Source organism: Lacerta agilis, chromosome 6 (genome assembly GCF_009819535.1).
Source record: "Lacerta agilis isolate rLacAgi1 chromosome 6, rLacAgi1.pri, whole genome shotgun sequence".
NCBI classification, from domain to species: domain Eukaryota; kingdom Metazoa; phylum Chordata; class Lepidosauria; order Squamata; family Lacertidae; genus Lacerta; species Lacerta agilis.
The window spans coordinates 70,828,373-70,972,551 of record NC_046317.1 but is presented as its reverse complement, the minus strand read 5'-3'; the positions used below and the strand labels follow the sequence as shown (position 1 = coordinate 70,972,551).

The 144,179-nt window shown below is 43.6% G+C and overlaps 3 protein-coding genes across 6 annotated transcripts; 2 read left to right on the top strand and 1 right to left on the bottom strand.

Moving 5' to 3' along the window:
* Positions 1 to 36,673: 36,673 nt before the first annotated feature.
* Positions 36,674 to 49,176, bottom strand: ACTR5 (actin related protein 5). Its single transcript, XM_033153383.1, has 9 exons — positions 48,761 to 49,176; positions 46,690 to 46,919; positions 45,160 to 45,329; positions 43,347 to 43,564; positions 42,875 to 43,057; positions 40,442 to 40,564; positions 39,368 to 39,507; positions 38,163 to 38,295; positions 36,674 to 37,261 (listed from the first exon to the last, which is right to left on the bottom strand). The coding sequence occupies exons 1-9, from the start codon at positions 49,142 to 49,144 to the stop codon at positions 37,004 to 37,006; spliced, it is 1,839 nt and encodes a 612-aa protein (XP_033009274.1). The 5' UTR covers positions 49,145 to 49,176; the 3' UTR covers positions 36,674 to 37,003.
* A 1,103-nt stretch (positions 49,177 to 50,279) lies between these two features.
* On the top strand, positions 50,280 to 56,948 carry ADIG (adipogenin). 2 transcript variants are annotated; one of them, XM_033153381.1, is made up of 3 exons: positions 50,280 to 50,706; positions 53,271 to 53,572; positions 56,662 to 56,948. In XM_033153381.1, exons 1-3 carry the CDS (start codon positions 50,580 to 50,582, stop codon positions 56,899 to 56,901), a joined length of 669 nt encoding a protein of 222 aa, XP_033009272.1. In that variant the 5' UTR covers positions 50,280 to 50,579; the 3' UTR covers positions 56,902 to 56,948. The 2 variants fall into 2 exon arrangements, with proteins under 2 accessions (XP_033009272.1, XP_033009273.1); XM_033153382.1 differs by lacking the exon at positions 50,280 to 50,706 and adding an exon at positions 52,290 to 52,374.
* A 3,354-nt stretch (positions 56,949 to 60,302) lies between these two features.
* ARHGAP40 (Rho GTPase activating protein 40) lies at positions 60,303 to 127,453 on the top strand. Of its 3 annotated transcripts, none has more exons than XM_033153380.1 (15): positions 60,303 to 60,622; positions 107,747 to 107,943; positions 111,397 to 111,617; positions 113,755 to 113,830; positions 114,861 to 115,021; positions 115,166 to 115,331; positions 116,262 to 116,353; positions 116,521 to 116,598; positions 118,390 to 118,549; positions 119,498 to 119,580; positions 119,829 to 120,035; positions 121,604 to 121,744; positions 123,245 to 123,405; positions 124,845 to 124,900; positions 125,900 to 127,453. In XM_033153380.1, the coding sequence occupies exons 2-15, from the start codon at positions 107,763 to 107,765 to the stop codon at positions 126,004 to 126,006; spliced, it is 1,890 nt and encodes a 629-aa protein (XP_033009271.1). In that variant the 5' UTR covers positions 60,303 to 60,622; positions 107,747 to 107,762; the 3' UTR covers positions 126,007 to 127,453. The 3 variants fall into 3 exon arrangements, with proteins under 3 accessions (XP_033009271.1, XP_033009270.1, XP_033009269.1); XM_033153379.1 differs by lacking the exon at positions 60,303 to 60,622 and adding an exon at positions 91,461 to 91,821 and having other exon boundaries at positions 114,864 to 115,021; XM_033153378.1 differs by lacking the exon at positions 60,303 to 60,622 and adding an exon at positions 91,467 to 91,821 and having other exon boundaries at positions 125,900 to 127,452.
* The last annotated feature ends 16,726 nt before the right edge of the window (positions 127,454 to 144,179 follow it).

Here is a 144,179-nt window from a genome sequence, read left to right as displayed (position 1 = left end):
AGTGAGAACAGACTCCCTCACACCATCATAACTGGTCAGGGCAGGTGAGGCTAACAACTGGGATGCAGCTGCCGCCACTATAATAGGGTACCATATCACAGCTCTCCCCCCCCCGCAACTGTTCGCATCAGAGCAGCTTAATTAGCATTAAATCCATATCTGCTTGTGTACACGGGGATGTCGATGGATGAGAATGTCTTCCCTCCTATGCAAAGGTGTTCACTAGTTGGCTAGAAATTACTTAGGAATGGCTCAAGGGCTCTGGTCGGTGTGAAGCTGGTTTGTGAGAAACAACACATCAAACAGTTGCATTTTATAACCAAGTAGGGATACATAGGCATTTTGGGTAACTGTGAGCACAGATTAAGAACTCAGCCCTGGAGAGCAAGTGAGCGCGCAGTAAACAGAGTATGAACACAGCCTTAGCTTGTGTGCTGCTTGCTGAAACAACATTAAAGCTCTGTGTTCTTGTTGCACAGCCTGAGCCTCACCACAGAGCCAGACAAAGAGAAGCTTTTGCCCGCTTTGCTCTGTATTGCCTCTTTTTTTTTTTTTTTTTTTTTTGCTTAAGAAGAAAGATGCAATCGCAAAATCTAAACAGAACAGAAGTCCAACAAGAAAGAGGGAAACTGTGCTCATTTAAAAAGAAAGGTACAATAATGGATGTGAAGCACAATCCTAAATTTATTAACTGAGAATAAAGTCCCATTGTGCTCCATGGGGTTTATTCACTACATAATTATACTGGTGTGCTTAGGGTTGCAGGTTTAGTACTCAGAAGAAAGGCAAACTAAAATAATGCCACCATTTTGAAGGAAGTTGTACAAAATTTGCTGGTTCCATAGCACAAATCAACTTGAGAGCCTGAGATAACAGCGTTCAAAATCCTGCTCAGCCAGAAAATGCATTGGGGGAACAGCCATTCTCTGACAGCAGGTGTGGGGAACCTGGGGCCCTCTGGATGTTACTGAACTGCAACTCCCAGCATCTGTGTCCATGTATGCTGGAGCTGATGGAAGTTGTAGTTTTGCAACATCTGCCAGACCAGTGGTTCCCCTACAGCCAAAGGCATAGTGTGTGTGTGTGGGGAGGGACATGGCCCTGGGCACACATTTTTGAGGGGCGCAATCAGGCACCCCCATGACAGGCATGGAGCCCTGGCAGCTGAGGAACAGCAGCAGGTAAGTTGATCTAGTGCAGGCATCGGCAAACTTGGCTCTCCAGATGTTTTGGGACTACAATTCCCATCATCCCTAACCACTAGTCCTGCTAGCTAGGGATCATGGGAGTTGTAGGCCAAAAACATCTGAAGGGCCAAGTTTGCCTACACCTGGTCTAGTCGGCAGGTGGGTGGAGGCAGAAGGTAAGGAGCCTGTTGGAGGCAAGCTCCGTTCACCCTCCATGTGGCATCCACACACGCCCTCCCAGCTGCCCAGTCCACCAGGGGGCACTACACTTGCCCCCGGGCGCCAGCAACCAACACTATGCCACTGCCTAGTACAGCCTAACTTACCTCACAGGGTCTTTTTTTTTGTAAGGATAAAAAGGGAAGGTGGGAACTGAGCCCTTTGGAAGAAAGGTAAGATCATAATGTAATAAATCCATAAAACAATTTGCAGTAAAATCCCATACAGCCAAAACAAACCAGGTGATAGAAGCAGGAAACAACATCATTAAATCAAAAGCCCAGACAAAACTATTGCTTGAGTGCCACCATCTATTGAGTGGATCAAATTGGATCTCAGTGGAAATGGGGCCCAATCAAGTTATGGTGGCACAAAGTGAATTTATAGACAGACAGCAGTTAGATTTTGGTGGAGGCAAGGCCCAGAGAACAATTCAGCAGTGTTTTTTCGGTTTTGCTGCTGTACAACCAGAGAGAACCAATGACGACTGAAAAATGCAATTCTTATTGAAATGTAAATAACAGAGACAGCGTGACCAGCCGCACACAGCCAAAGACTAGCATATAAACACTCCATAAACACCAGCATCCAGTCAAAGGAGAGCATGAAACGGCTCTATAGATGGCTGTGCAGTGTTAGGCGTTAACTAAAACACACAGTTTCTTTCAAATGCATAAAGCAGGCTAAACATGATGCAGCAGAAAAAAGGGGGAGTAGGGGACAAATGCCAAGATAAAGCTGGTACCATGAGCACAACAGAATCCACACGAGGTCAGTTCCCTAATAAAGAAACCTTGTTAGAAATGAGTCAGCTGGATAAAGATTTTTAAGAAGAGCAAGGGACAATGCTGCTCATTTCTATGCCTAGGATTCAGAACAAGCCTCCACATGGGCCCAGTGTTAGAAACTGAGATATGAAAGCTAGGAGTTAAATGGCACCTTAAACCTAGGTTGTGGCGCAACAACAGAATGCCTAGGCATGCTTTTTTAAATAACAAGAATACAAAGCTGAAAACGAATGAACTGCAGCTAAAATATTGTGTTCATTTTTCACATGGTGTAGTAGTCCTTCCCCTGCCCATCTCCCTAATACTCTTAAGAGGGTCTCTTCTCCAGCCTGAAGAGAGTAGCTGGAAGTGGAGGGGCAGAAAAAGGCCCTCTTTTCATTTCACGCAGCAGTTTTAATCTGAAATATTAGGCGCAGTACTGCGCCCAGAGCTCAGAAACTGCTCGTGCTAATGAAATTCCCCGTTGCAAAATGCGCCTAGAACAATGGGAGTTTCGAACACTGCATGGGACTAACTTTCCTTTCCTTTTGACACTCCCATTCCTAAAGAAAACAAAAGGTTTCTCCCTCTATCACCACCACCAACAGCAACATTTCGGCTTCACGCAAAACCTGATGATCATCTAATTGCACCACCACACTGAACAGGAGTCCTCACAAAGAGAGCCACACTATAAATCTGCAGGAGATAAATTACACACAGTATCTCTCATCACCATGTAGCAAAGAACATACCACATTGTTTTCTGTCCTATCCTGAATATTAATGTAATGGTGGAGAATCTCTGGCCCATGGACCAATTCTGGCCTGCCAAGGAATCTGTGTTGGCCCATGAGGCCATCTCCCACAAGCATTAGCCACCTGACCATAAGCTAACATCACTGGATGACCTCAGGTGATGGGCAGGGAGCAGGGTTTAATCCTGCTGGCTGAAGAAGTCTAGTTTGTTAGTGTGCTGTCAAGGCAGCAACCATCAGGATTGAACCCTGTCCCCCGCTGACTATCAGCTGACATCGCCTAGTGACATCAGCTGATGGGCAGATGTCAGTGGATTGTGGGAAATGGTCTTACAGGTCAATTTGGACTCCCTGGCAGGTGAAGATTAGTGAGCAGAGGGTTCAATCCTGCTGGCAAAGCAAGCACCCACATGCAGATAAGCTTTTGAAGTGTTGGCAGGATCGCTCACCTTTCAGTCCCCCGCTGCCATCAGGATGTCAAATGACTGACAGATGGGTGACCCGACCCTACTTGCATTAAGGGGAGATAAGAAGCACATGAAGGCAACCACACGAACACCTGCACTATCACACATTAGCACCTGCTATGTGATTGTTTAAAAACCTACTTGGCAGGATAATGGTTCAGCACACTCACCCCAGGGTAGTTTTTGTGGGCTCAGTATGTTTCCCAAATGAACAGAAAATATAATTTTTATTAAAAAGTACAGCCACCAAGAGCGGTAATCGTCATTCTGCAGCAACAGGGTCTGGCTGAGGATGCAGACAGGATGCACTCAATATAATTGTAAAAAGTTTAAAAAGGAAAGTGAGTTCTGTATCCCAAAAGCAGCAAGATGAGACCCTAATGAGGACAGTTGTTTATTCTTCCAGTAACATCTGAAACCTCTTCAGGTACGTACAAGAGAATCAAAGAATCAGTGCAAACCCTGGAGCACCACGTACTCTCCGAGGCCATCCTCATCCATAGGCAAGCAGTTCTGCTCCAAGCTACCTGCAGCTTCTGGACACTGTTTTCAAAGAAAGCCCTATGAAGGATACATTTCCATAATCAGTGGCCGCTTCGGATGCTGTTGAACAGGCCAACAAGCAAATGCACAAATGACGTGTAATGTCCAAAAGGGAATTCATGCTGGGAAGATGTGGAAGCTTCAGCCATGCATGCAATGTTTCTGTACCAAGAGACCAGAGCATCACTGCCTGCTTTGTGCTAAGGCAGAGAAAAAGCCTTCAGCTGAGCGACTCAGCAATGGGTGCCAAACATTCCCCATTTAACTGGAAGGGCCTGCATTTCAAAAGTACATCACCAAGGTGGCCCCTCCTGACATTTCCTTTGTGTGGGGAATTGGATGAAGACTCTGTGCATTACTTCCTCAAAGCCCTGGGAACAGTACTTTACCCCTTGCATTGCTACAGCTCCCAGTTCCTTTAAACTATAGTTCCCAGGATTCCCTTAAACTACAGTTCCCAGGATTCTTGGGGAAGGGGAGAAACCATGTACTTTAAATGCATGAGATGTAGGCAGGGTAGGTAGACTTTTTAAAGGTTGCAATCCTATTGGTTGTTTAATGCACCTTGTGGGTTTTGTTTTACTGCATACATATTTTATCACTGAAAACCCACTTTGAGCTTCTTTATTTGGAGGAAAAAAGAACGTTTTAAAAGATGATAATAATAATAATAATAATAATAATAATAATAATAATAATAATAATAATAATAAACAAATATGCACATTTACCTGAGGCCCACTGAAGTAAGTGGAACTTTCTTCCAAGTATGCATGCAAGGAATTGCACCACACATGACATTTGCAAAAACTAATTTTGTGGTTCTAATCACCATCCTAAATACTAACAGTGAGCTCATTATCCAAGTGGGGGTCCTTATATAACCAAAACATTCACACAACCAAAAGGTTTTGAGGAACCCTGAGGTTTTCAGAATTGAGAAAAAGAAAAGCAATATTTAGAGGGAGAAACCCAAGGGTGGAAAAAGCACTAACAGTTCAATGAGGACTCTCTGAGAAGATTCATTGGCTAGAGGTTGCTGAGTGTCTGTTCAGAAGTAAGGGGTGGAAAATTAGTGTGGGAGTGGGTGGGGGGGAGAGAAGGTACATGGAATGCAGTGTCCGGAATATGAGCAATCTGCATGCAACATTTGCTGTGGGGTCATCCTTGTCTTCTTGATCTGTTAAGCTGTCAGTGGCTTGGGCGCTACATACTTAAGTTTAGAGAGTATTTTTTCCCCTCCACACCATCGCAGCTACCAAGAAATGAGCCCTCTGTGCATCTAATGAAAACAGCAAGGGCAGACAGAGGCATAACAACATTTGCCTGGAGGCATCTCCCCATTTCCCAAAGGTAGTTTTAAGGGTGAATTCACAGGCCCCTCTCATTCCGCAACCGCTGCAACATCAAGCAGTGACAGATCGGCAGGCCACACAGACATGGTTTTCATAGCAGATAAACCCAAACTCATTTTGCCAATAGGACAGCTCCTATAGCCAAGGCTGAGAGAGTACTTGCTGTACAGATATTTCAGCACCCTTATGGAAATAGATAGCAATTTCAGTGCTGCAGTTCAGAAGTGATGAGAATTTATTACATTTTATACTACCCTACCCCCAGGGAGCTTACTGTAGGTGGGCACCCTTAGTTCTCTCCCTTCTACCCCATTGTATCATCACAACAACCCTGTAGCTTAGGTTGGACTAAAACACAGTGACAGGCCCAAAGACAGCTTCATGGCAAGTGGAGATTTGAACCTGCATCCCTGAAGGACTCCATCTTCCTTCATACCCAGCCAGAATGGCCAAAGGTTAGGGGTGATGGGACTTCTATCAACAACATCTGGATGACACCATGTTGGCTACCCTGGCGCTAACCACTACAGCACACTGGATCTCCAAAACATGGTAAATTATGGCCTAGTGGTGATGATGATGATCCTTCAGAACTAATCTTTTGTCTATCTCCCTATGAGGAAGGACCATAGCTCATACTTACAGGTCAATGCCTGGTATTTTTCAGTTACAGGTGGTATTTTTCAGTTAAGAACCAATATCAGCTGATAGGGCCTCTGCCTGAGATACTGGAGATCTACCGCTCACAGAATATATAGCACTAGGCAGGATGGATGCATGCAGGCAAAAGGAGTTGCAGGCTTTATTTTGCTTCAATGGAGTACAATATTTAAAAATGTAACCCCTCACCTGTGTTGTTGTTTTTTGTACTGATTCAGGGCTGGCTACCTGCTCATCATTTGATGCAGTTTAGTAAGCCAGAGATAATAGTTTACCATAGACAAACTTAGCGAGGCTGTTTTGTTCCTGCTCAATAACATGCAGAAGAAATAAACCATACTGCTTAGCGCCACGTGCAAAGCCACAGGAATTGTGGCTTATTTTGCTCCAACATCCACGATTAGCCAACCAAGAACAAACCACGGCTTCAGATCTTGGTTTCTTGAGAGCAAATCAAACCAGGAACCAGGGATTGTTCCTCCCCAGTACTGGGCAGGGGGAGAGGTTCAAATCTCCACTCCACTGTCAAATCAGTGGGTGACTGAGGGCCACTCACAACCATCAGACTAACCTACCTTGTAGTATTGTTGTAAGGGAGGGAGGGGAAAGGATACCATGTGTGCTACTTTGGCCTCCTTAGAGGAAAGGCAAGACATGTAAGTAAATAGTAACTACAAGAATAAAGTGTTGGAACCTGCCTAGGTGACTCAGAACCAAGACCTTTTTATACGTACTGAGAGTGGTTAATATTAATAGTTCCCAATAGTTTGGATTGCTCTCCCCATCACTAGGTTAGGCAGTTATTACTTTATTTATAAATGTCCACCTGTGCTTTTAGCATCCTACCTGTAACAAGGCCTGGGAAGATGCAAATTTCATTGTGTTTTATTGAGGAAAATGCTATTCTAATATACTTTATTATATTACCGTAAGTGCTATATAAATGATGAACATCATCATTAAACTTTTTTTTTTTAATAGGATTGTTCCTAATGCGGCTTAGATGCTGTACTGAGACAACATACATCATCCAAGACATGAAAACTCTCTTTCCTCTCCCAAATTAGATTTTTACATTGGCATTTTCACTTTGAGAGACTCGGTGGAAAACTGCAATAGAGCAATCAATCCCAGATGCTCCGGTATTCCCTACTTTTCAAACACCATTTCATTTTTAAAGAAAATAAAAAAGCCACTCACATTTTGCTTACCGGTAACTACAAGATGGTGCCTAGATTGCAGTTAAGGTGGAAGAAAATTCAAAGTGAAAGCACAAGAATGACAGAAGGAAAACGGAAAAAAAAACCACTACATTGGCTGCCACTCTGCGATAATGGAAACTCTGCAAAGTGATAACACCCAAAGCCAATCGTGCAATGGAATAAACTGCCCTCCTGTCCCAAAGTAGTACACCAGGATTAACATATACAGCCTTATCCTCCTTCATGTAGGAGGACTGAACTAGATTATCCATTCGGTTGTTTGCAACCTCATCTATCACCAAAATACCTTCAGGAGGTCAAGGGTGCAAGGAAAGGGAGGGCACATATCCTACTGTCTGAATCGCAACCTCCCCCTCTGCTTCCTGCATCGCAAATTTATCCTTACTTCTAATTCTTGCACCCACTCAGTAGGAATCACTTACATACGGAAACATGCCGGCTATCCTGCCCTCGGAAACATGCCGGCTATCCTGCCCTCGTCAACCCTCATCAACCCAGTTTCACTGATTTACATAAGCAAGGGGGGTTATTCAAAATTTCTGGCATGCAGACACTGCAGATCTAACTCCGTTTAGCAAAAGTTGCCCATCAAGTTTTTCCCCCCTAATAAAATCCCTACATCTCCCAAGTGCACCCTCTGCAGTACTCTGCCTGGCCCAAGGGTGTCAAAGCTCATTTTGTCATCACAGCAACTGATGACAGCCATGGTGGCTGTAATGCCTTGGCCTGCCCAGGCCTAGTGTGAATGACATCACAGATGTTCCAACTGTGTCTAAGAGACAGATTTGAGTACATTAACAGGCCCATTCGGTGCTCAGAACAGGCAAACACACTGTAAATTAGGATACACTATCAGTGCGGCTCATATTTCCTAATGCCACATCTATTTAATGCAGAAAAGGTATGCCCTTACTGAGAACCTTAGCTTTTTAACCTATTTTGAAGAAGCAAGTTCCTAACCTTCAAGTTTGTTTGTTTTAAATAGACTTTTGCAGTTGTAAAGGCAAAAATACCTCCCCCCAAAAGCAGCTTACAATCATATACAATTCAAAAAGCTGCAGAGGAACGGAATACAGAGCCCTTTTCCAGACCTCCATATTGGGTTTGTGACAGGTGGTGCTGTTAGAATCACACCTGCTGTCCCTGTCCCCAAATGATGCACATGCAATTGACCTTGGAAACGGATCCTGCAAACAGTCAAACGATATATGCAATGGCATGGTCGGGGATTAGGTGAACAGAGCCTATGCATGGTATGTTGATAAAGTCAGTTTAACACACACAGGTTGGAGCACAATCTCTGTATGTATATTCACTTTGCTTGGCTCATTATCTTAAAAGTGAACATCAGTAAGCAACTGTGTCAAAGGAGTAGAATCATTGGATAGGTGACTTGAAGCTAGGAGAACCAGGCAGGTTCCTCCGTGTCTCCACACCTCCTATCCCTAAATTTTAACTCATACATCACCCTTCCTAACATTGCTTTGCTTAGGGGAAGGATATATTTTTTTAAGAGAGACAGAAAAAACTGAGAATGTTATTGCAAATGTCACCTTATTCCAAATGAAGACAGCAACTTAGATGAAAGCAGGACAGTCACATGTCCATGAATGTAAAATCCTTTTATAACTTTCAAATTTGATGTTTCAGAAAGGACCAATTCCAAATTCCCCCCCTCTCCTTTTCCTTCCCCAACTGTTCTGCATCTCTGCCCTGCCTCACCCACACAAGTCCTCCCTGTCTAAGCTCCCATGCAAGCATCCCCCTCATTTGCTAACACAGCGGTGGCATTACGACACCCTCAATCACACTCCCCAACCTGATTTCCCTCCTGTGGATATTTGGAGAAGGCACGGAATGGAAATAGCAAAAGGGTGTCAGGAAATAACTGCATATGCAGAAGACTGGGGCAGAATAATGCATGCAATAGGAGCAGGAACACACATGGGAGAGAGAAATGTACACTGCACCTGCCCACGGCTTATGAGATTGAAACATCCATAGCAGAGCAACTCCCTTAAGCCACCAAGGAAAAATGGATATGCACACATTATTGCATATATGCAGACACACTCTAAGGAAGCCAAGGAAGAAAGGTGGAGTCTTAAACGCATTGGAGCTCCATTACTGTATATGAATGCAAAGATTTAGGAATGCTTTTCTGTTTCTTAATAATAATAATAATAATTTATTTATACCCTGTCCATCTGGCTGGATTTGGATCCCCTAACCATACAATTGCATAGTTGGAAGGAACCCCAAGGGTCATCTAGTCCAACCCACTTCAGTTCTCAGAGCCTCCAGTCTATCCCCACTTTCCCGTAAGGTCTGCTTACATGCTGGGCTCCTTTTGAGGCAAGGCTCAAACCCCAAATACACTCCAGTTTGCCTTGCATCAGCCAATACAATGAGGGCAAGAGCACTTCTAATGATGTGCAGAGTGCCACTCCTCCCTTTCTCTCCCCTACAGAAAGAGGGAAAGAGAGAGAGAACTAGACGGAGCCTAGAAACACGGACAGGAATCGCGACCCCCATCCTTTCCTCCTTACACGTGTTGACGGACCGTGTGAACGTCTGCATAACCATGCCCCACACCTGTAGGGTTTTCCACAGGTGAGAGCCCCGGGGCCATTTCATTAGCCTTTCTTTCTAAACTTCTGAAATAAAACGCTGGAAGTTGTCTTTCTACGTCCAGCAAAACGCACGGGGAGGAAATAACTCAGGCACACAGCCTAGGAGACGATCTCGAAAATACGTGTTACACCCTTCTTCAGGTAATACGCGAGGTCTCCTCCGCATCAATCCCTAACAACAACAAGAAGAAAAAGCCACCCACCTCCTTCCTGGGTGCTTCTTGCAGCGGCTGCAGCGGCTCCGAAGCAGCGATGGTGGCGCCTAGGTGCGAGACGCGCCCGCGAAGCGACCCGCTGCAAGCGCCGCTCTGAACCAGCCGGAGCTGCTCCGCCACTTGCTTAACGCAGCTCAGCGGCAAGCAGCCCAGATCCGCCCAAGGCGGCTGCCCAAATCCCCACCGCAGCCGCCGGCCCCAAGCGAAGCAGCGGAACCCTGCTGCAGCCGGCGCTCCGGGGAACCGCTCGCCCCCAGCAGCCTCGGTGTCCTTTGCAGGCTCAAGAAGCGGCAAGAGGCAGGAGGGCTCACCCAAAGGAAGGCGGGCGGGCGGGGGGAGAGAATGAAAGCCGCCGGAGCTGATGGTACAGCCTTTGGGTCCGGTCTTCGGTGGCCCCGCCCAGTTCCGCCCCACGAGGCGGGGCTATGCAAAATAGAGAGGGAGGAGGCCGTGGACCAGGGATGCTGAGCAGGGAGGAAGGTGATGAGCAGCGAGCGGGCGCGTAAAGGAGGGGAGATGGGGAGATGGGAAAGGCGCGGGCACAAACGGGAGAGCGCCAGGCTGCAGGGCTAAAAGGATGCTCCACCCAAACCTCGAGATTATGCTCCCAGAGATGAATCAGGTAGTTGGAATACACACACACACACACACACACACACACACATATATATTAATGTGCCCAATGCAAGCATACACACAATCCCCAAGTACAGCATTTTTACACGTAGTGCAGAGGTCTTGGAGGGCAAAGCTGTGAGTAGCACGTGCCTCCCCCCCCCCCTCCCAGATAGTCTGCAAGGGATGATGACCCATTTTTATGTGTGCCTTTCGTATTTTTGACCCTTTTTTCATATTTTCAAGAAACAGGTTATAAGCATAAGCACAACATTCTCAAAACAACTGGTATGCTTTACCAAAAGAAATAGCCACAGGGCAGCTATATACATAATAAGCAAAATCTTAATATAATTCTCATATATGAGCACAATGGGGGGATAGCCTTTTCTGGGCTGAGGGCCACATTCACTCTATCCTAAACTCTTAGGAGGCTTATTGCATGAGTGGGTGTGGCTATCCTACACTCTTACAGGCACACATCCTAGGTAGATCAGCTGAGGAGAGAGTGTGTAGCCCTCTCTGATGACAAGGGATGGGGTGATTTGCATTCCTGTCATGGTGCTGGACTCCACCCATCCCAGCACCTTGTGTATTTATTGCTGCTGCTGTTGCCAAAATGGGGGGAGGGGGGGTCAGGCCTCAAAACTGTGAATAAGCCATCTCTGAGGTGTAGGTGTCAGTCTGGTCAGCTTTTGCATGTGAAATAGGCTGGTCCATCTTGTATTTAGCCTCAGGCAGCAAAATGTCTGGGGCCTGTTTTGAAAATAAGGCTGCTCTTGTAAACATGCATCATACTTGAAAGTTAATAACATCAAAATCCTTAAGGCTTAATACTATTTAAGACATATATGTAGGGCAAAGTTCGCCTTCCCCAATGCACTTTTCTTTTTTACAAGGGCTAAATTCTGATTAAAGAAAAGAAAACTCGTTCCAACTGTACTCTGCTTGGGTTTGAGGCTTGGCAACAGTGCTGGTTTAAATACAAGCATTCCAGTTTAATAGGTTTGTGGGTTTCAGCCATATAGCAATTACTGTTGTCATACAATCCAGGAAAGAAAACCAAAGAAATAAGCCCAGTTGGACTCAGGCTGCAATCTTATGTGCACTTGCAGTGAAATCTGAGTTGTAAGTGCGTGAGAGAGGGGATAAACATGGCTCCCATTAACGTTGTATCAAGCCAGAACTTCTTATAGTCTAGAGCAGTGTTTTTCAACCTTTTTTGGGCAAAGGCACACTTGTTTCATGAAAAAAATCACGAGGCACACCACCATTAGAAAATGTTAAAAAATTTAACTCTGTGCCTATATTGACTATATATAAAGTAATTCTCTTGAATTTTTCAATTTTTCCCACGGCACACCAGGCAACATCTCGCGGCACACTAGTGTGCCGCGGAACAGTGGTTGAAAAACACTGGTCTAGAGGCCCCTCCAATGGAGATCAGTATTAAATTTCTGCAATGCTGAAGGCTGATGGAGCTTTTGAACTCTGCTGAAGCCCAGTCACTCCTACTGCTCAAAGGACAAGACCACAAATTTCTATTAAAATGAGTCAAGTCAATCATTCTAATTTTGCATCCCATATTGTTACAATTTATACAATTTTCAAGGGAGCTTTGAGGTGGCTGTTTACTGTGAGATTTGCACTCCTGATGCATGGAAGATGTTTCTTTGCAAAGTTCACATGACATTGTTGGAATCAAAATGCCAGCCTATATTTTTGTTGATCCAGATTTGTGCTTCCAATGAGAAATCAATGTTGTTGTTGCTTTTTAAAAAAAGAGCTGTTGCCAATGACCCATTTGCAAATAAAGTCTCCTTCTGGAAGCACCCACAGTCAAGCTGGAAATATAGTAAAAAAAAAATAAACATCCAAACTTTCATTATGGCCAAAGCTTCCTATAACAGGCTGCTGTTGCAAACTGCCAACAATTTGCTTTTCTAAATGTTTAGCTATGCTTTCTGCAAGGAAGTATATCCAGGTTATCCTCTTGCCCTGTCATTATGCTTTACATTCCTACCCAATGGTTGTACTTTATTTATCAATATCAAAATGTTCATATGCCTCTTTTCAGTCTCTTATGGGGCTCTCATAGTGGCTCACCACCATAATAAAGCAATAGCAATACAATCAGTTTAAAAACAAACAAATTTGCTCAAACCAAAAGCATGATAAATAAATTATTGGGATCCAACAGCATAAACAGTATTTTTAAACAAAATCATTTGGTTTTAAAATTTTGAAGAATTCAAGAAAGTACATCACCACCGAGGACATAAGTTGTTATAACCATAATGGTCAGAATAACAACAATAACACAGAGAGCATAGTTAAACTCCCACAAGAGGTAGTGATGGCTACCAACTTGTATAGCTTTAAAAAACGATTAGACAAATTTGTGGAGGAGAAGTCTATCAATGGCTCTACTCTGCCTCCACAGTCAGAAGCAGTCTGAATGCCAGTTGCTGGGAATCAGAGGAAAGAGTGCTGTTGTGCTCATGTCCTGTTTGTGGCTCCCCATAGACATCTGCTTGGCTATTATAATAGGATGCTGGACTAGATGGGTCATTGGGCCTCCTCTTGTGCTCTTAAGGCTGGGAGGAAAACAGCTAGATGGTTTAAAACATCTTTTCCCTTAATGGACTTGTTCTAGTGGCCGCAGAAGCCTTCCTCAGCTTGACCCTCTTCAGATATCTTGGATTGCAATTCCTATGAGTATGTCTGTACTACTTGGGGCTGATGGGATTTGTAATCCAAAACATTTGGAGGGCACCAGATTGGGGAAAGCTGAGCTAAGGGGATGAATAACTTGTAGTTGTACTCAAGGTTAAGACTAAACTTGAGCAGGTATTGCATTAAGAACTGTTTTGTACTTCCAGGTTGCTGAACCATCTCAAGGCGCCCAGTATAAGTTAATGAATCAACAAACCAAATAAGTTGTTGGAGACAGTGTCTTCTCAAAAGCTAGAAGTCTTTGTTTGAAAGTATTTAGCTTTAACTACTAGACTAGTCTGCCAATGTTTAATCAAAGCCCGTATTTGCTGTGAGAAGATGTGCGGTTTTCTCCCTACAATGCCTTTGGGAGTTCATTAGTGTAATTAGGGGTCAGAGCATTAAGCACAACTGACAGAAGTGTGGATTAAAGTAGTGGGTCTAGTAAGGTAAACTCAAATCCACTGGCTATTTATTTGAGATCTACCATATACCGTAGGCTTATAGGAACAGATGTGAGCCCTTTGGTAAAGGAGGGAGGGTTGATTTTCCCTTGGGTGGTCCACAACATGTCACAAAGAGCAGGTATGCCAAGTCCTTACCCCAAGGGCCTTACAACATAGAATAGACACAGGAAAACAACATTAGAAGGCAGGGGAAGAACATGTGATTATTCCAATGGCACATACTTTTGCTAGTTTCAATAAGGTATAGGACAGGTGTGGGCAACCTTTGATCCTCCAGGTGTTGCTGAACTACAACCCTCATTGACCTTGCTTGCTGGGGCTGATGGGCATTTTGGTTCAGCAACATCTGGAGGACCAGAAGTTCCCTAGACCTGATATAGGGATTAGTAGGGAGAATGAAGGAGCAGCAAACCCAGAGGGAACAGGAGAAGGGCACCAGTAGATTGAGGATAAGGACAATGGATAGGAATGAGATTAGCAGACAGAGGGCAAGTGGGTACCACCATGTCTAAAACAAGTTTCTGGATGAGAATGAAGTCTTTAAGCAGGCAGGGTTTGTGCAAACTGGCAGTCTCAAGGACAGGCTACAGAGCAGCCAGCTTGGCAAATATGTCACCCCCAAGCAGTCCAGATCAGTGGAGGAGCTTCATGCTCCGGCACCGGGGGCGGGAACCAGGCGGGGGTGGGGCTGGCACACGTTCTGGGGGCGGGGCGCACCGAGATGGAACCCTAACGGGATCCCGCTGCCCGGGGCGCCGCGCCCCCTACACCCCGCCCTTCCTACGCCAGTGGTCCAGATCCACCTGGGCACATACAGGCTGCTATCTATCACCTTTTACATGTCAAGGCAATTTACAAACATAGCATAAAAACAGCTAATTGTTGTTAAAACAGTAGGCTACAAAAAGTAACTAAAGATAAGCTTTAAAATAATATAGCATCTAAGGCTGAAAACTTTTCATCCAGCTGTTCTTCAGGGTCCTCTAGCAGTTGCTGAATATTGGCATTCTGGAAACCTTTCTAGCTGAAGGAATCTCCCTTTCCCCCAGCTACATTCTGCTTGTCCCCGTTTTTTAAATCTTCATGGCCTGAACCTACAACATCACTTTTTTCCTCTGAAGTAGAATGTATCAAAAGCCACAATATGACATGAGGCTTTGGGGGACTTGCAGGCCACCCGCCACAGTACTTGCCCCAGTCCCAAAGGCAAGGGCGACAGGGCTCCTATGCTTTTAATTAAGGTTGCCAACTGATGGAGGGGAGATAGCTTGGCCTGCTCCTATATCTCTAATAGCAGCAGATGTGCCTAAGCTGTGCTTTCAAAGCATGGAAGTAAACATCCTCACCTGTTTCTCGCTAGAGAGGGGGGGGGCTGCTGTTAAAGAAACAGCTATACTGGATGAATAAAATTTGGCAACCATACCTTTTAATAAATGTGTAGAAGTTGGGCTTTCGCAGGCCTCTCTTAGTCTTGACAAATCGGGTTCTACCCTGAGTAAGAGCACGTGTTGCGGTCGGGGCCTGGCAAGACACTAAATTGACCTGTAGGGAGTGGCAGGACGCTGGCCTTCGTCAGGATTGGTCAAGCAGAGCTACTGGGCAAAGTGAGATGTAGCAATTTGTGATGGACAGGTCAGCGTCCTTTATAATCCTCTGCACGCAGGGTGATCCCTCTCTTGGCTTCGAGCTTCGGATCACCCACCCGCCCCCCCATTGTTTTCTTAGGCCTCTGCTTTGACCTTGCAACTGCCTGTCATGGGGTCGTCTGCTTTGTAGCAGGGGCCCAGTAGGAATTTTTCCATCTGGCTGATTAGTGGTTGCCTTATGGTTTTTGCCTACTGCAGTAGCAACTTGTCACAACTTGTAAGGTTGGCGGTTAGGCATTGGTTATGTTTTGGATTGCTCGGATGGTGAGGCCCCACCTCCACAATCATGTTTATGTTGGTACAGGGAATTCCGTTAAAGGAATCCGGCGGCTCTTTTGCTTTGTCCGAACCCCAGGTCTGGGGCTAGGGCCATAGGCAGAGCCCCCGGGACCGCTGGTGAGGGGGAGGTTCCGTCCCCAGCCTCCTTAACTCTCCCCAGCTGCATTCTCCCGACGCTGACTGAAGTCAGCAGCTGTCCCGTTTGGACAGATAGTCTGAACCAATGCCTACGCAACCACTCACCAAATTTGTATTTTAATAAAGTTGTGGCCCTAAATTATTTGCCAAAAAACCCAAACAAAAATTATGTCTCTGTGTTTAATTCTTGGGGGGTGGCTTGAGGACCTCGACGCGCAATAAGCACATACTGTACTACAGTTCTGCCTTGTATAACTGTTGAATTACAGGAGAGGCCCTTCCCTCCTTGATTTTGCACCAAGTAAACTTAATTGTGGTGTTAAGGCTGCATGACCAATACTTCTGGGGAGGAGAAAATGTCTAACCTAAATTCACAGGCCTTAAATGTATCTGCACTAAATGTGGGAGTAAAAAGTAAACCGTAGATCTCGGGAGATGGGAGAATCTGACACAGCTTTGCGACCCAAATGGAGGCAATCCCTCCAGGTACCTGACCTAAAAAGCAGAAAGGAAAGTTACAGCCTGGAAGTTAAACAAAAAACAAAAAAACGGTTTGGCGGTTTGCCTTGTTCGGGGGTAGGAAACCAAGGGCCCGAGGGCCAAATATGGCCCTCCAAGCCACTATTATCTGGCCCTCAGAAGCCTCCTTCCCAGGCCACAACCTTCACTGGCCCTGCTCCACACGCAACTCTGGTTCTTTGGCTTGGCTGGAATGTGTCCTTGAGCTGTAATAACACTTCTTTCTTGCATGGAGAGAGAGAGAGATCTGTGTAGAAACCTCTGGCTTTTATGTAGCTGGACTGGAGCCTACTGTGCAAAGATAAAGATTCACATCTGTTGCCTCACCTCCTCCGGCATGCGGCTCACAAGGGAATGCAGCCCTTGGTTTTAAAGAAGTTTCCCACCGTGGACCCAAGCAGCAAAATGGCTTCCTGTCCCCTCACCTAGTCAAGGTGCATAATACTCAAGGCAGCCATGTCACTTTGGCATTTGAGGCAGAATTCCACACAGGCACCTCTCTCCTTCCCTGGCAGTAAAAAGATAACCAGGGCATGTTTTCTGGAACAGCATCCCTGTTGAGATACAACAGGCGCCTGTTATCTGTACTTTCCGGAAACAATTGAAGACATTTTTGTTTTGACAAGCTTTTCCAGCTGGATGAAAAGGGTTTCCTTCAGCATTCCTTTTGTACTTCTTAACACCTCCCCATTTTTGAGAGGAAGTACTATTTTAAAAACTATTTTCAGCTGGTTTTATGGTATGTCTTTAAGTCACCTTCAGAGGCATGCAAAAGGCGATTCAATAAATTAATAAACAACAGCGGCAAATAACTAACCATTTGCTGCCCTTTCATGAAACACAAAACTTGCTTCCTCACACTAAGCCTTACTAGAGAGTAAACCCCCTTGAAGTCAGTGGGACTTACTTCCAAGTAAACATGGGCCACACCCACGCCAAACAGTTAAAGCACTATACTACATTACTAGTCATGGCTTCCACTAAAGAATCCTGGGAACTGTAGTTTGGCAAGGGTGTTAACAGTTGTTAACAGAGCTCACAGAGCTACAATTCTCATAGTTCCCAGAGAATCATAGAGTTGGAAGAGACCACAAGGGCCATCCAGTCCAACCCCCTGCCAAGCAGGAAACACCATCAAAGCATTCCTGACAGATGGCTGTCAAGCCTCTGCTTAAAGACCCCCAAAGAAGGAGACTCCACCACACTCCTTGGTAGCAAATTCCACTGCCGAACAGCTCTCACTGTCAGGAAGTTCTTCCTAATGTTTAGGTGGAATCTTCTTTCTTGTAGTTTGAATCCATTGCCCCGTGTCCGCTTCTCTGGAGCAGCAGAAAACAACCTTTCACCCTCCTCTATATCACATTCTTTTATATAATTGAACATGGCTATCATATCACCCCTTAACCTTCTCTTCTCCAGGCTAAACATACCCAGCTCCCTAAGCCGTTCCTCATAAGGCATCATTTCCAGGCCTTTGACCATTTTGGTTGCCCTCTTCTGGACACGTTCCAGCTTGTCAGTAGCCTTCTTGAACTGTGGTGCCCAGAGAAGGATTGGTTCTTAACCCATTTTGGGAATTCTAGCTTTGTGAGGGGAATAGGTGCTTCCTTACAACTCTGTGTCCTTAACAAACTACAGTTCCCAGGATTCTTTGGGGAAGCCATAATTGTTAAAGTTGTATCATAATTCTTTAAATGTATAGTGTGGATGTGGTTATCCTTACAAGTGTATTATAAAAGAGGTAGTGACTCACCTCAACAGAACTTACTTTTGGTTAGCCTTCTGACACAGTGGAAAGCCTTTTTTTGTTTTCCAAAAAGAATTTGCTTGATGAGAATAAGGGACTCTAGTGGATGGAGGGTTATGCTACAATAAATCTGTTTAACCTTCAAGACGTCACAAACATGTGTGTGTTGTAACAGCACTATCCCTCTGGGATTTGTGTTGTTCAGTCGTGTCCGACTCTTCGTGACCCCACGGACTAGAGCACGCCAGGCACGCCTATCTTTCACTGCCTCCCGCAGTTTGGCCAAACTCATGCTAGTCGCTTCGAGAACACTGTCCAACCATCTCATCCTTTGTCGTCCCCTTCTCCTTGTGCCCTCCATCTTTCCCAACATCAGGGTCTTTTCCAGGGAGTCTTCTCTTCTCATGAAGTGGCCAAAGTACTGGAGCCTCAACTTCAGGATCTGTCCTTCCAGTGAGCACTCAGGGTTGATTTCCTTCAGAATGGATAAGTTTGATCTTCTTGCAGTCCATGGGACTCTCAAGAGTCTCTTCCAGCACCATAATTCAAAAGCATCAATTCTTCAGCGATCAGTCTTCTTCATGGTCCAGCTCTCACTTCCGTACATTACTACTGGGAAAACCATAGCTTTAACTATATGGACCTTTGTCGGCAACGTGATGTCTCTACTTTTTAAGATGCTGTCTAGGTTTGTCATTGCTTTCCTCCCAAGAAGCAGGCGTCTTTTAATTTCATGACTGCTGTCATCATCTGCAGTGATCATGGAGCCCAAGAAAGTAAAATCTCTCACTGCCTCCATTTCTCTGGGATTTGTAAGGATTAGTAATTAATGGAAGAATCTGGTATCCTCTTTTAAATTCATTTGAATCAAATTCCTAATTATTGCTCTAGAGAGCTAAAATTCACACATGATGTGTCCAGGTCAGATTTGCTTCTGATGCATATTTCATCAAATCTGCATGTTAAAGCTTCGCTCACGTCAGTCTTGTTAGAAAACCACATTTACATATACTGTATGTGTGCTACTGGATCTGCTTCTTTTTTAAACATCTAGTGCTTTCAGCTAACCCTGTGAAGCAAAATGCCAACATGAGAAGGCAGTAGAAATATTATATTTATTATAATATAGATGACTGGGTGTCTGGCAAGAAACTACTGCCGTGTTTATTTCAGCTACAGGACTGAACCAAGTTTTAGCTGTTGCTACTAGAACAGTCTATTAAATGATACTAGACTTCAAGCTTCAACCTATAAAGCACAAAGAATCCTGGGAACTGTAGTTTACCTTCCCAACACCCTTAACAAGCTATGGTTCCCAGGATTCTTTCAGGAAACCATATGCTTTATAGCAATAGAATTATAGAATTGTGGAGTTGGAAGGGACACCAAGGCCCATCTCTTCCAACCCCCTGCAATACAGGAATCTCAACAAGATCATACACCCAACCTTTGCTTAAAAACTTCCAAGGAAGGAGAGTCCACCAGCTTCAGAGGAAGTCCGTTCTACTGTCGGACAGCTCTTACTGTCACAAAGTACTTCCTGGTGTTTAGTCGGAATCTCCTTTCTTATAACTTGAATCCATTGGTTCAGGTCCTAGGGTGACCATGTTCTCGTGAATTACAACTCACCTATCAGCAATCCTAAGTGACTTACACTGATCAATTGATTCCAATTGGATTTTACTCCTGATTAAGCATGTGTAGGATTGCAGCCTTAATGGGCTTATATATACCTCCACTTGAGTGTAAGGGCAGAGCCATTCTAGCAACGGGAAGCTAAGCGTGCTTGCAAGAAATCCTGAGATACTGGATAAAGAAGTCACACTTTAGTAAATAAGAGGATAAGCTGTGACCTTCCAAGAACAGAGCAGGAGAGATGGGTGATTGAAAGGACACTTGAGCAGCTTCCCACTTATGCAGAGCTTAAAACGCTTGCTTAACATGTCCATCACTGTCACCAGGTAAGGGAAAAACAGTGCTCAAATTATTGGAGTTGAGGAGAGAGGGCATCTGACCACCTTACATTTTTTTGTGATGGGCCCCCCTACTACTGTTTGCTAAAAAGATTGCTCTGCCTTTCCACCACTTTGGCCTTCAATGCAACATGTTTAGAAACACAGAAAGTTTATGGGGTGTACAATTAAACATTTTGATAATCCCACCTGTCTTTATTTTTAAACATTAAACTCACATTTCTAGACCTTAAGGTTTGTTTATTTCATAAAATGTATATACTACGTGACCGTAAAAAAACCTCAACATGGCTTACAAAAAAAAGAATAAAACAGTAAGATTATTAGTAAAAACAATTAAAATATTTTTTTTAAAAAGGATTGTTAATATAAGGATGTACCCAATGCTGGTCCTACCCAGAGCAACAATGTTGGCATCCAACTCTCTTGGGAGACAGCGGAAGAGTGCCATTCAGGACAAAACGGTCAATGAGTTTCTGTAGAGCTTCCTTGGAGTGCACTGTTGACAGTGGCGGAGCTTCATGCTGGAGCACCGGGGGGCGGAGGGCAGGTGGGGGTGGGGTTGGTGTGCATCCCGGGGGCATGGTGCTCCGCCCACAGGGGCGTGGCGCACATCCTGGGGGCATGACATGCTGCCTGCGGGGGCATGGTGCTCAGTGCGGGTGGGGGGGGGCAACCGCAATTGCACCCCACTGGGATCTCGCTGCCAGGGGTGGTGCGCTCCCCCCGCACTCCTCTTCTTCCGCCGGTGACTGTCGAGGCTGTGTCCCATTGAATTTAAATGGAACCTAAGTTAGTCATATTCAGTACTCGCAATGGGTCTACTCTGAGCAAGACTAGCATTAGATGAGGCCTATGATGTTGGGAAAGATGGAGTGCACAAGGAGAAGGGGACGACAGAGGATGAGATGGTTGGACAGTGTTCTCGAAGCGACTAGCATGAGTTTGGCCAAACTGCGGGAGGCAGTGAAAGATAGGCGTGCCTGGCGTGCTCTGGTCCATGGGGTCACGAAGAATCGGACACAACTGAACAACAACAACAACAACAACATAAGCTTCAAGGTCTATCTTCTCAGGTCCCTAGTGTCCTGTTTGTTGAACCTTGATTACTGGGTTCAGGCACGACACGTTTGTAACTTAACTGGTTCTATCAACAGGGCATTTAGCAAAGTAGTCAAGGGAATTGGAAGAAGAGGCCACTCTTTTCCACCATAGGCAACTTGCTGTGTTTCTGTGCCTGCAGAAAGGAAGCCCCCTTTTCCAGTTCACAGCAGAGTGAACTGGAGGTTATTGGGTTGTTGCTGTTTTTATATTGATTATGTACTTTGTGGTTATATATTCTGATTTTATCATGTGAACCACCCTGAGACCTGTGGGTATACCGCGGTATATTAATTCAATAACTAATAAAATACGTTTTTGTGAGGTTGGTGAGCATGATTTAGCCCTGCACACCCCACATTTTACAGCCACTGACCACTTAAGTGGTGCAAAGGAACGCAGATGATGAGGAGCATGGTAGTATGGTATCATAAAGGAGATATTACAGATATATTTGTAGGTATGAAATGGGAGACTCAAACACAAAAGGATGTTGTTCTGTAGTGCCATGTCACATGAGGTTTTTTGTTTGTTTGTTTTGTATATCTTCAAACATTACCTTGACAAACATGGGCCTTCTCTGTGGCTGCTCTCAGAGTTTGGAACTCCCTCCCTAAACATGCAAGACTAGCTCCTTCCTTGTTGTCCTTCCACTGGCAGCTGATTACTTTTAAGGAAAGGGCTGGTGCCCTGCTGTTTTTATTGTAATTATGTGTACGGTTGTAATACATATTTAGATACATAGTTTTAATTCTATCAATGTTTAACTGTTTTTTAATGATTGTTTTCAGGCAAAGGAGCAGGGTATAAATAAATAAAAAGGTAGGTGGTCCATAAATTAAACAAACAAATGGGAATAAATTCATGAGGCTGAAGAAGGCCCCCAATTTCAGCTTTTATGAGTTGCAGAGTTTACATTCCTTTGCTGGAAAATTAGGACTTCTCAGAGAAGACAAGAGAAGGGAAGCAATCAGCAACTGAGGCTGAGGTACAGACTAGGCGACACAACCCTTTAAAAGCCAGAAATTGCTGCTTAGGGAAAGTGGTAGAGGGAGTTTAAGTAAAATGAGGCAGCAAAGACTACTTTGCCGCCCTGAACAATATAAACTGCCTGAGAACTTGTTCAAGCACATTGTTCAGACATTACAATGCAAAATTAAATTCCAGAGTTGAGCCGGTAGAAGCCTGGTAGAAAGGCACCGAAACCATTTTAAAAAGAGATCTATTGGGCCTGATCCAATAAAAGTTAATCACTTTTAAATCCCATCAATTTCAATAGAAGAGATTTAAGCAATCTCTTTTTTAAAATCAATAGACTTTAAAGTGATTAACTTCTGGCTGGATAACCTCCATTTTTCACTTAAGACCTACAAATGATTTCCTCTAACAGCAGTAGAGTTTGTTTTCTGTACAAACTTGCATGGCTGCCCAGTCCTGTTAAAATGGGAGGAAAAAATGTGTATAAACTGTTTGGTTTTACTTCTCAGCTGGCCATGCTGTCTGTTTCATTTACCTCTTCAAGCATGAAGCAGCAGAATGACATAAGAGGTTTAGAAGAGATGATATGAAAGATATAGGGTTGTATTCAACGAATGTTTACTCAAAGTAGGCCCATTGGAATTAATGGTCCAAACTTAGTCGTGTTCATTAATCTCCTCTGAGTAAATTTCAGCTGGATGCCACCTATATAATGCTAAGAACTTTGAGCTGAGCGCATCTAGTTAAACCCACTGGTCAATACAGCAATCTTGCAACTGCAGCATTCCTGACAGATGGCTGTCCAGTCTCTGCTTAAATACATCCAACAAAAGAGAGCACAGAGTCTCGTCCGCTCTTGAATAGCTCTCAGCATTAGGAAGTCTCTCCCTATGGTAAGATATGTTTATATACAGTATATAGTTGAAATAAGTTTCCTTGCCATGTTTACTCATTGGTTTTAGTCGGGCCCTCTGCAGTAGCAGAGAATAAAACCCACTCCATCTTCTGCATGACAGCCCTTCAGATATTTGAAGACTGCTCCGCTTAATCTTCCTTTCTACAAGCTGTGTCTGTCACCTGAAATTTTCAGTATTCCAAGGTTGGCTCAGCCTCAGTCTATCATCTAGATGTGTGCACAATTGTTCTGAAGATGTAGACTCTGCGTTGTAGAGTGCTTTCTTTCAGAGCAGTCATTTTCAGCCTCTAGCTTGAGGGAAATCCTTTCCACATCAGTTTGGCTGTTGAGCAACCTCTGCTGCAGGATTTTGGGATGTGTGATGGAATGACCAAGTGGGCAAAATGCCTAATGGGGGGCAAAGTTATCAGGTTATGGCTGAAAGCATATAAAACCACCATCTTGCTGAAGATAAGCAGATCTGCATCTGGTCAGTGCCTGGACTGGGAAGCACATATACACTGCCTTGGGTTCAACAGTGGAAAACTAACATCGGATATCACCCAATATCAAAGATATGGTTTATGTTTTGCCTATCTTCTTGAAAGAGATGTCAGGCAGCAGACCCCAGACTATGCAGTTACTATGTAGTTACTGAGGAATGCAGTGGTTTACTTTGGAGTTGATCCCAGCTTCCTCCAAAGAAATGTTACTTAGCGATTTAGTTGTTAGCACTGAATATATATGCAGAATTGTCAGATCTACTTGGCTTCCATTTGAACCTACCTAATTCAATTACCATTCTGAATAAACTGGTCAGCATATGACATCAAGGCATGTGTGTGCACCCAGAGACAGCATTTTAGGCAGCACTCCTGCACATACTTTCGCTTGAGTAAATCTCATTGAACTCAATGGGGCTTACTTCTAAATAGGATTGTATTGCTAGAGCTGGGTTCAGTGAAGCTAGATAACACTTTACAGACCACTTTGGAGACAGAGAAATGAACTCATCGTTCATTTTTAATGGCTTTTACCTCAGATGAGCATACTTCCTACTTTCATAGCAAAAGGTGTCAAAATTGCATTAAAATCTAGTTCTTAAGGGCATGTTTTCTATTTTAAAAATGTATTCTTTGCCTTTCAAGCACATAACCAAGCAGCTGTTTTTATTTGTTCAGACTTCTAATCCAACCCTATGCCTAAAACAGGTTATGGTTTGAGTTGAAGCATTTTATTTGATCAGCTAGATTTATCGATTTAACCATTTTAAGATCCCACTTAGTTTTGCCTCTGTCTCTGCACTACCCACCCTTTATTAGCCCCTGCATTTTTAAATTTCATGTTTTTTTCTTGGAAAACAGCAGAGGGCAATGAAGACAGCTGCAAATGCAAAAGGCTTATACAGACAACTAGTTTTGGTGGTGATCAAGGCGCTTGTGTCTGCATGACTCATACAAGCATTTTGCCTCTGTTGTAGGGAAATCAGGTTACACAAACAAATTGCAGTTGCTGGTGGAACTGTACACTTTAATAAAAAAAGTATGTTTCTACTAATATGCCCGGTTGTTGTTTAACTGTCCTGGACATAGTGCCCACAACCATCAATGTAATATGAGATGTTTCCCTCATGCCTTCACAGTTGCTAAAATACTGCTTTTTATTATTAGATTCTGAGAAAGGTTAGCTCAGCTCCGAAAAAACTGCACAGGGACTTGCATGGTCCTTTTGCAACAAGGGAAGGTGAGACTGCTACCTCTGCTCTGAAATAATGTACAATTCTGAGATACAGTGGTAGCTCGGGTTAAGAACTTAATTCTTTTTGGTGGTCCGTTCTTAACCTGAAACTGTTCTTAACCTGAAGCACCACTTTAGCTAATGGGACCTCCCGCTGCTGCTGCGCCCCCAGAGCGTGATTTCTGTTCTTATCCTGAAGCAAAGTTCTTAACCTGAAGCGTTATTTCTGGGTTAGTGGAGTCTGTAACCTGAAGCATTTGTAACCTGAAGCGTCTGTAACCCGAGGTGCCACTGTATTTATCTTAAGTGGGGTTTTTTCCCCCTTTGAAGAATGTGTATCCTAAAAAGAAAAGGACACTCAAGGGAAGAAGTGTGGAAGAAAAAGGCACACATGATGGAGCACATTTGACAATCCTTGGTGAATTATTAACAGTTTGGGCCAGGCAATATGCTTTTGCTGTTTTCTTGCTCGGATGAAAATGGTAGAACTTCCCAGACGTCTTTTTTGCCACCAATCCAAGGACCTTCCTTTCTGCAGTCCCAGGGCAACTGGAGGTTGGAGCAGAGTTTGGGGAGGTGGTGGTGGTGGGGCAGTACATAGCACTGGCCTCTCTAGAGAGACAGTGATCTTTGACTGGCAAGGATATCACATGTGATGGCAACTACGGAGATGGAGATGAGGCTGTAGAAAGCAGGGAGTTAATTCCTGATTGCCAGCTGATTTCCACGAGAAACTAGCTGATGTGCCTGAACCCTGCAGAAATCAGGATTGAACTCCCTGCGCAAAAGCTGATATGTGGGGAGTTCAATCCTGCTTCGGCAGTATCTCCTATTGAAGTTGGCAAGCCAGGATGCGGAAGATAGAGATCTGGCCCAATAGGATTCCCCAGAGTTCTAAACAAAAGACAAGTAGATCTCAGAAAACTGAAGTCTACTTACCCCTACCCTCTGTAACAATCCACTGCGTTGCAAGCACTTGGATCTGTGTTTATTGTTAATCAAAAGCAAGTTATTTTGAACCCAAAACAATGCTTCCCCTCTCCATCTAATTTCAGAAGCCTCGGAACATCTTCATTTTAACCTCAAGTGGTGCGCTGTAGCATGGTTCCTGGAGAGAACTTAATGAGCTGTTTGTTTAGCAGTAATAGGTATTAATCATGCAGTTGTCTGGCTACCACAGAGATAATTTCTCCCCTGAACACATCCTGCCACAATATCTTCTAACAGGAATATATCAAAATAAAAGCAATGGCAAATTGCAGCACTGGCAGGGTACACTCTTGCAACTGGGCAGGATCTGGAACCCTGACTCTATAACTTGAGATTCTATAGCATCACATTATTATATGGATCACCTATAGTGTGACCCACTTCTCCCACCACCATTTACTTTGCAGTAGGGATAGTGAATCTAGCTCCTATGCTACACACGCTTAGCTAAAAACACAGTTGGGCTTACCGGTACTTCTGCATAAACATGTAGATGTTTGCAGTTGCTTTGTTTGGTCATCAGGCAGGGCCCTGAAGCCTCATTCCCAACCTCTTGATCCCAAGACTGCAATGAGTATTATCCCTCTCCGTATACTTTCAAGCATATCTTTTTGGCATAAAGGCAAGAAATTTGCTTTTTGATGTGTCTGTATACATGCATGCACACTATCAAGAATGTGACTGCTACAGCTACCACTATGTTCTAAGTTTTTTCTGCACACTTCCAGAATCATTGCATGCATGCAGTCTGCTCATTAAGGGTGTAGACCAGTGGTTCCCAATTAGGGGTCCAGAGACCCCTGGGGGTACATGGAACACACCCAGGGGGTATACGGCCCCATCCCTTGCCTCACCCCCCCCCAACTATTTTTTTGTCATTTTTGTATGGTAATATCACTAATTTTATGGTCTGTTTTTTAGTACAGTATACCAAAAATCCTTTGCTTATTTGAGGCTGCCCCATACAGTCGTACCTCTGGTTAAGAACAGGATCCGTTCCGGAGCCCTGTTCGTAACCTGAAAGGTCTGCAACCTGAAGCGCCGCGTCTGTGCATGTGTGCGACGCGATTCGGCACTTCTGTGCATGTGCATGACATCATTTTGCACATCTGCGCATGTGCGAACCGCCAAACCCGGAAGTAACCCGTTCCAGTACTTCTGGGTTTGGCGCCTTCATAACCCATGATGAACGCAACACGCAGCGTTTGTAACACGTGGTACGACTGTATTTTTGTTCAAAAAATTGCTTTGCAGAGGCAACTACCATAGAGTTATCAAAATTTTCAAAAGTAGCGGGTCTGTGGCTTGGATTTTGAAAAATAGGGGGTCCTCCTTAATTAGCTAATTGGGAGTCACTGGTTTAGACTACAAGGTGTGGTGGGGGCATTCAAGGTAATGCTTTATTTAAATCTACAACCTGACTTCCTTCTCTTAGCAAAGGCCGAAACGTCAAACCCTGCTCACAAACCTTACGTTTATTGCCACTCAGAACCCACTGGGGAAGCTGACTCAGAAGCAAAGAAACTTGCACTACTTCCATATCTTTTTGAGCACTGTAGAAAACAGAAGGTGGCTTGCGGTGCCGTGCTGGAGAAAAAGAGGGGCATGGTAGAATTAAAATGCTGGTGAGACATTGGCTTGAGAGAAGTTAGGAGTGACTCCAGCCTGGATCTGACAAATGCTGCCCACAGCCATTACCTGGAAGAAAACCTGCAAAGCCCCAAGAATTACAACTGGGGATTTTTTTGAAGGTATTCAAAACTTAGAATAATAATCCAATCTAGGTTGCTAATGGGACCCGACACACACATTATCAGATGTACCTGCAGCTTCTAACCGTCTGATCCTATGCCTGTTTACTCCACATTTTTCCACTACGTGGAATCTAATGGGTGTCACTTTGCTGATGGAAAGCACCTGTTAGCAAAAAAGGAGGGGTGCAGCTTTCAGCAATTCCCCCCGTCCCCTGCAACCCCTCTCAAAAACTGCTCCAGGAGTAGATTTTGGGAGGGGGTGCAGGGGAAAGAATTGCTAAAAAAATTCCTCCATCCCTGTTCTGCTGCCAGTTGCTTTCCATCATCAGAGCAACACTCAGGGAACTCTACCCAATGAGTTGAATAAGACAACCTCCAGCATGCATGAGTAGGACTGAACCCACCAAACACCATCACCAGCATCATGAGCATCTCAGATTTACAAGTTGTTCCCTCTGACTCCTAAGTCACATATTACACAGACTAATTCTGCCTAATATTACAGACGCAGGAACCCCCTTGTGTAGTGTAAAAAAGATAAAAAAGGTGGAATTGGCATATCGCTTGTAAGATCAACAGTATAATTCATTCTAAAACAAGGCCTGCAAATGGCACCATCAATCAATGCAGCTGTTTCCAGCTGTTTTATGAATGCTGCTCCTAGGTATTCAACTTTTATTTTAAAATCATTGTAAGGAACCATCTGGAACATGCATGAAAACTTGCTTCTTTGTACCGTAAGAAAAACCAGACCCAAAAAGTGAATTTTTGAGAAAGCCCTTACTCGTACTCACGCCAGAGTCTTCTGCCAAGAGCTATTTTCTTACCACATTCATCTATCCATTTTTAAAGAACACATACAGAGATAGCTTCACAGAATATCAGGATCTTCTCTAAAACATTTGGGCAAAGGCAGCTCTTTCAGAGTCCAGGAGGAAGTTGAAAGACTTGTTCCAAAGTACACACAAGATAAAAATTAAAACATTTTTTAAACCAGTGTTGATAATCCCCACCCCCCAAAATAACATGTTAATACAAGGCAGTCACTGCTTTTATGGCAGCAATAAAATGTACACCTTATGTATTTGCACCTCATTTATGTGCACTTTTTTATTGTGTAAACACCAACACTAGCTCACAGGGTACAATAGCTGCCTGTGAGAGCCATTTCCAAAGATTAATCTACACGTGGCCTGAGAACATGAGGGGTGTGTGCACTTCTCTTCATAACTAAAAGGGGAAATGGCCTGCCTCCTTCCATTTGGATGCAGAACAAAATGTCCCAGGGGCCCTTGACCTCCTCTCAAGACTTCTTATGATATACGACACTGTTCTCCAGCAAAATCCGTCTCCGAGCCACTAGCAGACGCTTGAGTGACCTAGAAACAGGAATGTGTGTCAATTCCCAAGGTAATAAATGACTTGGAAAGGAGTGCACACGTTGATCTCCTTTTGCCAGGCAATCGCTCGAGAGAGAGTGCCTTTAACCCTGCCAAACCAGTGAACGTCTAACACAGCTGAACTAGTGTGGTGCTTAAAGGAAGGGGACCCCTGACCATTAGGTCCAGTCGCGAACGGCTCTGGGGTTGCGGCGCTCATCTCGCTTTACTGGCTGAGGGAGCCGGCGTACAGCTTCCGGGTCATGTGGTCAGCATGACTAACCCGCTTCTGGCGAACCAGAGCAGCGCACGGAAATGCTGTTTACCTTCCAGCCGGAGTGGTACCTATTTATCTACTTGTACTTTGACGTGCTTTTGAATTGCTAGGTTGGCAGGAGCAGGGACTGAGCAACGGGAGCTCACCCCGTCGCAGGGATTTGAACCGCCGACCTTCTGATCGGCAAGCCCTAGGCTCTGTGGTTTAACCCACAGCTCCACCCGCGTCCCACCAAGTGTGGTGCTTACTGAAGCTCAAATGGTACACTTGTACACAACAGCATACATCAGTTGTTTGAGGGTTGTTATGGTGGAAGAAAAAACTGTGTTTGGCAAAGTCAGAGTAGAGGACAATCAGGGCTGGATTTAGGTTTGATGAGGCCCTAAGTTACTGAAGGTAATGGAGCCCTTTATATGCCCAGCTGTCCTTTGTCAACAACAAATTGTCGCTGTTTTTTGTGTTGAATATATGCTATACAGTGGTACCTCTGGTTAAGAACTTAATTTGTTCCGGAGGTCCGTTCTTAACCTGAAACTGTTCTTAACCTGAAGCACCACTTTAGCTAATGGGAGCTCCCACTGCCGCTGCGCCGCCAGAGCACGATTTCTGTCCTTATCCTGAAGCAAAGTTCTTAACCTGAAGCGTTATTTCTGGGTTAGCGGATTCTGTAACCTGAAGCATACATAACCTGAACCGTATGTAACCCGAGGTACCGCAGCATGGTAATTTATGGACCCAATAGGTATCTAAAGCCATTTGCACACAACAAATACAAGCCTACACAACACAAAACACTGTTGCTGTATGTAGGTTTTATTTTATTTGTTTTTATGTTATATTCTGGAAATGTGCATCGTTTATTTTCCTTTACATTTTTTTTTTGGGGGGGGGCCAAGTGAGTGGGGCCCTAAGCTCTAGTTTGTTTAGCTTATACGTAAATCCGGCACTGAGGACAATGATAATACTTTTACCACATTTCCCTGATCAATGCTCTCCTCAGAGAAGCAGAGGGGAATGAGATATCTACCGGTACCTCCACCTTTTTCCACCTCCCATGTGGCTTTTCCAATGCCATGTTCCCAATGGCGTCCTTCCCCCACATTGCAATTCAACATGTGTGATTAAAGCCCACATGGGGGAAAACTAGGGAGATGGGAACTTAGTTGTGGTTTTTTCTTAAAACAAGTAGTTCCCTATGCCCATCCAATATGGGGTTTTGAAGTACAGCATGCCTGTTTTTGTAATCACGTGCTTGAAAAATCCATTATAAGTAGTAGGAGGGCAGAAGAGCGCAGAGTGGGAAAATGAAGGGCATGGGGCGTGGGAATTTAGATGCTCCTTTCCCCTGCATCTCAATTCCTAGCTGCACTTATTAGAAGCTGCTGTTTTTAACACTTTAAAATGACCACCAGACTCTTGCTATATATATATATATATATATATGTAGTTGCATAACATGGAGCTTGGCCATAAGTTCAATTATTCACGGATCAAAAGTATGTGGTTGCCTAAAAACACAGATGGGGCATATTAATTAAAATAGCCAAGCTAGTGAAAGGGTATGTAAGGAACTGCAGCAATCTGTAGTGATTTGATAATAGGTTCTGTTTTCTGTGAGACCTAAGCTTTAGGGAGAGTCTAGGTTCTGTTTCTACATCATAGGCAAAAACTAACCTCTGTGGCTGTCTCTGGTAGTTGGACTGCATGCTTCATAAAGGAGATAAAACACAGATTAGCGTAATTAAATTACTAGGCCAGAAGGGTAGAAATCACCCCATGCCAGGACATAAGCTGGGACCAGGCTATCTTCCTAATGGTAGCCACATATACAAATCTCATTTGGTCACAAGATTGTGTGTGCAAAAGAGAATATATGCTCACATACTTATCTGAGAGAAAGGATATTTGAATCTTTTGATCACTATGTTTAACTCTAACACCCACTCCCAAGGAGTACCTGCCAAAAAGTCAAGACCTATTAATGTAAATGGATTCTTCATGCCAAAAGACTGATACTGATGCACTGCAAAGATATGACTGCACTTGCAACTTATGAAAGGATTGCTTATAGACACATACTTTGCATGAACAAGTATAATGGTATATGAAAAGCATTTATGCAAAATATGGTAGGGGATAGATAAACAATAATACTTATACATTAGGTAAGTATGTATGGAATTGTGAGTGTTAACTTTCATAATGCAATAGGATACCTTTTGTTTTTATTTTATTTTCATCAATTAAACTGTTCTTTAAACATTTTAGTTTGCTTATTAGATTTACATACTACCCTTCATCAAAAGAGGGTGGTTCATCATCATCATCATCATCATCTTGTTCAAAACTAGTCACATGTTGCAGGCGCAGCATCGAACCCTAGACTAGAATTACCACCACCACCACCCACCCAGCAAAATAAAATAATTAAAAAATTAAAAAATGATTGCTGGTTTTCTTCTTTACGTGCTTGGCCATGCAAAGTGCCAGATGTAAGAAAATGGAGAGAGACTTCTACTTCCCATTTGAACAATGGGCTTAGTAGTAGTAGTAGTAGTAGTAGTAGTAATATCCCTTCTTTAATCCCACCTTCCATCCTTTGTCAGAAGAAAATAGGTACACTTGTCTCCTGTCAAGATCAGCTTGTTGCAGCAGGAAAACCAGCAAATTATATGTGACATTGACCTGCTATTCTGGTTAACATCAACTTTAAAAAATCAAAACATGTTTACTCACACAGGAGCATAGCTGTCAACTTTCCCCCCTTTTTAAGGGAAATTCCCTTATTCCAAATAGGATTCCTCACAAGAAAAGGGAAAAGTTGACAGCTATGCACAGGAGTCACACTCGGTTCGATGGGACCATTTTCCTGGGAAGAGTGCTCAGGACTGCAGCCCTAGTTTCTACTGTGTTGTGTCCTTCATAAGACTTTACAAACTTGAACATTTTTATTCCACTCCCCTGCTGTTGATTTTAACATTTTCCACTTGGCAAACATTAATTTTCTTTTGTCTGGGGGCAGCTGAAATCAACACGTCTCTTGTTATTTCCTTGTCATTACTTCCTGGTACACTTAATTGACCCATTATTGTGGTTAATGGTAGAGTTCTGGGAATGACGTTTTGAAGCTAAAGTGCTGTTAGAAAGCTTGCCAAAGGAGCAGGGCAAAACAAAAATAGTACTACCTGATTATTCCTGCTTTATCTTTGCAGTTTAAAGTCAAGGTACAATCCTGCCCGTGGAAATCAGCAGGACGTTTGCCACTGATTTAGTGGGAGATTAGATTCTTAATCTCTTGTCAAGGCAAGAGGGGGGAAAAACCCAATCATTTTGAAGATAAACCGCATGGTCGCCAAATTTGGGGCACAAACAACTTGCAAGTAGTCAGCTGCACAAAGTTGCTGCTTCCTATCTTTTTTCAATATGCCTAAGTAGAGTATTAAAATAAGGGATGGACTTTTCTAAGCAAGTTTCTAAATGTCATCAGAATGAGGCCAACAATGAACACATGCAGGAAACATGTACAAAATGCTTGTGCCTTCAGAGTGCAGAATTGTTGCATCTTTTGTGTTCAACTTCAATATTTTGTATATTCCACAATTCTCAACATGGTAAAGCCAGGTCACATAATTCTGTAGTTTTTAACCATTCAATGAGGAACAATGAAGTTTACAATCACCTGGTTTCGTTATCTTTCAGAGACATGTGTGGTTCAAAGACAATCGCTGTCTTACATTAACACAGAAACACTGTGTACCTAAGAACTGGAAAGAAATGTTCCTGTCTGTGTCTCCAGCAATGGTCACAGTCTTATCTGCAGTACTGCATTCAGCTCTACTGCAGATACTGCCATGTTGAAAAGTTAAATCGCATTCCAAGAATGACATAGGCAAAGCAAGCAAGATACAGGATGCTTGAAACCTAATCACCTAAGAGTTGCCTTGATAATCTACTTCTGCAGCCTTGGGGGCCTCAATTGCCCTGACCATGGCCTGGGGCCAAAAGTGGCAGACCTGCACAAACCAAGCAGACTCTGCAAGACAGCTAATGCTTGCCAACTGCCTATAAATGGACTCCATATTATGTTTTTTTTTTTTAACAGAATTTATTGGCATTTTCACAAAACAACATAAACCCAACCCCCACACCTACAAATATCAAAACAAACACAAATACAAATACACATACACATAATGTCAGGATTCTTCTTCTTATCTGTATATCTTGCTATAGAAAAAAAAAAAAAAAAAAATTCTAGTTCCGAATCTTGACACTTGACTTCCCCCGCCTATACACCTTCGGTTTTAATACAATACACTTTCTCCTTAACATCTTTTCTCCATAGAAGTTTAACTTATCTTGATATAGAAAGAAAAAACACCTTTGTCTTATCTTTTGCATTATAACCTAAAACTTAACCAAATATTCTTAGAGCTAAACTTATTTCTTCTATCATTTAGCATGCTGCTTTTAACTTAAATTCAATATCTCCTTACTTATTTAAAATAAACTTATTTAACAAACTTCACACTCCGATTTCGGATACCATGGCAGACCATCTATGTTATACAATGATTAATTCAACCCACTCCCCTTTTGTCCATTGTCTTCTCCTGTCTTTCACCAGAACCGAATCCCCTATTGTATGCTTCTGAATGTCCACAGATCCAGGTTACAACCACAACAAACCCTGCATCGAGCTCCAAGATGTTCATCCTCTGCATTCTGAGCTTCTCCGTAGCTTTGTACCAAAATTCTTCTTCTTGTAGAAATCTTAATTCTCTGTCCCTCGACCCCGAGCTGCCACCTCGGAATCTAGATATTAAAAAACTTTCCGTTTCAGGGTTTCTGCCACCCCCTGAAAACAGTCCCTGTTCCAATCGGATTTGCTCTGCCATCTCAGACCATCCTTCCAGCACATCTTCCAGCTCTTTGCAAAAGTCTGTTTCCATTGAGTAGATTTTTTGGAAAGCCTCCTCTGTGGAATACAGATTATTTCCATTTATAATCCCACACAAGACTCTTAATTTTCGATTAGCCAGCTCCAATTGAAAGACAGTGAGCTTTTCCTCTACCTCCCAGTCCTTCTGTGCCAGCATGAGCGCAAAGTCCAACATCTTCGGGGAAGGGAGGTGGGTATCAAATTACATTTCCTGTCTTTTTCCTCCTTTGTCTCAATTTTCTCCTGCGCAATTCCAAATCGCCGCCATTTCTTCCGAAGCCAGAGTATAAAGACCAAAACTTCAAATGGAGATATTTTTCCTCAATTAACCCCTGAGAGGGAATCTCTACAGAGTCAGTTTTCAAATTCCAAGCACTTTCAAGTGATTAGTGTAGCAGCAGTCACTTAAAGAGTTAATTCCTTCCAACCCCCGAAGGGAGAGAGGCGGGCTGCCTTTTCTTTTGATCCCAGAGCTTTTCCCGAAGTACAAAGAGTCAGTCAATTACTCACAGCTTCTGGTTTCTTAGCAACTTCTTAATGACAGGTAGAACAGAGACGCTCCTCACGGACTTTGCCGCCGCATGTAAACATCCCGGTTGGGGCATGTCCCCTGAAGCCCGACTCCGTGGTCCCTTCACCCCCACTCCCCCCTTACAGGGGGCGCGGGGGAAGGGTTCGGAGCACAACGGGCATAGCCGGGGAGCCCAGGGCGCGGGACGCTCTTCCCGCGCCCCAACCAGAGCCCTGCATGCGGCTGCAGGGCTCCTAACCCCCGGGATGAACTGGGTGCCTCGCCACCGAAGCAACCCAGGACCATCCGCAATGGCGCCAGCCGCCGGAAGTCTAAATGGACTCCATATTATGGATCACCTGTGGTCAGGCACAACATTACATAAAAGTATTATGTCTTACATCTGAGCTGAAGGAGTGTGGAATCCTTTTCTTAGACAGGAAACACAAACGGAAACCTCACTCAGCAGCAAGGAAATACGTAAGTTGGGATGCATATCAATAAAAAAAATCAGTAAACTACGAAGTTTACAGATTCATTTCATAAGTTATTTAGAAGAATTTTAAGAAGACAGCCTAATGGCTATTCTAAGACAAATCTACATGATGCCGAGAAGCTAGTGTTGGTGTATTTACAATTGGCTAATTGGACTGAAAGGCAGGGCATTGTCTATGTTGTAGGAATCCGAATCATTAAGACTTTACTGAGGATGATATTACATATACAACACACATTTGGTTGTTGTATATATGAAGTGATCAACGTACATTTGTTCAGAGAGGTTATTCGTGGCCGTTAGGCTGCTTTTCTTTTTTATTGTTAGAAAACCTACTTAAGTTTGTGAACTTCCTATTGTTCTACATTGAGAACTATACATACCAGCTTATGCTTTTTCGCCTCGTTCTGAGAGCTTGAAAGTTTCCTACCTTGAGAAAACTATGGCATTAACATTTTGCTATACCTTAATGAGTGTCTGAGGGCACATCAGCAGCCGAAAACATTTAGATGTAATAAATAAAATAGCACCTGCAGCTGGATGTAGCCTACCCAAGCAAACCCTGAACTAGACCTTATACAAGAATTTAGGCACATAATTAATTACAAATAATCTCCAGTTTCTGTGATAAGAGCAATCTCAGATCAGTTCCTTGCAGACTAACATTCCGTTTTAGCTGGACAGTACTACAATAACTGACAGTTGAAAATTGGGCCATAATTTGGGCTAATTGCTTTCCCTATTTTCTCCCCTTGTTAAAGAGTTACAGTTTTTCCTTAATTCGCAGTTGTGTGCCTGATTAATAGAGCCGATGTTCAAGCATACAGGGATACATTCATTTAGAAGAGAATCTGTGTGGCACTATGACAGGCTAAAACAATGGCTGTTTAATATAAGCAAGAGTAATGAACAAGGGTTTTGTTTTCCTCGGCACGCAGGGGGTCACTAACCAATGAAGCCATGTTCAATTAGTAACTCAACACTAATGTAGGATGCCCTAACTGAACCAAATATGGTGTTTTCTCTCTCTACCAACACCAGTGTTTGCCTCCCTTATGTAATAAATGTTTCATAAACTGATGCATTCCTGAAACTTCTCGTTTTGACAAACGTGTGTCAGAATAAACTTCTGAAACTATACTGTGGGGTTTCTCCCCCCCCCCTTTAGCTATTGAACAAAAGGAAGGAAAAGTCCACAACCATCTGAACAGATGACTAGAATAAGAAACAAAACCCCAAATCTCAATTTCAGCAAAGATTTGTTCCTTCAAATTACCATCTTCCTTTGGGTAAAGGCTCCCCCTCCTGGATTAACACTGCTACTGATGATCTAATGAAGCGAGCTCACATTCACCAAAGCTTGAAATAAACACTTTGGTCCATATTGGCATAAGGGTCTTCGTAGTTTATGTTGCAGCAGACGAGTATGGCTACCTCTCTGGAAATCAGTCCTATGGTATGTTAGGAACATTTGACACTGATAAACGTGGGGAGCGGAAAACCCAAAAGACTTTATTTACATTGCCAACAGTTTTTTACAGCATGGTCTATTAATATAAAACACATGATATGTTAGCCTCAATGAGGCCAATATTTCTTTTGCATTTTTTACACCAAAAACTGGTGAAGAGCCCGCAATTCTTCCATGGCAACCATGGATAAAACACACAATTGATCACAGCACAAGCTGAGGTGCCCGGAAATGTTGAACTTACAACTTGCACCCGGTTCTGCAGGATGGCAGCTGCCTTGCAGTTCCGAAAAGCTTTATACAGGTTGTGTCTATTTTGCAGTTACATACCATTGCAGCCTGCATACTATGCTTGCTCAGAGGCATTGTTTGTGGCAGTTCCCGGCGCTTTGCTGGATGCTGGAGTTTCAGCTGCCCGCGGAGCTTGCTTCGGGAGACGGATGGGCACATAGACGTTGGAAGTACAGTGCTCCTTAAGGTATTCTCCACCCTTTTCTTCATAATCTTTCCTAGTAATCCAGCCTTCATCGCGGTTCATGTACTCCAGGGCCCACTCTCGAGCTCCATACCACGCATCTAAAACAGGATTGGAAGCAAGATGCACCTGGATGGCAGCAAAACAATAAAGGGATCTGTTTAGTGGAAGTCAAGGGCCACAGAACAAGAATGGCAACACATGAGCAAAGCTACATGGTGCAAACATCTGTCAATCCTATTTTGTATGACACAACCTGTTCCTTAAGGTTACCTTCAGAGGCTGTGCTCTGGCTGCCCCTGACCTCTGATGCTGGCAATGTAACAACCAGAACGAAGGTCTTTTCTATTCTGCTAGCTCTTGTATAGAACGCATTCCCCAGAAAGGTTTGCTGGATGTCAGTTCTTCTTTCTTAGACACCAATCTAAAATGCTTTTCTTTTCCTCGAGTCTTTAAGGAGTGCTTCTATTGCCTTTTGGATTTAACATTTTCATATTCTATGGTCTGCCTCTTGCAGTGCATTCTCAGAACTTGTTCCTTTGATCATTTGTAAACTGCCTTGTATGCTGAAAAACGGGAAGCATGGTTACCTTTATAAAGACACAAAGCAGAATGCAGCAACCATGTCCCCCGTTTGTTTTTCTATTGCCAGAATATGAAAGCCAAAAGCTTCCTCTTAGCCAGCATCCTGTTCCTCAGTGATGAACCAAGAAAGTGCAGGACTATCAGTAGCTCTCCCACACTGTTGCTTCCCAACAAGCAAATTCAAGGTCATACTGTCCCTGAACATGAAGGTTCAAGTGCTGGACGATATTTTTGCCTTTTTCTATTTATGCTGCCCAGCATGGTTACCGGTGTATTCTATAAATTTATATCCCTCTGTAAGCTTGCTGCCCAATTCAGGAGATTTTTCAAACCAGTTCATATGCCCCCCATAGCTTCTCATGCGCGATAAAGTTTGGTCATCATTGCCATGTACAGTTTTTGGATGTTGCATGTAGCCATTGCATTGCTAAAGCCAATACTACACCTGAAAAGAGGACTGGAACGGCCTCATTTCAAGAAGCTCCTTGTAGATTCTGGCTTTCATTCCAGGATACATCATGTTCCCACCAGTAAGGAAGACATTCTGGACAAGTTTTTCCTGCTGCTCTTTAGGATACCTGAAGAAATAAAACTCCCTTAACAGATTCATAGTGCTTCTAGCTGGCTGGGATTTAGGACAGAGAATGGAAGGTAAAACTCATTTGCTGTTCTGCCCTCTTTTGCCTCTGGCCCCCACACACCATGCCCCCAGAAGGTGGCCCAGAAAGGAATGTGGCCCCTGGACTGAAAAATATTCCCCACCCCAGTGCTAAGGGTGGATGGGAAGGGGAAATCCCTGTAGTGGTAGAGACCGATTTAATGTTTAAACTATTTCAAGGATTAAAGCACAAATTTGATTTTAGTTTATTCCAATTCAAAAGATCCTTCCAGTAAAAAGCTCCTCTTCAGACTGCCTGTTAATTTGCATTTTAACAGTGAGACATGGGGGGCTGTGTGCATAACATGGCTTTCATATGTGTCTCTCAACCATCTTCTATATAATTTGTGCCCTGCATCATGCACTATGCTCAAGGGAGCTAACAAAATGTATAAGGAGCGTCTCCACCCACATCGTTGTGCCCAGACACTGAGGTCCAGCACAGAGGTCCTTCTGGCGGTTCCCTCACTGCAAGAAGCAAAGCTACAGGGAACCAGGCAGAGGGCCTTCTCGGTAGTGGCACCCACCCTGTGGAACACCCTCCCATCAGATGTCAGAGATAAACAGCTACCTGACATTTAGAAGACATCTGAAGGCAGCCCTGTTTAGGGAAGTTTTTTATGTGTGACATTTTAATGTATTTTTAATCTTTGTTGGAAGCCGCCCAGAGTGGCTGGGTAAACCCAGCCAGATGGGTGGGGTACAAATAATAAATTATCATCATCATCACATAATGCCTTATTTAATGTGGCATCCCCCAGAATCTTGCAAAACTGGAGGAGACTAATTATTTGGGTTCTACAGGAGAAGAAACAAGTACAGGAGAAAAAACAAGTACAAGTACAGTGACAGCTTGTTCTTAAATACACAGAGGCTGCAATGCTACCCACATTAACCTGAGAGTACCATTGAATTCAACTAGGCTTATTTCCAGATACACATGTACAGGATTGCACAGTCGTTTAAATAGGAGTTCACTTTTGAAAACTAACCTGTCCAGGACAAACTGTATGGTTTCTGCCATCCCTGCCTGCTCTTCTCCTATTAAGGATGGCTGGAAGATAATTTCAGGAACTCGGATTCTTTCTGTGCCAATAAAGAGCTGGTGATACTCTGCCAGGTTAAACACGGGCTGTAAAAATATCAGAGTCAGAAACGTACTGCTACTTGTCAGAACCTTGTATGTAATGCTCGACATTTTATTGAAAATATGTTGTAAATATGGATTAAGCTCTATCACCACCAGAATCTGTATTGTCTGGCCTTATCCAGAGAGACTTCAACTTTTCAACACATTCTGTTATGAGATATTATAGGTAGTTGCAGCAGCAGGAGAGATGAGATAGCATAAGATACTCTATCAGCTGGGACTGAAAGCCTTTTGGCTTCTCCCCTCCCAGAACCACTTCCCACAAACATGCTACCTGGTCATTAAACATTTGTGTAACCTTTTGAAGAATTAGTTCCTGAATTTACTTCCCCAGTTCTTTTCCTATGCCTTGTTCCTTTTGCACTGCATTTACTAGATTCTAAGCCCTCAGGCATGGACCTGTATTTTTAATATTTGGTGTAGTATCTAGAAAATGTTAGGTGCTTACAGTTTATGTTATGTCTGCCGTACGAGATATAACTGGTATAAACTGTGATCAAGGTGACAGCAGATACTCTTGGGGATGTTTTTTCCTATCACTACAAGCAATTTTGGGGAGTAGAAATTAACACTTCTCCTGTAGGTCAATCATATGCATGTATACTTGGAAGCAAGTTTCACAGTTACTCCCAAATATACACAGAATTACAGCCATGGGTTGAAGTCAATGGGATTTGGTAGTGCCTGAAACATGAGTTTACAATCTTCATTTTTCAATGCCATGGGTTTAAGTCACTATTATTAATTATTATTATTGTTGTTGACAGATAATAAAACTTCAGCCAAGGGATAGATCTTCTTCCAAGGACTTACTCAGTGAGGCCAGGGCTCAAAATTCATGCCCAGTGTAGCTGACTGAATGCAAAAATATATATTGTAAAGTAGACTAAGAGACAGGATGTGTATAAAGACAAACCTGTACTGTAGTAACTGGCTTTTCAACTTCAGGTTGCTCCTCAGCAAATAAGGGCTCAAATTCATTCATGCTTTCTACATCTTCCATTGATTGTTCACTGCCCATTGGATCCAGATCAGGCATCTTGAAAACGAAAGAGACCACAGGTTCTTATATTAAAACAGGGAAGCCACAGAAGCTGGCTTGGGGTTGCCAAGGTCTAAAACCAGTTATGACCAGAATGAACAAGCCTTTCCTGCTGGCTGAATGCCAGCTTATGCAGTTCTAAGACGATGCAATTAATCATAAGGTCCCACCAAGTTCAAGGGGGTTACTAAATGTGCTTAGGACTACAGCCTTAGTAAACATTTCTACCCCTCAATTTTATTGTTTTATCTTTTTGTAAACTGCTTTGAGGAGTTTTCTTTTACCATTAAGTGGTGTATACATTTTATGAGATAATAAAATCGATCAATATATTTACATACATCTAATTACTTTAACACAGTTATCCACTTTTTTAAAATCCTCTGTTCAGAAGCACACCTAATCCACATATACATACAAATAAAAATATATAATTGATACCAAAAGACTAGAGTAAGTTTAGATGTTCAGGATGGCACAAACTTGGTACATCTAAGACTCATCAACAGATTTATGAAGTATTTTAGTCTGTTCATCTGAAGCTGGTAAACCAATTATTCGCAGTCTAAATAAGTGGTTTGTAAATTTTGGGAAATTGCTACTTTCAGGCAGCAAAGTTCAGTGAAAGTAAGTATTATGCCAGAAGGGGCAACAAAGACCAGGGTGCTGAAATGACTGAATCAGGATGCCTCTATAGCTCTTGCCAGTGCTGGCTGAAGATATATATATATAAATAAAACACTATTTACTGCGTGAGGTTTCAAACCTGAGGTAGGCTACTTTACTTAGACCTGTATTGCTAAGCAATTGGGGTTTGGGAATTTCATGCCAAGAATTTGGTTTTGCCAGCTGTAAACCAAAAAAGGCTATTTTTGAATTCAGCAAATATGAGAAAGTTTACAGAACTTATAAATAAAGGCTTACATAACGATAAAGATTAAACATTTTTCTGCATGGAAGTAAAAACGTATCCTCAAATAACTCTTGCTTAGAAGATGTCACTGCTTTCAGTTCATGGTTCTCCTTTGCCCTACACATGCTAGACAAATGCTCATGAAAACAAAGCCATTACAAGACCAGTATTCATTTTCATAGTTTATGATACTGGTAAGTGGCTCAGTCAATAGGCATCTTCACTTAAGCTCACCTTTTGAGATGAGTAGTTTGGAGCAATACATAGTTGCTTCAAATGTATCCAGAAGAGGTGTGAGTGTAAGTACCCTATTTTTCTGTGTATAACATGCCCCCGTGTATAAGACACCCCCTATTTTGGGGGACTCAAAATTAAGAAAATGGGGGGGAGATTGCCCCCGTGTATAAGACTACCCCTTTTAACATTATTTTTAGTAAATAAAAAAACAACAACCTAGTCTTATACATGGAAAAGTATGGTATATTCTTGGCATCTACGCAATTATGTTATGTGAAGCTGACACTAATTTCATATTCCATTTTCCAACTTTTTTTTTCTAACAAGGCATGAGAAATGCTCAAGAAAGATGCCAAATGCCAAGGAGGAACCTTTGCATAATTCCAACTTGAATATCCACCGCTTTCCTATCCTCAACCTCCAATAGGCCATATTTAATTTTTTTTTAAACAGGATATGGTCTCTCTCAAAAGTACTCAAAACAAATTCCAGCTCAGTTTTCTGCAAGGAGATGAGGCTACTAAGCTCTGAGAACAGCAAATATTAGCCTAGCCTCACAGAGCTCTTGGGGGAAGATTTTCCTCTATGTTTTTATATTTTGCATTTCTGCATGTCTTGAGATACACCAGGGCCCACTCCTACTTCTCAGCAGCTCCACTGGAGAGTGGAGTGGCTCCTGTGGAGTCTTTCATGTCCTTCTTTCATGCCAGCCATGTCCTTCTTCAAGACACTTTGTTCCTCTGCACCCACCCATTTCCCATTTTCTTCCCTAGACACTAAGCATTCTGTGACCCCAGACCATGCTCAGTCCTCATTGGGCAATTCTCTTTCCATAGGTGGAGGGGACTCTTTGGGCTCCCCCCCCCCCGACTATCTTTTTCTACTTCTGCAACCCTTTGGATTCTCTCAAGCAATGCAATACTTCCCGTCTGTTTCTCAGAGGCCCTATTTTTGCTGCAGTCCTGCTGGCACTCACCAACTGAGATCACTATGAGACAGATGGATGGCAAGACAAAAAGGAGACAGCTGCAGGAGAATATAGCAATAGACAACTTTGCAGGAAGTTGTAACACAGCCAATAAAATACAGTCTTAGAACTGCTTTGCATATATTTATGGTTATGTGCTGACAGAATTAATGCAACCTTACTACAGTACCTCTGGCTTGCTATCAACAACGTCCACTTCAACGCTCACTTCTGCCTGTAGGATTTTCTGCTTGGTTTGCTCAATGGCCATACTCAGCTTATGAATGTAAGACTGAAGTTCCTCAGCTGAGTCCATGTTCAGTTCCACCAAGCCTTTGTGAAACTGATCCATATGACCTTCCTCCAGTAATTCCTGCACACAAAACACAATACAATGTGATTTCTATTGGCTTTAATATAACTAAGGGGAATATCGCAGAAAAGCCCAGGGTGGGAGAACATTTCCAAATGAGCAAAAAACTTGCCCTTATTTTCTGGCAACTATGTGGTATCTGTAATTCTCTCACTGAGATGATATCAAAGTGATCCCATGACATTAAGTATTTTCCCCAAGAATGAAATCTGGTGTTTTCATTCTCCTGCCATCAGCTTCTCCTTTCCAACTTCCCCAAAGCTGCATCTCAAACACTGTGCAGGGTTACCTGAACATAAAGCAGCCTGTCCAACCTCTCTTGATCAAGCTGCAGCTTTTCCTCTCTTCGGCGAGCATTGATTTCCTGGAGTCGTCGAAGTTGTTGCTGCCGCCTCTCCTGCTTCTCTTCAGATGTGAGGGTGCTCCCCAGCAGCTTATTTGAAAAGGGCAGCTGCATCTTATGCACATTGTTCTCATAATATTCAGGTGACCTCCACTTCTGCATTTCTGCTCAGAAGTTTCAGAAGCACAATAATGAGTTTTGCAGGCACAACTCTACAGGGTCTCTGCGATGCTAAACAAATGCCTCTGGCAAGTTTGGGTATTTGGAAATTACAGGGAAAGCCATCGGATAATCTATAACAAAATGTTACCTTAAAAAAATGTTGCAAGCCACTCTCAAAGGTAGTTTATAAACAATGAAACAAACGGCCTGCACTATTACTGTTCTTGCTTACTTTTCAAATTGAAACTGCTACAGTGGTACCTCGGGTTACGTACTTAATTGGTTCCGGGGTGCCGTTCGTAACCCATAAAGTATGTAACCCGAAAAGTGATATCGCACATGCACAAAAGCGCAATTTCACGCTTTGCGCAGACCGCACGTAGAACGAAAAACACTTCCGGGTTACCGGAGTACGTAACCCAATAACCCGAAGCGGACGTAACCCGAGTTACAACTGTGTTGTCTATTAGGATGCACATATTTTTCCCCAACAGTTTTGCACCAATTAGGAGACATGAATGAAAAGGAAAGGAACAAAAGGTATTCAGGTCCCAGACCCTTGTTTCAAGGAGGGTAGCTGTGCTTCAGAAGAATGAGCAAGTAGAATCCCAAGAGCCAACTCTCCCTAATGCAAACCTAGAGGGAGAAAGCGTGCAAATGACATGATGCAATGTGACTTGTTGACAGTCTGGAGTAGGATGGAGAACAGGCATAGAGTCTTTTATTGTGTCTGCCAAATGGACCTCCTAAAACCAGTTGCCGACCAGATTTAACAAGGTAATTCAGCCCCTTTAACACACTTTATTATTTATAAGTGCACATAATAAATAAGTAGGTTAGTTCAAAGCAATCTGCATCACTAGATACTGCTTGGGACAAGCTGCTGCATCTGAGGGATTATTCACCATGCAAAGGCTTAATAAGGTAAAATCAGGTTAACTTTCCAGCACGGACCATAGCTCACATTATTATTTTAAGATATGAATGATTTAGGTCCCAAATATCTGAAAGATTGCCTCCATCCCACCAATCTTCTTAGGTGTTCAGATCTGCAGAGAGGACGCCCTTGGTAGTCTCACCACTCTCATAAGTAAAGAGGATGGTGGCCCCGTGAGGGGTGCTGCTAGCCTGTTCACTGTTCAGATTTTGCTGTATGCTAAAGATGCATGACTTTACCCTTTGACAATTAAGGTATTTTGTTTGGTGGGACGTACCTCTTTTCTTGAATGCATACTGTTCCTATAATTGCAATAGTTGTCACTGTTATTATAACTGTATATTTTATTGTTGGACCTTATGTTGAAGGGTGTCTAATCAATCTTTATATAAAGTTTTGCATCTACAATATACTTAATGTTAATCATGTTTTTAAAGCAGGTTTGCAAATCGAATCTGAACTCAGGTTTAAAACTAACCATGATTAGCATTTTAACATTTAAGATATTTTCATACCTCTTTAGCAATATAAAATTACTTCTTAAGATTTTTTCCCCCTGGGATTGCCAGAACTCTAAGAGAAAAAATATTTTTTACCAAACCATGAGGGAATAGTATGTAACTTTAAAGCTGCATGACAGCCATTAATAGCAATGCTTACCATCCTTATAATCTTCTGCAACATAGCTGTGCTCATGCAGTATTTCCTCTACACGACTGAGAGTAATGGCAGCAAAATGCCCAGGATATTTTAGCTGCAGGAGACGCTGAAGGTACAGAGCAGCCTGGCACCCTCCAATATTTATCCGCTTACAGTTTCTAGCATCCAACCTACCAATCCACAAAAACAAAGTAAAAGTGAGTTGGTACACAATATAGGAATGGTTCATTAAGTTCTTTCTACTAGAGTTCTCAATAGCAGGTTATCATCTAAAAACCCCAGAATTCTGAGCAGGTTAAAACAAATGCTCTAACATAATTCAGTGTCCACGTTTTAGGCATACATTTCTACACTTTATTATTATTAAATTTATATGTCACCCTTCCTCCCAAAGCAGCAGAGAAAACCCATACATTTGGCAATATGTAGAGATCTTCATTTTTGTGTAAGGACAAAAGCAAAATTCATAACAAAAGACTTAGGCTATGTGAAGTATTTATAAAGGAACATTTCTCTTGTAAAGTTCATAAAGCAAAACAAAAAAATCCTTAAAGTTAAGTTATTCAGAAGAGAGAATCTAGGTTATTTTAATGTTTTCTGCCTTTACTCATATTTACAATCAGGAAGTTTAAATATAAGCACCCCAGAAGAATACAAAAAAGAAAAGAGCACATAATCAACTCCATGAAAAGGTACATGATGGTGTCACAAGGGATAAAACCAACATCTTCACAAATGTGCACCTGGCTTGTAAAATACAGCATATTAATATATCCAACTTTTCACTTTACCTACCTAATCCAATGAAATTGAATGAAAATAATCTAATCAATTCATATAGCAAATCTCTTCTGTTGCCTTCAGGAAACATTCATGCAGAACAAGTAAAAACTATTTTCTTGGGAACCAGGGATGGCCCACTAGTTACTGCATAACTCACTTGAAGAAAATTGAGGGGACAACAACCGCCCTATGACTATAAACTGTAAACCTAACTAAGTAGGTTTATCTGAAGAAGTGTGCATGCACACGAAAGCTCATACCAAGAACAAACTTAGTTGGTCTCTAAGGTGCTACTGGAAGGATTTTATTATTTTATTATTTTGTTCTAACTAAGTAGAACTGAGGTACTAGCATCCACATATTCTAGCAACTTCTTGCATACAGGATTAGTAAAAGTCAGACACAAAATCAATGGATCAATTGCAGTGATAAAGATGACAAACAAAATGAAAGACAGCTGCACAGATTCATTTTCCCAAAGCCTTTCAAAACCATTTTTATCAAGGCAGCATAAACATTAATTTGATAAAGATGCTCTTTCAGAACATGCTGGCAACACCAAACTGTGCAGCTGCCTTTGTTTCATAAATCGATGAATGGTAATCTTTAGAGGCAGAACTTCACAGTATTTTAAAGTATCAAGCAAAAAACTGAATTGCATCCAACTATATTTTACTCAGAGTAGACCCACTGATAAGCTAGTAATGTGCACTAATGCTTGGATACAGTTTATTGAAGCTAACTCACCGGCCATCCAAGACTGGCAAAATATGTGTACATTGATATCCAGAGGAAACTATGAGACCACTGCAAGGCCAGCCCTGCCTCTTGTTGTGATATAAACTGTACAAACTGTCCACGCCATAAGAAACCTTGGGAACTTGGTAACATTCAAACAGGAGCTCTGACATCATTTGTCTTGAATAGAGAGGGTTGCAGACCGCTTCAGTGACCACAACTGGGTGGTCAACACAGCCCTGTAATGAAATGGTAATAAATAAAGACCAGGTTAAATCAGTTTACCTAGGTTTGAAAGTTACTTATAGAACTATACAAGAAAACACTCAGGAGGGAGAAGAAGAGGAGGAGGAGTTTGGATTTGATATCCCACTTTTCACTACCCAAAGGAGTCTCAAAGCGGCTCTGTGAGGTGAGTGGGGCTGAGAGACTTCAGAGAAGTGTGACTAGCCCAAGGTCACCCAGCAGCTGCATGTGGGGGAGTGGAGACGCGAACCTGGTTCCCCAGATTACGAGCCTACCACTCTTAACCACTACACCACACTGGGAGCTGTGGGTTGGAGTAGATCAGGGGTCAGCAAACTTTTTCAGGTGGCGGGTACACTGTCCCTCAGACTTTGTGGGGAGCCGGACCCACCCCCACCCGAAAGCAGCAACCCCCCCCCCCCCGCGTGTGCCTATGCCACTCATGCAGACGCCTCTTCTTCGGCAGTGTCGTCGTCTTCTGTCTTGGCGGGGCGCAGAGCCCATGCCACTGGCCTGGGCGGTGGAGGCAGCCTCCACGCTGTTGCCACTTCCTTCCCGCTTGGCCGCTTCCTCCCACTTGGCTGCCTCTGATTGCAGCCAATCAGAAGCCGTGCCGCGTCACAGAAGTCAGTCTCCACGCAGGGACTGACTGAGCAGGTGGCAGGGTCTACAAGGTTCGCGGACCGGATTAACCAGCCCGGTGGCCCGTATCTGGCCAGCGGGCCTTAGCTTGGTGACCTCTGGACTAGATGATCAGGAGCCCCTTCCAACTCTACAGCTCAATGATCTATGAATCCTGAGAGGCAGTGACTGGCAGGTCAGTTATCAGCATCTGGCGGGAAGCAGGCTGGGTACCGCTGTACTGATGAAACGGAATTATATACTGTACGTTGAGTGTCACATGCACAAACTCCTGGGCTGGTTCGTTAGTCAGATCATGCCACAGTTGCCGGTTCGATCACAGGAATGGGACAGTTGCATATTCCTGCATTGCAGGGGGTTTGGACTAGATCAGTGGTTCCCAACCATTTTTTGACCATGCCCCCCTAAGCACCTCTAAAAATCTCGACAAACCCCACCATGACATATAATTCTTATTATTCAAAAAGTGAACTCCTATTCATGTGGAGAAAGCCTAAAAGGCCATTAACTTGGTCTAAACAAGCTTCTAAAGAACATGGCATCAGTGAAAGAGAAAGATAAAAGAACGAAAGGACAGTTGAAGTACTGAGAAAGAAATCATTAAGAAATTGTTAAAAAAAATACAGTAATATGAAGTGATATGAAAAAATAGTATTTTCTGTTTAGAAAACCTTTTCTGTTTATAGATAACCTTTCACCTGCTGACCGTGTACATTCTGATTTTAATTTTAACAGTGTGTATGTCACCATATATATTTATACACTTGCCGTTGTTTTATTGATTGTAGTTTAGAAATTATTTATTGTAATTGTTAAGCGTAGATTTCTGTTTAACTTTTATATGCTGATACTTAATATTATTATATACTATTCTAATGATTGCTGAGTGTTACCTTATTTGATGTAGGTTGCTTATTTAAAAGTTATGATTTACTATCACATTTTTGTATTGCATTAGATTGTTATAAGGTGTACATTCTTTGTTTCTTCAGCTTGTAAACCGCCCTGGGTATTAAGACAGAAAGACGGTATGCAAATTAAAAGTGATGATATGAGGCCCCTAGAACCATAAAGAAATGCAAAAAAATAAATAAAAAAATGTTAACAACTCATTCTCGAATTGAACTTAAAAATCAAATTCTGTGTCCCCACGCTGGGAACCACGGGACTAGACGGTCCTCAGGCCGCCTACCTGGGAGGCGACCCCGAGGCGCTGGAAGCCGTGGTCGAAGAGCAGCTCCTGCAGCTCCATCTGCACCGGCACGTTGCGGTCGAAGGGCGAGCGCAGCAGCCAGCGGAGGGGCTCGGGGCTGCCCAGGTCGTTGCCCACCTGAGTCTCGGGGCCGGCCCCTCCGCGCGCCCCGCGGCTGCGCGCCACCAGCGATCGGAATCGGAGCAGAGGCTCGCTGGGCACCTCGGAGGCTCGGCAGGCCCAGCCCAGGCGCAGCTGGAAGGAGCCGTTGTCCAGCACCAAGGGAGCCGGGGAAGGTACGCGCACGGCCGGGCTCGGCTCCAGCGACGGGTCCGGGTCCCAGCGGACGTCGCGGAAGGGGAACACCCCTCCGGCCTCCTCCATCGCCCGCCCGGCACGCGTACGGAGGGGGGGGGGACGCCGCTCCGTCGGACCTGCCTCGGCTGCTTCCGTTCCCTCCGCCGACTGGAAACCAGAGCGGAGTTTTCGAGGTTCCGCTTTTCAGACGGGCCCCCATAACGAAAAGCCGGGTTTCCTCGCTCTGTCGCTCAAACATACACACGCATTTGGAGTTTATACCGTGCAACAAGTTTCTTAGCATTCAAGGTGCCTCAGCACTTGCAGTTTAGGCGTTTCTCCGGTTTCTTGGACCGGTGGGGAGTTTTCCTGGAAAGGTTTTTCCCGCGGAGGCGAGATGGAATTAGGCTGAGCTCCAACCCGAAGTGCATGCTGTGTTCTTGTATGGTGGCCACATCAACCCCATACAAATTTAAAGCATGTAAGACCTTCACAGCTTCCCTCCCACCCTTCACCTTCCTTCCTTTTAAAATTATTTTCCTTTTGTATGAATGCCATGTCCATCTATCTTTGGGACTGCAACCCCCTTCAGTCCTGTCCATTGGGTCATACTGGCTAGGGATGGTGGGAATTGTAGCCCAAAGGTTGGCTCGCCGGGCATGTTGTTGAAAATCCTTCTCTGACCCCTTGTCCTGATCTTTACTGCACCTGATTTATGTCACTTCTGCACCATGCATTTAAAGGAGTAGTATGTCTATCATACCAATTTAAACAGGAATCCTGGGTGCTGTAGTTTATTAAGGGTGCTTAGGGTTGTTAGGAAGCAACTCTGTTCCGCTCAGAGGACTATGATTCTCAGAATGAAGATAATTAGCCTTTGCTAATTTTATTGATTTAGAGGGGGCAGTTTTTGCCTCTGCACATGGATATTGTAATGGCAGGGGGAAGTTGCTGTGAGCTGTTTTTGAGACCCAGTATGCAGCTGCACCCAACCCCCCATCAACCAGTGAAATACACCAGGCTACATTTTTGGGCTATATGCTTTTATTCCCTCCACCTGCAAAACAGGCCTAATATTACTTTGCAGTGTCACATAGTATTGGAAAACATTACATGTGAGATGAGATATAACTTACAAAAAAGCAGGAATATTTGGCGATAACTGAAAAGAGAACACAATGTCATTATTTGGGGGGTCATTGGTGGGCCTAATAAAGGAATTTGAAGAGCTCTTGTTATTTTCCCATTAGTTTGTTGTTTCAAATTACAAGTGCAGGAGGTGTCATTATACCAGGTGTGCTGCAGGTTCTCTAATTAACCTCCATATAATCTTTGTGTTCCTCCCTTAATGGGATTGCAGCCTTCTTTTAAAATCAGTGGTGTTGGAATGACAGCATAGCTGCTTTGTGAGTCATGCTGTGACGTAATAAGAGAGTGTAGTTATCTTAAGGTGCTTAGTGCAGCACAGCAAGTATTTAGTAAAACATGTGCACAGTCAGCTGAGGTGGATTTTGGAGCAGGGATGAAGTACCCTCTGGTCCCTTTAATTAATGACCTAACATTTCCTGTCCTTTTCTTTTGGTTTTGTTTGCCTTTTGGAATATTATTGATCCTTTTCATTTTCTGGCTTCGACATCTACTTAATGATGGTAAGTCTTGCTGTAAGACAGCTAAGATGTGCTTGTGCATTAAGGCTTTAGGTATTAGCTTTCCTTTTAAAGCATTGTGTTGCAAAACTATTTTTAGCTTAATGCTTATCCTGTGTGTCAGGCATTTAGGCAGTTTCAAAAGAAAATAAGACATGGAGAATTTAAAGTTTTTGATAGCATTGTTTTAAATAACTGTTTTTTCCATTCAAGTCTAAAAAGAAACTTTGTATCGGGAAGGTTTGTTAACGGTTGTGGTATACCCAAATAAGCCTTGTAATGTGGTTGAAACCTGTACTGTACAGTACTTGCACACCTCACGATTGTTGGTATGAAAGAAAACATATATAGTGGCTGAAAAGGGAGAGTTGATGCAACTGAGGAGAAATTTCTTGTTTGAATTCCTTTGGCTTGTTCTGCCTTGTCTGTTTTTATATTTTATTATTTCACTTCACATACACAATACTATGTTTGCTCATGTTTTCAAATAACAAACATTGCTACTGCAACTTGCAAGTTAAAAAAATCTCGAACTGGACAGGAGTTGACGGCAGGCACTGCAAATCATAATCATACTTGAGATACTCTGCTGTGAAAAGGCTAGCTTCAAACTATTTTTACCTAGTGTACTGTTTGTCAATGGCAGAATCACTAGTACTGAAAAAGGAATGGGTGCTTAGTCTAGTCATTTGTCTTTTGGCCAAGTTTGAAGGCATAGTACCTCTTAACTAGCCTGTGACAGATAAAAAATTAACAGGCTTGACAGTCCTAATGGGAACGGACCGAGCTGCTTTGCTTTGTAATTTGGAAACAGAGGCACTAGAAAAGCTTTAGAATATTTTTCTTTCTCCATAACTGTTCATTGTTGAACTGCTATTTTAATAGAAATATCTAGGTCCCATTTGGATAATAATGTTTTATTATCTCACGTTTCAACTTCAGTTTTGCTTTCTGTTCGATGTGTTGGCATTCTTGAGATTGCAACACCTATAGTGCAAGTACAGTAGGTACCGGGGGGGGGGGCAGCCTAGCTCGTTTCACCACCTGAGGTGAATCGGGAAGGTGCCACCCCTGCGCTGAAGCCTTGCTTACTGGGGTTGTGTGGTGGCACCTTCCGGCGCAATCTCACAGAACTCTTGCAAGTGCTTGCTGGAAACTGTCACTGTGTGACTCTGGCAACTGCAGCAGGGGCACCGCCCTGCAGGATCCCACCGCTTGAGGCAGGCTGCTTCACTCTGCCTCATGGGTGGGTTGGCTAAGGTTACCAGACGTCCCCATTTCCCGGGGAGTCTCCCCAGATTTACAAATCAGTCCCCATACAAAATCCATAGAAGTTGAAAAGTTTCCCTGGATTCATTGAAAAAAATCTGGTAACCTTAGGTTAGCCCTGAGTATGTATCTCATCAGTGTTCTGCAGTTTGTAAAATTTTAATATGAAAGGAGAGGGTTTCAGTCTGTTGCCTTTAAATGAATCCTAGGTGCTTCCTTTCTAATCTGGTGAAGGATTCACCACTTTATGGTCCTGTTAATACAGATTTCTTGAGGCAGAAACCAAAGACTCTTGGGATCCCATGGTTAGATGCTCTGGAGCAAAGCCTACTAAAATGGTACTTTTCCAACCAAACCATACCTAGTGAAAGCACACTTGAATGCCTACTAGTTACTAAGTCTGTAAGTAAAACCCCTGTTATGTTTGCTCTGATGCAGTGGTATGTTGGGGGCCAGGAGTCACTGTAGCACAATTATCGCTTTGGAGTGGAACTGCTGCTGTTAGGACAAAACTGCTTTTTGCAACATACTATGTTAAAAGATGTCCTCTCAAACATGCCACAGCTCCCAAAAAAATTATTGGCACATACCGTCAAACATATATAGAATTTATTTATGCTTAAGTGACTAAAAGATGCAATCCTATTTGGGAGTAAACTCTAAGACGCTAGGACTTAATTTTGTTTGTATCCGTGTGTGGCTATACACAAAGCGTTCTTCTAATTATAGGAATTGGAGTGACATTCCTGAAGTACAGTACACCAGCAGCATTTCCACTTGAATAACGGTGAACACTTCTGTTTTTGCCAGTGTAATAGGCAGGTTCACTTACATCACTGGGTTTATTATTGGGTCAAGATCCATTTTGTTTTCAGCAAGGGTTGAGCTTAATGGTGAAATATGATGTTGAACTGTCACTTGCCTTCTCCAAAGCACCACACTTGATAATGAGAAAATTCATTTTTGTTCAGAGTTGGGAATGTGAGTATGCTACTTCCCATAAACTATTTTATGGATTTTTCAACTGTTCTCGTCCTGAGAGTATTATCAGTTATGAAAGCCGTTTGTCACTGGAGTGGGACCAAGTCTCCATTTGTGCCTGGGTAAAGGTGTAATATTGATATTGCAGAGGCAATTTAGTCCTTGACTTTCCTGAATGGCTATCTAAAGGAGAGCATATTCGTGTTATACAAGGCTGGTGCATTTCTGAACACTTAAACTTTCATAGCACAGCTGATGCAGTTTTTGTAATCCAACTAAAATTACCTACGTTACTGAAGCTAAACTTTTGTTTTCAGCCCAAGTTTCCATCACTAAAGAGATAAAGATGCCACCCTCTGATAATGCTGATGGGAATGCTGACCTCGGATCAGAAAACGAGTCTAGAGGAAATAACAGTCAGGGCAATATGCACAGAAGAGCTTCAACAAGTGACATTAGGACAACTCTACCTGTGAAAAAAATGAGACCCAAGCCTGCCTATTTGAATTCAAAAGAGGCTGTCCAGATAAAAGGCCTTTCTGCCTTTATTTCAGACAGATTGGACCAGAATGTAAAACAGTATTGCTTGGACAAAAATTCATTGTATAACACAGTAATGGTAAGTTATACTCCTTTTTTCCAGATGAGCACAAAAAGGTTTTTCCCTCTCTGTCTACTTCTCAAAGTATATTTCTGTAGGGAAGATGAAAAGGACCAAGTTTGTACCAAATTAATCCTTCCCACGTCGTGGAATAATAGGTTTGGGATTAGAATTCTAAACCCTTGTGTGGTTTGCATCCTACATAATGACCTACAATCCTGAAGAGGCAATGGGTAGTACACGACCACAGGTTTTCGCATTTTTTTTCTGTGCCATTTCACAAAACCACAACTGCTTCCTAAAATTTCCTTCAATAGAATAAGCTTTTGTACAAGTGCTAGCAGCTCACAATGATGAACACACCTTTAGGTGAAACAGATCATATGAAGTGTGCACATTTTGGTGGTCTGATAGCTGTGTTAAGACCTGGATCAGTCTTGCGAAATGCTTGTTACTTTCCTGTTTTGGGTGTTTGCTTTTCTGGGTGGGTGCTCAAAGCTAGCTAGCTAAAAGGAATTATAAACCCCTTTTGAGATCAATAAGAGTTACATAAATCCACAAGTCACAGTAATAGAAGCCAGTTGGTTGAGCAGTGAACACTGGTGCAGTGGGGGGGGGGGGGCGGGAGACACAAGGAAAGATTAGGGACTGCAGCCTAAAAGATGTGATTCCCTTATCTGTTTGCTTCACCATTACAGAATAATTGCTTTAGATACTATTAATGCATTTTTAGGCTGCAATCCTATATCCATAACTGTAAGTGAGCCCTAAAGGGATTTATTTCTGAGTAAGGTAAAAGGGACACGGGTGGCGCTGTGGTCTAAAACACTGAGCCTAGAGCTTGCCAGTCGGAAGGTTGGCGGTTCGAATCCCCACAATGGGGTGAGCTCCCATTGCTCGGTCCCAGCTCCTGCCCACCTAGCAGTTCAAAAGCATGTCAAAGTGCAAGTAGATAAATAGGTACTGTTCCGGTGGAAAGGCAAATGGCATTTCCGTGCGCTGCTCTGGTTTCGCCAGAAGCGGCTTAGTCATGCTGGCCACATGACCCGGAAAAACTGTCTGCAGACAAACGTCAGCTCCCTCGGCCTGTAAAGTGAGATGAGCGCCGCAACCCCAGAGTCGTTCACGACTGGACTTAACTGTCAGGGGTCATTTACCTTTTTAAGGTTAAAGGTAAAGGACCCCTGGACGGTTAAGTCCAGTCAAAGGCAACTATGGGGTTGCGGCGCTCATCTTGCTTTCAGGCTGAGGGAGCTGGCATTTGTCCACCGAGTTTTCAGGGTCATGTAGCCAGCATGACTAAACCGCTACTGGTGCACAGAGGACTGTGACGAGTGCCAGAGTGCACTGAAACACCGTTTACCTTCTCACCGCACCACCACCTATTTTTCTACTTGCACTGGCATGCTTTCAAACTGCTAGATTGGCATGGACGTGGGTGGCGGTGGTCTAAACCACTGAGCCTCTTGGGCTTGCCGATCAGAAGGTCGGCAGTTCGAATCCCCGTGACGGGGTGAGCTCCTGTTGCTCTGTCCCAGCTCCTGCCAACTTCTGAGTAGACAAGCATAGGGCTATGCTACTGATTTGCTCTTCTTCTAAAAATCTCAAGTCGAAGGGGGCGTAGTTGATTCTGCAGTGATATTTTCACAGCGGGTAGGTTAGCCTGAGGAAGAGAGCCAAAAACTAGCCATGATGGGACCAGTATATTTATACATGAAGGCAGCCATAAGAATGACAAAGTGTGTGTTTGTAAATATGGTCTAAGGCCGCACATGTAAAGGAAGCTGAACCCTTCTATCTTCTTTATTTATTTAAAATAATTATATACTGCTGTATCATAAAAATATATCACAGCAGTTTACAACAATATAAAGACATAAAACCAATCAAAAACATCATACAAAGTTAAAAACAAGTTAAAAGCAAAAAGAAATTAAAAACAAACATCAACAGACCATTGTAGGGAATGTGCTCTTAATTACCTGCAAAAGCCTGGCAGAATAGAAAAGTTTTCAGTAGACATTTAAAAGTTGGTAAAGAAGGTGCCTGCTGAATATCTTGGCAGGGTGTTCTGCAGGACTGGGCCAGTGACACTAAAGGCTTGATGCTCTTCTTGGTGCTCGTTACCAGCCTTTGCCAGAGCCTCAAGATCAAAAAAGGCCACCGCCTAACAGTCTGCAAAATGAAAAGGATAGCAGAGAAGATCAGATGCATGTGTAGAGAATTGGGTGGGTGGGCAAAAGGTGCTGTATATGACCAGGCACTGAAGATTTAAGGCAGGTCAAAATTCACACATTTGAGCAAACCTTTTAAAGGAGGGCAATTGTGGCCTTGTATGTTACACAGGGCCTGGTTTTGATACCTTCATTCAGTGCATACAGTGGTACCTCGTGTTACAGACGAGATCCGTTCCGGAGGCCCGTTCGTAACGTGAAATGCCCGCAACTCGAAGTGCTGCGTCTGCGCAGGTGTGGCGTGATTTGGCGCTTCTGCGCGGTTTAGCACTTCTGTGCATGCGGCGAAACCCGGAAGTAACCCGTTCCAGTACTTCCGGGTTGCCGCGGGACGTTACGCGAAAAGACGCAACATGAGGTGGACGCAACATGAGGTATGACTGTGTGTGTGTGTGTGTGTGTGTGTGTGTGTATATATATATATATATATATATATATACACATGTATATATATGTGTGTTTTATATAGAAAGAGAAAGAGAGCGCTACAGTAGGCCTGCAACAATAATAGCAGCAGCAGCAAACTGCCAAAATCAGTGCTTTAATTTTTTCCTTGTGTTGCCTCTTGAGCATTGTTTAGGGCTTGAGTGGTTGCTGACAGTTTAACAGGTGTATTAAACAGGTTTCTATCTAGTTCTCTGCAAGGCTTTAAACCCAGCAGGGATTTAAAGAAAGGTGGGTCCAGATGCTGATTTTATTTACAGAGTCAGTACCAAGTTAATTCATTATTTCTGAATGCATTCTCAGCATACCGGTAGTTGCATGGGGGAAATGGCCATTGTTGTTGCAGTGTTCATTGTTTTGTGCAATGGTGATCTTGTTAACTGCCGTGAGCAGATGCGAAAGATGACTTCTTCCTCTGTTCTTTCTTAGCTGATATGCACTCTGCTGGTCTCTCTCCTCTTCAACCTTCTCTGCCAGTTGCTCGAGGTCTCAAATGTTCTACGAATCCAGCTGCTGCCTTCATCTCTGGCTGTCTGTGTGTATCAGCTCTTTGCCTGGGTGACCCAAAAGCCTGCGAAAATCATGATTTCCTTCAAACAAGAAATTTCTGCTCGATCAGCTTCTCTCTTGGGGAAGAGAGAGAAAAGAACTTTTGGGGCTAAAGCGTAATGCTTTGTACAGGGTAGGATTAAAATATAGTGACTCCACTCAACAAACTTTGTGTGGTGTATATTTGTAGGGATCACTTTTCCAGCAAGGAAACACTAGAATGCGCTTCATCGCTCAGATTATTAATTATTTTTCAGCAAGGAGTAGATGGAGGGTGGGGGGAAGAGAGGTATGCCTTTTCAGTTTTTCCATTCCACAATGAGAACCAAAACATAAGCAAATAATGGTTTATCTTGAAATAACAATCCTTCTTCTAGAGAATAACAATGAGACTCTGATATGCACATCAGCCTAAACATTTAAGAGCAATAAATGACTGCAACTTTTATAATAACTTTCTCAAAGCAGTGTTAGTAAGGGATAGTGCAGTGGAACATCTCTCCTTCTAGGTCAAAGGATTTTCTGTTCCTTGACTTCTACTCCAGTTGCAAACTGTCCTCTTCCCCTCCAGCTTGGCCATAGCTCCACCATGGGGTGGTTGGCATCCATCTGTCTTGAGAAACGATGGGAGTGTCTGTACACACAGGCATGTCCAAAGTCCGTTTCGGGGGCCTAAATCTGGCCCGCCAGTCGGTTTAATCTGGCCCCTGTGGCAGTTAATTTCCTGGGGTAAAAATCATAAAAAAGCTCAACAACTGAAGTCAGATGGATGTGTTAGTAGCACCAAAGCCTAAGCAGTGTGTATGGAGGTCCTGCCCAGACAACAAGACCTCCCAGCCTTGCTGATGTGGTCCAAAGGAAAGCAGAGCAATACACTTGGCACCAGCTTGGCTGCAGGAGCTTGCTAGAAGGGGCATACAAGGTGCCATCCAATTTAGAGACTCTTAAGTCTTAGGGACTCACTTCCAGATTTGCGTAGGGTTTACTTCTTAGCCTTTTCTTCTCCTGAAGATATCCCACAAGGCAGCTGGGAGGTATGGGTGGAATTGTGCACAAGATTGGGGTGGTCATTCTCATTTTTGCTTTGGCCACGCCCTCAGCTGTCATGTGGTTGACTAACAGTGAACATTCCTTGGGCCAAAATAAGGTTGCTTTCTAGAAAAAATTGTTTTCTACAAATAATTCAGTAATCTAGTATACATCCCACTGCAGTTTTTAAAAGCCAAATCTATCACAAGCACTTTGAGTGCAGGAATTCTGGAATGTGTGATAATCTTTAAATAAGGTGCAGACATAACATTCCTATTGTTGTTTTTTAAAAAAATTGCTAGAGGAACAAGTTCTGTGTACACCCTCATCCTTGCTCCTCGTACATAAAACTATCACCTTTCCATTGATTTTTTTTGGAGTTTGTCAGAAGGTAGTGTTGTGTCTGTATGGCTGCTAGTGTCAAACCAGAGTGTGAAACCGAACAACACTGTGCGAAGTACATCCCCTAACTCTGATTAAAGCTATGCTCTTAAAGAAGCATGGGAGTGCCCCTTTCATTAAGTAGATTGACAACAACAACAATGTTCTGCCACTATAAGCTTGTAAAATGATACTCGTCAAGTAAAAAAACTTGAAATGCCCTACCTGATGAAGTCTATAGCTGAGACAAATTTCAAACCGATCCAGCTAAAATTGCTGCAAGTACAGCAGCTTTAAAACTGTTAGAAATAAACACACTGACTTTGTTTTTACTCTAGCTTTTATACAAACATATCATGCTTGTGGGATTTGGAAACCTGAAAAACACATGCCTTGCAACCACACACGGCAATCTTTTTTTTAATATTCAAAAATGTGATGCCATATGCTTACTAGTTTAAAATAAACATTGTTTGACTTGAGGCCATTAGTTAAAATTTGTATTGTAACACTTGTGTCTATTGCACTTGAGTCTGCTGTATGCAGCCATTCAACACGCTGCAATGCTGTGTAGAGTTTGCATGAACAGAAGAGCAAATGTACCCGGTAACTGAAAACTACCACTTACTCAAAAACTAACAGGATTAGCTTGCAACAGCCATGCTAGTTAAAGAGTAGGAAGAAGATAGACCTGATGTATTAGCAGATCTTTTTTGCAGGAGTAGATTTTTGCACTGAAGAGCTGGGGGCTCCCTTCAGCTCTGGAACGCCTAACAAATTCCAGAGCACAGAATTCTTTAATTCTAAGTGTTTGGTTGTGTTCACAGAGCAATTTACAGTGTGCTCACTGCATTTCCTGCACTGGGTTTTAATCCGTGTCCGCACATTGTTATCCAAAATGCATGTGTATCCTGTACTATATTAATAAATGCTATTGTTTGATGGGTTGTTTCTCAAACCAGTTTCACACCAACTGGAGAGATGAGCGCCGCAACCCCAGAGTCGGACACGACTGGACCTAATGGTCAGGGGTCCCTTTACCTTGCTTCTAGCCAAGGTGTGAACATCTTTTGCTAGGTGTAGACATCTTTGCCCCTGTCAACACCCCCCCCCCCAAGGTATACACAGGCAAAAAAAAATCTGAGTGGGGTTGTAGGGCAAGAAACTTCACTACATTTTAAGGTGGTGATGTCAACCCATACTCTCTGTCTTTTGCACCTACTGCCAGACGGTGGATCTCAAGGTTCTGGCATAAAGTAACTCCTCATGCTTGATGTCTCCCCCACCCCGTTTTCTGTATTAAGGGAATAGCTTTGCCTGGAGGACTGCAAGAGTATTTTCTTAGATGCAATCTAGAGTGGAAAATGCCAGCCAAGGTTTCAACTATTATGGCCATTTTTGAGAACTAGCCATTTGTGGGGCTTTACATCTGTGCAAATATGCGTAAGTTATGTGTAATGCATAACTTACTTACACCACCTAGAAATTATTTTTTATCACGTGGTTTATAAGCTTTTTTAATTTTAGGATTTGTTTGCAAGCATTTGCACACTGATACTTTCCTGTATCGGCCAACGTCTTGCCCCAGCGCTGTAACTGGCGCGGCTTCTACGGCAGCCTTTCCCAGTTCTTCAAGGAAGCCTTCCCTAAACAGATAACCGCATTGCTCTGCGCCACTCACATACTGTTCTTGCAGCGCTTCTTCACCGAAATGTCCTGGGCCAAGACAAACCCCTTTCTTTGGAAAGCCTGAGCAACAGGCCAATCCCAGCTTAGAACAAGCCAATCCTCTAACGACTCCCTGATGTTTCCAACGGTCTCTTTAAAAAAACCAATTTCTATAGCAACCAGGACAGGGTTATGGCAATAGCAAAGAGAGACTGACCGAGGTTTTTCTCCGACGCGCTGCATCGCGTTCCCATTCGCTCGACTACCCAGCCCCGGGGGGAGCTAAGGCTTTCTAGGGGGGAGTGAGTAAAGACGCCTATCCCTTTCCTCTCGACCATTTCCCCCCACTTCTAACTCAATTCCCGTCTTACCCTTCCCCCAGGCTTCTTTTATCTCCCATTTGTGAAAGACCCGCTTTGAAAAACGACAGGGAAAACGGCTGAGCGCCGTCTGCAATTGCATTCTCCTGCAGCGGCTGCGCCCTGGGTAGCAACTACTTTTGCAGCTACTTTGCAGAGGCGCACAAGCTCCCATCACGTGCAAAATCCGCGCAAGGTCCGTTGCTTTTGCTCCTCCTTGACCGGACAGGGGCTATTATTCCTCCCTTTCGTCGCCTGCGGACTCCGCCCTCCCTCCATTCAAACGCTCCCACTCGGCGGCGCTGGCGCACGCGAAGCGTATCTCATCCATCCGAGGAGGCGAGAAGGAGGACGAGGCGCTTTCACTCGTCTCTTCCCGGTCCGCGCCCACTGGGATCCAGCAGGTAGGGAGAGAGGCGGGTGTCCCTTTGTTCTTTCAGGAGAGGCGCTTTCGAGGGCGGCTGCGGCAGCAAAGAAGAGAGAGAGGGATGCAGCGAGCGCTTGGAGAGGGTCTCCGAATCCTTGGATCTTGGAGGGGATACAAGGCTGGCGATTCTCGGCTTGCGGGAATATCGGGCAAGGACTTTCAGCGGATTCCCCGGAGACATCCTGGAAAAATGTTACATACATATATATATATATATATAGGGGGAGAGAGAGAGAGAGTCCATAACTCTGTCTGTTGAAATAAAAAAGAAACAAGAAACGGTGTTTTAAATGTACGGTTCGGTTGTGACCTTGTTGCTTCTGCAAAACAGGAGGCGACTTCCCCTTCGCTTGGCTGGGGATAGGGAGGTCGGTTTTTAAACAACTGATTTAAAATGTAGATCAGGAGCAACCAGAGGGTGTCTCTCTCCCCCCCCCCCCCAATATTTCGTGGAAAGGATTGGGAGGTAATGAACTGGATGGGGAGGCATCAGTAAGAGGTCTAGGAATGAAGGAGGCTCGTTTAGGCTTGCTAAAATTCCCCTTAATAAAATTTAGAAGGAGGGCTTGCATGTCGTCCGCCACACATCCCAGGCGTGTCCTCAACTTTTGCTGTTTTGATCTGGCAGCCTCTGGGTGGAATCCGCCACTGAAGACCCGTGTTTACTCGGAGGTAGGCAGGCAGCAATGGTGTTGAGCGGGGCTTGCTCTCTCTAGTTAGGATTGCAGCCCAAAGTTGTGGGCTTGCTTGTGAGTAAGCATGCACGGCATGGCACCGTGAGGAGGGGGCACTTGTATCCCATTGTTTGATATAAGTTGCTGCCGCTGTAATTTTCAGCTGATCTTGAGCAGGATCCATCGAAAAGCAGGATATAGAAGTTCAAGACAAATGTCCAAGTCAAGATTTAAATCTGATATGCAAAGCAGAGGGTGGCTGTTGTAGTGGAAGAAACTAGATGACTTTTAGAACGGATCCAGTATGATCGGGAGAGGTCTGTGAGAGATCATTTTTACCCTATTCCGTGCCAACACTTTGGTGGTGTCTATCAGGCTGACAACTTTATTATCAATGGGTGGTGTTGAGGGTGGCTGTCTCTCTCTCTCTCTCTCTTTGCCAGGAAAGAAATGAACCGTTAGTTGTGATTGCCGCCTCTCTCCTTACAAGAAACACATGCTGTTATTGTTTGAATCGAAGCTTTCCTAGTGTTCCCCCATAGGGTGACTCCTTCAAGGAAAAAAAGGATGCTTGATAGAACTGCTCTTTTTAAGGAAAAAAAAGCAAAAGTGATTTTGGTATCCCAAAACAAATATATATGAAGTAGGGCCTGATCCTGCAATTACCTATATTAATGCCAATTACCAATATTAATTAGTGTGAATTTTCTTTGAACGTGTCGTCTGCATGTAGTGCATTTTGGAGCTATGTTGAAGCTAGGCTATAAAATACAAGCTGGTGGTCTTCATACTGCAGGAAGCATTTGAGTGCTATTTCTACACTACACTTTTAACGTATCGGTTTGTTACAAGTGCCTTTTAATAAGGCCACACTTCTGCTTCCCTTTCCCATCTGGTCTAGTTTGTGTCTCCTGGTCTTTGGCAATGGGGAAAGGCTGTAGATTTGAGGCAGAACGCAATGCTTTGTGTACAGAAGGTTGCAGGTTCAGTTCTTGGCTGGTAATTGTCCACTTTCTGAAACTCGGGAACGCCGCTGCTGGTTAGTTTGGACAATGGCTTTTATCTGCAACAGCCATAACAACGACTCTTCTAATTTTGGGGTGGAGAGTTTGTTTCCAAAGTCTGCTTGTGCAGCAATATTTCCTTTAAAAGTGTTTTATTGCAACTGGAGTTGTTATAAATTGGGGGTCGCAGGTTGAAGACCGGATGTCATGCAGGACTTTGACTTCTTGGAACATAGGAAGTGACCTTGTACTGAGCAACGCTCAGCACAAACTAGTGTGACCAAAGAGCAAAACTCTGGATAGGTTGTGGCAATGAAGCTATGTAGATAGGCATGTGTGGTTCTGAATGTCAGTTGATCAATCAGATTGATTTATTAGAAACCATTGGTCATCGCAAAATAATAAAAATAATAATAAAATAGTATCTTCAGTGGCTCCTACTGACTCCTGTGGAACAGCAGCATCTGCTTTCCCTGAGCTGCACCCACTTTATTTAATTCTGAATGTAAATGATTACCATTGACGTCTGTAGGAGAAATTAAAGGGATGTTCATGTGTTCTAGCCTGTATTGATAGGGATTCATATTGGGTGTGCCTTGTGTGTCAGTGCAGAGAACCTGACTGGTGGTTGAACCAGCATTTGCTTCATCAGTAAATGGGACTCAGTGTTTCAAGTATCAAGCTAACTGTGAAGGGGTTGGGGGGATAAAGAGCTTTCTATAGATATATGGTTGGCCACAGTGAGGACACAATGCTGGACCTTTGGCATTATCAATTAGGGCTCTCCTTGCAGAAAGGGGGGCATGTCTTCTGGGACTGCCTACTCCATAGAGCAAGCATAGGCAGACTCGGCCCTCCAGATGTTTTGGGACTACAACTCCCATCATCCCTAGCTAGCAGGACCAGTGCTCAGGGATGATGGGAGTTGTAGTCCCAAAACATCTGGAGGGCCGAGTTTGCCTATGCCTGCCCTAGAGCTTTCTCTTCCTAATACAGATTTTCACTGCTTGGCAGGCATTTTGCTAACAGAGGAAAAAAATGTGGAAGCGGCAGCCTATTTTTCTGCTTAAGTTGTAAAATCTAAATAAAGATGGACACACTTTTTCTGTGGGGCTCCCCACACTTTTTCTGTGGGGGTCCCCCTCTCTAGGATAATCTCTCAGGGGCCACATGTGGATGAGTCTGATGTTAGTGGTGGGTGGGGCCAGCTAAAAAGTGGGCAGGGCTACAGGTTTTTTCCTCTCCCTCCCCCCATACCTGCATTTTTCTCTCGCTTTTCATCCTTGCTCAGTATACTGCTGTAGGAGTGACAAATGAGCTTCCAAAATGAGGCCCGGGACCATAGATGACCCATCTGTGATCTAAAACAAAAGGCAGCTTGCCTCTAGAGCAGTGCAAGTGGCCACAAGAGGAACTTTACAACCAGTATATTGTCTGTACATGTGATTATCCCTTGTGTTGAGTATAGGTTCATTAGATCACCGTTCTTTGGAGCATAAGTTCAGGAGGACACTTACTACTACTCATTCAGCCAACTCCATTCCCTGTGGTCTAGAGGTGTTCTATCCACGTGGCAAGTCTGTGGACTCATTAGGAGCCCAGCAAAGGCTTTGCTGGTGTGTTAGCCGAGGTGCAATGTCAACAAGACATCTTCCTCTACTGCATCTTTCTTCTGGAATGTGGAGGGGGGGGCGGGATTTCTCCTTAAGTAATAAACTGGAGATGTAGGAGAACTTGATTCAGAAGTGCCCTTTAAGCAAGGGACTTGACTGCTTATCCACAGCATCATTTTGTTTTGCACTAGCTTCGTACCCTGGGTTTTAAGTTCCTTAAAGAAGATGGTATCTAAAATTTAAACAGGAGACACGCTCCTGGTGTTTGGTACTTCTGCTGTTAGCTGTACGAGCACAGGATGTTCAGTGTCCTTCCTCCAAGAATTTTGGTTCTTTTGTTTTGTAAACAGCACACTTGATTGCTTGTTTTGCTATGGTTGCAACATCCAATTACATCAATCCCCCCATCCCTTTTAAAAATAAGAAGGTGCTTTTGTGTGTGTGTGTGTGTGTGTAAATTGCCAGAAAAGGGCAACCAGAATAATCAGAGCATCTTGCAACACATAATGTTTGGAGCTTGGTAGGTAAGGGAAAGAGGCAAGAGGGGAAATGGCATTAAGTTATGCATGGAGTGGGGAAAGTGGATAGAGAGAAGTTTTTGTCCCATAGCACTAGAATCCCAGGGTTATCCAATGAAGATGAGTGCTGGGGGATTCCAGGGCAGATCAAATGAAGGATTCATTCATGCCGTGATGTTGCTGCCCCAAGTGGTGGTGATCGCCAACAACTTAGGGTAGATGCCTTTAGAGGGTAACTAGACAGTTTCGTATAAAGCTCTATAGTTTTACGGCTACAACTGGTGCCTGGAGACAGGCAGTCGAGTCATGAATTCATAGCAGAGGAGAGATGACTGCTGGGAGGAGCACAGAGAGAAGAAACGCCATGGTGCATCTGCAGCAGCACAACCAGATGCCTTCAACTGCCCCAGCTGCAACAAAACATGTCTCTCCCGCATCAGTGCCTACAGCCACAGCAGGCACTGCAAACTTCGAATAGCTTGACCTCACCCCCAAAGGTGCACTGAAGATGGTCTCCTGAGACAGACAGATGCCAACCAACCAGCTGTATGATACCTCCAGGATCAGGTAGCATGGCTCTGAATACCAGTTTCTAGGGATCTAGAGTTGGGGAAGAGTGTCCTCCTTGTGGGTTTCCCACAAGCATCTGGCTGGCTACTGTGGGATACCACATATTGTTTCTGGGCTAGACAAGCCTTTGGACTGATCCAGTAGGTCTGCTCCTATCTTCCAGACTTTCTAAAAATGATTTGAGGAGGTGATGATACCTGAGGCAAGTGCTCAGACAATACTTGAATACTTAACCTACATTTGCTTACTCTTTGAAACCCTTAATGCACAACTAGTCATACTGTTTACTGCCAGTCAGGTTTTCTTTGGAAATCGGAAGTTTGCTGAGTGGATGCATGGCACCTCACCTTCAACTGTAATGTTTGCGTGTGAACCAGAATCCGTTGTCCCATTTTGAATTTATTATTATTTCATTGATTACATTTATATACCACCTTTTTCAAGGAGCTCAAGGTGGCGTACATGGTTATCTTCCCCGTTTCATCCTCACAACAACCCTGTGAGGTAGGTCGTTAGGCTAAGAGATGGCGACTGGCCCAAGGTGAGCTGTGTGGGCAGTGGAATTTGAACCCTAGTCTCCCAGGTCGTAGTCCAACACTCTAATAATGCTGCCTCGTTCCTGATGAGAATTTTTGACTCTGGAGAATCCCTTCCTTTTAATTACCATCTGTGCTGGAAACACTGGAGGACCTGATGCTGCAGGTATTGGAGACTGCAAGGCTGGCAGCGAGAGCTGGCACTTCTAGTGGTTTCTCAGATTTAGAGCTAAGGAGTAGGTTTTCCCTGGGAAAGCAGTGGGGCAAGAGGAAAACCGCACAGACCCATGCGTTCTAGGCATTGGACGAACGGAAGTGTGAGCAAGCCCTTGGTGGCCCAGTTTGTAATGTGTTCATGCTATATAATAGCCCATGGACAAAACTGCCCTACTTTTGTCCTTAGTGAGCACTGCTTGATCTCAGGATCCCAGTCCAGCATTGCTCCTGTTAAATTGTGAATAGAGCCCCTTTCCTTCCCCTCAGATCTACTGTCCTGGTGACAAATTTGGATTCACCCCCAGTTTTGTCCTTAACACATATCCTTTCGCACAGTGCATGCAGGTCCATGTGTGTGACATCATTAGAATGGGATACAGAGGCTTGGTGGGCCTGAAGACTTGTAAATGTTCCACTTATTGAGAAATAATACCCCACCTATTGTGAACTAAGGGTTGCATTCAACTTAGGTGAGCTCCCCTTCTGCCAGGGAACTTTTCCTCTCTTGCTGCCTCCTTGCACCATTCCTAAATCTTCAGAAAGTTGGGGGCAGTGCTAGGGGTGAGAGAGGAGAGGAAGTTGGGTTGCACAAACAGAAGTTCCACTCGTGCAATGACGTAGCTGGATACAACTCACAGACTTACCATTAGGTAAGGTGACGCATAGTGTCTCAGACGGCCAATTATGTGAAGCCATTAAAAGCAGCAGATGGACAATTATTGTTACTACTTTTTTATTAGCATAGGGTGCAATTTGGATATTCTGCCTTGAGCGCATTTGTTCCACTCTTTTGGCTGTCGGGCCATTTGCCGTTTTAAGTCCATCTTGCTCCTTTGCCTCTGTGTGTTCATAAAACAACAATAAAAAAGCATTACGGTACCTGAAAGATCGACTGTTTTTGTTGCAACAGGCTACCTCTGTAGATGAAGACAGGAGTGCCTGGCATGCTCTGGTCCATGGGGTCACGAAGAGTCAGACACGACTATAAACGACTAAACAAAAACCTCTGTAGAAATTGTCTGATTCTACTACCGGTAATTCAAGATAACTGCTCCCTCTGGTGACTGGTTTCTGCTCTTTTGCTTGTGTTTGGTAAATGTGGAGGAAGTGCAAATATAAACATCTTCCACACCATGAAGTCTAGAAACCTTTTCTTAAAAGAAATTTAAGGTTTTCAGAATAGTCACAGAAACAATCTATTTTGTGATGACACTTTTCTCCCAGGTGCCTGGGACAGGCAAGTACCTTGTGGTGGTTTTTTGAAGCCTGCCAACCAAGGCCTACTGTTAAGTGTAGTGAGGCAGATGCTGGAGGCATAGCCCATCCATCTATTCCTCTTTTCTCAGGAAGGTGCTTAACTGTATGACCCATCAATCAAAACGCAACCTGCTAGCTATTTATGATAACCTGCCAGAGGCTCAATTGACCTGTTTGTGCTACCTCTATGGATCTGTGTAATGGAGCTGTATGGATGGATTTCAAATACCTTGTGAGCCACAATACAACACCTTGTGGTGGGTGATGTTTACCTTGGTGGATCACAACTTGTGTAGGCTTCCGTCGTGTGTATGAAATAATAGAAGTTAATAACTCCCTTCTTCAAGGGAACATTCAGGCTCTGGGCCAAACATGGGCCACTAGGGGTTCAGATTCAGCCTGTAAGATTTTCTCCAAACTCTGTTTATTTATCACACACTGGGTATCATGTGTGACATCTGGTGTGACACCAGTAGGTAAAGAAAAAGGACCCATGGACGGTTAAGTCCAGTCAAAGGCAACTATGGTCTTGTGGCGCTCACCTTGCTTTCAGGCTGGCGTTTGTCCACAGACAGCTTTCCAACTCTTGTGGCCAGCATGACTAAACAGTTTCTGGTGCAACGGAATACTGTAACAGAAACCAGAGCACATGGAAACGCCGTATACCTTCCCGCCACAGCGGTACCTATTTATCTACTTGCACTGACGTGCTTTCGAACTGCTAGGTTGGCAGGAGGTGGGACAGAACAACAGGAGCTCACCCTGCCACGGGGATTCGAACTGCCGACCTTCTGATCAGCAAGCCCAAGAGGCTCAGTGGTTTAGACCACAGCACCACCCGGGTCTCAGTAGATACCAGTAGAGATGTGGCTGTCAAGGAGCCCAAAACTACACTGGCAAGGGAAGGTGGAATTTTATTTTAATGCCTGCCACCTGATGGACAGTGAAGCTGAAGCCTCAAGCACTTTAAAGGCTCTTTGCAAAGCTCCGCATGGCCCATTTAAGATCAGGGATTGTAAGGCTGTGAAGCAATCGTTTACATTTCCATATTTTATATTGAACTTTCATTACTTATGCTATTTTAATTCCTACACTGTTGTGAATTACCATGAGTTTTGGGAATTGCCGAGAGAGAAATGGGAGTGGGAAGAGAACAGTCATGGCAGGTTTTGACTGGCCTCGGTTCCTACCTTTGTAAAACGATGTCTCATAGATAGGGTGATTTAAATACTTTGAATGAATAGCATGTTTGAATATTACAAGGACTGACTCAGCTCCTCCTTTGAAGTGCTTTGCAGCTGAAACATGCTCAGTGCATTTTTGCATTCCCGTGTGGCTGCCTGAATCTCTGTTTGCAGTTAGTGATTCAGAAAAGTGTATCTGCTGTGATGCACCAGGCCAGATATTTCTGTTAAGTGGCCAATAAATACCCATACTCCCAGCTGTAGTTTTCACATGACCCTTGTAACTATCACATGGCAGCTATTCAGTGGAGTCACCCTATGGAGGGACAGCTGTTTTGGGTAGCCAGTTATCTAGATGCTGTGTCATTTCACGCATGACAGTCTCATCACGCAATAGCTGCCACCTGATTGCATGAACTCGCCCCCTGCATGTGTGTGCTTCTGCAATACCTGAGGTCAACATCTCACCCCCCCCCCCAACACCCCCTCTTCCTACTGGAAAGCTGACTGAGTGAAGCAGGGAGGAAATGAGTAGAACAGATCTATGGAGCTGGGTGTGTGTGTGTGGCAGCGGGCAGAAACTGTGGTGGAGCTGGACTTAGCTGAGATGGCAAAGTTAATGTGCTTAATTAGAGAGAGAAAAAACATCATTGACATTTATTAAGGATTGGAAACTTCTTGTGGACTTTTTGTGTGAAAGAGAAAACGAACTTGTAATATCTGGATTTGAAGATTGAAAAGATATTGGCTTATGGAAAACAGAATATGTGTATCTGAAGAAGTGTGCATGCACACAAAAGCTCATACCAAGAACAAACTCAGTTGGTCTCTAAGGTGCTACTGGAAATAATTTTTGATTTTGTTTAGAAAACAGAATAGTTGGATATTGATGAGTGAATACAGTACTATATTTAGCTGAAAGACAGAGAACCAGATGTCTTTTTAAAAGTCTTTTTCCATTTTATTTTCTTTCTCCTTTTTCTTTTGTATATTTTTGGATAAGTACGAACACCCCATTTTGACCCTTGTCATTGGAAGAGAGAGCATCTCTCCGGAGGGACGTCTGTGCTCTTGGGAGCTTTCTGCAGGGATACTTGCAGGATTGGGGACGCAGTGGGTTGGGGTGTGTAGGAGCAGAAATGCTGTCCTGTACTTACTGCAGCTTCCTGTGGTCCAGTCGTTGACCAAATTCTTGTTGGGAGTTGGCACGTTGAGCTGTGATCTCCTAACTTTTGATTTGAAAGGCACACTATACTATACTATACTATACTATAAGGCACATATGCACACATGCATCATGAAGTGGTGTAAAACTCACATGTTTTGAGAGCTGAATTGATTTAACCATACTGTAGTTAACTCTCTTTCTCTTCCCCCAAACAAGGTCACGAAGTGGCCTGTGTACGTCTGAGGCCCCATCTGCACTGTACACTTAAAAGCGGTATTGCACCACTTTCAACAGTCAAGGCTTCCCTCAAATAATCTTGGGAAGTGTAGTTTGTTAAGGGTGCTGTTAGGAGGCTCCCGTACCCCTCACAGAGCTGCAGTTCTCGGATTGGTTTTTACAAGCAACCCCTTTTCCCAGGGATCTCTAGCTAGTTGAGAGGAATCAGGGGTCTCCTAACAATTCTACGCACATTTAACAAGCTATAATTCCCATTATCCTTGGGGGGGGGGGGGGCCATGGCTATTTAAGTGCATAGTGCAGACGGCACCTGATTCAGAATTCCCATCACCTTTCCCAAAGGTTGTTAGTTGCGTTGAATGACCACAGGTTCCCTGCTCTTGCTTTAGATTTTTGGAGAAAGAAGGACAGCTAAAACCACTATAAAACCAGCACTTTATCTTAGGTTATAACTAAGCAGTAGTCATTTCATGATGTCTGTCATAGGGAAGTAGTCCCCCCCCTCAGGTGTATGGTGCTTTAAAAAACAAAACAGCATTTTATAATTGAAGCAGCCTGATGGTAAACCTGTGAGGAAGTTATGTTATGAGGAAGAAGCCCTGTGTATTTCCCTCCCACCAGTCAATCTCTGCCTCTTAAAAATCCCCTTCTAAGGGTCAAACTAGATGTGACATTAACTGCATTAAACTCTGGATTTTATTTTTTTTACCTGAACCCATGAAGCTGAGCAGTTTGGGGACCATGTAGGATGGGGAGAGGAGTTTAAATATATCTCAGAAGGCTGTTATTTGCATTTTAAGAATTACCCCCCCCCACACACACACACACATTGGTGCAAATAGTCTCTTGCGATTCTCCATGCCAAAGAATTTAGACTGCCAAGATAAGAGTCTGTGAGATGTGGGGTTTATTGTGTTAGTTTTCCTCATGATAACGCTAGCCCTGCTGCCCAGATTTCTAATGTTCCTTTTATACTCCAGTGCCTGTTGCGTTATGGACCTGTGTCTTTTTGTTTTGATATACTGCCATTTTGTGCTAAATTTCATTCACACACGACAGCAAACGTCACATGACGTGTTGCCGCTATCCCCACCGCTTTCCACACATGCCCACTTCTGTCCCACCATAATTCACTGTAGAATGTTCCAAAATACTGCCCAAAATTTCAAAACGTCATGGTGGGGGTGTGATCCATGAGACCCACAGATGTTTACAACGCAAAACTCCCTAGAACTTCCCATGAACACATTTCCCTCCCCCCCTTTTTCTGGCAACAATTAATGCAGAAATGAAAGCTATACTTCTGCTGGATTTTCAGAAGTGGCATTTCCATCCTTACATTCTAGGCAAACCTCCAGGGTTCGCATGAAAGCTGTGGGAGGGGGCAGAAGGAAAAGTGAACTGGGAATAAATGTGATTTTTACCTTTGTACGGTAGGCTAGTTTCTTCACACTTTCATATTCCTCTCTATCCTCCAACCAAGATTTACTGCAGTTACTCACTGGAATTGATCTTCATTATATTTCCAAGTCATGGGCATAGCCTTGGGGGGGGGGAGCAGAGGGGCATCTGCCCCCACCCCAATCAAGTAAAACAATATAAATACTTAAGGTAACTAACTGAGGTTCTGCCCCCCCCCCCCAACATGAAGCTTGCCCCCCCACAAACATAAATCCCTGGCTACACCCATGTTCCAAATCCTGGATTTTGTGTGACTTTTCTACTGATGTATCCTTTAAAAAAATTGTATATTGATTTGAGATGGGCTGTATGAGGTGAAAAGCTCAATAAGTACAATAACCCCCCTCTCCATATGTAACAATAGCACATGTTTGTGAATTAATAAGGGGTGATCTGGATCTGAAAAGTTTGAAGATTCAAAGCCAGGGTGGAACTTTAATAAAATATCTTTAAAAAGAAAGAAAGAAAAAAGAAATCAAATTGATTTAAATCACTAGTCAGTAAGACTTGATTTAGGTCATTTTTTATTTTTTTTTACATAAAGACTCATTCTTGATGGTATAATCTTAATACCAGCAACCAGATGAAGGTTTCATTTTTTGAATAATACATTTTCAGAGTAGTTTTTACAGTAATTACTGATTTGGTTATACTATTAGAAATACATTGACAGATAATTATGAAATTACTGTGAGGTTTAATAAGTTAACTGTTTATATTTGGACAACTTTTCTGCTGTACTTTATTGGAAGGAGAAAAATAATCATTTCCTTAATAACAGTTTAAACAATTTATTTAACTAAAATAATAACATTATAGCATATGTATCCATGTTTGCTAACTGATGTGGTTAAACATTTTTTTTTTTTAAAGAAAAACACCTTAGACTGAGTTTCTGCGCACATGAAAACAAATCCTTATTTCCTGATGAAAAGCCTTTGGACTATAATGTAACTTAAACAGAAAACTAGAAAGATTTTTCCTTCAAAAGCATTTTATTTGAAAAATCCAATTTAAATAAAAAAATCTGATTTAATTTTAAAAAATGAATTGAAATTAAAAAAATACATTTAAAAAAAATCATTGATTTTTATCACCCTGCTCAAAGCGAACCATCCTTCGTTCCCATAATGGGTCTCTAGCCTTCCTGCTTCTAGACTGAGGTGGCAGCGAGATGAAGAGAGAGAAGCCAGCCAACAGAGGCCATACCAAAGCTATTAGTCATTTTAGGGCTCTCGCTATGTGATTTCTGTCATACGACTCTAGTTGTGTGTCAGACAAAGGGCTGCTTCACATATGCATTCATGCTGCTTAGCTTTAATGTGACACTTCGAGGTGTTTTAATTATAGATGGGAGAAAACTTTCACGCTGCCTGATTTTCAGCTCACACAAAGCTTTTCAGCAGAGAGCATTCACACCTGCAGCTGAGATTTCTCAAATGGCGCTTGTGAAAAGTGCGAATCGGTGCTCAACTGGAGATGAAAAAAATTCTTGGAATTGTGAACTGGGGTTGGGTGGGAAGATATTCCCCCTGTCCTAGATTCCCCTCCCCACAAAAAATAATGGATTTTTTGGGGGTGGGTGGGTGGGAATATACTGTACGCAGTGCTTATGACTTCAACCTAAACATATGTTACTGATTTTGCAATGTATTATTTAAATCCTGGTTAACATATGAAAGTGTTCTATTTGACATGTGACAGAACAATTCTATGCATGCTTACAGATATAAGACTCAGTCTGTTCTGTGGACCTTAATCCCAGGTAAGCACACAGAGGAATTCAGCCTCAAAAATATTGTTGCACGCCACCCCATTCTCAGAGTGGGGTGAGATTCCAGGGGTTCCAGGTGTTTAGGGTTCAGTTTCCTTGAAACGAGATGCAGCAGAGCCTGTGGCTTCTTTCTGACATATGGTTTATTTACACATACACACAACCTGAGCCTAAGATGGAGGGGCTCACAGCATTAACACCCTAGTCACAGGCATGGCCAAGCTTGGCCTTCCAGCTGTTTTGGGACTACAATTCCCATCATCTCTGACCACTGGTCCTGTTAGCTAGGGATGATGGGAGTTGTAGTCCCCAAACAGCTGGAGGGCAAAGTTTGGCCATGCCTGCCCTAGAAAGTCTTGCTTCTCCCATAGCTACAGCCTTGGATTCCAGCAGAAATCGGGCATGGCTCTCACCCTCTGGCTTCTGCCTGCTTCTAGCCCAGCTCTCACACACTTCTGGCTGTTGTACTTCTCACTACCAGTCAGCTGAGGGGAGGGGGCACACTCATTTGCCCCCTATTTTATTATATTACGACCATTAACTTGCTAGGGAGCTTATCTACACCTTTCCTCCAATCTTTCGAGGCACAGTCTGTGATTTAAAGCTCTGTGTCTGAGCACACCCCCACACCCCCTTTCTTTTTGGGGGGCTAAGGAGTTTTCCCCACAAAGGCCTGCTCTTTAAAGCTGTATCGGAGCAAACACCAATCCGCAGAAAACCCGAATTGATGTTTGCTCTGATTTAGCTTTAAAGAGCGGGGTTTTTTTCTGGGAAAGTGTGAGGCAACACCCCTCCCCACAAAAAAAACCCCACTTGGAAACAGAGCATTAAAGGGTGGACCTCTGCCTGGAAAGAGTGGGGCAAAAGGTAAGTTGGGGAAAGAACAGCGCTGTCCAGGGTTGTAAAGACAGCAGAGAGGATAATTGGGTGCACTCTTACTACTTTGGACCAAATTTATGCCTCCCGGTGCTATAAGAAAGCAACAGACATTGTGCAGGATAGTGTGCACCCCGGAAATGATCTTTTTCAGCTTCTGCCTTCTGGAAGGAGGTATCGGGTGATAAATACCAGGACCAGCCCGCCTGAGAAATAGCTTCTACCCAAGAGCGATTTCTGTTCTGAATGCAACGAAAGGCAGTCTATGAGGGAGGGTCTGTACTCAGATGTAGGGTATCAGAGTTTTAGGGGTAAATTAGGGGAGGTATCAGAGTTTTTAGGGGATTATTATGCAGAGGTGGGATGGGTGGGGATAGCGGGTTGATAGTTGTAAGTTTGATGTAGATGTTCAATTTCGTTGTTCAGCATTGGACAATGACAATAAAGATTATCCTATCCTATCAAGTGTGGGTAAGCTTGTCTAAGAAGCTTGTCTCACTTGTTCAATAATGGAATCCTCCGTTAGATTTCAACCCTTGCTGGATTGAAGTCTAAGAGACTCGGCATCATGCAGGCCGACTGACCCCCTAAACTCACAACGGTATAAATACAGTACCTTAGTTTTGTGCCATGGGGGAGACATGAAAAGTTTGACCACAAGAGAGGGGCCAGGTCAAAACAGCAACACGTGTAGTGCATCCAAACTAGATCCAAGAAAGCAAGCAACAGTTCAGGAGCAATTAAGTCTCCACAAGCACTTTCTACGTGTAGGAATGCATGTTGGATTTGGGTGTTGTATGTGCCTGTTGCGCAGTATATGCTGGAATTATTCTCCAAAGCCATATATGACTTGAACAATGAAGTTGGCCTTGGAGCTGCTGCAAAAAAGGGCAAAGAGTTGCTCTTGCTTGGTATAAAAGCTCTAGAGTGAGCCAGGATTATTGTATTGTTAAGTCCTGCTAGCCCAATAGCAGGTGGCCTTCATGTATCATAGAACAGGAAGGATATCCTTTTGCAGGGGGAGATGGATAAACAAAACACCATAGCTTGACTTAAGCTGTGTTTTCCTAGCCAAGCTGAAATCTTGTAGAGAGCTGGCACTTGCAAATAACACCCTTAGCCCAGTCGAAGGAAATCCTGTCCTTTTGTGTTAGAGCCAGGGAGCGGAGTTGGTGTGTATACACATCCGTAGTGATCTGAAAAGCAGCTGCTTGGATTTGAAGAGTAGTGTTTTTTTAAAAAAATTACACCTTCACATTAGAGTGCAACAAGATATTATATCCCTTTACAATTTCTCCACCTAGCTGAATAAGGCCAGGGACTGCATGGAAGTAGTCTCCTGGGGCTTGATCCGTCAGTATGAGCGGGTGCAAGTTTTAGGCTTGCATATACATGTCCCCTATCGTCTCCCTATTTGCTCTTCCTATCCTTTCCTGTCCCCAGTTCACAAATAATATCTGACTGGTTAATGTGCTGTTCATCTGAACTTGAAATATCCTTGAACACCTTATCTGTGGACCATGCCGGCAACCAAAGAAACTTGAGCAGATTTCTGAACTCGAGTCTACAGTGGTACCTCTGGTTACGAACGGGATCCGTTCCGGAGCCCTGTTTGTAACCTGAAAGGTCCGCAACTTGAAGTGCCGCATCTGCTCATGTGTGTGACGCAATTCGGTGCTTCTGCGCATGCGCGCAATATCATTTTGCATGTCTGCGCATGCGCGAACCTCTGAACCTGGAAGTAACCTGTTCCGGTACTTCCGGGTTTGGCAGGTTCGTAACCCGTGATGAACACAACACGCAGCGTTCGTAACACAAGGTACGACTAGTAGAGAGGCATTTGTTTTGAAAAGAAATACACTTTTGTATAACCAGAGAACTACAGAAGGCATCGCTATTGCCTGCAATTATATGTATATGCTGCTTTTAAAGGAACAAAGGGATATGCTTCTGTTGGAACAGTGAGTTCTCTTGAAGAACCTAAGAAATTGCATGGGAAATGCATGTGCGCAGGTAGGGTCTGTGTGTGAACTGAACAGTTGGATCCAACTGTGAGTGTGTGCAGGCGCAATATAAAGATGATCCACATTAGCCATTGGTGCATGTAAATCAATGCCGAATGTAGCATCATATGGGAAATGGGGTATTGCTTGGGTGCCAGTATGGTAAAGGAAAAAGGCCCTTGGACGGTTAAGAGCCAGTGTGGTGTAGTCGTTAAGAGCGGTAGACTTGTAATCTGATGAACTGGGTTTGCGTCCCCGCTCCTCCACATGCAGCTGCTGGGTGACCTTGGGCTAGTTACACTTCTCTGAAGTCTCTAAGCCCCACTCACCTCACAGAGTGTTTGTTGTGGGGGAGGAAGGGAAAGGAGATTGTTAGCCACTTTGAGTCTCCTTCGGGTAGTGATAAAGCGGGATATCAAATCCAAACTCTTCTTCTGAAGTTCAGTCAAAGGCGACTATGGGATTGCGGCACTCATCTAGCTTTCAGGTCAAGGGAGCCGGTGTTTGTCCACAAGCAGCTTTCCAGGTTATGTGGCCAGCATGACTAAACCGCTTCTGGTGCAACGGAACACCGTGATGGAAACCAGAGCGCATGGAAACACCGTTTACCTTCCCGTCGCAGCGGTACCTATTTATCTACTTGCACTGGCGTGCTTTCAAACTGCTGGGTTGGCAGGAGCTGGGACAGAGCAACAGGAGCTCACCCCGTCATGGGGATTCGAACCTCCGACCTTCTGATCAGCAAGCCCAAGAGGCTCAGTGGTTTAGACTACAGTGCCACCCGCATCCAGTATTGATGGTGCCAGTATTGATAGGGCAGTGGGTAGCTACACTACAGCCAAAGGACCCACAGGTCTTCATGGAACTTACCCTTAGCTCAGGCATAGGCAACCTTCGGCTCTCCAGATGTTTCGGACTACAATTCCCATCATCCCTGACCACTGGTCCTGTTAGCTAGGGATCATGGGAGTTGTAGGCCAAAACATCTGGAGAGCCGAAGGTTGCCTATGCCTGCCTTAGCTGTACCACTTGGTTGCAGCTTCCTTCTGCACATTGGTATCTTGGGACTGTGTCCGTGATTTTAATCTTTACTTCTGACCACACATACACCTTGATAATTAAAATGCAGGCTGCTTCGTTACCAGAACAACCCTATTAGAAACGAAATTGTAAAATACCAGAAATGTTCACCAGGACAATAAATAAATAAAAATGCCTTTCCCAGTCCTGCCCATTTGTTTTCACAGAGAGCAAGTTACTCCTAGCAAGCGGAAAGTCTATGAAGAGGGAAAAGGAAGCATTCAGGGAACCAGGAAACAAAGTTTGGCTGCTAGGCAAGACAGCTGTGAACTTAGATAAACAAATCTCTTGAAGCTTAATCTTAAAATTAACAGCAGCACTCATGCTGTACAGGTGCAGAAAGAATATTGGTTCTATGCATTTTGTTTGTGGTTGGTGTGTTTGTTAAGATGCGAAAAGGTGGAGACAATGGCTGGCCTGAATCCAGAGATTATTCATGTTAAACTTCGCCCTCTCCTCCCATCCCAAAGTAGAACTTCAGCACAGACCCGCCTACTGTAAGATCTGTGCAATTGTTTTGCCTGGTGCAGCTTGTGTGTATGATGGTGCATGCGGAGAACTGTTGCTGTGTATGTGTTCCAACAATCACAATGGCCAGACTGGGCTAACACATGAGACAGGAAATGGGATGCTGTAGTGCCCTGGCTAACAGGATGTTTTCCTGATGCCTTCTTAGAGGCAGCCTTGAAAAAGCTGATCTAACCATATGCTTGTAATGCTGGACTTGGTCAAATAATACTAAAAAGGTTTGCACCGTACTCTTTGATTAAAATCAACACATTGGCTTACAATAAAATACAGTAGTAAAACATAGTGGGCAGCATCGAATGTGCGGGCAGATTTCTTCTTCTGTAATGTCAGTTCTCTTTTTGCTCTTCCATGGCAGCCCCCTTGTACACCCCAAAAATTTGCTCCAAGGAAATGGCTAGTGGTCAGGGATGATGGGAGTTGTTGTTGAGACTTTTTACTGTAAAAAGCTAGTGATAAATGAAAACAATAATTCATGTGGCGCTGTGGTCTAAACCACTGAACCTCTTGGGCTTGCTAATCAGAAGGTCAGCGGTTCGAATCCCCACGACGAGGTGAGCTCTTGTTGCTCTGTCCCAGCTCCTGCCAACCTAGCTGTTTGAAAGCATGCCAGTGCAAGTAAATAAATACATACCGCTGCAGCAGGAAGGTAAACGGTGTTTCTGTGCACTCTAGTTTTTGTCACTGTGTTCCATTGTGCCAGAAGCGGTTTAGTCATGCTGGCCACATGATCCAGAAAGCTGTCTGTGGACAAATGTCGGCTCCCTTGGCTTGAAAGCAAGACGAGTGGCGCTACCCCATAGTTGCCTTTGACCTGACTTAACCATCCAGGGGTCCTTTACCTTTTACCAGAAGAACTTCCTGTTGTCTGAAAAGTGGGACAACCCTCCCTGATCTTGTAATACAGGTTACGTGATTTTCTTTTATTGATTAGTTTTATTGATTAGTATGAATCATTTTGTTTTATCTTGGGATTACTGTTTGGATTTGTGAACTGTTTTAAGTGCCTCGAAGGAAAGAGAATAAATCAGATAAATAGATACCCCCCCCCCATGACGAGAATGTATTTTATTATTAAGCAAAGGCACTGTTCATTGCACAGCAATCCTACAAACCAGATTTCCCTTTTCATTGTTTTGTTTTAAAGGCCCTTCTTTATCACATTGTAGATGCATGCATAAAGGGTAAGGTAAATCACCTTACCCTTAAATTATCTAAATCACATGCATAGGTGTGATTTAGATAAGTAAGAGGAATACTTTCCTCCCTCCCTCTAACCAAAGTGTAAGGCAAAGCCCTTGATTTCATTCTGCATGCCATTTTGTAGTATAGAACTTCTGTCTATGTATTTCAGTAAAATTGCCTCACTGTGTGGGAAGTTGCGGCTTTGGTGTGCCAGCTAGCCTTCTCCTCGTACCAGTTTGTCAGCTTTCGAAAAGGTTCACCCTTCCCACACCAAAGAAACTGGCTGTTGTCCAAAGAACAAACCTGTAGGGTGGCATTTAATTCCCAGAGAAACCAATACTCTCTCTCTCTCTTTAACCCACAGGGAGCTGGAGGTGAGATTGCTTCTGATAACATTTGCATGTTGTGGTTGCCTTCCTCACTTCTCTGAAACAAAACGGCTGCCTAGCAGTAGGCTCAATTAATTTTTTTATTATTATTCTTTATTGCACTCTATATCAGAGTGTGCATAAATGGAATCCCCCGCCCTCCCAGAGACAGGGATCCCTTTGTGGGACTCTTCTGGCTGCAGTGGTCTGCTGCTCATCGGCAATCTTGTGACTTCACAGTCGCTGTGCTTCTAAGGCATCTGCCATGAATCCTAGGAATTACAGTTTAAGGATGCTGGGGGTTGTAGCTCTGCAAGATGTAAACTACTCTTGCCAGGATTCCTTGATGGGGGAGAAGGGTATGATGTACTTTTAAATTGATGATATGTGTGCCTTAATTGGAACAGTTGCTGTGGTGTGCAGTCTGCAAAATTACCTTCTAGTTCTGCATGTTATGGGGTTTAGGGGAGCGGTGGCGGTGGCAGTGGAAGTAAAGGTAAAGGGACCCCTGACAGTTAAGTCCAGTCGCGAATGACTCTGGGGTTGTGGCGCTAATCTCGCTTTACAGGCCGAGACAGCTGGCGTTTGTCCACTCCGCAGACAGTTTTTCCAGGTCATGTGGCCAGCATGACTAAGCTGCTTCTGGCGCAATGGAACACCGACACCAGAGCAGCGCACGGAAACACCATTTACCTTCCCGCCAGAGCGATACCTAGTAATCTACTTGCACTTTTTGGCGTGCTTTCAAACTGCTAGGTTGGCAGGAGGTGGGACTGAGCAACGGGAGCTCACCCCGTCGCAGGGATTCGAACTGTCGACCTTTTGATCGGCAAGCCCAAGGCTCAGTGGTTTAGACCACAGCGCCACCCGCTTCACCGGCAGTGGAAGTACCTGCTCCCATTGTGCTGAAAGGTTCTGTGTGACTGCATTTCAGGGGCAGAGCAGGTGCTTTGCATGCAGAAGGTCCCGGGTTCCATCCTCTGCATGTCTAGTAGATGCAGATGGGAAAGACTTCTGCCTGAAGAGGTGCTGTCATTCAGAGTAAACAATACTGGACTAGATGGACAAATAGTGTGATTTAGTAGAAGGCAACTTATGCCTATGTTAATGTTGGTTTTATTATTTAGATTTACTTGGCACCCATCAATAGCATTTTCTAGGTATGCCAAGGCTTATTTGGGCGTAGAATACAGTAGTCAAGGAGGGTGTAGTTTGTTTGCATGGGATTGTGTTGTTCAATCTGTTCTGGATAGGACTTGCACACCTCCTAAAGGAGCAGGTTTGCAGTCTGGGGTTTTCCTGCCAGTGGCCTCACTTTTTCCATTTTTCCGTGGAAAATTTTCCATCTCATAATTTCCAGATTAGGTTCCCCTGTCCTAGAGAGTATCCCATTGCCTTTGGGCCAGATTTTGACCTAGCAAGGGTCCCAGTTTGGTCTGCAATGCCGTCCCCCCCCCCCCAAAAAAAACCACACCCATCTGCCCCTATACCTGGTATCACACACCATGTGGCATCATAATGGAGCAGGTAGAGACGTAGCTGGATTGAATGCACAGCTGAGTTCTGCACTGTCTGTGGCACAGTGTGACTTAGAGCAGTTTAGACTGATTCATCAGCTACTATCTGTTCTAGACAGATAGCCTAGAGCCTCAGTCGTCCTTGCTCCCGTCGCCTCCATTTGACTATGGCAATGTGTTGTATGTGGGGGCTGCCTTAGGAAATGGTTCTGTAAATGCAGCTAGTTGTTCAAAACACAACCTTGAAGCTGCTAACTGGGACCGGTTAGTGGATAACATGTCTCGAGTGCTGGCATTCAGTTTGTTTCTGGGCTCAATTTAGTTCTGGTGCTTACCTTTCAAAGCCTCTCAGAGCTTGAGACAAATCTGAAGTCCTATCTCCATGTGCACTTTTTGAGACACCGAGGTCCTCTTCAGAGACCCTCACCTGAATGCCTCCACCATTGGAGGTACAGTGAGGGGGCCTTTGGGGTAGTGATACCCTGTTTGTGAAACCATCTCTCTCCCAACTGGCATTGACTCTGATGACACTTCAGTGACAGGCAAATGTAGTCCTTATTTTCATAGGCCTTTTAAGTTAAACTGTTAGTCCTGGCAATTGGATCTGTGATGGTCATAAAATGGGTGGTTGTTGTTGTTTTGTAAGAGTTCTTCTATTTATTCTTTGTCAGCGTAAGCCACCCTTGGAATGTGGATGGGAGGGTGAGGTAAAAATATGTAAAGCAAACAGCATGTCACAAACTAGCTGTCTAAGCTGCATTGGGTGTCTCGGCCTATAGATCTTGCAGTCTCTACAACCCTAAAACTCTTTCTCAAATATGGGGCAGAGCTGTGCCATTTCACAAATACGCGGCAGAGCACATAGCAAGCCAGGAAGCGGAATGAAAAGCAGCATAACTATCATTCACTAGAGCGTGTAAGGCTATAATGTATGTATTTTGTCATGTTGTGCATACTTTTCACTGCTGTATGTAAACATGAAAGCTTTTATTATGATGCAGGAAGAACATAATATATGAAATGATCTTCAGTGCTGTACTGATTGAAAGCTACCACTTTGTAGACTTGAAGACTATTTTCTCAGAGCTCCTCAGCAGTTTAATAAGTGTTCAGTTTTAATAGGTAAGAGTGGCTCCCTTCTGTAACTTTTGTATTTCTGAAAAATGAAACTTGGGTGGAGACTAAGCAATCCCAAATGATTGGCTGGGGTTCACTGGTATGTTGTTGGGATCTATGAGAAAGGAATTTGAATTCTGTGCCATAAAATCCTACAACCCCAGAAGACTGGGTCTGTGAAAAGAGCTAGTTATTGAGGTTTGGTACGTTTACAGAAATGGGCAATACTTGCCCAAACACTACATTGGTTGAATGGATTGCTTTTTGGCATCTAGTGGGAGAGTCAGGTTGGGCTCAGAATATTGGGAGGAGAAGAGGTGGAAAAAGTAAGGCTCAATGACTAAACCTTCTAAATGGTTGCTTCATGCTGCTTCAGAGTATTCTGTTTCCCAACGAATGGAAGACGAACTCCAATTGTTGAGGATTTCCATATGGTTGTTAGAACTGTGCGCCACTATCAAAAGTGAGATCCTCTAAATTCCATGTCTGATACCAGATCCTGCACTGGAGAATCAAATTGCATGGCCAAAAGTCAAAGAAGCCATATGCATGCACAGGGGAGAAAAAAAACATACCGAGCCTGAGCTTTATTTTGCTGTTTCCGCATAGCAGTTCCTACTTCCAAAGCTGCCACTCCAGTTAAAAAACAGCTTGCCCTTTTAAGAGCAAGAACTGCAGCAGCAGAAATGGCAAGCAGAGCTCCAGCAGTGCCCATCTGTGTGTACATAGTGACCTGGTTTGCACATACTGCTACGCCATAGTTTATTAAACTATGATTTATTACACCATGGTTTGTTCGATCATCTGAATCTTGTTCAGCAGCTCAACTGTGATGTGTGTGCTGCAACCAACTATGATCTGAAGCCATGGTTTGTTATTGGCTTACGAACCTTAGTTTTAACTACGGCTTGGTGTTGCGTGTGAACCAGGCCATTGCTTCTTTAGACCACAGGCCTTATTTGATATTTCTGAGTTTCAGGATCTCAAAATGGAGTGAAGTTTCTGGAGTTTTTGCCATGATCTTGCTGGTAGGTTCCAAAACCTGACCAGGATTTATTTATTTTTAATAGCAACCTTTAGCAGCGCAATTGACTGGTCTGTTGCTTGTTGCTATGTATATGTGGTAGGAACTGCCAATGCAGGGTTAGGTAGATCCAAAGGTGTCCATAGGTTCCTTTTGACAGATGGGCAGGTTCCCCTACCTGTAAAATTGCTTGACATTATATGCTGTTGGGGGATTTGTGCCTGCCCAAATGAAAGCACTATTTCACATGAAAAATCAGGAGTCTTCTCTAAGCTGTGTGAAATGGATTGTTCTTTTGCCACAGGGCTTACAACCAACATTATTTAAACTTGGCGCTGAATGCAAGTCCTGCTGGGATTGGTTCTTTAAAAAAAAAAAAAAAAAAAAAAAAAACCTTGATCAATGGCTAAGGAGAGTAGGGGACATTATGCTGATGAAAAAATGCATGTCATATCTGCCTTTCAGAGGGTAGAATGAAAACAATCCAGATTTTTCAACAAAACTGGTTGTTGTTTTTATTTTGTATTGGAACAAGAACTACAGAAGGAATGAAGTGATACATGTGGCCATTCTCACTCTGATATGGCAGTATTTGTCATACGATATGTGCTTGCTTCATGACTGAAATGTTTTGTAATTATGAAATCAATTTAAGATAAAAGAAGTGTGAAGAAAAAAGTGTGCATACCTTAAACCATAAAAACAACAACGAAAAGGTTTTTCTGCCTCATAGCTTCCTCTTACTAAGTTCTTCCTCAGGCATTAAAAATGTCTTATGCGGTTTAAGTTTCAATATTGATCAAAGTTACAAGGCACGGGTTCATGTTTAGACAGGCATGCCATAAGGCTGAAATCAATTAAACAGGAAATATACATCATAACTTTCCTCCATGTGATCCAAAGTCCTCGTTTTTATATGAGCTTGTGGGACTGCTGTATGGTTCCCCAGTATGCCATGGTATTTGTACTCTTTGGGGGTGCATGGATTTTTGGATAGTTTTCTTCATGACTTCACTCTCTGAGCCTGGTTATCTTATCATGCAAACCCACCATCCCTTACAACCCTGTTCTCTCATGAGTTAAGATATTTGAGCTATATAATAATCTGGACACCATTTTTCAGTGAGGGGCTTGCACTTACAGAGTACATGACCTTGTGTGATATGAGTTCACTGATAAGAATCCATGGGAATGACTACTTTCCCCCTCAAGCCTGAGGAATGAATGAGCTTTTTAAAGGATTCCCTCAAGAGGAAGTCTGGCATCGGTCACCTGTTTATTTGGAAAAGGCATAGGATCTTTGTACAGGAGAGATGATATACAACCCAAAAGGAGACAGTGACATGAAAGTGTGGAAAATCTCTTATCTCTCCAAGCACTTTTCACCTCCTTAAGAGTGAAACTGTCACACCTTGATTAAATTGGATAGAGCCACTGGGGAACTTGATAAATTCAAATTCGGTTTGAGGGCTGAGTTTCATCATTCCCCATTTGGGAATTGGCTTTTAGTTGAGAGCCGTATAGCTGCCAGATGTGTACCAGTGGGCAGCATATATATCTGGCCTTTCCTGTTCCACCTTCATCTCCATCTGCTAGTAACTTGCTTATATTATAAATACAAGTTCTTTGCTTCTAAAGAGCAGTGCGCTTATTCCTCCACCTAAAGGCCTAATCTTCTGTTTGTCACATAACACGCTGGTGCTTTTAAAGCAGCTTAGGAGTCTCCATATGGAGGCACATTATGCCCTCCGTCATGCTGCTCTGGGCTGTGTGATCTGATTAGGTTTTCTGCACTTAGGAGAGCCAAACCTCTTTTAGCAATTGGATTGAGGAGGCGAAGGCTTCAGTGACTATGGTGCTTTTCGCTTGCTGCATGTTTTGCTAAAGCGGTTTTGAAGGAACGTCGCTACTGGACTTCTTCAAGCAGAACCCAGTGCTAAAGTGACAGTAGTGTTTCCAGGCACCGAATCTGTGGTGGTATGGACCACACTCATCCATGTTGTGGTGTGTGACACTGGTAAGTGGAGGGAGATTCATGGCACGATGGGATTGAAGCTGGAAAGTTTTTACCCAACTATCAGTGGCTTGCCACTGAACTATCTTCTACCATCCCTGGCTGACAAATTTTTTTTTTTTTGAAAAAAATGTTCTACAAACTCAGTTTTAAGATACCCGTTTGCACAAGGTGTTTTCTGAGGATTCCCTCCCCCTTCCACCACCTCAACCCACCCCCACTATTCATATTGTAATCTCTTGGAAGTTAAGCTGTATGATTAAAAACCACAAACCACTGCAGTCACCAGATACCATGATGGTTCTGTTCTCTCTCACCACTCAGTACAGTGGCACCTTGGTTCTCAAACGCCTTGGTTCCCAAACTCCAAAAACCCAGAAGTGTTCTGGTTTGCGAACGTTTTTCGGAAGCCGAATGTTTGATGAGGCTGTCCGCAATTGTTTCCGGGGCGCCTGCACCAATCAGAAGCTGGTTTTTTGAACATTTCTGAAGTCAAGCAGAGTTCCGGAATGGATTAAGTTTGAGAACCAAGGTGCCACTGTATTTGGCACTTTTGTTTTTGCTATTTATTTTGCATTTTGTGTTTTTGTTTTTGAGGCTTTTCCAGTTAATTTGTTTTTGTGACTGTGTGGAACCCAGTTCAGCTACTGATTGATTGATTGATTGATTGTGGGACTGCGGAAATGGAAAAAATCCCCCCCCCCATCCAAACATTGACTATCATCAGTGCAGGTACGAAAAAATAACAGTTTTTATTTTTATCATCTACAATACTGTCTTATTTATTTGATAGTACAGTACATTGATTATCGCTTTCATTTTATGGATCAGTGTTCTCATTGGATAGTAAAATTCATGTTAAATTGCTGTTTTAGGGGTTGTGTTTAAAAGTCTGGAACGGATTAATCTGTTTTGCATTACTTTCTATGGGAAAGCATGCTTTGGTTTTGGAACGCTTTGGTTTTGGAACGGACTTCCGGAACAGATTAAGTTTGAGAACCAAGGTACCACTGTATTCTTTGCCCACTGAGCATGCCCCATCTGGGGTTTGTGTGGCATCTTTCCCTTTAGGATGTCACACCCCCTTTATAAAAAAAAATCTTCAAGCGTTTTGTTCCCCTAAGCCTGCTGAAAATTCCTTCCATTTGTGCATTGGTGGTGCTGTTTTGATTATGTAAGACTGTACCCTCAGAAAGTGAGTTTGCTATTAGTATATGGACATTTGTGAGGAAGTGTTCCTGTGACTGGATTTTCACAAGAGCACTCTGTCCTCTAAATAATAGTTTACTCAGGGCAGTCTGTCCACCTCAAAATAATTGTGTGAATCAACCCTGTAATTTGTTGCCCGTGTTTGAACACTTATTGCTTTGGTTCTTAGTTTGTGTCATAAATAATGATGAAAAGGTTTCACAAACCACTGTAGTCAACCATGATTAGAAGAGAAGAATTAAATGAATAGGGAGCATCATGTACAATATTTGAGAAGTTAAAGTTGCATTGTGGAAAACATTCTTCCATCTCAAAATAGTTGCGTGAATTGACTCCAAATTCTTCCTGTTGTTGTTGTTTTTGTTCCTTTTCTAAAGTCACTTGTGTAGTTTCATTGACATGACTATTTCCAGGACACCTCACATGCTGCAAGTGGCTTGCAAATTTAATTTTTTTTAATTAGAAACAAAACCAAAACATTGAGTTGGGAAGGAGTTGTGCAGTGTAATGGAGATTTGGGGACAGGGAGGAGGTTGCAACAGGGCAGTGGGAGAAGCTGTTAACTGGAGCAGATGTAGAGAAATAAGAGGAACTGGAAGAATTTTAATAGGCAGGGCAGAGTAGAAGGTATTGATGCTGCAGCAACTTTTGCACAATCAGACACTAGTAATAATTCAGTGGTGGCGGTTTGGAGTGGCCACCAATTTTTGGACTACAATTTATGCAAGGGTGCTTCGTTTGGAAATTTGAATGACCCAGGCAAGATGTTAACCGTATAGCACAATTTGAAAGAGATGTTTAACTTGTCTATGGCATGTGCGGTTATTTAAAAAAAAGGTAAGTAGTCTTGGAAGTTTTGAATTGCCTTTCCAGGAAGTGTTGGATCTAGAAATAAATTAATACCCATTGCACTGTTGTATACTGTGATTGGAAGAGTGGCAAAGTTGTGAACATGCAGGAATCTAACATACCGGAATGCTGCAATACATTTTGCAGGTGTAGCAGCAGCTGGCCTGATCTACTGTAATGAATTGTTAGGGAAACAAACGAGACTGGTTCCTCTTTTGGATAACTCAGTGCATTTTAGGTGCCTCTCATTGTTAAACCTACCCAATTATTTTTTTTCTATGAAAATGCAAAGTTTTAACCTAATTTGCACTATTATTAGGTGCTTCATGAGTAAGTTGAAATATTTGGGAACGTGCTTTACGAAGGTTTTGAAATGATCACACATGCATGCACAGTGCCTATCCTTTCTAGACATCACATCCTGTATTCCCTTAGGTACAGTATGTACAGTATTTTTAAGTTACAGGTGTGCTTGGATTCACAGAAAATAGTGGCCGACTTTTCACAGTTTGATTGCCTGCTGCATTTGTTTTCCCACTTGTGTTTTCGTTTTTCTATTGTGAAAATTGCAGCAAGGATAACATTCGCACTGTCATATAACTCTTGTTCTTGCATGTTTCAAGGCTGTGGACCTTGCTGGGCTTTCTTTGCCTAGAGGACTAAGTTCTTAAATTCTTAAATTCACATTCTGAATACTGCAAGAAAGGCTTCAGTGGATAGCCCGAAGTTCTAGTATTACCTGAGATTGCTACACCTGAAAAAAAGGAATTGCAGCATTCCAGTAGGTTAGATTTCTCCCCGTCCGCTTTCTCAGTCGCACCATAATAATAATAATAATAATTTATTATTTGTACCCCGCCCATCTGGCTGGGTCTCCCCAGCCACTCTGGGCGGCTTCCACCAAACATTAAAATACATTTAAAATATCACAGTTTAAAAACTTCCCTAAACAGGGCTGCCTTCAGGTGTTTTCTGAATGTCAGGTAGTTGTTTATTCCCTTGACTTCTGATGGGAGGGCGTTCCACAGGACGGGCACCACTACCGAGAAGGCCCTCTGCCTGGTTCCCTGTAGTTTTGCTTCTCGCAGTGAGGGAACCGACAGAAGGCCCTCGGCGCTGGATCTCAGTGTCCGGGCTGATTGATGGGGGTGGAGACGCTCCTTCAGGTATACAGGACCGAGGCCGTTTAGGGCTTTAAAGGTCAGCACCAACACTTTGAATTGTGCTCGGAAACGTACTGGGAGCCAATGTAGATCTCTCAGGACCGGTGTTATGTGGTCCCAGCGGCCACTCCCAGTCACCAGTCTAGCTGCCGCATTCTGGATTAATTGCAGTTTCCGGGTCACCTTCAAAGGTAGCCCCACATAGAGCGCATTGCAGTAGTCCAAGCGGGAGATAACCAGAGCATGTACCACTCTGGCGAGACAGTCTGCGGGCAGGTAGGGTCTCAGCCTGCGTACCAGATGGAGCTGGTAGACAGCCGCCCTGGACACAGAATTAACCTGTGCCTCCATGGACAGCTGTGAGTCCAAAATGACTCCCAGGCTGCACACCTGGTCCTTCAGGGGCACAGTTACCCCATTCAGGACCAGGGAGTCCCCCACACCCACCCGCCCCCTATCCCCCAAAAACAGTACTTCTGTCTTGTCAGGATTCAACCTCAATCTGTTAGCCGCCATCCATCCTCCAACCGCCTCCAGGCACTCACACAGGACCTTCACCGCCTTCACTGGTTCTGATTTGAAAGAGAGGTAGAGCATACTGATGAACACCCAGCCCAAACCCCCTGATGATCTCTCCCAGCGGCTTCATATAGATATTAAAAAGCATGGGGGAGAGGACGGAACCCTGAGGCACCCCACAAGTGAGAGCCCAGGGGTCTGAACACTCATCCCCCATCACCACTTTCTGAACACGGCCCAGGAGGAAGGAGCGGAACCATTGTATAACAGTGCCCCCAGCTCCCAACCCCTCTAGCCGGTCCAGAAGGATGTTATGGTCGATGGTGTCAAAGGCCGCTGAGAGATCCAGCAGAACTAGGAAACAGCTCTCACCTTTGTCCCTAGCCCGCCGGAGATCATCAACCAGTGCGACCAAGGCAGTTTCAGTCCCATGATGAGGCCTGAATCCTGATTGGAAGGGATCCAAATGGTCCGCATCCTCCAGGCGTGCCTGGAGTTGTTCCGCAACCACCCGCTCAATCACCTTGCCCAAGAATGGTAGATTTGAGACTGGGCGATAGTTGGCCATATTGGCCGGGTCTAAAGATGTTTTTTTAAGAAGTGGTTTAATGACCGCCTCTTTCAGCGAGTATGGGAAGACTCCCTCGCAGAGGGAAGCGTTCACCACCCCGCGGAGCCCATCGCCCAGTCCTTCCCGGCTCGCTTTTATTAGCCAGGATGGGCAAGGATCAAGGAGACAGGTGGTCGGTTTCACTCGTCCAAGCAGCCTGTCCACATCCTCGGAGGTAACAGATTGAAATTGATCCCATGCAACATGACTAGACAGAGCTCTAGCACTCTACCGCCCCGGCCCTGCTCCCACGGTGGAATCTACCTCCTTCCGAATCTGAGCGACTTTATCTGCAAAAAACTTTGCAAAAGCATTGCAGGAGATCTTGGGGTCCCTACCAGGCCCCGATGACGAAGGTGGTTCTGCTAGATTGCGAACCACCTGGAAGAGTCTCCTGCTGCTGTTTTCTGCAGATGCAATAGAAACGGTGAAGAAGGTCCTCTTCGCTGTTGCCATTGCCACTTGGTAGGCTCGAAGTTGAGCTCTAGCCTCCATAAGAGCCTATGATATTAGCAGTGTAGACGCAGACTAGGCCTCTTTCCTCAAAGTAACAAATACCTGTGTGTTGGGAAAAGATTTTGCTTAAGCCGTCTTTCTCACATATATATATATATATAATGTGTGAGAGAGTTGGCTCTCCTTCCATTGCACCTGATTAAGAGGTAAAATAAATATTTACAAGATGTCATGGCATCAATGCCAGCAGGCATTGATACAAGGGAAAGGTGCCATCTTACATATTTTAAGGTTGCTTCTCTTTTTTCGCTCCATAAGACGCACCCTTTTCTCCTAAAAAGTAAGGGGAAATATCTGTGCATCTTATGGAGCGAATGGTGGTCCCTGGAGCTGAATTGCCCAGGGGCCGAAAGAGGATCATGCTTTTTATTTTACAACGAGAAAAGGAGGTGTTGAAAGGACCCCGCTCAGCAGCTGATCAGCAAGATATCGGGAGAGAGATTAGAGTCCTGGCTCCCTTTCAGCCCTGCCCCCTTGCCCAGGCCTCCATTGTTGATGTGCTGCAGAGGGGGGTTGTTTGTTTCCCCAGCGACATGTGACTGGCTAATTAGATTATCTGTCTGGAAACTGTAGAAAAGGCTCCCTTTCCTTTAGAAGTTGCAGAAATGTGAGTTGAACCCCATAAAAACGGGGCTTTTCCTCTTTGCTTTTCCCCCTTTCAAAAGGAGCTTTGCTTTTCCCCCTTTGCAAAAAAAGCTGCAAAACTTTTAGCTGATCCTCAAAAAAACAGGGCTTTTAGAGGAGGAAAACCAGAAAAATATTTTTTTTCTTGTTTCCTCCTCTAAAAACGAGGTGTGCCCTATGGTCCGGTGCGCCCTATGGAGCGAAAAATACGGGAGATGTGTGTGTGTGTGTGTGTGTGTGTGAGAGAGAGAGCGCGCATAATATTATTTATTAGATTTCTTACCCACCTTTCACCATAAGGTCCCAGGGAATGTTACAACAAAACGATTCTAAACAGAATGATTACAACCATAAAATAAAAGAAGTGCACAAATGGCGACTTACCGGTACATCTGTAAGCGCCATGCGACAACGTTTTTCTTCAACCAGGCCTTGGGCTGATAAACAGTCTATGTCCTTTTAAATGTGTTTGCAAGAGGGTGTGTGGTTTTGTTTTGTTTTGTTTCTGGTTATGTTCTTTGCGGTTATATTCTGTATTTTATGCTGCGAACTGCCCTGAGATCTTCAAATGAAGGGTGGTGTACACATTTAATAAGTAATAATTAATAATAACAACAAAACAGCTTCATTTGTAAAACAATTACATTTATTTAAAAAAAATGCAAACATTTAAAAAATAAATCTATAAAGTCATTTAAAAATAGTTCTGAGACAGATGCAGACTAGGATAATGATCTCTACTTAAAAGACTTGTTGAAAACATGTGGGATATGTTTATCATAAGGAGATCTGGAGTTCCTACACATCCTATATTTAAAGTACATCCCTACCAAAAGTGCCGGGAACTTTACCCCTCTGAGAACTACAATTCCCAGCACAAACCACAGTTCCCAGTTTTTACTTTTGCGGGGTAGAGGGAGAGAAGGGAAATCTGTTTTAAATGTATGGTGTGTACACGGCCAGATTATAAAGAAGCAGACTTCAGACAAAGGCACCGTGCCATCTTTTTGAGTAGCATGTGTGTTTGTACAGCCTTGTCTTTCTGGATCTTCTAGTTGTGGGCATGACTTCTGGAGCCGTACCAGAGCCTTTAAAGTGTAATATTTAAGCTTTTCACTCCCTGCCGCCTGACTAACAAAAGTAACTGTCTGTACCCTGATAGCATTCGCCGGGGCTAAACTTGGTTGTAGATTGACCTGGTATGGACAGGTATTTCCCGTTTTGTTCCCGCCTCGCAGCCGACAAGAGATTGCCCAAAAGCAGTCAAAGTTTGGATTCTGCTGGCTTCGCCTGTCACCGGTAAAGCCTTGCATTTCCAGCTCGTCTTTTGCGTTCCAAGCACGGGGTGGTTGATGACTGTTCTTGGACCGAAGTCATGGGTATGTTGGCTAGATTTTTATCTCTCCGTTCTCACCCTGCCGTATATGAGGACAGAAGAAGGAGGAGGATTTGCCGTCTAATTAGCAGCATTCCTGAGACGTGACTGGGTGGCGCTGCAGCGCTGTTGCGTTTGCTGCAGTCAGCTGCTCAACAATCCAAAAGTGTTCCAGGAACTTACTCTGTCCTGGGACTATTTGAAGAGAGACACAGATGGACTGGTGGTTGGTGCTTCTCTCAGCAGAGAAGAGCAATTTGTACTCTGTATAAAGGAATATGGATAAATTTGGAAAGCATGGCAGGTCCGGATTTGTTAGGACTCGCATTCCTAGACCTCAGGTCCTACTGCAGCCAATCCAGCCTTCTGGTCATCCAGGTGTTTGCAGGTAAATTCTCACACCTTTGTTTTGGGATGCCTCCTTTTTGGTGATTTACACTAGCGTAGAAGGTGGCATGGAGTTAGGAAGGCAGTATTGTGATCTGCTGGTAGCGTAATCAAATGGAATATCCCATACTTAAGGGACTATTAAAACTCAGCACGCAAAGATTGTAACGGATAATTGATTTCGCTTATTTGGTTGGTTTTTTTTTTGCAATAGCAGTCTAAATTGGTGCATTTTAAAAGAGCTTCTTAGTAGTCTGTTTCAGGAAATGTTAAAAGTTGTTTCAGTGTTAGAAACTGCTGCATAAACCATTATTAAAGAAATGATAACTTGTCTTGGAAACTGTTTCTGAGTAAAGGGAAGTAGAAGGGATAGCATAACTTCTAATGGACTGAAATTTTCTCAGTCATAGTTTAGAGCCAAATGTGGGAGTACGCCCAGAGTTTTTATATAAGATAGACATAGGCTACGTTCTCAGCGCCCTTGTTTGCTTGTTGGTTCCAGTGAAAGCAGTTAGACAAGCTTCCAATGAGATATACTTAGGATCACTGTGTCAGTATATTTATTGTGGTATTGTGGATATTTAGTCAACTTGGGAAGTACTTACCGTTTTTCATATTAATATAAGGCAGATTGGTACATCAATACAAGTTTGGTAGTTTTGTTTTTGTTTTGACGGGCATTTGTTACCAGGAGTTTTTTCTATGCTTTATATACTTCTCATTCTAACAGGCTAGTTTTGGGTTTTTTGGTGGGGAAGTCGTGACTGAAGGATGGGCTTATGGGAAATTGTCAAGAAGCAGTGGCAAATAAAATAAGAGGAGGGCCTGTTTCATTTTGAAAACTTTAGATGGCACAGTTTAAGATGACTATGGGTTTTTTTTATTTAAAAAATCTTGAAAGTGTTTATAAGGATCTCAATTTCAATATACCTGTTGTTGTTTTTGCCTCAAACTGCATCATGTATGGGATTTTAGTATTAACCAAGGCCTAATGATGGAAATTCACATACAGTGGTAGCTCTGGTTACGTACTTAATTCGTTCCAGAGGTCCATTCTTAACCTGAAACTGTTCTTAACCTGAAGCACCACTTTAGCTAATGGGGCCTCCCGCTGCTGCTGCGCCGCCAGAGCGCGATTTCTGTTCTTATCCTGAAGCAAAGTTCTTAACCTGAAGCGTTATTTCTGGGTTAGCGGAGTCTGTAACCTGAAGTGTCTGTAACCTGAGGTACCACTGTATACTGCTTAAATTGAAATCTTGCATGCATGCATGTAAGTCACCCAGTGCTTGCATAATGAATACTCTGTTACGTATTTGCAGGCATGATTGATGGTGCCTGTGACTACGTGATGCTTGCAAAACGATATGCCAAAAATCCCAATAGTTTAATTGCTCTTCCGAATGGCCGCATGTTCAATTAGTGTCCTAGTAACCACAGCATCCGTACTGGATCGCCATTAAGATGCCTAGCCTTGTTGAACCCCACAGTCTTCAGTGCTATCCTTTCCAAGAACTGTTAATAAGGCTGTGGTTATTGATCCAGATTCCCTTGCATCATCTCCCTCTCCTCCTCACTCTTCCATATTCTGGTCGATGAAGCCTGTATTTCTAGTGTCAGCAAGCCGACTGAGTTCCAGGTGTGCTGCATTTTCTCGCAATTCAAAAAAACCTGACTCGGTCACATTCCACAAGGTGACCAAACTTCATGCAGAAACTATTTGGTGCATTTTTGTGGCTGGGTTAACTTGTCTTCGAGATAAGCCTTAAAATAAACACCTATCCCTTTTTCTCTTTGTCTGTGACCCTGAATTTAACCCCATCTGTACATCTTGCTTCAAAGGAGATGTACTTCTAAGTGGCAGGTGCAGTGCTGAAGTGTGGATTTGGTTTTGTGAGCCAAACTGACCCCTCTCCATCTGGGTGGGGGATGGGGGAGGGAAATGGTGACTGCAAGGAGCTTATGAATCTGTGCTTTTAATTTGCATTGCCTGCAAATCTCTTTAAGCATGCAGCTTAAGTGGATCCTTCTTGGGTTCTGTTTTGGTGGTGGCATTGGAAATAGTTTATTTACTGTTTACATCATTCCTTGCTAATCACTGAGCCGGAATAGTTTCTGTTTCCCAGTGTTCTTGAGCAGCAGATGCTTCCCAAAAATGGGGGGGTTGGGAGAGAGAGAGAGAGAGAGAGAGAGAGAGAGAGAATATGCCTCCATTATTGTATGGTGGGAATTTGGTCTCCTATGAAGGATGGGGTTGCAAAACCGTATTAAATTATATGATAGGTTTTGTACTTGATCGAGTTAGTTGCCTAACAGTCTAAACTGGCCTTCGCCAACCAGGCACCCTCCAGCTGTTTTGGACTACAAGTCCCATCAGCCCTGAACACATGCATCAGCTGGGGCTGATGGGAACTGTAGTACAAAACAGCTGGAGGACAGTGGGTTGATCTAAATATGGTGGGAAACACTTTCTGTCTAAGAATGAAAAAGGAGAATAGCATTATTTGTACATTATACATATACTGTCTGGTGGAAGAGCATGTTAGACATGTATCAAAATGACTACAAGGCCTGATATTCAAAGCACATGCTGTTTAAAACCCAACTGGAAAACGGTGGTTACCCTTCCAGAATTGTGAGGTGTGGGAAGTGAGGAGGGCCTCCTTTGGAAAGAAATTCCAGGGGGATTTGGTGGAGGGGAGAGGGAGGAATCGTAAAGGTTCCTCTTCAAAAACCTTTCAGATTCTGACTTTCAGTGGCACCAGTAGTGTCCCATCAGGCCTCTCAGGGAATCTTAGAACCATAGAATTGTGGAGTTGGAAGGGACCATGAGGGTCATCTAGTCCAACCCCCTGCAGTTCAGGAATCTTGCCCAGCATGTGGCTTGAACTCACAACCCTGAGATTAAGAGTCTCATTCTCTACCGACTGAAGAAAGGTATGTAAACTTCCTCTCTCACTGGATCACTCCTACGCTTGCCAGGGAAAGTCTGCCACACATCTCAGGGTATGTATTGGTTATGCATTGGCTGACTAGCATGAGTTATAGCACCCTGCAGCGTCAGACAAGAGGATATTGCAAGTATTGAAACAGCGTGCTCAGCTGCTTATGAACCCTTTGGTTTTGTTTGTTTCATAACATTTATATGCCGTTTGATTGTAAAAAGCACCCACAAAAGAATAAAACAATAAAGTGATCAGTCAAGAATAGCTATTTAAAACCAAAAATAAAAATAAAATTAATGATAAGAGAAGCAGAGATTAAAACACATGCCAGAGTCCTAGATATATGAGTTGGCTTGCCTGAACAAAAATGTTTTTTACAAGGTGCCAAAAAGTGAAAGTGTGTGCCTGATGGCAATAGGCAGGGAGTTCCATACAGTACTGTACTAAAAGATCAATTTCTTACTAATGCAGAACGAGTATTGTGTGGCAGCTATGTAACACTGCCATTTTCACAGATTGAAGTGGTAAGATGGTCCTGTAAGTAAACCAGTCCCAAGCTGCAACAGGGTCTCACTCCTGCCAGCAATTGTGTTGCAGCATTTTGCACACTAACTGTAGCTTCTTCAGCCTGGATAGCTTAGTTGGTGCTGATAATGCCAAGGTTGCAAGTTCAATCCACGTATGGGACAGCTGCAGATCCTTGCATTGCACAGGGTTGGGCTAGATGATCAACTCTGCAATTCCATGATGCTATGATTCTACATCACGTGCAAGAGAAGCCCCAGATGGAGCATTAGACGTCGTCTTCTCTCCCCCACCTCCTCTAGATGAGTGGGACAAAGGCCTTTATTGTACACCTATTGATTTACCAAAGTCTAGTCAAGGAATTGGCAGCTGCGCTTAAGAGGGAACCTAGATGTTTGCCTTCCATGTCCCGTCCAACCGTCTTACAACTTGAGCCACACTGTTTCCAAAACAGTTTTGAAGTAGATGAAAACTCCAAAAACTTCTTTAAATTGAGAAAGAAAAGCTGCTGTTTGTTGTCAGGTGAAGCAAGGAAGAGGTTAGGTTAGCAGGCCAAAACAAACAAACAAACAAACAAACCCACACTGATTTTGGAGGAAATACAAATTGCCCCACATTGTGCTTTTGGCTCAGCAGCAGAGAAAGCAGGAGATCATCATATACGTAGTAAAAGCTGTTTCATTTTTACCCCTTCATTATTGATAAATCAGTGTAATGGGAAATGGAGGACACAGCTCATTCAGCATCCAATTCCTTGGCATATCAGGGATGACTTTGCAGAGGCAGCGGCTGTCAGCTGCATGGGCCTCCTTTGAGAGAAGTTCTTCTCTGAACTGTGAGAAAGACTGTGAATTTTGTAATTGGCTAAGTAGCCTGTCAGGGTTACATTTAGCAGGTGCCAATGCCATTGGACTTGGTTGCTTCGGTTGATACAGTGTTTGGGAGTGAAGTTGGTCCTGTCTCAGTACCCTTTGATTTTGACTTGGCTCATAAATTTGATAAGCAGGTGCTCTCCTTTTGGTTGACCTAATTGCCACAGATATTGAGAAACCGAATGCCATTTGTGCCTGTAGAGGCAACAGGCACCCTAGTACATATAGGGAAAAACAGAACTGGGAGTGGTGAGAACTGCCCTGTGGCAGTCACACAATTACTTCACCTCCCCGTTCATTGCCTAATCTTTTTATCCTTTTATGCTAACAGTTTCCATCCACGTTAACACTGAATTGGCATTTGTGGAACACTGCAGAGCCCTGCTTTGAGCATGTCTGCTTAGAAAAGCAATGACAAACCTAGACAGCATCTTAAAAACAGAGACATCACCTTGTCATCAAAGGTCTGTATAGTTAAAGCTATGGTTTTCCCAGTAGTGATGTATGGAAGTGAGAGCTGGACCATAAAGAAGGCTGGTCGTTGAAGAATTTATGCTTTTGAATTATGGTGCTGGAGGAGACTCTTGAGAGTCCCATGGACTGCAAGAAGATCAAACCTATCCATTCTTAAGGAAATCAGCCCTGAGTGTTCACTGGAAGGACAGATCCTGAAGCTGAGGCTCCAATACTTTGGCTACCTCATGAGAAGAGAAGACTCCCTGGAAAAGACCCTGATGTTGGGAAAGACGGAGGGCACAAGGAGAAGGGGACGACAGAGGATGAGATGGTTGGACAGTGTTCTTGAAGCTACCAACATGAGTCTGACCAAACTGCAGGAGGCAGTGGAAGACAGGAGTGCCTGGCGTGCTCTGGTCCGTGGGGTCACGAAGAGTCGGACACGACTAAACAACAACAACAACAATTTATTTTACAAGGAAATTCACTAAGATAAAAAGAAAAATCCAGGCATAATTAATAAAGCCAAACAGGGAGAAAGGGAAGAAAGAGCTTCCATTAAGCCACAGGTCATATATAGCTATATTCCTTAGCTCAAAATCAGTGGTCACACATAATGCTGATTAAACAATTTCATTTTCATTCTCAAAAAATTATGAAGCCATAAGTATTATACAAGGATCAACCTTGTGTTCTACAATGTTGAATAAATACATTCAGTCAGGAAATGTGTGAGAGAAAGAAATTACGTTCTCTTGCTCTAATGAGATACCTTAGCTTGGTCATCAGGGTATAATCTCAACATCTATTAAAGCATCCTGTAATAGGGGGAATGTTACTTGACCTCCATTTGGAAATAGGTATCTACAGTATTGGAATTTTGATCTATGAAATTCTTAACCTGTTGTGTTGCTTTGTTGAACTAGTGGCTGCACACAAGAGCTGCATACTGTATAGTGGAATTAGACCTGGATTCAGATCTGCATTCAACTGTTAAAATTATTGGGTGGCTATTTGCCTGTATTCCGATTGACCTCCTTTGCAGGGTTTGGGAGAATAACATGAAGGGAGGTTGGAGAGTGGAACAATGCATGCTCCTCTGAGGTCTTCGGAAGGGTAGGATAAAATGCAATTTTAAAAAGGAACTAACCTCCACTGGCCTCTTGTAATGTAAAACCATAAAGCAGATAAGCATCATAAAACAGCATTCCAGCAGCAAAGGGAACCAATTCTTTGAATCAGTTACCTCCCAAGACCTGAAGGAAGAGATGCATCTAAACGTGAAGTCAGAAAACAAGCAATGTGTGGGGACAACAGTCACGTCCACAAGCTTGCTTGTGTCTTAGCTTGATTCTTATGCTTTCCCTGAGCTGGTTCACACAACATACTAAGCCAAACTTTAGCTTAGCAGGACCATGCAAATGTCCTGGAGAGGAAGTCACATCCGCTTTGCTACTCCCTAGTCCTATTTTGCTGGTGCTCCACACTAAGCAAAGCCAAAGGTTTGGTTTCGCACATCTTCCGAACTGGGGATCCGGTCTCTCCTGACAAACCATGAGCTGTAACCAAGGTTTGTTGCTGGCTGCTGCAGCTCAGGGAGGGTGTTTAACCTCGAGTCTCCATTCCAGTGGCATGCTAAGCCAAACTGGCAGCAAAAAGGACCTGGGAGGAGCAAATGGGCTCTGTAGCCCAAACGGGAGCCCACCTGTTTGTGCAATCTCACAAAACAAGGTTTAGCTTAGCATGTTGTGTGAACCAGGCCACTGGTACCGTGAACAAACGTTAAGAGCCCAGAAGTTTGAACCCCATATGGGACAGTTGCATATGCCTGCATTTCAGGGAGTTGGATTAGATGAGCCATAGAGTCACATCCAACTCTACGATTCTGTGTATGCATAGGCCTACTAAGCCAAGGTTTGGCATGTTGTGTGAACTAGACCATTGCGATAACAGTCCCACAGCCTCTGGGAACTGCAGTTGTTTGTGGAGAGGCAACAGTCCTGGTTGCAGTTAATGGGCTGTCGTCTTCACACTCTGTTCTAATACAGCACCTATACCGAGCAGGTCCTTAGCAGTTGCTAGCCTTTTGCATTCTTGCTTTTAATTCTGTTGTATACAACTGAATGGAATATCATTTTTTCTGTGTCAGAAATAGATGGTTTCCATGTTAAAAAAAAAAAAAGCTTGTAAAAACATAAGAGCCTGCTAGATCAGGCCAGTGCCCTACCTGTTGTATGGAGATCTCCACACCAAAAAGATTCAAAGCACATGGCAATCTCCCAAAGGATCCTGGGAACTGTGGATTGTGAAGCAATTGTAGATCTTGTAAAGAGCAAACTACAGCTCCCAGGATTCTTTGGGGAGGTGCCATGTGCTTTGACTCTTTCATGTAGAGATCTATACAACAGCCAAGTTACTGTGGCATCGTCTGAAGTAAGCCCTGCACCTTGCCCTGATCGAGTGCTTTTGCCTGGCTGGAATGTGCCCTGGACTTCTCCTTGCTGAATAGGTGTGTGTGTGTGTGTGTGTGTGTGTGTGTGTGTGCTGGCAGGCGGACCCCAGATCCCCACAAGGGAATGTTACTCACTTCTGCCCATATATCCCCTTTCCTGTGCCCCTGTTGATCTGCGCGCCCCAACCTTCCCTCCCTCTCCACTGTCTCCAATTTTTAACTCTCCAAGGCACATATCTGCCTGCTTTCTCACTTGGCTGCTTTCCCCACCTCTTTTATGATTATTGTTGTTATTACTGCAAAGTTTCTGCACTGCAAGGGAGTCCTTGTATCAGTTGATCAGGCCAATGTAGGTTTAAGTAATTGCTTAGTACAATCCGTTATTGCAGCGAGAGTGCTCCAGGCATAAACTTGGAAGCAAATTAAAGAGGGACTTAGTTTCCCACTTCATTAACCCCCTCCCCCTTGCTCTTTTTTATCCCTTTCATCCATCCTCTCTCTGCCAACTGATTATTTGACCTTGAGAGACTAGTTGAAGGTTGGCGGAAGGGCTGAATTTCTCGAAGCTATCTGTCATTTCCTCTGACATTCTACAACTCTCGGCGCCCCTCTTTAGCAAATCCTTAGCTGGTTATATGTGTGGTGTGTGTACTATGTATACACAACTTTGTGGCCTGATCTAGTTGAGTGGTCAAGCTTTCCCCGGGCTCCTCGCACAGCTGTGTCTGAATAAATCCTTTCTGCCTAAGCTCTGATAGCATCAGGCTAAAGGACCATTTAGTTCAGCATCCTAAAGGACCATTTAGTTCAGCATCCTGTTCCCACAGGGACCAGTCGGATGCAACAGCACTCTCCCCCAATTGTGATTCCCAGCAACTGCCATTCAAAGGTAGACTGCCTCTGACAGTGGAGGTACTTTGCCCCTAGAAATCGCTCTAATATTCAGAATTTTCTTCTTCCAGTTTCGTTGGCATGGATGTCTTTGAGATGCCGCCGTCACCATTTCCGTTTTTATTGCAAGCTAAGTTGGAACCATTGTAAAGTAGATCACATTATTGTTGGCTTCTGCTTGTGGCAAACAAGTCTACCCTTTAAAGCAGTTGAGAACAATAAGAGGAAATGCTCTTTATTATTATTAACGCAGCTGCTGAACTGGAAGGCTGTCTAATTCCATCCTCCATGTGGAAAGGGCGTGGAGAAACGCAAGGCAGGCATCCAATAGCTTGCGGGGAGAGGGGGAGCATCTATTTGGGTGGAATGATTCAGCCTTGGAACAACTGACTGCATAGCAACCTTGGGTTATGTTTACTGGTCAGTAACCAGTGCAAAGGGCATATTTTGGCCTCGTGAGCATCTTTTTCCACTTTCCCTGTCTGTTTTTTTTTAATGGTGATGAATATTGAAAGTTAACTTGATGGGCTCTAATGTTGGGTTAACAACTGGGAATGTCCACTAGGGTTATGTACACATTAGTGGCTTAAAATGCAGCAAGGCTGTTTTCGCCTTCTGCATTTCAAGTCATATTTGCATGGTGCTGTACCCATTGTAAGAGGAAGTGGGGATATCATCACCACCCAATGTGCATGGCCTTTTCAGACACACATGCCCCGAACTCCTGTTCATGAAGCTGTCGTTTGCACATGTGCACTTACGAGCACATGTGCGATTGCTGTTTCAAATGTGCACATATGTCTTAAGTTCGACATGAATGTGGCTTAAGTTTTCTAGTTGGATTGAAACTGGTTAGAGAGAGGGGGAGAAACACATCAAAAGCAGTATATCTCAGGAAAGTGAAGGAATGATATGGTTTGTGGCTACCATCATGTGCATATGGCTTCAAAAACTAGCAGAGGGAGTGCACTGGATGCAGAGTAAGTAGTAATGCGCATGCAGCCCTAGATTGCAATTCTCTGCACCCTTAGCTGGGAGTAATCTTCTTTGAACACCACATCGGACATAACATGCATGGGATTCATCTGCTGGATGACTTAATTTCTTCCAGGCACGCCACAAACCAGGTTGAGAAGAAGAAGTAGAAGTAGAAGTAGAAGAAAGCAGTTTGGATAGGAAATTAACAGCTAACCACTTGTGCTCTGGGTCCTTAAGCACATATAATGAGATTCAGGGCAGAACTATGTATTCTGGGCGTTGACAGGCCCAGGTTCTGACTTCCAAAATGTATGCATTTGCCGCAGGAAAAATGCTGCTGGGTCATACATGCTATTCCTAAAGCAGTAGTGCATAGAAATGAGGGCAGTGCTATATGCGACTTGGTTGTTAGATTGAGTGCAATGCAACGCCAGCACTTAAGGGTGCAATCCAAACCTGCAGTCCACTTAATGTGTGTCAGATAGGGTGAAGTTCTCCCTTCACCCAGCTCAGAACAGCTCCCTGCCTATGGAATGATGTACTGCTGGTGTACTCTGTATAAAGCCTGGAAATGGAGCATCTGGGGGGAGGGCAGGGGCTGAGCCAGCCTGGGATCCACTGGTGACATCATGGCCTTCCATTGCTTGACAGGGATTTGGATTACCCAGTAAGGTTTTTTTAAAAATTAAAAAAATTAAAAATTAAAATATGAGAGTTCAAGTGAACTTAATTTATTCATCTTCTTCTAACCCTCCTTCCCACTGTGCTATTGTAGCAGCTGCCCCCAATGATTCATTGCCAGAATAATCTGCACTTTATCTAAATTGCTGCTCGCCAGAGATCACTCAGTGTTCCTTCCTTGCTGTTTTCAAAGGGAATTCGACTTAACTTCACTGACGCACACGTTGATTCAGCGACCTCTGTGTTTCCAGATGTTGCTTATTTTTCAAAGTATTTCTTGAATCCCATACATTGTGTTTCCATAAAACATAGCAGATTCTAATCTACATCAGAAACAGCAACTTTGAAGTGTGCGTATGTGTGTGTTCATTTTTTTTTTTGAAAGCATAATTCTCTGAAAATGTAGCACAAAGCAGATTCTTCGGTGACTGTTACTACAGTATTAGTGGGCAAAGACATTCAAATGCAACAAGTTTAAAGTTGCACTCCTTCTCTATGCATGGTTAGTCCTCGTAACTCATTGCCATAGGATGTGGCGGTTTAAAATTTGGGTATCTTTTTAATGAGTGATAATGACCTACATCTTCCTACTAGGAGTGCTTTAGTCTACATAAAATTCGAAGTGGATAACTGAGGCGCAGTACTTAGCAGACGTTTTGTCCTGCCTGGTCAGCATCCTTAAAAATAAAAGGAAAACAAACTCAAGACACTCGTCTGGTCCATTGTCCTTTATCCTGTAGTGGCCTATCGGGTACCTAGAGAAAGCCCACAATCAGGAAATGAAGGCACTAACCCTGCTCTTGCTGCTGTTCCCCAGGAGCATGCTGGATTTTGCATATAGTTGTAGCCATTGATTTCCCTATCCTACAAGGATTTGTCTCATTGACTTTTAAAGCTGTCTAAGTTGGCTGGCTGGTAAGATACTCTCCCAAAAGCTAGCAAATAGCTGGAAAGATCAGCCCATCTTCCAGGCAGCAATTGCTGCTGGGGAGAAAGTCTAGCACAGGTAGGGAAGCACTGGTTCTAGGTTCCAGGGGGTTGATCAAAGTCATGCCCTGGCTCCAGTGAGCATAGAATCATAGAGTTGGAAGAGACCACAAGGGCCATCCAGTCCAACCCCCTGCCAAGCAGGAAACACCATCAAAGCATTCCTGACAGATGGCTGTCAAGCCTCCGCTTAAAGACCTCCAAAGAAGGAGACTCCACCACACTCCTTGGCAGCAAATTCCACTGTCGAACAGCTCTTACTGTCAGGAAGTTCTTCCTAATGTTTAGGTGAAATCTTCTTTCTTGTAGTTTGAATCCATTGCTCCATGTCCACTTCTCTGGAGCAGCAGAAAACAACATTTCTCCCTCCTCTATATGACATCCTTTTATATATTTGAACATGGCTATCATATCACCCCTTAACCTTCTCTTCTCCAGGCTAAACATACCCAGCTCCCTAAGCCGTTCCTCATAAGGCATCGTTTCCAGGCCTTTGACCATTTTGAGCAGCGCTGTGCCAGGCCAGAGTCTAATTCCAGAAAGGCCAGAGAACAAGAGTCTGGTTCCAATATGAATGTCTGTTGGCAGCAAGTTCTAAGATGGCCGCCATGGGTGAGGTTCCAGAAATGTGCCCATGCAAAGTGAAGTTTAGGTCTTTGATAATTGGAAGAAGCAGCACGGAGAGCTTTGAGCAGTACTGGAAGCTGGGCAGATTGAATTTGGACGTTGTTCTGACAACTAGCAGATTCAGACAGAAGAAGCTCAGACAACTAGCAAATTCAAGTGGCTGGCTCCATCCCCACAGTGAATGAGGATTTCACTGTGAATAGGGTACTGCTTACTTTAGGAACCTTTGAGTGTGGAGGTGAAAGCAGTCCGTTGGTGGCTATGGTACTGGATTCCAATGATGGGTGCTACCTACTCAGCACAACTTGGGGGGATGGGGACGGTCCTGTTTCGTTGTCCCTTCTGGCTCAGCAGCTACTTTTGTGGCTTCTCTCACTTCAATTAAAAGTGGATGATGTGATGTGGTAACTCCTCCCATGGGTCGTTTGTTTGTTCAGGAATTGTGTGCAGCCAGAGAAACTGCAGAGCGCCGGATAAATCAAACATTTGCACATTCTTACGCGTACTGCAAAAACGCCTTTTGCAGATGAAGAGAAATTGGAGGACAGTTTTGGCCATAGCTGTCAAGTTTCGGATTTGAAAATAAGGGATCAGCAGCCTCACCTATCCCGGGGACAGTCACATGGCAGTGGTGGGCAGAGCCAGAAGCAAAAGTGGGCGGCACTGGTGTGAACGCGCGCAGTAGGCTTACTGTATTTTGGAAACACTGCCCGTGGGCTACGACGCCTGTAAGCGCAGGAAATGGCTCCCGCTTGCTTTGAGGCTGCAAGGAGGCGAGGTCTTCCCAGTCCCTGGCCAGCAGGGGGAGGGAGAGGAGCTGCTTCCTTTGAAAAAACGGGAAATTAAAGGGATATAAAAAATAAGGGATAGCAGCAGGAAACTGCTTGAAATAAGGGAGATTCCCGGGGAAAATGGGATACTTGACAGCACTGGTTTTGGCACAGCACAAGATCTGTGCAGCACATCTTATTGCTGGTGTGAGAGTGAGGCGCTGCCTTGGGCCTCTTCCGCTGAGGAGGTGGGATTTGGCCCCTGGTTCATTACATCCTTCTTAGTGGAGGCATACCTTTCTTGCCCTCCCTACCTCAGCTAAGGACGATGTCATCTGGGTCTGTGCCTGTGAAAAGGATCAAGGGAAGGGAAGCTGGAGTGTTGGTGTAAGACTAAGTCAGAGAACTAGCTTTGAGCTCTGGAGAACACCTTTTAGGGCTGTCTCACAGGAGAGCTGATACAGGCACAAGAGACTTCACTGTTTGTGGAAGTAAAGCTTTGTGTCCACATATGCTCAACTTGGTTATGACTTGCTTATGTGGCATCTTTGCCTCACGATACCCTCTCCTGAAATACCAATCTTGTCACAATTACCAATGCCTGGCGATGCCTACATTGGATTATTATTATTATTTTAATGTTATTTATTTATTTGAGATATTTCTACACTGCTTAATTATTCCCCTTTCTAAGCAGCAGACACTTAAAAAAAACATCAGAAAAGGGGATAATAAAACAAAAAACAATTATTGTGAAATCAAACAGAACCTTGAAATGCCTGTTGTAATGCATTATACACAGGGCTGCTTGTGAAGAAGGTTCAGAAACAAAATGGAAGAGGTAGGTTATGAAGTTGGACTTGATCAAATATTGATCAGTATTGAAAGACCTTTTTGGCTTCTGAGTGGTTTCCAGACACAATGCACAGTTCCGTTGTTTTGTTTTGTTTGCCTGTCAAACCATAAATAGCCAAGGACCCAGATTATCTGAAGCACCACCTACTTGCAGATGAACCTATCAAAAGTGTAGACGTAGTCAGATGAGGTCCTGCTTTTGAGGTCCACCAGCTTCAGGAGTGTGGCTTGTCGGTGTTTGTAACTCTTGCAAACACTTCTGCCTGGTGCTCACCCTACTATTCCCAAGGCACCAGGTAAAACCTGCCCCATTTCCCCAAATTTTTTGCAGGATGGGGTGATGGCATTGGCAGATGACTTTTCCTATTAATGCTGAAGCTTTTCCTGCCTGATTTACACGGCATCGTTTTGTATTTTATTGCTGTACTGTATTGTCTTAACTGTATGTAAGTTGCCTTGGAAATTATTTATTTGGTATAAATCATTAAATAACAAAAAGTTTGGATTTATGGATGAGTTTAGCCAGGTTTTATGAAAGCTGAATGCAGTGGGAAATGTATTACACATGCTTTGAACTAAGTGACCTCAAGACTTATTGTTTCACATGAATTAAGGAGGCAAACAGTATACAATCATTCTGGATGATTTAATCGTTCTTGAGTGAGCTTGAACATATATCATTATCTTGTAGCAGTTTTTTGGCCCCCAAAGGAAAGGTGGCTGCAGCAGGTTTTCCTCCTCACGTGACTGTGATTTCCCTCCCCATTGGCTGCATGGAGGGGTTCCTCTTTGCCTTTCTGCAAAACGAGGGGAATTTAAGATGGGTCACCTGAGCTCTGGGGTGGGCTCTGTGACTGTATACCTGCACTGTGCTAAGAACGCAAGAGCTTGCTGGATCAAGCCAATGACCCATCTATTCCAGCATCCTGTTCTCACAATAGCCAACCAGATGTGTGTCGGAAGCAAGACATGAGTGCAACAGCGCTCTGCCCATCTCCATTTCTGAACAACTGGTATTCAGAGGCATACTGCTAATATCCATTATGTGTGTGGTATACAGTCATACCTCTTGTTGTGTTAGGTTCATGTTGCATCTTTTCGGCTTGCGAACGTGGCAAACCCAGAAGTGTATACTTCCAGGTTTCGCTGCGTGATAGCACTGCGAGGGGCCTCTTAGGCCATTGAAAGAGGGAGATCCAGTATGGTTTGAGTCAACAGAAGGATGGTCCCCAGCGGTGGTCACAAGAAAGTGTGATCAGCCACGTACATACCGGGTAGTTACTTCATCAGGACGGGTGTATAAGTGTAATAGGCGAAGAATAAGGCCTAGGGGTGTACAAGCTGAGGAGAGAAGAGGTAGATTGATTGGGAATAGAAAGGAAATGCAAAGACATAATAATGGAGAAGGAACTGGGAGAATACCTGATACGCAAACAGATGTAAGGCAACCCAGGTATGTGACCTCATATGGCAGGTGTGTGTATATGCCTCAAAGATACATGTTATGACCTTGGTTTTAATATGTGTGTTTATTACTGTAATTTTGACTTTTCCTTAACTTCAGTGTAAAAGGGAGATGTGATGTATGTGTCTTTAAGTGTGGAATCTCATTATGTACACCTGAATCCTATTAGCTGGGATACAGGTATTTTAGTTGTAATCTGTTCCCCTCCCATTCATTCATTTAGTGTTTTACTCCCTCCTTGTGGGGGGTGTCGTCGCTGTGTATGATTCTTTAATAAACAATGGCTGCAGCTTAGTAAAGACTGCTTTGGCAGCGTTGTTTCCTCATTGCCGAAGTCCAGGGTTTTCTCAGAGACATTACATGGTGCGTGCGCAGAAGCTTTCTGAGCGCTTCATGTATTCGCAGAAGCGCTCTATTGCGCTTGTAACCCAAGGTGTTTGTAACCCAAGGTACCATGCAGTGGTACCTTGTTTTGAGTCCAGGATCTGTTCCAGAGTCCGGAACGCTCAACAAAGCACCGCTCTGCACACACGCATGGCGTGGTTTGCGCATGTGCAAGCGGCAAACCGGGAAGTAACCCGTTCTGGAACTTCCAGGTTTGCTGCAGACCTTCGCTGAAATGGACAGTTGATGGGGCGGATGTTCATGGCGGTATTACTGTATGTGTATGCATGTGTGAAGTTAAGAAGTAACAATGCCCACTGCATGCATGCAGCCCTGGGGGGTCTTGCAAAGAGGCAATGTGGGCCTTGGGCTGAAAAAGTTTATGCAGCCCCTGTGCTAGCCAATAGTTGAGTTTGGCAGGGTGCTTTTAGTGGGTTGTATGTGGCTTAAAGTGAAAGGCGATGAAAACAATAGCCTTTTTCAAGGTCAGAGGCCTACAGCTTATATTCAGCGCCCACCTCAGTTTTATGTGGCCCCCATGTGCTACCAATTCTTAGGCACACACAGAGACCGATGAAGTGAAGCCCCTCTGTGGTCATGCCATATTTAAAAGGCTTCCAGGTCAGACTCTCATTTTCCTGGGATTGCAATGATTTTCCTCTTCAAGTTTTGGAAGCTTTGACTCTCACAGGCTTCAATCAGCTCTGAATCTTTTCCAAGAACCAGAAGCTCTGGTGCTTCCTTTGCATTCTCCTCAGTGTGTTCCCTTCTAGGTCATGTACAGGACAGTTCAAGGAAGCTTGCATTGTTGCAGCTCCACTCACGTCAAAACGCTGGGCTTGGTTTTATCCTTCAGCCCACATTATCGCCAAACAAAAACAGAAAAATAAGACACTTTGGAATTTTATCTTTCTTCTGGGTGTCATCTTAGTTAGGAGAATGATGGGGGGGGGTTGTGTTTGTGCGCGCAGTAAGCATGAATGCCAAGCAGATATCGTTCAGCCTCTGAAACGTTTTGTGTTCCTTTCCCCTCCTCATTAGAAACTGCGCTTGCAAAATGAGCCGCTTTCCTCGGAAAAGTTCCTCGGAGCTCCTGCAGTCGGAATGCAGGCATTCCAGGGCAGATTCCTCGAGCAACTTAGCAATGGATACTTTTTGGCTAGAGGTGGAGAGCATCAAAGAGAGTACCGAATGTGAGCCGGACGAATGTGACCTTACGGATGCCAAACCCCCAGAAGGTAAAAAGTGTCCGTAGCTCCACTTGAGTTGTGGGAACCGAGAATAATTTGCAAGAGTGCCTGTTAACCGGAGTCATCAGCTGAGTAAGATTCTTTAAGGAGAAAAAAGGGGGGCATTTTTTAATTATTTCTTTTTGTGCTGCCCTTTCCTCCAAGGAGTTTAAGGTATCATATATGGTTTTCCCCTCCCTCATTTAATTCCCCTGTGAGGTAGGTTAGGCCAAGGTTGCAGGTTCAATCCCTTTAAAGGACAGCTGCATATTCCTGCATTGTAGGGGATTGGAATAAATGACCCTCGGGGTCCTTTGAACTCTGTGATTCTATGAAATCCTTCTGTGTTTGAGGGGCAGAAGGAGTCCCTGCAGACATGTGACTGGTTCCCAGATGATGAACTGAAATTCTGAAAACCAGTTTCTGGAAACCACGGGGGGGGGGTGGAGTGCTCTCGTGCTTGAATCCTGCTTGCAAGTTTCTTAAGAGACATTTGGCTGGTCAGCAACTGTGAGAACAGAATGCTGGGCAGATGAGCCATTGCACTGATCTAGCAGGGCTCTTTTGTGTTCTGTGTTTTTAGGGGTATGGAGTTTGGGTTCATTCATTGTTGTGAAACTTGGGGCACGGAATTTGTTTTGAAAATAATGCTTAAGAGTACCCTTAATTCCCCACTCCCCCCCTTTTTAAATAAGATTCTTAAAAACGAACAAACCCAGACATACTAAAAAACAGTTGTGCGCACACCTTTCTCCTTCACCAAGAAGAATTGGGCTATAAGTAGATGCTGAGTTTTGTGCCCCCCCCCCCCCCAGGGATATGTTGCATGTCTGGCTAGACTTAAGGGGAGAGGAAATGAAAACTCCTATGGGGAAACAACTACTTCTGCCTTTAATAGGAACTGAGTAATAATCATTGCTTGCTTGGAATTTCTTGCTTGTGTCCAAAGCTTGTCAGAAGAAAACAACTATACAACACAAGGTTGTATGCTGCTTTTCATATTAATACAGTCGTACCTTGGTTCTCGAACGGAATCTGTTCTGGAAGTCCATTCAACTTCCGAAAATGTTTGAAAACCAAGGCACGGCTTCCGACTGGGTGCAGTGTTCGCAAACCGGAACACTCACTTCTGGGTTTGTGGCGTTCAGGAGCCAAAACATTCGAGTCACAAGGCGTTCAAGAACCAAGGTAGGACTGTATGTCTGCATCTTAGTTTCACAGTAGATGCTGATGCTACACAAAGCCTAATTGTTTGGAACCACTAGGTGGTGCTACAAATAATCTATTTTCCAATAGCCTGTTTCTCTGTGTGTAAGCATCCTAGTTGGCCCTACTGGGGGGTGCTGCAGGTAGTCCATTATCTAGTACAGTGTTTTTCAACCTTTTTTGGGCAAAGGCACACTTGTTTCATGAAAAAAATCACGAGGCACACCACCATTAGAAAATGTTTAAAAATGTTTAAAAAATTTAACTCTGTGCCTATATTGACTATATATAGAGTAATTTTTCAATTTTTCCCATGGCACACCAGGCAACATCTCGCGGCACACTAGTGTGCCGCGGAACAGTGGTTGAAAAACACTGATCTAGTAGCCTTTTAAAATGTATTACCCTATTGGAGGTTTTCCAGAGCAATAATAAACTGGAGCATGGGAGGAAATGTCACGTCCTGCATAGATGAGCAGCCATACAAAGAAAATAGTAGGGGATATTATCCTCATTTTAAGAGAAATTAAATTTTATTCTCAGCAGAAAACCATTGTTTATCCATGGATAAAACGCTACATCAGACAGAACTAAATACAGTATTACCTCTGGTTACGATTGCTTCAGGTTGCGTTTGTCACGGGATACGAACGCGCCAAATCCGGAAGTACCGGAATGGGTTACTTCCGGGTTCGGTAATTAGCACGTGTGCAGACGTGCAAAATGACGTCATGCACAGAAGCGCCGAATCGCGTCACGCACATGCGCAGACACGGCGCTTCAGGTTGCGGACCTTACAGGTTGCAAACGGGGCTCCAGAACGGATCCCGTTCGCAACCAGAGGTACCGCTGTATATCCATAACTATATCCAACACAAAATTGGAGAAACTAGAGTCATGGAGAAGGTTTGGTTTTTGCACAATTGTATTTCCAGATGAGAAATGGCTTAACCTGTTGAAGTGTTTGCCCAGAAAATAAGACAGACACGGGAAAAGTGCATTAAAAGGGAATGGGAAACAGCATGCCTTTAGGACCTTGAGGGTTCCTATTACCTGGTGTTCAGACAACTTACCAGCCAGAGTTCTGACTTCACTCATTGGCTAAAAGAACTGGCAGGTGGGATCAGCCAGTCTTGCTTGTTTTACAGAAATTGCTTAGAATGGTACCTGTATATTCTGCTGCGTAGCTTGCTTTAGAGGAGAGCTCGAGACTTTGTTTTTAAAAACAGCGAAAGCTCAGAGTCTTGCGACTGTGGGGCTCAGGCTGGCGACCTCAGATGTGGAGCATATAATCTATTGCGGTAATCTATTGCAACTAAAGCATATGCTTCCTTAGCTAGATAATATTTCCCCAGGAAGAGTCACAGCTGGTGCACCAGACTAAACTGAGCAGAGGCACATTTGGCCACTGCTGCCACCTGGCTCTTCAGACGTAGAGCTGCACGCAGGAGCAGTCCTAAACTGCAAACCTGATTCTTCAAGGGGAGTCACCCCCATCCGAAATGGGCTGAATCCCTCTTCTGTCGCCTGGTTTAGGAGCACAACTGTCCCGTCTTGATTGAGGCCTCCTTAGTCCAGCTCCAGAACTCTACATCAGTGCTAGTTCATAGACTCATCAATGTTTTGTGGGTTTTCTTTGGGCGTTTTTTTTTTGTATTCCAGCTGTTGAACTGCCCATGATAGATGCTATGTAACTGCTTTTGGGAACCTCAAAGGAAGGTACGTGGTTTCAGGTAGTTTGCTGGAAGTGCCTTGGCTTGCCCCCTTTTCTTCATGTGAAGGAGGGACCACATCGCATAAATCTTGCTTATGGGAGTTCCGAGGTTCAGTCCCCTTTGCAGTAAGAGAAGATGTTGGGTAAGGACGACTGCCAAGGACCCCTCTGCCTAAAACAGTGAAGAACAACCACCACCTGGCACAGTCCCTCTGCACCAGATGGACCACTAATCTAGCCCAAGACTTTATCTGCTGTGCACCTTTAAGAGCTGAATGACAGGCAGAAATTCAACACACTTCCATAACTCCCTAGCTCTGTCTTTGGAAAAGCTCAACATGCTGAATTTATGCCTGCCACGCATCTGTTAAAAACATCGTCTTGGCCAGGTTTTGGGGAGGTGACAACTGAACCTAGCTAGGATAAACATGGTAACCTGCCAGGAGGCTGGGAGCTGGGCAGGTTAGCCTACCAGGATTTACCAACTCCGTGGCACTTCTCGTTTTTTGACCTTGCTTTCCTCCTTGTTCCTTGCCTCTCAGAAGGGGAAGCCGAAGCCGAGTGGCTCCAAGACGCAGGGCTTTCGGATCTAATTGGGGACCACGCCGCAGAGAATGGCAACAGTGTCCTGCTTTCCACGTTGACCAAGACTCAGGCTGCAGCTGTGCAGCGACGGCTTGACACTTACACCCGCTCTCGGAGAAAGAAGAACAAGCAGCCTGTCCGTGATGTCAGAGACATCTTTGGAGTAGTTGGCTCTGTGGTGTGTTTACTTTACATGCTTTGCTCTGCGATAGGCCCCTGACCCCACTTTTCAAGCTCTTGTTCCTCCATTAATAGAATGGAGTTGAAAGACAATCATGGAACTACTGTACAGTCACAGAGGTATCCTGATTCAGCCTGATAAGGGCTGAGCTCTGCTGCACAAATATTCATGATGTGGGCATGCAGTTCCCCTATCTTTCTTTCCTTTTTGCTTTTCTATTATACTATCACACCTGAACTGAAAGTGCTTTTAAAACAACAACAACAACAACAACAACAGACAAGTGTGCCCTTAACTTGCAGCCCTACCCAGTGGGTTTGCAGCTGATGGAGCAACCGAGTTTTAAAACAACCGTAGAGCTTACAGTCCTAATATTGAGCAAATTTAACAGTGCCCTGGGGGACAAATGGACTTAAACTCCACAGTAGATTTGTTTTTTGTGTGTGAAAAATTTGTTGAAAAAACAACTCCTGGGCTCTAAACTGTAACCATGAGCTGCCAGTTACAGGACATCAAGACTTGTCTGAATTTCTCTCTGTTGGTTAAATACCAATCATTGTTTCCTTTGCCCCTAGCAGCTTTGATTTAATTTTAGAACTTTTGCACCCCACCTTGAGTAATCTATTTTTGGTTGACAAAACAACCTGGTGGCTGAGCGCCACACACCCAGATTGTTCAGTGACTCTCTAAAAATTTGGAGCATTTCAGCATCACATAGCATGCCTTCTGTGCACTGACCCAAAGCTACTATGTTCCTGGGACGTCTGCAGGTCTTGTTGAAGGAAAAAGAGAACAGTGAAACTTCTCTGACTCTGATTGTCTCACTTGATTTGCATTAGCACTGATCCGCTTTGATCTATGACTGTATGACATCAGTGTTCAATTTGAAATAGAGCATAGCAAAGAACCTTAATTCTTGGGTCAAGCACTGAAGCAAATGCAGGAATCATGACACCACCCAGCTGTGCAAAGAATGCCCTTTGCTTTTAAGCATAGAAATTAGAGCTCATAATTTCCAGGTGGGAAGACAAGGATTTCAGGTGGGATTGGTTCCCGGTCCCTCTCTTTGAAACTATACCTCGATGCTGCTGTACAATAAGATCTAGTGTACTTCCCTTAGAAAATATTAACCACTGCATGGCAATCATAAAAATGAATAGTTGGAAGCAATTTTGAATTTGGGAAAAAGAACTGGCTGAAATAGAAATTCTAGAGTCTCCATTATTCCATATTGACAGGAATCCTGCCTAAGCATGAAGGTTGGATCTAGCTGTTCATAACCATTAGGCATTGGAAAATATATCCTGTACATGTATGTGCTCAGGAAAGGGGGTTGATTCTTCATGTTTTGCAAAACTAATATGAAAGAGGTCTCCCAGCATTCTCACAGACCCCATATAAGATCAGCGTAAACAGTTGGGCCAATGAGCATTTACTGTTCCCAACCCTAACCCTGCGGAAAGCCATCTAATTAGACTTCAATTTGATTTTTGACCTGTTTTTAGGAGGTAATTTAATTATTGTTTGATTTTATACCAATGTTATATATCTGATGTTAGCTGCCCTGAGCCTGACGTCGGCCGGGGAGGGCGGGATATAAATAAAAGTTAGTTTGTTAGTTTGTTATTGCCTATGCATTTTGAGTTTTACTCAAAAAGCTGGTAGAAGTTCTGCATTAAAAAGCTGTACTTATGTGCCTATACCTACCAACGATAGCATATTCTTGGTGGGATTATGCCACTGACCAGCAGTTAGAGTTTGGAGCATGTCAAGATTCTTACCCATTCTAGACAATGAGTTCCTTTTTAATATTCCCAGCTTCCTCTTCTCCGTGACCAGTGAGGCATCCTTCTTTATTTTGGGAGGGAGGGCTGTAGCTGTGTTGGTAGAGGAAGTGTTTTGAGTGCAGAAGCTCCCAGGTTCAATCTCTGGGGCCTCCAAATAGGACAAGCTACCGATTCAGTTTAGACAGTACTGATCTGGATGGACTGGTTTTGTCAGACTTGTCATCAGTCAACTTCCTACATTTCTGTTTTGCTGTGTGTTCCCTGTGTCTAGGGTATAGTACGCCTGGTATTCTGTTAATCGATTTCATGGAATGTGGCTTCATTTACGTTCTTTGTCCTGCATATAGGAGACTGAGCCAGAGACAAATTTGGAAATGGACAGATCACACCGCAAGTCTGCATCGTCAAACAACATCCAGAAAAGTAAGAAAAGTAGCTGTATTGTCATGGGTAGAGAGGGAATAGATCATTTAAAAGTCTTAAGTCTAGGATTCCAATGTGAGACTAAAAGCTGCATAGCCCTTCCTTCCTTAAACATACAGCGAGTATGCAAAGGAACTTGTAATGATTAAAAAAAAAAAACTACACTCCCGTACATGCAGGGAATAATGTCCCGTTGAACTGAATGGGGCTTAATATTGAGTAGGCATATACAGGAACAGCAGCAGATAGGCTTAGTGTTATACAGCATTTTGCAAGGCAAGTTTAGTTAATTCTTGCTTTCCCATTGTCACAGAGGGCAATGATTCATTCATTCAATGTACTTAGGATAGGTGAAGCTCCATGTGAACCTTTGATATAGAAATAGGAGTGTGGGATATGGAATTTTAATGGAATTTAATGGAAATTTTGTGGGAATTGTGATGTCAGTTTGCAAGCAAAAGTGACCCAAAGCAGGTGAAGAAGTGAAACTCATCAAGCTGATCTGATTGATCAGGCCATACCTAAAACATTGGAATAGCCTGCATTGTAACATCATTTCAAAAGCAGCTAAATTTGGAAATCAAAAGACTTTGTTGTAGCTTTGTCACTCAAAGAAAATAGCCCATTTGGGTAAAAAGACTTGATTTTTTACTAGCAATGGATTAACTGTATTTCAGGATATAAACTCAGGTGATTTTTAACTTCTCAGTTGCCTTGTGTGCTCAGCTTTATGTCTTGGCATAAGCCTGCCTTCCGCAATTTGACACATTCCAGATGTTTTTCAATTGCAACTCCTGTCAGTCCCATCAAGCATGGCTATGCTGATGGGAGTTGTAGTCCAAAGCATCTGAAATTCTCCAGGTTGGTGTAGGCTGGTGTAAGCTCTTGAAATGGCCCAGAATGTGGTCAGTGCTCAGTCTAAACGTGAAGGCGGCCATGCATTTCAGGTGTCGGTTATAATTATGCATTTAAGTTCAGGTCCATCTTGTGTTGCAAATCTTGAATGCAACTTTGCATCCCCCCCCCCCAGCAGATCCAACAGAAACCCAGGACTTCCCATCGCCACTGAGAGGCTCTGCAAGAGAGGAGCTCTTCAGCACAGAAATTGCTTATTCTGAGCAGGCAGCCATCCTGCTCAAAGGATCTTTCCCAAGGGAATCCAGGAGGATAAAGGATGAGAGTTGTTTACCTGTAAGTGCAAGACTTTTTCTATATCCTAGCAGATTCCTGTGGTTGTGCTTTGACAATTATGATAATAATAACCAATAATAATTATGCATTGACTCTGATATGTCACTCCATCCAATCTCCATCCCCCTGTCCTTCTTGCTTTAGAAATTTAAGATTCCCAAGGGGAGGCTGGGAGTGACCAGGATAGGAGACTTATCTCTGCAGGATATGAAAAAGATTCCCACGCTGGCACTCATTGAGCTGACTGCACTCTGCGACGTCATTGGCTTGGAGCTGAAGAGAAACAAAGCAGTAAAGCGGAAGGCTGCAGGTACCTGTTTTCCTACTGCTTCTTAGCATGAATTTGACATCTTGTGGTTCTTGTCACTGACTAAAATTAGGGAAGGAAAACTATTGGTAGTTCTCAGCTATCTGAGTAAAAGGGCTTATCTGCAAGCGGTCTCCTTTTGGGAGAGGTTGCAGATGTTTTATTCAGCAGATTTAGTGTATGTACAGCAGGCATAGGCAAACTCGGCCCTCCAGATGTTTTGAGACTACAGTTCCCATCATCCCTGACCACTGGTCCTGTTAGCTAGGGATGATGGGAGTTGTAGTCCCAAAACATATGGAGGGCTGAGTTTGCCTATGCCTGATGTACAGCAAGGATGTGGGTTTTGCAGGTATTGTCGAACTCCCGTTCCCCTCATCCCTGACCATTGGCCATGCTAGCTGGGCAGGTGAAGTCCAGTAATGCCTGGAGCCACCACCATGGCTTCTCCATGCCTGATCTGAGACATGTGTGCCTTGAACTGGATCGGCACGGGTTCACCTGCTATCCCTGTAACAAAAAGGGAGAGAGACTAGTGTGGACTAGAATTGGCTATGCACAATGTACACTCTGGGCAATTCTACACGGGTGCTTAGTATTATAAGTGGGTCATTGGGGTATTGCAGATGGGTCATTGGCAACAGGGTTTTGTTTTCTTGCAAAAAAAAAAAAAAACCTACCAAAATCTTGCTGAATTTTTCCTTGATAAGGGTAAACCTTATGGGGTGGGGATATAGGCTATAGTCTTTTGATTGTAATGGTATTGTGTGAATGTGGCACGTATCATGATAATTTGCCCTTTGGTGATGTCACTTCCTGGATTTCTGTGGATGGCTGTGTGTCCTTACTTATTAATTGAGGAAACAGAAATATTTATTTATTTATAGATGAAATATTTTTTAAACGCTTGTAACACAGTGTCTTCCATTGCAGAGCGCAAGCTTTTTGGGGTTTCACTTGGCACTTTGTTAGAAAATGATGAAAAGCTCTACCCAAATACCAGGGTTCCATTGATTCTGCAAGCAGTAAGTTTATTTCACAACTTCATTCAGGTTTCTCTCTCTCTCTCTCTCTCTCTCTCTCTTTTAATAAAAAACAGTATCATTGTCTATTCTTTGCTTTGAGCTTCATTGCAAGCTCCTTGTTGCCTTTTGGCGATGACATTTTGCTGTCTATACGTTTTGTTTTATAGTTGCTGTCGTGTTTAGAAAAGAAAGGACTGGACACGGAAGGGATCCTAAGAGTTTCAGGATCACAGAGCCGCATTAAGGTAGAATTCAATGGTTAAATTAATATCCTATGAAATGTCCTGCAGTTCCTTGGAAATTTAGGTGTTCCTCATGAGAAGGTCACACTTCCTGCATAGATTTTGATCTACAGCTACAGTATGTACATTCCCCTGGGATATACAGACAAAGGAGAGTGCTGGGCATGATCCAGACTAAGGTGGATTAAAAAATGATACCATGGCCTACCTCTGGATTACTAATTTATTGTGGACAACCTAGCACCTTCTGGTTGCTGAGATTCTTGTAAAATATATATATATATATATATATTGGACTAGCAAGGTAGTTGTGCCTGCAGTAAAAGGGCAGGGACCTACCGCTTAACCTGGCAGTGTGGTGTAGTGGTTAAGAGTGGTAGACTCGTAATCTGGGGAACCGGGTTCGTGTCTCCGCTCCTCCACATGCAGCTGCTGGGTGACCTTGGGCCAGTCACACTTCTTTGAAGTCTCTCAGCCCCACTCACCTCACAGAGTGTTTGTTGTGGGGGAGGAAGGGAAAGGAGAATGTTAGCCACTATGAGACTCCTTCGGGTAGTGATAAAGCGGGATATCAAATCCAAACACTTCTCCTTTTCCTCCTCCTCCTCCTCCTCCTCCTCCTCCTCCTCCTCCTCATCCTCATAGCTGGAAGGCACCTCAACCACCATGTTTCTGGGTAATCATAGGGGAAAGGTTGATGGTGGATAGAGGTCTGATGCAGTTAGGTCTTCATGTCCCAAAACAAGCATTGCTGTGGCTGCTCCTCTTTTCATTTGCAAGTGTGCATAATGGGAATCACTTGACACACATTAGTTCCGAGATCCTGAGGGTCCCCTTTATCCCTTTGTAATTGGAAAGTGGACTGGCAGACCCCAGAAGAAGTAGGTCGCATAGGTCAACCCACTGCTGCTTTCAAGCACACACTCAGTTCATGTGAGGTTAGTCAACGGAGAAAACCCCACAGTGCCTGAGCAAAGTGTGTTGTTGAAAGTCATGCTCTCTGGAACCTTCTGTAATAAGCAGGAGTCGTAAGAGATTCCTCATCCGACAGGTTGGTGTGGAAAGTGTTCCCTGGGGGTAGATTTTTGAAAACTACCCGTATTGGTGTCATGCGTTAATGGAAGCAAAAGATTCAGGGTTCTTCCTGTGCCTGCCGTCGCTTGTGGAAGTTTCACTGTGAATAACTTCTTTAAAAATGCGATAGCATGTATTTCCAGTCAGACCAGAAGTCTGCAAACAGAAGTCCTCCTTTTGCTGAACTCCAAGCCATAGAATAACATTTTCACAAGCCTGCTGGGGTTTTGAACTATAGCTCCCATCAGCCCCCACCAGCATGGCCAATAGTCCGGGGTGATGGGATATGAAGTTGATTAAATTTGAAAGGCAGCAGTTTGGGGGAAAGCTGGCATGAGAGATATCATGGTCTGTCTTAATTACAGTGGTGGATTCTCCGCCCCCAAAGGTGCAATAAATCATAGGTTTTACTTGCATGTTACACTGGAATCCTAGGTGACTTTCCTCATGGGAACATTTCTCCTGCTGGGACATCTCAGTCTTCCCAGTTCTTTAAAATGCAGTACTTTGTCACCAGGGAAAGAAATCCCAGCTCTTCCCTTATCCTGCACCCCAAACTCTGGTTTATTATTAAAATTCATAGCTGCTTTTTATTGCTGTTCTGTTGAAACATTGTAGTCATTTCTCCCCACCCCTTCTCATTTTTACTTTTTACCAAAACGCTTTGAAATCTTTCTACCTTCAGTATGTGACTTTCCCCTCTTTCCCTTTTTCCTCCAGAGCCTGGAACAAAAGCTGGAAAGTGAGTTCTATACTGGTTTCTTCCAGTGGGATGAGGTCCATCAGAATGATGTTTCTGGCTTGCTGAAGAGGTTCATCCGGGAACTGCCCACCCCTCTGCTGACGGCAGAATACTTACCTGCCTTTGCAGCTGTGCAAAGTGAGTGAGGCCTTGCCCAAAGAGATCAGGCCCTGCCACCTTAAGCACTGATTTCTGTCTTCTTCCTTGTTGAGTATATTAGGTGGCCGTTGTATAGCAGATACGTTGTTGGATGTCAGATAACCGAGCTCAATGTCTTGCTCAGCCATAAAGCGCTTACTCAAGAAGCCTTGGGCAAAGTCATGCTCTGTAAAGCTAAGCCTAAATTTTCCATAGCTTCTTGGGGGAAGATTGTGATACAAGTGTCACTGACGTATGGCTGTGAGCCAAGGATGCGGAACCTGTTGCCCTCAGGATGTTGCCAGATGGTCAACTCCCATCACCCAAAGGATGGCTGTAGTTGTAGCCCAACAGCAACAGGTTGTCCTTCCACACAGTAAGGGGTGGGCATTTTCAGGTGATTGAATAGGAACAACGGCAGATATGCCATCCTCTTAAAGGTGCATGGTGTTGTCTGTGTGCATTAACTGTTGGAATAATCCGACATTTCTAAGGCCATGGGAGTTGTCTTCATCTCATGCTAAGCCATGCACGCTACTTAAGAAACTGCCTAGGTATTTCATGCTGGTTACTGCGTATGAGAGGCAACGAGTGAGTATGAAATAGTGTGGCCCTGATATGTAAAACAGTCTTCTAATGGTATAGTCAAACCTTGGTTCCCGAACGCAGGGTGGAAAACCTGGAAGTATAAGTGTTCCGGTTTTTAAACGTTTTTCAGAACCGGAACATCCGACGCGGCTTCCGCTCGAGTGCAAGAAGCTCTTGCAACCAATCAGAAGCCGCTCCTCGATTGTCGAATGTTTCGGAAGTCGAACAGTCTTGCGGAATGGATTACGTTCGACAACCATGGTTTGGCTGTATATAAAATGCAGTTTTAAAGAGGCAGAGCTTCTAGGCCAATGTTTTCTCCCCAGTAATTTTGGATGTCGATTGTTCCTTCCATTACAGACATCCCAGATCTGAAACAGAGGCTGCAGGCTCTCAATCTGCTTATACTGATTTTGCCAGAACCCAACCGAAACACCCTGAAGGTAATGTCGCCACCTCGTGGGGATCGTAGTGCCCTGACTGTAGAGTGCAAAGTGATATACAAGCTCATCCTTTAGAACTGTGGTATTACTGTTCGGACAACATTCATACATCACAATGTTGCAAATACGTTGTCTGCAAGCGCTCTCTCATATTCATCACCTCAGAATCCAGAGACAATTTGACTTCTTTCCCCCTCTGCCTACAGCTGATGTTGATAACGGAAAATAATTTCCATCCTCTCTTTCAGGCTTTGCTGGAGTTTCTAAGGCTGGTGGTTACCAGGGAGCGGAAAAACAAGATGAATCTTTGGAACGTTTCCACGGTCATTGCTCCAAATCTCTTCATGCACAAGGGGCTGCCCAACAAGATCCCAGAAGGGAAGGAGAAACAGCTGGCCGAGGGTGCGGCGGACGTGGTGCGGATGATGATCCATTATCAGGATTTACTCTGGACTGTAAGTTGGGGCCATATTTTCCGAATCATCCTTGAATTGCCTTTGATAAAACTCTGTATTGATTTTTAAAATAACATTTTGGTATTTAAAATGGCAGCCCCATAGAACATAAGAGCCTCTTGGGTGAGGCCAGTAGCCCATCACATCCAGCTATCCTGATCTCACTGCAGCCAACCAGAATCCTATGGGAAGCCCAAAAGCAGGGCCTGATTGTAGCTAGAGCTGGGGCATATATTGACCAATTGTCTGAAACCGGTATGACATTCAGATCATGATGCTGGTTTTTGAGCTGTCAGTACATTGCGGTGGCTGGAGAGCCATGATGTATTCCTAGCTAAAGTTGCCTGCAGACAAATTGACTTCCCTCCCCCTCCATGCTGCCTGCAGCTGATGTTTGACAACGGAAATAATTTTCTTTCCTCTCGGCCTCGTGTCTTCCTGCCTGCCTGTGTCTTTGAGGAAGCCCCTCACCCCACTCCCCAGCTCAAGCGAGTTGGAGAGGTATGAGGGCTCACTAAGTTTAAGGAAGCCCTAATGCCCCTCCAGCTCATGCAAGCTGGAGTGGTGTGGGGACTTGGGCTGGGTGATGGGCAGAAAAGAAGCAGCCGAGATACATTCCAGACATCATGATATATCAGAATATCATGGAATTTCGCTGCTGTGATATATCACAGTGTTGAAAACAAGATATCACCCAGCTGTAATTGTAACAGCACTCTGGCCACTTGTGATGCCAAGCAGCTGTTATTTGGAGATGTGCTGCTTCTGGCAGTGGAGGTAGAACATAGCTGTTGGTACAGAGTTTTGGAATTTGTTGCTTAGTCGTGTCCGACTCTTCGTGACCCCATGGACCAGAGCATGACAGGCACGCCTGTCTTCCACTGCCTCCCGCAGTTTGGTCAGACTCATGTTGGTAGCTTCGAGAACAGTGTCCAACCATCTCGTCCTCTGTCATCCCCTTCTCCTTGTGCCCTGCATCTTTCCCAATATCAGGGTCTTTTCCAGGGAGTCTTCTCTTCTCATGAGGTGGCCAAAGTATTGGAGCCTCAGCTTCAAGATCTGTCCTTCCAGTGAGCACTCAGGGCTGATTTCCTTCAGAATGGATAGGTTTGATCTTCTTGCAGTCCATGGGACTCTCAAGAGTCTCCTCCAGTGCCATAATTCAAAAGCATCAATTCTTTGGCGATCAGCCTTCTTTATGGTCTAGCTCTCACTTCCATACATCACTACTGGGAAAACTATTGCTTTAACTATGTGGACCTTTGTCTGCAAGGTAATGTCTCTGCTTTTTAAGATGCTGTCTAGGTTTGTCATTGCTTCTTGGGAGAACCCAAGAAGCAGGCGTCTTTTAATTTCATGACTGCTGCCACCATCTGCAGTGATCATGGAACCCAAGAAAGTTTTGGAATAAAAGATCCTACAAAGAAGGTCTGGCCTGCTGTGCCAGAAAGGTTTCCCTCCCATCCTCCCCTCTCTACATACCTTCTGTTTCTCCTCTCTTCAGGAGATACTTTCAGAATGACAACAGCCTCACACCTCTTTCTTTCTTTTTTTGCATTCCCTTTTAGGTTGCATCTTTCTTGGTAACTCAAGTGAGAAAACTGAACGAGAGCAGCAGCAGGAGGTACCAGTTCTGTGACAGGAGGATAAAAAACCTGTTAAGGAAGATTAATCTGGACAAGGAGAAGACAGAGAAAAACCATGGCGAAGTGAGTAAAATCCTCATTGCCCACTGCATTGTTAATGTATTCTGAGCAGCCTTCGCCAGGCTGGTGTCCTCTAGGTATTTAGGCCTACGATTCCATAAGAACGTAGGAAGAGCCTGCTGGATCTGGCCCATGAAGTCCAGCATCCTGTTCTCACGGTGGCCACTTTGATCCCTGTAGGGGCTCAAACAAGGCCCAATCATAAGAGCACTCTCTCCCCTGCGGTTTCCAGAAACACATATCCAGAAGCATTGCTGCCTCCACAGCCATGCTGGTCGGGGCTGATAGGAGCTGGGAGTTGTAGTCCAAAATATCTGGAGGATTCCTGGTTGCTGAAGGCTGTATTAGAAGATGGAACTGTGGCCAGCCAGGCCCACTTGCAATTGTCTTTTGGCACATGTGAATTGTAGGATAAATCTTCCCATGTTGACTCGTTTCAGAGTCAGATTGGATTTGCAAGTGTGAGTGATTTAGCAGAATAAGCTGGGGGAGCTACAGGTAGAACTTTCAAGGAATAAGTGGGCCACTGCCGTGCTTGGCCGTTGGCTGAGTCGATAGGCCTCAAGTGAGCAGCGGTCCTCAGAGAGGCAACAGCAGCAGTTGTAGGTTAGGTTCAGCATCAGAGCAGGGGATCCTGTGGTTTGATTCCTCTTAGCTCTGTATTTAAAAAAACCCAACAACTACTCTTCTAGTCTGAGGGCACTTCTAGGTTCTGTAGGTGGGAGCCAGCCATGTTCTTACAGATTCAGATTGTGCAGTTAAAAAGGGACTGGTATTCTGGCATGGCATATCACCTTAAGAAACCCAGAATTGCTCGAGACAACACTGTAGAACCTCCCTGGAAACAAATTGGAATGAATGCTCAGTGAACAGCAGACATATGTTTATAACCACCCTGCAAACCTTGTGCAAAAAAAAAAATCAGAATGAAAGTCCAGTAAAAAGGTTATCTGGAAGTGACCTGGGCCCTTCTTATATTTCTTGTTTGCTATATAAATCAAATGATTCCCCAGAGTCTGTTTTGTGTGGACCTTTTGGTTTTCAGAGGCAACCAAACTCTGAGACGCCTGGCATGGAGGGGTTTTCTTTTCTCTTTAATTGCTGTATATGAGATTTGCTCAATGGAGAGAGAGAGAGAGAAATTATTTGCACGGTCAACTGGCTGATGGTGAAATTTTCCGCTTGAAACACAAACACTTTCCCTTGTGTAAACACCAGGGGGCACTCATGCTTACTTTATTAACTCTAGTCAAATGCTGCTGCTTCTCACGCTGCGTGACAGAATCAAATTCAATCTTTATTGCTTTGCACCCATCCTGTCCTTTGCTTGCTTATGGAGATGTGCATGCATAACCATTTTACTTGGAGGACAGCAAGCATTTTCAAACAGAGTGTTTGATTATGTCTTCATGTTTTGCTCACACGCTTTTGGATTTTCTTACCTCGTAGGTTTCCCCCTTCCCTCCCCCTGCCCCCCTAATGCTAACCTCCTTCATCTTCCAGCCCTCCAAAATAGTGAAAGTCCAGGCTTCCCCGTTCCTGAAGGATTCCTTGGAAGTTCGCTTAACCAGTGGAACCAAAGCTGCAGATGTCCTGAGGCAGTTCCAGAAGAACCTCTGTCAAAACGGCTGGAATATTGTCAACACGGTCAAACTTATCAAATGGTAATAGCACCTCCTCCCATCCCTCCTTAGCTTAGAAGGAAATGTAGTTTGTCTTCGCGTGCTCCATTCCTGAGGCTTTTTTAAAAATGTCTGTTGAGATGAGCAGCATTTAATGGAGGGCACTTTCACTGTGTCACTTAAATCAGTCTTTTTGTTTTCCACGAGTGGAATCCAATGTAGAGCTACGCCAGTGGTCTGTAAGTGCAAGACTTTCTCTGTGTCAAAGGGAACGTTCCCTCCCTCTCAGATTTTACACTGAGATCTAGCTCCGAGGGCCTTCTGGCAGTTCGCTCACTGAGAGAAGTGAGGTTTCAGGGGACCAGGCAGAGGGAGACCATCCAGAGTGGCGCCCGCCCTGTGGAATGCCCTCCCATCAGGCGTCAAGGAAATAAACAACTACCTGACTTTTATAAGACATCTGAAGGCAGCCATGCTTAGGGAAGCTTTTAATGTTTGATGTCGTATTTCAGCTTCTGAACTACAGTTCCTAGGATTCTTTGGGGGAGTGCTAAGAGGAGGGAAGTGAGATGCAAAAATAAAAGTGTGTGTGTGTGTGTGTGAGAGAGAGAGAGAGAGAGAGAGAGTGCATTATGCAGAGGAAATTGTTCCATAACTTTATAGAAACCACGGTCACCTTCCTGAACACATTGACTGGTAGTTTTAAATGCTTGACTGTAATATGTAACAAAATCATAGTCTTCTTCTACAAGTGGAATATGAATGCTGATTTTGTGCAGAGATCCGTTCAGATTTGCGGTATCTATGGCAACCAGAGGACTGATCCCACCTTGAGGAAGAAGAAAGAGACTAGAGTGAACCCACTGACACCTGTGACTCAAACAGTTGATACTCTTGAACAAGTTTTGCTGTTTAAAAATGCCAGGGTCAGGAGTGGGGGGAGAGAGAGCAATGAAGCATTTGGAAAAACCTTGCTGAATTTTTAAATTTGCTTTACTTATTTCAAAAATACTCGGATACAACCTGTCACGTAAAACTTGTCGAGTCGGGGTACGAAATAAAAAGACTAGAATACATATATATTACTTAAAATGCTACATTATTTGAAAATTTAATAAATTCTTTAATAAATAAATAAATAAATAAAATGCTACATTACATTTAATGTGCATGTTTTTTTTAAAAAAAGAAGAATCCTCTACACCTGTTCATTTCAACATTACCAAGGTAACTTTAAAGGGTGCTTGTCGGGATATTTCCAATCCATTATACTGTTTTAACATGAGCTGGCCATCCTCAGGTCTAGAACAGCTTTCCCCAACCCCAATGTCTTCCATGGCTGATAGTCAGGGATGATGGGAAATGTAGTTCTGAGCTGCAGCTATATATATATATATATATATATATATATATATATATATATATATTAGACTCTTTGTCTTGGAAATGGTTATAATTAGTGTGTGTTTTTAATTTTGCAGTAATGGTTCGGTAGATACGATGAACCTGCTCTTCTATGAAGTTGGCGGCAACATAAGTATGTAAATTTGAACTGTTGTCATTTTATTTTTCATGGTGGGGAATGTGACTTAGTGGGTTAAGAGGTGAGGTTGGGCAGCTGAAGCAAACAGTTGTCCTAGGAATGAATCAAAACGGGGAACCACTAGGAATTGCTTAAAGGCATATCCTTAATAATCAAGCAAATAATCAAGTAAGCCAGTTTTTTAAAAAAATGTTCAAAGTGGCTTCAAACAAAGAAAACAGAAACAATTTCATAGTAACAATTTCATAATAACAAAACAATAGCAGATACAATAATGTACAAAACCCATAAATATAACATTACCTAAAAGACAAGCAGTATCCAAAAGCAAAAGTAAGAAATGAGCTTCACAGTTTCACTTAGTCCTCCTAAAAACACTTCTCCCATGATGTTAATGATTATGCCTCAATCTCTTTCTTAGCCTTGATTAGGATAGGAACATAGGAAACTGCCTTATAACAAGTTGGCTCATGAGTTCCTGTAGCTGAATACTGTCTTGCTTTTCCCATAGCCACAACCTTGGATTCAAGCAGAAATCAAGCATGGCTTCTGCTGGCAGTCTGTTTCCAGCCCAGCTCTCACACACCTCCGGCCCTTGTCCTTCTCACCAACACGCAGGTGAAGAGGGAGGCGGCACACCCATTTGACTTCTGGCACAAAGCCACTTTCTTTGTTACCCTAGCATACTTAGAGTGGCCTTTAGCTCACCAAAAAGCTGGCCTGGCCATTCCAGCAATTGAATCCTTGGTGGATCCAGGAACAAGAAGGGACTCGTGCATATAGGCAACCCATCCACCCCACAACTCACAATACTTGTAATCCAGAAAGTGATAGGAGATAATATTTTCCAAAGTCCTGACACTGTTAGGGAGTTTATTAAATGATCTGAAACTAAGTTACCCAAAGTTACCAGGCACAGGAGGAATAGTGAGATCTATATATATTTTTGGAATAGTTTCTTTAAAATGATTTTTTCTCTCTCCATCCCAACAGGTGAACATTGCTTGGACCCGGACACATACCTCTTAGACCTGTACCATGTGAATCCTCATGCAGAATGGGTTATAAGACAAAACCCGTCTTTTCCAAGGACACTCTAGGAAGACTGGCGAGAGGGAAATGATCTAGCTGGAAATTATGTTAAACAAATAGTCAAATGGGGGGTGGGGTGGGGATGAATTTTTTATTCCTGGATTTTTATTTTCATTTTAATGGGAGGCTGTGAAAAAAAAAAGAAGCGGTTCCCTTTAACTGTTCACATGAACTTGTGGCTAATTGAAGGTTACATTGGGGTAGCAGAGCTTCTATAGGATGTGAATGCCTGTAGTAAAGGACTTCTGGAAAGAAAGTTTTAAAAAGAGACAGTCTCGTCCTTGAAGGAATGGATGGAGATCATCTGGGTTTGATTCTTTTAATGCGCAAGCTTAAGGTTGTCACATTAGTGGAAAGACACCCCAGAGAACAAATGTGCTGTCATGTAAAGCTTGCACACTTTCTAAAGAAGTAAGCCTTCTCGGATAGAAGCTGGGGTTATCTACACTTGCTTCATTTTGTTTCTGAAGGGCTTAATAGGTAACCAAATTGCCCAGAATGTAGAGGAGAAAGGAACACTGTTCTGGAAGTTCTGCCCTCAAAATGCTAATGTCCCAAGCACAGTGTTGGTGACATATTAACTATGCACAACTGTAGGTGTGCAATGTCTTCTGGGATGCAGCCTTGACATTGCAGTTCAGTGCATAAACGTGTATTTGTGTCTGTGTGTGCAGTTCCACAGACATGTTGCTATTTGATTAGAGTAAACCATCTCAGTATTACTGTTTAATTCAACCTTTTTAATGTTCAGATTGGATTTCACATCCCTGTCTGGTTGTAATAATTTTTTCCCTTGGAGAAACTCCCCAGCAGAGACTTGTCTTCCTATACTGGGCCCTAACAAGTCTTTTTGTTATGACCAAGACAATCCAGAAACACCTGAGCCATATAATGTTCTTAGTCTTCATGTCTTCATTGTTTCTTTGGTGTTGCGTTTTTAAAACGTCATGTTTGTAGGTATATTTACCAAAAGCCTGTTGAAATGATCTAGGTTGTTCTGGAGAAAGCGGTGATCTGTACTTAAAGATCCTCCTTTCCTTGTTTGCTCACATTTTTAAAAAGGCCAAAATATCTACCTAAATGTGTAGAGGGTTTCACAAAGTTGGTAGTTTTGGATATCTGTATTTTGCACTTGTGACTTAAAGAGGGCCTATTTATTTTGAAAATGTCAAGTAATAGAGACATTTAAATCGTCATTTCATGTTATCCACTTCCAAACTAGTGAGAAAGCTAAGCCCTTTCTCAGCCCAAACACCACAGCTGATGTCGTCAGAAGAGCAAAATTTGAACAAATATGCCGGAAGATTGCCTCATTTGGACATAAAAGGGTTTAGAAGAAGGCATTTTGTCAGCATAAGAAAGGAATTCGTGATTGAGGGTGGATGAGTAGGGCAGGGATTCCACCTTTAAGACAAATATGCATTACATATCTGATCTCTGTATAAAAGTCGTTTTGGAAGGAAGGAAGCATGTATCTGGAAACCCCATTTCTTTTGCAGAGGGGGGGGGAGAAGCTGCCTACATTAGGAGGGAAAGGGTTAATGCACCTCCCTGCTGCTCAGATGTCAAATCATGCCCTCCTAAGGCTGCCTTTTGAGGAGAGGATCAAGGGCTGTTGCATGTAACATCTGGTGAACGAGTTCCCATTTGGATAGGAAGAAAGCAAATTAACCTGTGGTGTTACTTTCCACTTGCCCTGGACTTTCCTTCCTTAGCATAGCTGTCAACTTTTCCCTTTTCTTTCGAGGAATCCTATTAGGAATAAGGGAATTTCCCTTTTAAAAAAGGGAAAAGTTGACAGCTATGTTCCTTAACCCCATTTATAGTCTAATCCGACTGCTTGCCCTCTAGTGTAAATGAGAGGTGATGCATAAGTAGTTCACGAATCCCTTGGGGCTTTATTGGAGGTCGGAGTGAGAAACTGCATGTCTCCTGCTAAAAATGGCAACCGCATGTAAATCTCCCCTTCCTTCCCCCTGTGTAAGGTTGAGTTGAACCTAGCCCCATGTCTCGGTATCGTTACTGCCAGTGTTTTCTTTCCCCAACCTCATTGACAGTCAGTGCTGGGGGCAAGGAAGTGGGGAATCATGGTGACATCACAACACAAAGCAAGTTTTATTTAACCATACAGATGGGGGCGGGGGACAGTTCATGCGGAAGCTGTTTTCTTCTAAAGCTGTGTCGTTTCCTTCTGACCAGAGTGCAGGAGTCATGTCTTGCTCAGCATATACATTTCCAACTTTGCATTTCTCATCCTTTGTAGACTTTTACCAGAGAAAGGATAGTTGCAGGAGCCCATTAGAATTTTCTGGAAAAGTACTAGCAGATGTAATGAGCAACACAGGCTGGGTGACTCAGATGTGTTTAGGAAAGTACCTACACGTCACAGCACAGCCTTAAAAGAATACACAATTGCCTACAAAACCCCTTGAGTATTTTTTATAGGTATAGCACACTCTAAATCCACTGTGCAAAATTGTTTCATGCCAATGCGTTGAAAGTAGTAGGTACAGAACAGTCTTCCCCAACCTGGTGCCCTCTGCGTACTCCCACCCTGCTACCATGGGGAATTTTCAGGAATGATGGGAGTTGTAATCCAAAGCTTGGGGGAGGCTGGTGTAGAACTTTTAAGAGCATAGCAGGTTTGCCAAGCAGTGAGTATGCTTTGATCCTGTATGATAAAGGGTGCAAGATGCCTAGAGGAAGCAGCACTTGGGGGGGGGAGATGTGGCAATTTTGGTAATTCTGAAAAGGTCAAGGTAGAAGGGAGGCCAATCTCTGCTTCCAAGATGTGAAAATTAAGTTTTGTACTTGGGGCCAATTTGAATGAATAGCTTGGGGGATGAAAGAAAATGACTCTGATTCCTCAAATGCTAACAGAGTAATGTGAAATGAGTATTGCGAAAAGCTTATTTGTGCAGGAGCAAAACCCGAGAGAAACTTAACATTTGAGGGGGAAACATGGTGTAGGCCCAAACCTGTCCATAATATTGATGTTCTGTCATCACTTTCACTGTCTTTTTGTGTCTCTAGAAATTTTAATGATGGCAGTTAAAGTGGCAAGGCATAAAATGGTAAAGCTCACTTGTGTGTGTGCGTGTGTGTATTTTTTTAAACAACAATGGTTTATATTATTTTTAATGCTGTATTTAATCAATAAAGAACTAGATACATTTCCAAAATGTCTTCTCTTCTGTTTTGTTAGTTTATTTTGTCAGTTGCTGGATTTGTTTTTGTTGATGAGAGAGATTCTGTGAACTAAAAAAAAAAAATGTGGAAAGAAATGGAAGGAATGTAAGCAGTATGAAAATACACTTCAGTAGGAAAAAAGGCGAGTAAGCAAAGACCCAGAAAGAGTTACGACATGGGATCGAGACATGGTTTTCAAACCCTTTGTTGGTCTCTCAACCAGGGGCCTTAGAAGTACAGTCCAGAAAACATCCAGTTTTATTCTAAACATGAAAAGGGCGTTTGGCTCTCAATTCAACTTCCAGATTGACGAATCACCAATAAGCAGTGGTGGAGCAGAACTATCCTCTAGTGTCACTGCTGTTTACCCGGTTGCAAGTGGTTGAGGCCAAGCAGTTGCACCAGTGGAATTGCTGGATTGTCCAGTCTCTTAACCTTTTGCCCAGCCAGGTCCAGGTAAGAAGCAACAATGTTGGAGTGGGGAGGGAGATTCTGACCCACCACACGCACATAGCCATTGTGCCATTGTCAATAAGAATAAGCAAAATAGTGACTCCAGAGCCATTTTTAAAAAATGAATCGGATTAGCAGTGACAATAAAATCCTGTGATTTCCAACTGGTTGTGCTCAGATGACATTCTGAAATGGAAGGTCCAGGCAAAGAAAAATGTCTTCCCTTGCCGCTGAGAAATTTTGCACCAGGCAAGCTTTCCTGGGTAGTGACATTCACATGGCAGGGATGGGGAACCTGTGACTTGGGGCTGAAAGCAATCCTCAAGCGCTCTCCCTCTGGACCTTGGCACTTTGCCCAGTTTATGCCCCCTTGCCCAGGGGCACATCCTTGAACTGTGATAATGCCTCTTGCTTGCCTAGATAGGTGTGTGTGTGTGTGTGTTTGTGTACAGTATATGAGCACTGCATGGTTGCATAAAGGAAATCATCCCACCCACTGCCCCATTTGCTATTGATACATGGGCTCCAGAAGGTTGCCTTTGGGCTGAAGAAGGTCCTCCACCATTGACATAATGGATGCCACAGCCAACAAAGCTCTCTAATTACTGCCTGACTATCCAGAAGGTGGGAAGACTCGTAAGAAGGGCAGCAGAGGATGATCATGTCAGGGAGGAGATGGTCTTTAAGACACTTGCAGCCAAAGTCACCTTCAGGTCATTTCCAGCCCTTTCCTAATGGTGCTTATAGAATGGGTCCCTGACTGGGAATTCAAGTGGATGAGAGTAGAAGCCCCAACATAATTTGATGGTGTGTTGGGCAGGCTTTGCGTGTGGGTCCCTGAGCACCTGAACCCATGCCTTTTGAGTTGTTGGTATGGGGGTAGGGAACGGAGGCTGAAATAGCTGTGCAAGACTTAGGGGAGCTGTGGCAAATTGGTTTCTGTCAGGTGCAGGTCTGAGAATACTGTAATTAACTTAAGTGCGTATCTCCTACTGCCTTCCATTACAGCTTTTTATGCATGCATGTAAATTGAGGTGGCAGTTCTCATCTGTGCTGATGACACTGGGAAGCTGTTCTCTGGACACAAGAGGCTGCCAAAAGGGGAATAATTGGGTCTTATTTATAACAAACCAACAGAGCTGGTTGATGAGCTGGATTCCCGTTTACAAGAGACAATTAAGGATATTGCATTGTTTTTCCTTTCTCCCCCCTCTTCAAAAAAAGGGAGCAAAGTCGCAGGGGTTCTCTAATAGCCCTTCTGACACTGCTTCATGTCCTTAGAGCACATTTGTTGTGTGTTGCATTTATTATGATCCACTTGTTATTATCCCCTAATTATTTTGCTTGGGGGAGGTCTTACTCAACAGCAAAATTTGTGACTTGATGATCTCTCAGCTGCCTGCATTTAAGGTAAAATTACTGCAATTAACGAACTGATCAATCCCGGTAGCTGTTTGACTTGCTCAGGACAGAATAAAGGGGCGACAAAAACGAGAGCAGCTTTGGCAGTATCAAGGCGGGGAAGGGGGGCTGCAAATTACAGGAGTAGCAAAAGTGGATTGCATCTTAAGCTTCCCGGTAACAACCCAGAATGGAAATATCTGCAACTCTTTCTTCTTGGGCCATTCTGCCTGCAGCCAGAGCACATTGCATCCACTCTCAGAAACGGGTAGAGAAAGGGATAATCGGGGGAAAGAACAAATTCACTGAAGATGTCTGAAAGCACATTTTGTAATGTTTCCATGGGTTAGTGAACTGTTTTACAAGCCAGATCAGGCCAAGACTGTGTTCCCACTGTATATTTAAAAGACATTTTCCCTTTCTCAAATCCTGGGAACTAGGGGTAAATAGCAGTTCTCAGGATACTTTTTTTTGGGGGGGGGGGTCTGGGGGATGTTATTTAAAAGTATGGTGTGTATGCAGCCCAAGACATTTTGTTGCCCAAAACACCCTGGGGCTTTTTTGTGGGGGTGGGGGAGAGGGAGACAAGGTCCTGGATATATTCAAGTTTAAATAGCAAATTCTTTTACTATTTTTGAAATATTTATTATAGTTCATAATCATAAATGAGAGGGGAGTATTTCTGAGTAGTAATCATGTGTTGTTTGAAACTTCCAGTAGAGAAGTGTGTCTTCATAAAATGTAGCCCCCTTTTATCTGATGCCACTGGAAGATCTCACAGCAGGAAGGTAATGATAGTCATCTCTTATTGTTGGCCCCTGTTATCTAACACCCACCAATCTCTCTGAAGATTGCATTTCCATTTAGATGTCATGAGTAACAGTTGCTGACAGGCCCTTCTTACTTCACACAGCAATAATATAAATTAAGGTTAAATGCATTCTGTGCATCTGTAGATGCATATCTTGATTTGAAATGCCTTCTATGTTATTCATAATTCTTGTATTCGGGAGTCTATTACTAATGCTTTCTCTCCATGGAGGATCAGAATGCTCTGCATTCTAAAGAAAAAGCAGCAAAACTTTCTATAATCCTTTTTCTGTGCAAAGTTCCCTTTCTTTGGCTCAAAGGACTGCAGCTCACAAGCCCTAGTGGAATTAAAGCTTTCACTCTGTCAGAGTCAACGACTGCCAAAGCAGGCTGGGCCTCTTTTAAATAAAGCGGTTCTATCACTGGAGGCAGAGCTAGCATCTGAGGTAGTGCTGAAATATCCCACAGCAGGCATGTCTAACAGGTAGATTGTGATCTACCGGTAGATCACTGGACGTCTGTGGTAGATCACTGGCTCCCCCAAAGAAGCTCAACAACTTTGGCTCCCCTAAAAAAAGCTCAATTTTTTTGTTGCCCTGCACCCCCCCAAAACAGGACTTTCCTTTTCCCTAAAAAAGCTCAACAACTTTGACCTGAATGCCTAAAAAGGGGGCTTTCCTCCTCCCCAAAAAAGCTCAACAACTTTGACCTGAATGCCTAAAAAGGGGGCTTTCCTCCTCCCCAAGAAAGCTCAACAACTTTGACCTGAACTCCAAAAAAGGGGGTAGATCACTGCCCGTTTTTACCTCTGTAAGTAGATCACAGTCATTTGGGAGTTGGCCACTGTAGTTGTCCTACAGTATTTAAGGCTTGAAGCTACTATCATGAGTTTGGCCAAACTGCAGGAGGCAGCGAAGGATAGGCGTGCCTGGCGTGCTCTGGTCCATGGGGTCATGAAGAGTCGGACACGACTGAACGACTGAACAACAACAACAAATTTAAGGTTTAGGCTTTGAGCAGAGCTGTCCATGGTACCATGGAAGCCTTGCCCAGATACTGCTGAAGCATTTGCTTAAAGCAGAACACAAACTGCATCAGTTAGGGACAACTGGATTGCAAGGCCTGCCTTACAGCTATTTTTGTTGTGTAAATAACATTTTGATTATTATTTTTTAAAAGAGAAAATACAATAACAAAAATCTTGATTTGCATATGTAAGAAACAACATTCTTGGGGAAAAAATATGCAGAATATAGAAAATGTTGGATAGCATGCCAAGGGCCTTAAAACTATCTAAAGCATAATATTTCAATGCAATTTCATCCTGAAAATTTCATGCATGCAATTGCAAAATTGCATATTTGCAAGGAATGCAAGTCTACCTCTCAGAGACCCTTTCTCCTATGCTTTGCTCTTGCAGCAGATCTTCAGGCAGAGGAAGGAGCTGCAATTGCATACTTTGTGCAACATCAAGGCCCTCTTTCAGCTGCTTCCCTCTGAACAGCTGATATATGGTACAATACCAAGTAGATTGAATGAAGTCTGCTGAAGGCCTAATTTATAGAGCACTATCAGATTATAGGTTGCATCTTACAGAACAGAGTTGCAAATAAAAATATCCAGGCTCTTTATCATGGATTTATAAATGAACTAATCCAAGAAAAATATATATTCATCTTTTATAAGTTAGTACTATCGTTGGACCACATTTCTTCTGTGCTCTGGCATCAGGTGAATCATTGACTTCAGTCTTGGAGAACAGAATTCTACTCTGTGTTGAAAATTAAATGTACACAGTTTTGGATTTAAAGCATTCGTTGGGTCTGCAATTGGTGTGCATATGTTTGCTTGTTTGTTGGTTTCTTTTTGTTATTAACGTCTCTTTCTCTTCCCAGCTGTCCTCCATTTTGGAAACTAGCGGCTGCATATCTGTCAGACATTTTGCTGCTCATACTCTATCTTGTTCGTCTGTCACTTTCCATTGGGCTTTTCCTGTCCAAGCTCAGGAGGCATTTGTGCTTTGGAGGGGATGTCGCATGTCTGCTGTAACTGTCGCATACATGCAGGGAGAACCTGTGTTGAACCGTCAAAGGCAAGAGCCAACAGCATTTGAAAGCTTCATTAGCTGGCCTTTGTTCTGACTCAGTGCAGTCAGGCGGGCAAATAATGCCTTGAGTGTTATCAGCCATGTGCAGGCCTCGGTTGCCTAGCAACCCAGATTGGTCTACATCTCCAGTTTTCTGGGAGGAACGGGTTAGGGGGGAAATACTCATAATTTTCTTCAATTTAGCTGCAATGCAAATGAGAATTTATTCCTAGCTACATATTGATAGGTTTTTATAGAAAACCAAAAATCAGTTTATGCCAAGAACCATTGGTTTTTTCTTACCACAGTTCATTTCTTCAATACACATCAGCCTACCCCCAGGTCTGTTTTGGACTCTTTGATGCTATTTTTAATCTTATGACTTAACGTGCTTACTGACTGGCTCTCTTTCTGCTTCCTGTTAGAATCTGTGTCATTCCCTTCAGACACGTTGGGAAGGTAGGGCTAGGGGATTCCTGTTGTGCAATCTGATTTCATTACTATTTTTAAATCACAAAACTGCCACAAATAGATTGCTTGTTTCTAAATATTTGTGTTCCCAACATCGGTGAAGAAACTTTTAAGCTGCTTTCAGAAACCAGGTCCATGGCATATGCAATATCCCATAGCCTACGTAGTTTCTCACCCTGGCAAAATATGGAATTTGGCTCCTTGGAACTTGCAATATACCGGCCACTTTGCCAATGAAAGAGGATGGATAAAGGGAATGTGCTATTTTATATGTATACTGTATGTATGTATGGATGGATGGATGGATGGATGGATGGATGGATGCAGTATATCTCACCATAATGGAGAAGACTGTCAGCAGTTGACCTGTGTGCCGGCTCAGTCTGCTGTCCAGGTTCTAACTGTTGATCTCTTCTTTTTCCCCCTCCTTAGGGTTCTTGATCATTAGATCCAGCCAATGGTCCATCTAACCCAACATCCTGTTCGCACGGTGGCCATTCAGGTGTCTATGGGAAGCCCACATGCAAAACCCGAGTGTATGGGCAATCTCCCCTTCCTGTAGTTTCCAACAACTGGTATTCAAACACACAGCCCTTGGTGTTTATACTATTTACAGAAGCTTTCTGGGTGGCTTCCAAGATTTAAAAAAAAGACAGACTTAAAGTAATCATAAAGTAAAATGCAGCAAACACAACGCAACCATAGAGCATAGCTGTCAACTTTCCCCCTTTTTTAAGGAAAATTCCCTTATTCCAAATAGGATTCATTGCAAGAAAAGGGAAAAGTTGACAGTTATGCCATAGAGTTCTACAAGGCCACTTCTGTGAACTGCCCTGAGACCTCTGGGTATAGAGCTGTATATAAATTCAATAAATAATAATAAATAAAATAAGATACCTAGGGCTCCTTAATGGACATGGGTGAAATGCTTTTCTAGCCCTTTGCAACGTTTTCCTAGTGTTTCACGCCTGTCATTTCTGTCTCCTTTCATAACTGCCCTTCAGGCTTGCATGAGTCATTGTTGAAATTGGTTTGTTGTGCTCCTGAGGCAGCAGCTGGCCAGTGGATTTTATTTTTCTTGCTCAGGCGACATTTACACCTATAGCCAGGGCCTGACAATCTCATTCACTCCCCTTACTATAGTGAACGAGGAAGCAAGGTTCTGGCAAGTGAGATAAGCTTATTCCAAACCCTGGAGCTCTACAGAAGAGAGGGTGAACCCCAATCCTTCTCAGTCCAAAAAATTGTCTGAAGCTTGGAGTTTGATTTGGCTCTGCATTTGGCAGGAGCAGAATCATAATAAGCCCCTGTTCCCTCACCTCCCATGTCCAAGGGGAGGCAGGGACACATAGGAGCCAACTTCTAGGAGCTGATGTCCCTTTGCCCCCCCATAAAATATTTGAGGGGCTCATCCCCCCCCTTCCAAAGTTGATGGGCATTGCCATTCAAATTGTGTGTGTGTGTGTGTCGCATCTTGTGGTCGATTATGCTGGGTGGCTTACCTATCCACCCCAATATTTTATTCAAGTTGGTACCCCTGCAATGGTAGGCTGTGCCCTTCCACCCAGATAAGCTAGGCTGGAACCAAATCTTCCTGCTCTCCGCTTTCTCATGCATTGAACGACAGAAAGAAGATGGTATTTATGGAACTTATTTCACCTTGATTGTGCAAGTGGATTTACTGACCATGTTTAGCACCAGGGCTGGCCCACCCAACCCATGAGGCTAGGTGAGACAGCTGCCTTGGGCGAGATCTTGCTAGAAGCAGCTGTCACTATTCAGCAAGTGCCACCACCACTCAACCCAGATAACTCCCCCCCTTTTCGTCTCAGGCAGCAAAATGGCATGCGCCACCTCTGCACAAGACAGTCTTGTGTTAGTCTGATCATCCCCAAACTTAGCAATTGTTGTATTTCCAAAGGCGATTCATGAAAACCGTATAAAATTATTGCTAGGGTTAAGCTAACCAGACAAGGTCATTATGCTGTTTTCCCCACTTTAACCCCCCCCCCCCGAGAAACAGTATCTTTCTTGAGTTTCTCATATTGATGGAATCCTACCTTAAAAGAGGTTAAGCCATTTCTATTTTGCCAGGCATTTTAAGTTGGGATCCTTTGACTTTCCAAATGTTGCCACTGGTTACGTTTGCTGGACTGGTGGGAGTTGGAATCCATCAACATTCGGAAGACCACAGGTTTTCTGCTGCCACCTCATATATTTGGTTTTTTTTGTATATTTTAGTATTTTATGATATGTATAATTCATTATTCTATGATTCTATGATTATTTATACTTGTTCTTCACCATAATATTTGAGTGTAGTGTTGCATGCAAATGTTTTAAATGTTTTAAATAAGCTAAGTAATTGTATTAGGATTCGACACCTCTGAAAACGGCAATCTGCTCAATGGGAGTTCCTTCTTTACTTTCAGTCTCTACTCCCAATATTTCAATATCCAGAAATGATAGATTTTCCTCCTGTCTCATTAGTGATGCAGTTTGTGGATTCATACAGATTAACGACAATTCTCTGTGTATCAGACATTTAAAAAGAGAGAGAGAGAGAACCCAGGATGTTTATGAAAAGCAATTTCCTCAATGCCAAAGAGTTTAATATTAACTCCAGAGTCAATGGCATATAGACTCATTTATTTTGAGCTGCATTTCCAAACTCTGACGGGTCAAGAATACATAAATTTCTTGGATGGCAGATTTTTTTTAGACAATATTGGGTTTTAAGGGAAGAAACCAATCTGATTCTCAACACAAAGCCAGTTTGTTAACAGAACAGCCTGGGAAAGCAAGTGTGTAATCAAGCTAAATTTGGGATAAGGTTTTCATTTTGTGAATGGAAATATTTCCAAATAGTTCTTTATTTTTTTAAAAAAATTAAGCCATGCTGTTTGCAGTCAATAAATTCTAGCCTTTAAAACCTCACAGACAAATGAAACAGAAATATTATGACAGGTTGCTGATTTGAAATGGCTCCCCCCACCCCCCAAAAAGGCAACTGGAATGTTGCCCCTCTCACTTCATAGTATTTTTTATTTATTTTTTAAAATACATATTTATTTATTTATTTTTAAAAGAAATATATTCTTGAATCTCAGAAAACATTGTGGCGGTGTAGAACAATATGTACACAATAATAATCAAACACCATCTGAGGCACTACAAAATAATTATTAAAATGACTTTCCAATCAGTGTTTTTTTTTTAAAGAGCTGAACAAAAGAAAAGCCTGCTAGATAGAACAATTGCTCATCTAGTTCAACATCTGGTTTTCACAGCAGCCACCTCTGGGAAGCCCACAAACAGGAGCTGAACACAAAAGCACCCTCTCCTCCCACAATTTCCCACAACTGGTTTTCAGAAACATAATTGCCTTTGAACAAGGCTGCATGGGCCTGTCAGCATAAAAAGGTTTTCAAGAGATGCTTGAAGTGGTGGCTGGTGCCCATTGGCAGCAGAGAGACCAACTGTAGGTGGAGCCAGAGGCAATGACAGGCAGAGACAGTTCATTCAAGTTTTCCTCCGATCCCCTTCCCTGCTGACTTCTACAAGGGCGGACCAGTGGCATTGCAACAAGGGGGGTGGGGGACAGTGCGCCTCGGGTGCCATGTTTGGGGGGGGGGTGACAAGAAGGCACCCCGTGGGGGCTTGCCCCACTGTGGCAACGCGAGCAGCCACCGTGCTGCTGCAGCCGCATGTGGAGGATCCTCTGTTTGCGGCTGCAGCCGAGAGCAGAGGATCCCAGCCCTGGCGGCAAACCACTATGTACAGCGCACATGTGGCATTGTATGCATGCGCTGTATGTAACGACGCCCCACATGTGCTGTACATAGCGGTTTGCTGCTGGCGCCGCTCAAGTGCCGTACGGATGGTGGTTTGATCCCTCCATCACCGCTCCAGCTGCATGTAGAGGATCCTCTGTTCACAGCTGCAGCCATGAGCAGAGGATCCTGGCACCATCTATATGGCGCTGGAGCGGATGCACTGGCAAACTGCTATGTACAGTGCATGTGTGGCATCACTATGTACCGCGCCTGTGTCGTACGTAGCGGCACCACACATGTGCCCTACGTAGCGGCGCCCCGCCCCGGGTGTCACGATGCTTTCGTTCGCCCTTGGGGCAGACTAAGGAAGAAGAAGCTAACAGGCAGTGCCACCCCTGGACTGGATGCCAAGTAAGAAGGCAGGTAGAGGGCTGGCTGAAGTTGGTGGGGCAGTGCCCAAGTGGTCCTAATGGACCAGTCTCCACTGGACACCTGAAAGTCAAAAGTGGAGATGCCTGCTGAATCTTTGCTAGAAGAGGGCTCCACAGCAAGGGACCAGCAACACTAATTGCCTGGTTTCTAGTGGAGGTCAGTTGAGCATCTTTGACATGGGGGACAACTAGCAGCACACTTCCAGGTGATCTCAGTGACCAAGCTGGGATAGAATAATAGAATTATAGAATTGTAGAGTTGGGAGCGACCCTGAGGGCCATGTAGTCCAATCCCCTGCAATGCAGGATTCTCTGCTAAAGCATCCATGACAGATAACCACCCAACCTCTGCTTAAAAACCTCCAGTGAAGGAGAGTTTACAGCTTCCTGGGGTAGCCCATTCCACTGTCTGACACATCTTACTGTCATAAGATTCTTACTGATGTTTAATCAGAATCTCCTTTATTGTGACTATATTATTATGATTATAACAATTATTAAATTTACATACTCCCCTATACCCAATACAACATAAAATCACAAAATAATAACACAAAATGCATAATAAAAACAAGAACAAGAACAACCCTATTCAGTATATTATAGAGTTCTAATTCTGGAAATTAGGTGCCATTAGTTCAAGTCCTACTCTCCAGAGCAGGAGAAAACAAACTTGCTCCATCTTCCATATAGCAGTCCTTTAGCTGTTTGAAGATGGCTATCATATCTCCTCTCAATGTCCTTTTTTCCAGGCTAAACATGCCCAGCTCTTTCAACTGTTCCTGTGGCGCCCCTGTGGCGATCACACAGGGTCCCCGGTCGTTTGACGGACTATTGATCCCTGTGCCACCACGCGCTTCGCTGCCACCAACCAGGATCCCCTCCCTGGTAATAACTTTCACAGTCAGGGTGCAATTTTAAACAAAATAATAAGTGTTTATTTAAAAACTTCAACAACTTAAGAAATTGGTTACAACCCTGCCTACGCTCACCACTATACCTCACCACCAACCCTCCCAATCAACAACCACCCACCAACCAACTCCCTCGATCAACAGCTCTTCATCAACTCCCTCAACTCCCCGCTCTCTAACTCTAACTGACTCCCTCAGCTGCCCCTAGCTCCTCCCCCCTCTGTTTATTGGTTAGCCTAGGGCCAGCCACTTAACCCCTTACTTACTCCTTCTCCTGTGTATTCCCTAGAAAGGCAAACGCCACATACCTCCCCCCTTAAATAAGTTTGATTCAGGAGGGATAACTGCACAGAGTTATACTCCTGATCAAACTGCGTGACACCTTAATTCAAACAAACATTTTCTATGTTTACTAACCTTAACTCCTCATCTTATACTGGCTTAATAATTGGTTTTTTTTCACATTATATACAATAGATCATGCAATATTAAACCTTTAGTTACTGCAAGAAAATTTGTAACTGTCCATTTTAATCTTTGCCTTCGGGTCTTCGTGATAAGGCATCTGCCACGATGTCCAGGATCCTTTCACGCTCCTTATTGTCCTTAACCGCCACAAGAAGTGTCTTTCTCTAGGCACCAGTCTTTTCTCTGCCACACGTGATTGGATGCAAGTTGGATGCAAGTTGGATGCAAGTTGACACAGTCCAACTCCGATCCCTGCAGTCGATGCGTCTGTAACTATTGTGGATTCCAAGCTGTGTAGAGTCTTTGTTTCTCAGGGTCAAAAGCTCTCTTGGGTCACCCTCTCTCTCCTTCAGGATCTCTGTTAAGTGTTGTAGCCTGAGGTCTTGTACAAACGTCTCCATGTCACCAAAAGCTGCATAAGAACTGGTTGTCTGGCTTTTGAATTCATTGGGAACTGCTTTCAGAAGTTTGTGGATAGCTTCTTTTTTAGTCAGCTTGCTGAAGCTTTTTGGACAAACGTGTTTACTCAATGAAAGTAGACTAAAAAGCTCTGATTGCCTATTGCTGTTAGCAATCTCCCTTGCTGTCAGTCCATCTTTGGTCTGTATTGAATTATCAGTTCCCACTTCAAGCAATTTGAAGACTACTTTTTTATGTCTTTGACGTGGTGGCCACGTTAATGCTGTGTCACCACGTTCATCTTGGGCATTTATTTGTGTTGCATGAGCAGCAGGGTACCCAACTTCCCACCACACAATCTCTAGTGTAGGAAACACTTTCACTTTCATAGAAAGTTGATGGGACACGCTGGCAACTATAACTTTCAGTATGTTTTTCTTTCTATATTTCCAACTGATGAATGGTTTATCATAACTTTGAATAGTTGTTCTAACTGATCTCACAGATAGGTCACTTTTTAAAACAACTCTGACTCCTCTTGAATGGACATAACCCATAAGCTCAGGGTCATATTTTCCACAAATCGCCACTGTGGTAATATGTGACCAGTCATAAGCTTTCCAGGCCTGCCCCCCAATGTCAAATATAAAGACCTTGTATTCTAAATATGGGGCTTCCTGTTCCTCATCCCACAGGATCCCGGAAATAAAACTGTTTACTAGATCCATGTTTATTTTATATGGGCGCTGACGTCCTGCCACGTCACTGCATGGAGCCCCTTGGAAAGGAACTTTTGCAATTGAACAAACATGGGCCTTAATTGAGCCTAGACAGGTATAATCATAGCCATACCATGGAACACCCATCACAATCTTCTTTGGATTAATGCCCATGTGAATGTATTTTTCATATTCCATTATGGTGTGGCTATACGGAGCATTGGCTCTGGCTATGCATTGCGACCACACCTGACTCTGTTCATCGTACGGCATAACAAATATGAAATCGCAAGACTCTGCAATCCCGGTGTCAATGTGATGGACTACCCCTTTTGCTAGTCCTGGAGTATTACTGAAACTCGTTTTAAATTTTTGTAGGATGTTTCCTATTTCTTCCTGCTGTGAATGGGTTAATGTAGGGGCTAGCTTAACTTCTTTTATATTACATTCTTGCTCCCCTCTCCCCTCCCAGCATGATATTTCTGCTTCTTCTGGGTCCTCTCGGATAGCACAGAGAGCCCAGCTTTCATTCCTCTGGTAAGGCTTAATCATGTTTATGTGAACTACCTTGCGCCCCTCATCCCCCTGCTGGATAAGGTAGTTTGCATTATTTATTTTGGACACGATTTGGGATGCTTCCTCCCAGGCTAGTTGCATTTCATTCCCCTTTTTGGTTGCTCTAGGCACGGGTTGTGCCACGTCGTGTCCTAAACTCTGGGCTGGTGTGGAGATTACAGGTAAAGGACACAGTTTTGCCTTGGTTTTGTCCTGACCTGATCCCTGCCTCTGGCAAATGTCACAGGCTTGGCAATACATTCTAATTTGCTTCCCCATTCCTGGCCAATAGAAATTTTGTGCCACTCTTCGTTTGGTCCGAGTTATCCCCATATGTGCCCCAAAAATACTATTATGGGCTTGCTTTATGATAGTTTCTCGGTACATGTGAGGAACCACTAGTTGCCTGCAGTTTCCTCCTCCCCCTTTATAAGGTGTGCTAAGGGCTTCACGATATAACAGCCCCTCCTCTAGGCAGAACCTCTCTGGGCAATCAGGGGTTAATGGAACAGTAGATTTTGCTGCCTCAAAACAGCCATTTAGTCCCATGTCATTCTTTTGTTCCTGAGAGAAACTAGTCTTTTGAGTAGTTTTAAAAGGTATTAGGAAGCCTGGCTCACTCAAAGTTTCAACTTGAGGACTTTGAGTCCTGCCCTCATTGGCAACTGTTTCGCTTCCCTCAGTATCAGTTGACAGTTGGCCCCCCTTGGAGCGGGTAATAACAAACGCACTCTGCACATGCTCCAGGAGATCCCAACCGATAAGCACCGCAGTGGGGATTTCCTCTGAAATGGCCACTTGCCACTTCCCCTTCCAGTCATGTAACTTAATGTTTACCTCAGCCATTTGGAGTCTAACTGGCTCTTTGGCGATTCCTTTTATTTCTATAGTTTTTCCTGGAATTACTTTATCGGGACTGATTACCTCAGGATGAACAATTGTGATTTGGGAACCGGTATCTTTTAACCCTAGATATTCTTTGTTTTCAATCCAAATATTTTCTCCTGACTTTCTCAAGAGCACATCATTCTGTTTAATCAAGTAACAGTGTATTACTGAGGCCTCAGGAATCTCCTCTGCCTCAGGCCTAGCTAGAGCTTCGGTTTCCGTGGCAACCTGCTTAGCCTCACCCTGCCCTACTGAGTGGATACAATAAGAGTGTTTTTGAGTGTTTGTGCTCCCAGATTTAACTTGTTCACCAGTCTTACATTCAAAGCTTCTGTGGCCCAGTTTATTGCACGACCAGCACCTCATATCTCTTCCCCCAGTATAATTAGATTTATTTTCTTTTACCTCAGAGGTATGGGTGTTAGTTTGGCCCACGTCACTTGGGCTTTTTGACTGTGGTATGTTTCCCTTTTTTATTATCGGAGAAGAGCTTCCTTTAGCATATTGAAATTGGTTTCTGGGGTTCCCCCACAATTTCCCGCCAAATTTTGGACTATCAAATCCATGGTCCCTAATTTCATTAATTTGGTCAGCTATGGTTGCTGCCTCCTGAATGGTTTTAGGACTTCTTTCCTTTACAAGATATTTCAGCTCCCCAGTTATGGTGGCATAAAATTGCTCCAACGCAATAACCTCTCTGATTTTTTGAATTGAATCCGCACCCTCCTGCTCTAACCATTTTTTGAGGTAATTTGTAATTTTTGCCCCCAACTGAGCATACGTTTCTTCTCTCAACTTTGTCACACTCCTGAATTTTTTTCTTAGTTGTTCTGAGGTAATTCCAAACCTCGTATAAATTAATTGTTTAAACATCTCAAAATCTGTTGACTGTTCTTCTGTCATTTGGGCGTATATTTCTGCCAGTACCCCACTAATTCTAGCCCTTAAGATCACCATTTTCTCCTCATCCTTCACTTGGAAATCTTTACAGGCTCTCTCAAATGATATCAGAAAAGCCTCTGGGCTATCTTTCTCCTTGAACTCAGGGAATCGCTTTAAATCTACTTTGTTAACGGTTTGAGGTGTACTGTTGTTGCTGTTATTTTGATTGCTCAGAGCTGACAATTCCATCCTCTTCATTTCTAAATTATATTGTCTCTCTCTCTCCTCTCTTTCAGCTTGCAATCGCAGTTCGTTCTCTCTCGCCTCAGCCTTAATTCTTTCCTTTTCTAATTCTTGGTTAGCCTTAACTTTTTCTAATTCAAATTTATATTGTTGTTCTAGTTTCCACTTTTCTAATTCTATAGAAACTTGTGGCTCTCTCACCTCAGGTACAATATTAGTTTCATCTTCTAAGCTCTGCTCTTCCCTCAGAGGATTCCCATTTTCCTCCCCTTCAGAGCTATCTTGAGCTGGTTCCCTCACAGGGTTCTTTGTCTTTTTAGGTGGCATATTGTGTGATTGAGGATTGACAGTTAAATTAACAAAATAAGAGAAATCTCCTCTCAGCACTGTTCCCCCTGGCTAGGTTTCTCCAGACTCGGGCCTCAAAGTTCTGCTATGGGTCTTCTCTCTACCCGTTAAGCTTACTTCCTCCGACCCCAAGTCAAAACCCTCTGCC

Excerpts from the sequence above, each read along its gene's own strand:
- ACTR5 (XM_033153383.1), bottom strand. The coding sequence starts at position 49,144 with ATGGAGGAGGCCGGAGGGGTGTTCCCCTTCCGCGACGTCCGCTGGGAC. Across the intron at positions 45,330-46,689 it reads TTGCCAGTCTTGGATGGCCG|GTTGGATGCTAGAAACTGTA; the intron begins GTGAGTTAGCTT and ends GTGGATTGGTAG. Across the intron at positions 37,262-38,162 it reads CGTTCCAGTCCTCTTTTCAG|GTGCATCTTGCTTCCAATCC; the intron begins GTGTAGTATTGG and ends GCTGCCATCCAG.
- ADIG (XM_033153381.1), top strand. The coding sequence starts at position 50,580 with ATGAAGTACCCTCTGGTCCCTTTAATTAATGACCTAACATTTCCTGTC. Across the intron at positions 50,707-53,270 it reads TCGACATCTACTTAATGATG|CCCAAGTTTCCATCACTAAA; the intron begins GTAAGTCTTGCT and ends TTTTGTTTTCAG. Across the intron at positions 53,573-56,661 it reads CATTGTATAACACAGTAATG|CTGATATGCACTCTGCTGGT; the intron begins GTAAGTTATACT and ends GTTCTTTCTTAG.
- ARHGAP40 (XM_033153378.1), top strand. The coding sequence starts at position 91,712 with ATGGATAAATTTGGAAAGCATGGCAGGTCCGGATTTGTTAGGACTCGC. Across the intron at positions 116,599-118,389 it reads GATCACAGAGCCGCATTAAG|AGCCTGGAACAAAAGCTGGA; the intron begins GTAGAATTCAAT and ends TTTTTCCTCCAG. Across the intron at positions 119,581-119,828 it reads CCAACCGAAACACCCTGAAG|GCTTTGCTGGAGTTTCTAAG; the intron begins GTAATGTCGCCA and ends CCTCTCTTTCAG.